General features: G+C 37.5%; 3 protein-coding genes across 3 annotated transcripts; 1 reads left to right on the top strand and 2 right to left on the bottom strand.

Annotated features, from left to right (window-relative positions):
- Window positions 1-8,878: 8,878 nt before the first annotated feature.
- On the top strand, window positions 8,879-97,488 carry PPFIBP2 (PPFIA binding protein 2). Its single transcript, XM_059825999.1, has 28 exons — window positions 8,879-8,942; window positions 24,017-24,231; window positions 46,714-46,803; window positions 51,189-51,302; window positions 60,851-60,982; window positions 70,377-70,469; window positions 72,949-73,057; window positions 74,602-74,634; window positions 76,366-76,427; window positions 78,909-78,984; window positions 81,828-81,925; window positions 82,120-82,184; window positions 82,442-82,510; window positions 82,939-82,999; window positions 84,864-84,905; window positions 86,892-87,036; window positions 88,394-88,426; window positions 89,002-89,140; window positions 89,811-89,939; window positions 90,496-90,646; window positions 90,828-90,939; window positions 91,346-91,434; window positions 92,395-92,517; window positions 93,215-93,340; window positions 94,200-94,388; window positions 94,790-94,960; window positions 96,571-96,636; window positions 97,331-97,488. Exons 1-28 carry the CDS (start codon window positions 8,879-8,881, stop codon window positions 97,400-97,402), a joined length of 2,868 nt encoding a protein of 955 aa, XP_059681982.1. The 3' UTR covers window positions 97,403-97,488.
- Window positions 97,489-100,229: 2,741 nt separating this feature from the next.
- On the bottom strand, window positions 100,230-109,738 carry LOC104251215 (NADH-cytochrome b5 reductase 2). Its single transcript, XM_059826108.1, has 9 exons — window positions 109,724-109,738; window positions 109,477-109,623; window positions 108,431-108,503; window positions 106,520-106,626; window positions 105,402-105,531; window positions 103,831-103,914; window positions 103,197-103,282; window positions 102,253-102,352; window positions 100,230-100,436 (listed from the first exon to the last, which is right to left on the bottom strand). Exons 1-9 carry the CDS (start codon window positions 109,736-109,738, stop codon window positions 100,264-100,266), a joined length of 915 nt encoding a protein of 304 aa, XP_059682091.1. The 3' UTR covers window positions 100,230-100,263.
- A 5,202-nt stretch (window positions 109,739-114,940) lies between these two features.
- OVCH2 (ovochymase 2) lies at window positions 114,941-134,118 on the bottom strand. Its single transcript, XM_059826005.1, has 21 exons — window positions 134,028-134,118; window positions 131,538-131,647; window positions 130,766-130,857; window positions 129,456-129,628; window positions 128,396-128,491; window positions 127,858-128,009; window positions 126,973-127,168; window positions 125,456-125,479; window positions 123,952-124,042; window positions 123,714-123,847; window positions 123,157-123,297; window positions 122,034-122,164; window positions 121,544-121,637; window positions 119,985-120,116; window positions 119,501-119,581; window positions 118,677-118,863; window positions 117,079-117,148; window positions 116,313-116,508; window positions 115,876-116,027; window positions 115,378-115,546; window positions 114,941-114,963 (listed from the first exon to the last, which is right to left on the bottom strand). The coding sequence occupies exons 1-21, from the start codon at window positions 134,116-134,118 to the stop codon at window positions 114,941-114,943; spliced, it is 2,535 nt and encodes an 844-aa protein (XP_059681988.1).
- Between the last annotated feature and the right edge of the window lie 1,440 nt (window positions 134,119-135,558).

Consider the following 135,558-nt stretch of genomic DNA (forward strand, 5'->3'; position numbering starts at 1 on the left):
AGCAGAAATATATTTTTCCTTTCTTTGTTTCCCACAGACACTTTCCTCAAAATAGCTACTGAGTCTTGAATTTATACAGAAGTACTTGATACTGTCAGTTCCTGTTAGTGTGAATTCAGCATGTTTGTGTTCACAGATGCAGGGTGGGCCATGTTAAACCAGCCTAGTGATGTTTCCAGTTATTTATAAATTGCTGCACAAAAAAATGTTTCCAAGAGAGAAAAATACTAACATGAAATTAAATTTTACAAAGTCAGAAAAGCTGTCTTTTTAGTATTCATTTTTAAGACTTATGTCTAAAGCTGAGTTTAGACTTCACAGAAGTCTTCATATCACATGAATGAAGTTGAGGCAAATTCAGGACAGAGGTTTATAACCTGAGTTACCCAAGAGTAGATAATTTCATAATGAGAAATAATCATAAGAAATATCTCTCTTAGTTGTGTCTACGTTGGACTGTTTTTCTGCATAGTCTAACCCAGATTTCAGCTTTTTACCTTAGAAATCTTATGAATGAAAATTGTCTCTCTTGATTGCAGGAAATCAGTTTTCTAGCTTGTAAATCTTCCTTTTTCTTCTGAGGTTCTGTTGCAGAAAAACAGATCTTGGGTATCTCAGTGTCCACTGGTGCCAATTCCTCTACCAATCCTCACCTACTTTAGTGTCTGTCCATTTTAAGGAATGCTTAGTGCTCCGAAGTGAGTTATTTTTGTAAAGATTCGTGGCTTTTACTCTGCCTGGAAACATTCACATATTCACCTGTGTCATCATGTATTTCTCTTGTGGCATTTTTCTAACAGTCGGAAATACCCTGCAGCTTGAATGCTACTTGTAGCCTTGGTCATCTCATCTCAACAATGGTACAATAAAACAAGAAAAAGCATATAGAGAAGCAGAAAGTGTGTTGAGAAGTATGGATTGGGTTTACTTTGAGCTCTCCTCAGGAGAGCAGGATGATGACTCTTCAGTTAAACAGGGATGTTGTAGGGGAGAAAGGGGAATAGGACTGGAAGGAGTCTGTAAGATAATGGCATGAAAAAGTGAGCGGTGATTAAACACTGTTGGGTTTTTTTTTTCTGTAGGGTCAGAGCATTCACTGAAAAATTATACAAAATGGATTTGAAAAGAAATCAGATAAATCTACAGAGGGTAGGTCCTTCAACATCTATGAAACATGATGGTTCCTATCCAGTGTGTGTTTCATAAAGTCTCATGCTTGCTGATTATTGGGAAAGACGGAGCAGGGGACTGATCACTATGCACCTGTGTTGCACTGAACACCATTAGAGATAGAGCATTGGGCCAGACAGACTTTTAGTCTGAACGAGCATGACTTTTCTTATGGTGTCGTAAGAGTTCCAAAAATACCTAGCTGTTTCCTGCCTCTGAGTCATATGAATTTGATGGATACCTGTCTTGATTACACTACAGGCAATAATAAATAGAAGTTAAGGCACTAGGACCAAGGACTGTATGGGTTCTAAAAACTAAGCCAGTTGGCTGAGGAGTGTTTGCTCCTTGTTGGCAAAGCAGCTGATTTTTACAAGAATCCTTTGTGTACATCAAGGAACTGAAGAAAATGGACACTGTGAGCAGATTTGAAAATTGGACCTCCTTACATTTCTTTGAGATACCAGATCTCCTGGCCCTATGTTAGCACTGGCCTCCTTCAAGGAAACATCTGTGTTTTCAGACTAGTATTCCAAATGGTACCTGCATAAGTTAATGCAAAATCTCTGTTTCACAGTGCTCATATACACTTCTTTATCCCTAGTGGGATTTATACACATGTACTTAATAGACTAATAAAGTAAGTTATTAGTTGTGCTTGTTCTGCTGAGTTGGTTCTGTAACAGCTTAAGGGGCAAGAAGAATTATTTCCATTTACAAAACTTACTGAAAAGCAGAAAGGCAAAAAAAAATTGGACACTAGGATTTTCCATAGGGGACTGGCCTGATCCAGTAGGTTGTCATGGCCAGGCTGAGAAGCCTTTGCTTCACAGAGATTTGAAAAAGCCTGAGAACTATTGATGAACCATAAGAAATGTTATTCCTAATTCTCAAGTTTTAAAGAATGTTTTTTCCAGCAGTATAGTTTGTCAAAATTTTTAGGATTTTTACTGAGGATAGCTTTGAATACTTTTGTTAATCATATATACCTAATCTCTCTCAATTTCTGTCAAGGTCTTGTCCTCTATTTTACTCTTCTGCAGAGTTCTTTTGTGCTTGAATTCTGTGTTTACTTTTATTACCATTTCTCACCTTTCAATTTACTAGAGCATGAATTTACTTTCACAGGATCATTCATTATATCATTTCTCAGCTTAAGTTTTTCAACTCTTGTGTGCTTTTGTTGGGTTTGCAGTTTCCCAGGCATTGGATCTGGAGTTAAATAACTTAGAAGACCTAGTTGAAATGTTGACCTTCATGGAAGAAAATTTGAAGCTGTGACCTTGAGGCCAGTGAATACCTGAGATTAGAAGGGAAAATAAAAAACTTAGTTTATTTTAAATGTGAGAATTTTGGAGGTCTAACTCTTCTTAATTGTAATACTTTTATAACTAAATTTGAACTGTAGTACCAAATGTGACCTTTGTACGCCATTCATCTTTGCATTTATTTTAATACCAGAAGTGTTCATGTTTTGGTTCAGAAACTTTCCTCTCATGTATTTTACTAAGTAATGCTTTATTCAGTTTAAGTTTAAATCAAAAGCATTTATTCATTGTGGTTTTTTCTAAATTTTAACTAGCTAGAAATTGGAACTAGTTAGATGACAACTGAACTAAAATAATAAGGGTTTTTTTTCACTTAATACAATTATAAATAATGAATGCAATTTTAGTTTTAAGATTTGCAAAGTCAGAAGCTACAACATTTCGCTTTATACTGTGTGTAACAGGGAAAACTTAAAATATCTGATAACAATTTAAAATTAAATAATAAAATGCTTTTTGAAGCTTTTATGAACAATGTTTGAAACAACACTGAAGGAATGAAGGGCTTTCTACAGTTGATAGAAGTGCTATAGAGAGGAGCTGAAGAAACCTCCTCACTTTGCACATGCCATTCTGTCAGCGTCAGCTTTTATATGTAAGGATGAGACTTTGTACAAACATGAGTCAGGAAATTCGGTTATGGTACCAATAGCAACTGTAACTTAATATCCATGAGTCCTGAGGAGGAGTTACTATGAGGTGATTTGTGTTCTTAAAGCGTGATAAAGTATCAGTCAGATCATTTAGCATGTTTTTGAGGGTGCTTTCTTTTTTCCTTGTCCCTCCCTTCCCACAAAATTGAAATTCAGACTCATATTAGCAAACTTAATGGGTTTATTTTTGAAAACAGATGTTTGGGTTTGACTTTGCTACTTCATAATGCAGTAAATTTAACTGCATTCAGTTCCCTTCATATTTTAAATCAAATTATTTAGTATAATATGTTTAAAAGCAGCATAGTTCTTACTGCTTGTTGCTCTAACTTTTATCAGCAGCACATAAACGTGGTGGTTTTACAGTGCCAGGGTAATACCCAGCTGCCTGCATAAGTTAGTTTGGCTAATTTAGTTACTGAGCTTAGTTAGTTCTTTTTCATCATGGAGGTATTGTACTAGTACTGTGATTCACCTAAGGATGTCCCTTCATATAAGGACTCCAGCAATATGTTGACTAGAGACTTTACTAGTTCTTCCACCATCTACCTGAAATAGTTCAGTATCAGGTCTTCGTTCAGCTGTGGCTAATCTATATTTTTCTCTAGAGCTTCCCCCTCCTCCTTAGTGTGGACCCTTTACACTTTCTAGCTGAAAACAAATATTTTTTTTATTCCCATCCAAGTTATTCTTAAAAAAACCTCTATAGGCTTGTTTTTATTTATTACATAAAAGGTAATCAATTAGGGAAGGGTTCTATTTACCCTTCTGCCTATTCTAATGAAGCATATGAAGGGGGAAATAGAGCAAGTAGTGTCTGTATTAACAATTAAATTAAATTTAAGCTATAATCAGATGAATAGGATTTCTGGCTTGATAGTGCTGGAGGATGCTGTATAAGTAGTGTTCCTTAAGCAGTCATTCTAGTGATCATCAGAAATTCTTCTGTTCCCAGCAGCTGTAGATGGTTATTTAGGACTAAGGATTAACTTAATTAGAGAGCTATGCCAGGTTCTAAAAGGCCAGGATCCAAATATGTATTCATAACTTTTGTATTTGATGGTGTCATGAGAACTACTGAGCCAGGTTGGAGACATGAATCGGCAGTTGTGTTCCTGTGGGGTGACTGGATACAGCACAGCATGTGGCTGGGGGTGAAGCAAGGTGGGAAATGGTGGGGGTGGAAATTGTGCACATTTGTTCATTCCAGTTCAGGAGTCATCTTGGAGCTGAAAAAAGCATGGAGGACTTCTGAAGCCTACCCAAGGCACTTGATATTTCATTATACTATTAAGGTCAAAGCAATGTGATACTTGAATTTGAATCTTTAAATAGTTTACAAACATGTACTTATTCATCCCAGAAAAAAAGGTGGTGGTAGTAGTTAATTATTAGCTGTGTCTTCTAAATGTAAGAGGAATTTGTAGGCCACCCAAAGCATTGATATTAAGGCAAGATCTGGATTTCAAGAGTTCTTGTCAAAAACCACACCCCTCTCCATAACTGATAAAGTTGGCAACCTCATTATTAGGAGCAGCCTTGGAAAAACATCTGACTTATGAGTTGCCTAAATGTTCACTTTCTTATCTCTGGACAGCTGCTGGTTCAAGGCAGCCATGAAAGATTCAAATTTAATTAAGGCTTTTCATAATTCTGAAGAACATCTTGCTCATAGTGAATACATCTGTGAAATACTATGTTCTGTTTGGACACAGTAAGCTATAGTTTTACATACAGAAAGTAGGTTAAGAAATTTGCAAGGGATATTGGCTCTAAGCACAATAGTTCTACCAGAGATTTTTCATTTTATTTGAAATGCAAATCTCAGATTGGGATTTATAGGGTAAAGCTAGCTGAGCAAAATAAATTTAGGGCATTCAGACCAGTTTGCTCTGTCTGCACTTCCTGGAAGATCTTATTACTTAGGTAATTATAACAAACAGGGTTGCAATATCTTTGTCTGTGGGTTGGGCTCTAAATTAGTGTGAGCGTGTGGCTTAGAAGGGATGATAATAATTTAGACTTACATCTGCTTAACAGTAAAACTTTGGCTATTAATAGCGAGCAATTTTTACTGATCAGGCAAAAAAGTAAATTCTTTTCTTCTTAGGGACCTGAAAAGGTGAGTAGATTGGTTCTTGTATTTTGCTGGTATATAAATTAATCTAATAAATCCTGAATGTTAGAATTTGCTAATATTAAAGCTTGTACTGTAATGTTAGAAATAGTTTTTTCTTAGTCCTTACCAAAGCTGAAAAAACTTATTTTTCAAAATATATGTATATTTTTATATAGGTAGATAAGTCATAGTGTTCTGCATCTGTTGATGTCATTCAGGAATGAAAACCGTAAAAGGAATTGCAATTAAAATACTAGCAAGTAGGTGGATCCTGTTTGAGGCACTTGGCATGCCTTGGGATTGATACAGTTGTCTTATTTAATAATAATTTTTAAAAAATCCACAATTGCAGGTATTTCTGTAGAACTAGATCAGAAATGGTAACTGAAAGCATATGAGATCTAACAAGCTATTTTCATAATATTGCTCAGAACAGTCAAACTGTAAGAAGGGAGTGTCTGGGAAAGTAAGACTTGCCTGAAGCAAAGCAACAGGTCTGTCTAGTAAAAGATGTCAAGCAAGTAATATTACATTATCGCTCCAGAGCAAAGAACATTGCTTTTATTAATAAATCGTTGTTTGATCAGCAGGTTTTACTCTAGCTTAATGCAGTTAAGCAGCAAATACACTGTGAATACAGGTGAGAAAACCAGCAGAGTGTCAGGCTGCAAGGAGATAGAAGACTTAGTTCTGGTGGTATTTTTCAGCGAAACTTTCTGGTTTGTGCCAAGGTCTTGATTGAAGGTTTTTCTATAAGTAAAATTTCAAGTTTGTAATGTAATCTATCAGCATTTTCTGTACCTTTTTCACTATAGATGGTCAAATACTGTATTTGGTGTTTAGAAGCAATGGTAGTCCGGCATTTCATGTTAATAACTGTGTATTGCTCTAGCTGCTTTAAGCACACGGAGTAGTAGCTTATAGCACAAGTAAGAGCATGCAGTGCAATCTAGCAATAGAAACTCTATGCTATTTTTAGTATTTTTCACTTTTTCTCCCTTCTAATTTTGAGCCAGCCTACTGTCCTGATTTACCAACAAAGCTGGTGGCCATAGATTTCTGGGGGAGTGGCTGGTGGCCACCTCCGCCAAAGGAGCAAAGTAGCCGAGGTGCCTCTTTGGCAGCTGCTTAGCTGCTGTAGGTGGATTTCCTTTCACTGAGGTGATTATTACCGATGTTATGGTTGCTTTGAACTAGGGGAAATACTGCAAGGACGGAGGCTCATTGCAGTTGAGAATCAGGTATCTCTAAAGTATTTAGTGAATTTACTAATTTACTGGCAGATAAATGTGACAACAGAAGATGGAAATCTACCAAAACCAACAAACTGAAGCAACAGAGTCAGAGGGAGTGTCTGTAAAGTTCACATGTGTAAGCATTCTGAAATTTAAGTTTATATCAGCTGACTTAATGACTTTCCAGATTACTCTGAGCATAATTTGTGTTATTTCCAATACCACTAAATGAAATATTTGGGTCAGATGCATTTTGGTGAAATTCAGTTACATTTAGCATTGTTCATACTTAAATTATTATTTTGACAAAAATGGAGAGATCAAAACCAACCATTCATTTACATTAATCTTTGTCTTGGATGACACTATAGATTTTTCTTCCATTTTCTGATAAGGAATTCTCATATTGCTTTTCAGATCAATTTGATCTGAAGTTAAATGGTGGCTTACCCATTATGACAAGCTATAAATGGCAGAGCTCAAATGAGAACATAGTTTCTGACTCTTATTCCTGCATCTGTCCCTCTACATAGTGGTGCTGTATACAGTGACTAGAATGGACATAGGACACACACCTTACTGATAACATAGAGGTTATTAATAAATTAGCTTGCTTTGTGTATATTTCACCAGCACCATGGAGAAAAGCCTACATCTCAGGATTCTTAGTTTGTAAAAGAAGCAAAAAATTTTGACTTGTTAGTAAAACTTTTGCTTTGCACTGGGCTTATTATTGAGATTGAACATTTCTTATGATGCCGTAATTTGGACTCAGCCTTATGTGTATTTTAGGGAATTTTTTTTTTTTCTGACGGTCCCTTGTTTCAAAGGAAAAAAACAATGGGTGAGCTTTTATTTTAAAGCTGACTTTGTCCTCTGGCTGCTTATTCTACATTCTAGTGCTTAGGCAGGCTCCAAGCGAGAGAGTAAATGTGGGTGGTTTAGCCACCAGTCATGCAATTGGTCATGGTGGCCAGTGCCTGAACTCTCACTGGATGAACACAGTACAAAAATATTTTCATATATGTGAATTGCCATTAGAGATTATTGTAATATTTATTTAAATTGAAAATAATTGAATTTTTAGCATAGGTAATCGCATGATAAATACAGATTAGTGAAATTTCAGTGGCATTGGAATAATCAGACCCACAAACATATGACCATTGCCTATATACTTACCTACAACCTGCATCATTTGAAGGATATATCTAGCCATTGTCAGACAGGTGTCTTTTTTGACAGCTTTCTAAGCACCACAATTGAACGGTTTTGAATCAAAGGTTTAAAAGCTTGCTGTATGAGAAAATTGAATGTCAAAAGACTGAATTGCACCCTTCATGGAAAAGAAATCAAAATTCTATGACCCTTTAAAGGCTTTGTCAGTATTTTGAGTTGTGTGTTAGGGCACTGCAAAAATTATGTATAAGTATGATCCCTGTTCATCGCTGTGTGGTCAGCTGTTTCATATTTCAGCAATGAAGTGTTGTGCAAAAGGGCCTTATTTCAGACAGAATTTTCTCACTGGCATTGAAATGGACAGTGTAAATTCTTTTCCCCTTTGAAATGTCATCTGTTGATAATAGTGACTGCTACTTGACTAAGAGTCCAGCAACACCAACTCACAAGTAGAGACTAATTTTGGAGCATTTTGTTTGTTAACTTTAATGTCAGATGGCAACATGAATGTCTTTAGTCCTGTTTTAAAGACGCAGCAGTAATTTCAGAAACTTCATACTTGGGGTATTTTGGTTATTGGAACAGAAAGAACTGTATTTTCAGTGTCATGAAAGAAGTGGTACAAAGATTGAATGGGGGTATAGAAAGGAGGAGTAAAAATTATTTCAGAATTGTCTTTATTCTTAAGGCAGCAGTCAAAAAGCAGAGCTCCCACAAAGTTCTGCTTATAGGTTAAGCCTGTTTTTCACCGTGTGTTCATTCCTTTATTGAAACGTAGTCAGTCCTCTTTTTCCCCACAGTGCAAAAGGTTGAAATGCACTGAACTTTGAATCTAGGAAACCATTATTAAGTATGAGGGGTAGGGGAATCTCAAGCTTCCAGTATTTGAGCTTGTTTGGTTCTGCTTCCATCTCCATTTCCTTGTCTTAGTAAAATTACTTAAAAAAAAAACAACCCTATGAATCAACAATGAATGAAAACCTCAGAAATCCCAAGTCATCTATCAAGAATAGGAGCAATTTTGTTAGTTTTCATATTACTAGGCTGTATGGTTGCTAGTGTGGACTTTTGCTTCTGTGGCTTAATTTATAATGTAACAGTGACATTTTTCTGTCAGGTCTGGTTTAGTGTAATACACATGGTTTCATCTGTCTTTTCAGTAGAAAGAGTAAAGGTCTGAAGAAATCACAGATGATGGCTTCTGATGCTAGTCATATGCTGGAAGCAGCTTTGGAGCAGATGGATGACATCATTGCAGGTATAATAATGCTTTATTTTACACAAAATTATTTTGAGATTTAACTATGTTTGTCTTTTTCCGTCCTGCAATTTTCCTGTTTGGGTTTTTACTTTTTAATTATTATTCTCAATTTGTCAAGCTCTCTGTGACACGCAGATTTCTCTGGTTCAACAGTTATGTGAAGAAAATTTAAAGTAAAATAAAAGAAGAAAACCCACAATTCCACCTCAGACATATGAATATTGAAGTAAGAGAGATTTACTTTGCTCTAATGCTATATGGTAACTTAAACAAGTCCTAATTCATGTGGTAACATTCCATATTGTATGTGTTAGTTTTTTATTTCAGTGTGTCTTTGAAAAAAGTTTTCACTAAGGCTTCCAGTTAGCTGGATAGTATGTATCTGTATTTTACACACACACACACACAGATATACAGAAATATTAATATTTTATAAATACTATAATAAATATATAAAAATATATTAAAATGTACATAATTTTATTTATTATGTATGTATTTAAAATAACTTAGCTATTAATTACCTTCACAGCCTAATGAGTTAGAATGCATATCTTTTTGTTGACATTTATATCCAGGAGTGGAGCTATGAATTTCTTTTTACACAGCTGTCCACTAGAAAGGTATATGAGTCAAGACAGAATTTGCTGTCTTTTGGTGCTCTCATGGTAAGGCAATTAAAAACTTTTCTCTCAGCATTACAGCATCCAAGAAGAGAAGTTGATTTCTGTGGTTAGGACTCAGTAACCTTGGGGTTTGTTCTCACACACCATTCAGTATGAGCTCCTAAAAGAAGTATCCGGGTAGGGCCATGATCTCACTTGTGCACAATGGGAAAGCATTCACTAAAGCTTTATAAATTTAAATAGTGACACCCATGCTGTGCCTTCATATTTTTTTCCCCCTAATGATGAAGATTATTACATCAGCCTCTTCTTGCTGCAGTTGTGCTTCTTCCTGCTCTTCTTCCTACTCTTCTAGTAAAGCTTTCTATCCAGAGACTAATACGGAGCTTCAAATATTACCATCAGACTGGCCGTGATTAGGCAGGAAGTCATTATCCAGGATTTTTAGTTGAAAGAATCTCTAGATTTTTTTTTTTTTTCTCATCCACATATGAGTCTTCACTTTATTCTAAATATGCAAGCTTTAACAGACTGCTAAGATCTACAGAAGTGTAAATGTGAGTATGTGATAGATACAACTCCACAAATAACTTTTCACACCAATGGAACAAGTTCCAGGCAAAAAGGAAAATTTAGATATGTATTTCCTTCTCTCTTCTTTTTCTGAATGCAAAACCTTATTCAAACGAGATTTTAACCAACAGAAGTTAACTGGGATTTTATTTTTTTACCTCTTACAAAACACATAAACAGATAGTCAGGGAAGCATTGGACTTCCCTCAGATATGTAAAGAGAGAACAAGAAAAGCAAGTCCCAAACCATAATTCATAAACTAGGGAACTGAAATAATTTCTTAGCCGTTGCAAAACTTGCGTTATGATCCTGGCTAGTGCTATAAAAGAGCCAAAGTAACATAGAAGCCCAGGCTCCTTTAATTATGCTATGGAAACTGTGCTCATAAACCACCTGCATACATCTGGAAATTTTAACTCAGTATCTCACTTCTGTGATGATGTATACATAGCCCAGCATACATTGGTGATATCATGGATGCACTGATGATTCCATTCTTCAGAAAAATCAAGAGAAAGAAAAATAGACATATTCCATTTAAATTGATTTTCAGATTAGACACTTACTTTCTTCCAGTAGTTGTCAGAGCTTTGTGGTATGTTTTCATTTGAATGAAAGGATTAGAAAACTTGTCATGATTTTGAGGATTTTTCAGGTTTGTCATTCTATAGGATTTCATCTGCTTCAATCTTTTCTGTTAATAAATCGTGCTTCCAAAATATCTCAAATTGTCCAGTATCTCCTCTTATGAGCAATAAAAGACCATGCATTCAACAAACAGGTCTATCGCCTTGCTTATCTGAGCAATGCTATGTTTTGTTTAGAAAAAATTTCAGTTTTACTTAAAGATGCTATTTTGTATTCCCTTCAGAAAAGTTTTGCAGACTTATAGGCTGTATGGTTTTTCCAGTGAGAGGATAACATTGCTACTCAGTAGCATTTCCATGAACAGAAGCTCAGAAAAATGGCGGTTGTAAGGCTAGTTCTGCGTAAGACAATAGGTATTTAGTGGTGGGTATTTTTTCCATGGTATGGAAAGATAGCCTTGAAAAATGTGGCATAACTGATTAAATAGCAATATATGACTGCCTCAGGAAATCACATATTTATTCTAGTTTCATGCTAGAGGTTGGAAACCAGGTTTGATTTTTTTGTTTTTAATATTCTTTTCCTTTTCCCCACTCCTTTTTCAGTTGTTTGTGCCCATGTTTTAGGGTTTAATCTTGATAATAAGGAATAGAATTAAATTGTTCCAGGCTTCCAAATAACATCACTTTTACCCCCCTCACTTAGTTGCCATGGTGGTGGAGACAGTGATACAGAGAAGCAAAGCAAATGATGGAAGAAATATTCTGTGTGAATCAGCAGATTGCACATCCCATTCACAGCTGGTTTGTAGTGGTGTTGGTGCCCAAGCTCTACAACAAAAAGATTCAGGCATGCTGGTGTTATGTAAAGTTTGTTTCCCCAGTGCATGGATAGGTTATGAACAAATTGGCAACCTCTTCAAGAGAGTTGACTTTATGACTTCACATTACTTACATTTTTAGTCTAATGTCCACTGATATTAAGGCTTATATATAGATATCTAATGGGAAAAGAACCAAGATATATCCCAGACAATGCATCATCAGTATTAATTGAATACTTCCCATATGATTTCAGAATTATATCTACTTGTACCAATAAAAAATCATATTGCTTTATTCCTTTACTTATTTTTAGTTATAACATAAAGTAAAAGCTCAATTGGGTGGGAAGGTTGTTTACTTTATTTCTTTATTTATTATTTTCCGTTACTAGAAATATATAAGACATTTAAAGACAGGTTGATTTAAGTCTGTTCTTGTCATTATCCTCTAGCTAATGTTCTGTGTGTTCCAGAACTGTTGAATATTGTGGTATGATTGAAGGACCAAATATATCCGTTGGAGCCTATACTTGGACACAGTTATTATCCCAATTCATCTCAAATTGAGGAACATAGTAATTATTCAAGTTTGATTCTCCCTAATTCAATCCAGTAAGCTTCTGTATGCCATTTAGGCAGGAACTGGAAAAAGGAATGTTCTCTTGTCCTCTGTGGCAAGAGAACAAATAAGGTAGGAAAGTCCTTCAGAAGGACTGGAGGACTGTCATGAAACAAACCAGGACTGAGAGTCTTCTAACTGCAGATTTATATATACCATATTATGCAAATATTGGACAAATCACCTGTAGCTGCTCTTAAAGTAGACTGGAAACAGCAAAAAAACAACTGTTCAGAGCTTGTGCTATTTCAGTTCACTGTATCCAGATTCCATGGATATCTCTAGGCAGCACTGGATTCAAAGACCAAGGCTAAACTTCATGAAACTCACATAGCGGATGAAAAAGATGTTTCCTTTGGAATGAGGCCTGAGTGGGTACTAGGAGAGCTATGCTCTTCTCTTGGCCTCAGAAACTTTTGCTTTAGGCACAAAATGAGCATTAATCACTATTTTAGAGAAGTGAGAAGTCCAGAGACATGTAAATTGCATTGGTTAATTTGTGATGCTTGAGCAGATGTGTATATATACATGTGCAAAACCACTGTTCTCTCTGTTTAATGAGAAAACACTCCTGATTTCTTTTATTAGCAGTAGTTACTATTAAAATACTAGATTGTGGTCTTGTCCTTTAAGGTAAGAACTGGCATGCAAATACATATTACAAATATTTACACATTTGCAGTCTCACTTTTAGCCTTTTTAGCCTTCTAATTTTAAAAGTAATGTCCCTTACTTCAAATGTTAACATAGCTCATACATGATTCTGATTAATCCAAATGAAAAGTCTCACTGTAGACGGTGCATCTCAGTGCAATACAAAATGTATTAGTGAGGGTAGGATTGTGAAGCAAGATTAACAAATTGAATTTCATTGGGCTTGATCAAATTTGACAGATAGGTCAGTGTTCCCAAGTCTTTTGTGCTTCAGTACATCTGTACTGATAACCCAGCCTCATAGCTACATAAATTAGGCATGCTAAATGATTAGCCTTATTTGACTAAAATAGCAAAAAGGACTAATGTGATTGTCAATGAACATGACTTATCCATTAGCTAGAATGACTTGCACTCCAAATAGAGGCTTTCTCTGAAGAAAGTGCCCATATGTCAGATCTGTCTACGCCTTCTTTATGTGAGGTGCATGACTTTGGCATTGCTTCCTTCTGAGGTTTGACCAAGTCATTATTTTCCCTTTTATTCAGCTTGTACCCATTTATTAAAATGTGTTTCTTTGTAGGACTATAGATTTTGATTATTTTTTCTTTGCAATATATCCTAATTAATTAAAATAATTTTTATTTTACTTTTAATTTATATCAAACTGCTTCTCTCTCTGTCAACAATCTGGAAATCCAGTATTTCCTTTTGTGAATAATGACCATAATTGTAAGATCTAAAAACCCTTGTCCCAATATTATAGTCTGCTGCAGCTCCAGAGTCTCTTCAAATTCACCAAGTAATCAGTGTAATTATTGAGTTTGCTTTTAACCAGAGCTCCTGCAAGTATTGCTTACTGAAAAATAATGAGAAAGTTAAATATGTTATCACATGGGTGTGTACTGATATTTCAGTATTAGTACTGAAAGATTAAAAAATACAAATAATTTAAAAGTTTGTCAAGAAGTTGTTCAAGAAGTATGCATGTTTAAATTCCATTCTCTTGAGATGGCAGAACACTTGTGTTCAGTTCATTCCTTTGGCTGTGTGCTACAAACCCAACCACTTCCCACACCCTTGCTGAAAAACAGACCTTTAGAAGAAATTATACTTGAGATGAACAAGATTTCAATTCAAGTTTAATATATTTTCCTCATGGGATCTATTTGCCAGAATTTGAAGGAGGGGTTGTTTATGGGGGTTTTGTGGTTTTTTTTTTTAATTTTCTTTTATTGTTCTTCCCCATCATAATTTTACTATGAAAACGATAGAGTTCAAGTTCCAGAGCTACGCTATGTTCCTGGATGAGTTAGATTACTAAGTCACCTCTAGTTAAGTGATTAGAACTTGGGTTAAAAATGCAGGAGTGGACAAAAAAAAGTAACACTCTCATTTGAACCCCTTTGGATGAATTTTAGGTTTTGTGGAATAAGGTTTTCACTGAGTTCCTACTTAAATAATAGGAAATCAAAATATTTCCTAGTGATTTCATCTTTTACCCATGAATAGTCATATACGTCATCACAGGATTCATTCAGAATGTAAGGACTAATCTCACAGCACATCAAGTGAAGAAGATAGACAACTCTGTTCTGCTTCATAAGGGATTGAAATTGTCCAGACCAGACAGAGAGCACTTAATCCTATTTTTTGTGGTGTGTGTTAGGAGGGGTGGGTGGGTCTCATTTCAAATACACACTGGGTGACATGCAGCTGATGGGCAGGACAAGCCTCTTGTAATTGTGTAGAATGACTAGAGAATAGCTTCTATCTTTTCTTTTCAATTTGTATACTTCCAGATGGCTTTATATTTTTATCACTTATGTCCTATTCAAGGTTCACAGTATTTTCAAATTCAAAATTTAGTTCCTATAGTAAAGGTGTATAACTTTTTATAATTTTAATACAGAGATCTTTGTCAAATTTCATTTTAGAGCACTGAACTGACACAGACTACAGTTGAAATAATGATGAGAGAAACAGAATAATTTAAATAATGAGCAATTTCTTTCGTTATAGATCAGAGTAATTGAACAGCAACAGCTGCAGTGGTTTTCTTGTACTTTCTAAATAAATTGTAATTGTGTTATTAGGCTGTGCTTCAGTTATGATTAGTGTGTTTCCTTTTTGTTTTCTGTTCTTTTTCAATCAATAATTTAGGCTTTTTTCTGAACAAAAGAAATAATATATCTACAGCACTTGTTGTTTATCTTGTTACTGCTATGCATTAATTAAGGTGAGCATTTTTGAAGTTGTACTATACAAGATACTATAGTGGCTTTTTGAAACCATTAGCTAGAGCATATTTAGGCATAGATCTTATAGCAATAGAAATATGAAAAAGAAAATTAAATAACAAATTACTTGAAATCAGGACTTTGATAGAGAAATATATAGCTTCCTGTCATAACATTTCCAGAAAATTATGTGTAAGAATATTGTGAGGGGAAAAAAAGATAAAAATGGTGATGTTTAACCATCCTGGATCTTAAAGGGGAAAATATAAAAACCTAACACACATATTTAGGGTTTATAATTTGTAGTTCAACATTTATCTTCATTTTATAACACTTCTTATAGCTTGTTAGGTGCTGACATTTAGCTTCAGATACTCAATTTGGAAAAGCTAATTAGTTAATTCCTTAGATGTTGTCAATAATAACAGACTGTTAACACTTCAAAATCTCTTAAAACTTTAAAAATGTAGCAGTTCACCTTCTTTCTATTTATTGAATCCATAATTTTTCACGTCAGCTATCTGTGGTCTTTCTTTTAAGTTTGTTAACAACATCTAAGACACGACCTTACGAACTGTGTGCACACTTGAATCATTACAGCCATTTGATACTATATTTTGTAGGGGCTTTACACATGTTGTAGCCTTCAAGTTAAGACCTTGCATAACTGTTCAGGTGCAGTTTTGTTCTGTGTTTTAAAAGCATGTGAAAATCATGGCAACTTGCAAGTTGATTGCCCATGTGCAGCATTGTCTACTCATTCCTTACCCAGCATTGCCAGAGCAACCTGAAGTTTGGAATTTCCTCAATTTTGAGTGCTTAACCTTACAAGAGGTCATTATAGCTATTTGGACTAGTGTCCCAAAACATGCTTCCCATACTCTCACTATTCTAAGCATATTTTCTCGCAGATACTGAGGGTCTGAGCACAAGATGGAGAGTGAAGACTCTCTGTATCTTGCTTGTAGTACTGATGGATTCCCTTTGTAAACAGGACAGTACTTCAGAATATTATGGGGCTGAAAGCATTGAGAACTTGTTTCCTATAAACACTTAATGATCTTTTACAAAAATAGATTTTTAAAATTGTTTTATGTAAGATAAAATTGTCCTTTGAAGGTCCAAGTCAAACAGTGATTTACTGATCAAGTTAGTCTTTGACTTCCCTTGCATGTGTTCCTGCCTTTCCAGCAAAACAACAAAATTAGAAGTTTTCTTGAAAATAAGAGTTAAAACTAATTCAAAAGGGAGAAATCTTTGCAATTGAAATATGCTACTTTAAATTCTTTATCTCTGACTATGGATAAACACTTCTGTCAGTATAAAACAACAAAAATACAGTCACGACCTAGACACCTGCATCAACTTACCAAAAATGCAGTACTGCCTTGTGTTTATGCAAAATAAAATCCATACATCAGAGGTATTTGTATTAAGTTTTGAAAAAGGATGGAAAAGAAACAGAAATGTAAATAGCTGCAGATACAAAATGCACCAAAGAAAGGCAGTTAAAGCATGATGGCCATAACCTCATAGGATTGAAAATCTGAGATACAAAGGTTCTTTTGTGGTTTATATGATGTGATCTGTTTTTCAGTACATAAGTCACCCAGTTGTTTAACAGGCTAGTGAACAGATTTCTAAGATTTAGATTTAAACAAGTTTTATCAAACGTGGGCTTTTTTCAAATTCAAAATCACAGCTTCTCAACTTCCTACTTCAAGGCAATGCAATTTGATTTGAAAAAGTCTTTAAAAATCAAAATAGTGTAAATTTTAGAAAACAAGATATTCTTATTTCCTCACAAACTGAATGCTCTTATTTTCCCTATGCTTTCAGAAATGCTTTTTTTTTCATGGAACAGTATTCATGTTACCAGTAGCTTACTACTGCTTACTACAAACAATTACGGATTTTGTACTAAAAAGATGTATTTGTTGTCTCACAACACTGTTTTAATTAGACTACTGGTTTCACTGGCCCTAAATACACATACTTTTTTGTGTAAATACAAAACAACAAAAAAAGGGAGAAAATTGGTGCAAGTATTTGTCCTTCTTCGTCTTTAATAAAATGTGTTGACCCTGTTTTTCCTGTGCGACCAAGGAGACTCGGCCTCAAATCTCCATCATAGCTGCATAATCCATCTTCCTTTTTTCACCAGCTGTAAGGCTGCTTAGCTTGTGTTTCTGGATAGGAGAGATCTTTTTGTTGTAGTTGTGTATCCAGTACCTAATGTGCTGCACATCACAGCTTAGAGTCTATAAGCATGTAAAAGGAAAAAGGTTGAGTAATTAGATCGATAATTTGCATAAGAAATTATAGACAGTTCTTGAAAATTGTCTCAAAGATTCCACATGTGGTTGTAAATAAAGCTCAGTTGAAAATCATCCGAGCTGCATGAAACTTGCATCTGAATGTGGTCATTAACGTTTCTAGGCTTGGAAATTTTTTCCTAGGGCTTCCTGCTAATCCAGCTCAACAGTTACTGTTCCTGTAGTTAAAGATCTAAAAGCTGAGATTTGAGGGGAAGCTAATATGAGCTATGATTCAAAACACACTATTTGTGATGTATTTTGCATTACAGTATTAGAAGAAAGGATTGTGTGAGCTACCTCTTCACTCCTTTGACAGAAGGCTTAGGAACGAGGAGGCTGAATTATGTCTCATCCAGACCTTACTACTAGTTTACATAAATTCACATTTTCAAGGCTATCTTCATGAGAAAAAGAAACTTGTGCTTCAAAGAAAATTACACTTTGTAGTCTTGAAGGAGAGACGAAGAACTTGGACAACCTATATGCTCATTGAGTAAAAACTCAGGTAAAACAAAAAGTTCTCTAGCAGTGTAATGATTGACTGAAAGAGAAAATGTATGTTTATAATTTTATCACTGTTGTTCAGATATCAAAACTGTTACCCTTGAGTATATCAGTTTTATAGAAACTCATCCTTACCCCAGCGTAGAAGTAGCTTTTGGGTTTTGTTGTGGGGCTTTTATTGGTTTTTGCTGTTTTCTGGACTAAAGGAGACAGCAGTTTTAGGAAAATCTCTTTTTAATCACTGATGGTTGAGCTGTGTATTACCAGGAATTTTCTTCTAAAAGTAAGCCAGTTTTAGAGCAAAAAGACTGAGATAATAAGGATGAATGCCGGCGATCAGAAGTTAAGATGCAAGGAAAAGTGAGATCAGAAACAGTATCTCCTGCTAAGAGTGATGGAAGTTGGGTGATGGATGAATGTATACAATATAAGCTCAGCAGAGTGGATTTTCAAACTGGCAAGGCTTTCTGCTTCTTTCTTTACTTCTGCTTAGTAACTTATTTTTGCAAGCCACCAGTAGTGCTGTTTTCTGAATAGGTTATATATTTGCCCAAAAGGAATGTTTCTTCGAAGCCATTCAGCTAATTGCAAGAAACTTTGAATTAAAATGTGCTTGCATGGTCAGGGTGTAGGAAATGTGTAACTAAGAAGTTGTTTTCCTTTTTTTATTACTTTTGTTATTCTTTCTACCATATATATACTGTGGAGCAACATTTAACCTTCTTCATCCACTCTCTGTATGTGGAAGCCAGAATTGAGCTGCTTGGAATGTCTTAGTTCCAATACTTTTTTCCCTTTCTTTCTTTCCTGCTCCTCTAAGGTGGACATTTATGATGATTAATTGTGTTCCAGTAGTACACTAGGAAACCATGGTGTTGAGTATTATACAAACATAATGACAAAAGATTCCCCTGTGTCCTCTTTATCCCTGGAAAAAATGAGGCACAGGAAGACTGTGACTTGCTCAAGGCTATACAAAATGAGTCTTTTTGCAAGAGTTCAAAACTGTACTAATTTTTCCTGAATTTCTATAAAATTCTCATGCTTGAACCACATTCTTCCCCACTTCAGCTATCTATAATAAAGCTACAAGTAAATTAATTGCTGTTAATGGTAGAGTATACTGGTAACACGTAGTGTTCTGTTTGCACTGTGGCATCTCTTTTTTTCTATCAACCTGCAAGGAGATCCAAATTCTTACTGTCTGGTGCTAAAACTGAATGTGCTTTGCAGCATGATGAGGTAAAGGTTGAAACTAATGCAAAGAAATATAATTATTTACTCCCGTTCACTTTTACTTCTGTTTTTCAGGCGGTGTTCTTGTCCTTCTGGTGAGCAATATATATCCTACTTAATATGAAACTATATGGAAAACAAATAAGAGAAGCAAACCTGTGATTCATTTCAATTTAAGCAGTAAAACAGCAAGCTTTCTGAATTAAAATGCTGAGTTGAACTCTGCATTTCTGCATTTCTTTACCTTTTAGTATAAAGTGCATTAGTTGTTGCATTCAGAGGAATTAATTTTCCATTTCAGCCAGGAGGATAAAAGGTACTACAGTAGCAACCCATAGCAAACCAGTTTAAGAATAATTTCACGAAGGAGGAGTGTATGTGTGTATGTATTTGATGGGGAGGTGTGAAGGGTCATGTTCTCTTAGACATGCACTGAGATCTGTAGGTAGCTCCTGTTTCTGACAAGTGAGTTACTCATGGGAGGTCTTTGCAACTTTTGTTGAGTACTTTGGCCCCTATCCAGCAAAGCAAAACACTTTTAAGTCTTTGCTTAGTATTTGGCTGCCAGGGACTTGAAACTAGGGGAAATTTGATTGCTGAAAGCTAGAATCTTCAGCACATCTCAGAATTATGCCCTGTATTCTCAGCATGATAAAGGTACAGATATGGTTTGGGGTTTTTTTATTTGTCTTTCTGATGGTATCAGACAGGGGTACATTCTTCTCTCACCAGTGCCTGCTTTTTGAAGTCTAAATACAAATCTTGAATAGTATTGATTTTTTTTTTAATCATTTCTTTCATGGATAATAACCTCAGTTGAAAGATTTAAAGTTATGAATGAAATCGAGCCTTTCAATCTCTACTTCCTTCATTTAACTTTAGTTGGTATTAATCAAAGAGACGTTTTTCCTTTCAAGGTTTAATGGAACTAGTGCATATAAGAATTTACAGACAGTTCACTTGTGAGATCATTACATCTTTATTCATGTAAGCAAACAACTACTATGCTGTCTGCTTACTATTATTAGCTAGGAAAGTTTTGAAGTACCTTTATCATCTTCTGCAGTTTAAAATCCTGTACTATTTACACCCAAAATGAATTGCCAGTCCTAAGTATGGGGTAAGTCATAAGAGATACCAGCTTTTGTGTGTTGTTAGGTAGTTCAGAGAACATGAGTTTGCCATAAGGATGTCTTTGATGATTTTCATTTGTTGCCTCCCCTTTTGTTAGCAATGAATAGAAAAATATTTCCTTCTTCTGGCTTCTTTTTTATTTCTTATTTCATGCAAACTTAAATGGAGGAAAACTTGAGGCAGGAAAGGGAACAGTAAGAAAAAAAACCACTGAAAATTCTTAAACTGACTTTGTCTCAATCATTAGACGTCAAGCTGATGTTCTTTCCCAGTAAAAACACATTACCACCTTCCAAATGTCCCTACACAGGACAGGACTGTCCTCAAGACCCACCGTAGATTACAACTATGGAAAATCGGCACGTGTGCCTTACACATGGACCCAGTTCTTGAGAGTTCTGAGAAATTATGACCTGCCATTACAGTGTAAAATGTGAGACTTTGAGGATGCTTAGAATTCTGCCAGTCTGAACAAGTCATTTGAGAGCTTGGGATAACTAAAGCATGCATATGGAGTATGACCAGTCTCAGGAAATCACATAACATCTAATTCCTGGCTGGCCCTGCCTGTGCTCCAGCATTTGAGAATTTTTACCTTTATAGAACTGAATTTCTTAAGGGTGACAGTTCTTTCACTTGCCAAGATTAAAGAGTGTGCATATATGTTTTTTCCTAGTGTTTTGATAGAAGCAAATCAAATAAAGGCATGCCAAAATGTGTGAATTTCACTGTCATTGAATTTTCCTATAGAATTTAAGATTATTTTCTGTAGAAGGTAGGTGTTACCAGTAACGTCGTAGCCATGATAATCTAAGGATGGAGGCAAGATCTGATACGTAGTGAGGCATTTAGACTGGTAAGGGAAGATGTCACCAATACTGTCCTCAAGAAAGTTACAGTGGTATGTATGGTATGGCTGTATATTTGGCTGTATAAACTACCTACCTAGTAAAATTAACTGAACTCCTGAACAATTGTTTTAAATCTGTATTTAGCTTAAAGGTTATGGCTATTATTTCACACCTGAAGTATTGGTTGTGGGTCTGAAAGTTTGTGTGGTTTTGTTTGGATTGTGTGGATTTTTGTTTCTTTCTCTCTTGTCTGTATATAAAAAGTATTCGTATAAATAACATGAAGAATGCTATAGCAGAATGCTCCATTAAGTTTTTCCTATTCCATATCTATTTTAAACTGTCAGTTCATTGAAGGGATAGCTACCAAAGCTGAGTATGAAATAATTTTGGATCCTGTCTGCTTTTCTGGTGTGAAAAGTACTTGCTAAGCAAAAAGACAGAAAAAATTAGCATAGAGCTTTCCAAAAGAAAGAGTAAAAAAAACTAGTTTAAAAGTCTTAATTTCACAATAACCAGGTAAGCCACACCTTTAAAAGTGGCATCAATACTACTTAAGAAGACAATGCCAGGTTTCAGTTTGTGTGCGTATCTCTTTTGGAAAGTAAGTAGTGAGCCACTCTGGCTGAATGAAAAGATTTAAGAGGTTATATGATCTTACACAATTTGGAAATCTGCTATTTTTAGTTGCTAGAGTTTAATACTAATCTGCATTAGGAAGTACATAAACAGAAACAACTAAGGTCGCGTAAGTAGCTGAGAGTATAGAAATACATAAGAAAATATCCTTTAGTGGTTAGAATACTCAAATCCAGCAGAAGAATTAGTTGATCCTCTCCTCAAAAGGAAATAATTCCTGAAGACAAGGTTGATTTACAAGGTGAAGTTGCCTTGTGTAGCAGTCTTTGTAGCACCGGATATTGAAGAAACTTTATCTTGGACATGGTCTTAGCCAGAAATTAAGATGAGATCTCACACTTGAGGTATTAAAATAAACTCATACGCAGCGGAAGTCAACAGGACCAAACAGGGAATATTCTGAGTTTGAAAAGAGGTTAAGGCTATATGACATGCTTCAGTAGTGAAAATAAGAGTGTTGCTTTAAAAAAAATAAAATCCCTACTACTGAGCCTTGCAAAACTTTAGAAATTTCTAGGGATGGTCTTGCATTATTTAAAACAGTCAAACAAAAAACCACGTGCATTGTACAATATAATTCAAACCACACAATTTTTTGCAAAGATAATTGGTCTGACATAATTCTTTGTGTCATTAAAGCCGTGGTTGAAGCAAACCTGGTTAATATTATTTAGAATTTTCCCAAAAGCTTTGAGTAAAGTTAAGCATTCACAAAATGAGAGACAAAATACTGTCTTGGATCAAAAACTGATTGAGATGGGAAACAATGCTTGGATTAAATGATCAGTTAGCATTTCGGTTAAAAGCTAATCTAGGTGCAGAAGGCATTTCAGTGTACTAGGACCTAGAGTGTCAGTGTATTCATGAGTTGTATTTAGGTATTTGTTGTATATCAGGCTATATGTAAAATGAACCATTGGGTCAAACATAGTTTGTAATGTCCAAATCACAGTAGAGAAATAACCATAGCAGGCAAACTAACATTGATTAATGCAAAGTAGTGGGCATTCAAGAAGAAAATTTGAATTACTTATACATTTGGGTTTCAAATTAGATAAATCTGCCCAGAAAAAAAACTTAGCAAAGGCCCAGTGAAGATTTCTGTTGCTTCATAACTAAGATGTAAATGATGTTAAACACAGAGTAAAAGGAAGAATAGTATGGAGATTATTATAATCCCCTTGTGTAGATCAATGATACAGTCTTCTAAGGAATACTATATGCTATGTGGATCCAACACACACCTGTAAAGTACGTTACAAAATGAAAGGATTGAGAGGACTACAATATGAATGATCAGAAGACTAAAAAAAAAATCTCCCATTAAGTCAAAGGGGGAAAATGTGATTGCTTATGCCAGAGGGAACAGGAATTAAGACATAACATGAGTACAATCTATCAGGTACATGAGGCAATGAATTGTAAATAAAAACTGTAAAAAATAGAGCAAATGAAAGTTTTCCATCTGACTAGTTCTTAAAGAAACAAAGGGATATTAAATTAAATCAAGGTCTGAAATTCAGGACTGAGAAAAGATAGCTCATTTTAGTCTGCAATGCATTGAAACACAGGGTATTAAGACAAAAATATTTGGAGATATTAGGATTTGTATTGTTTATAATTCTTCCATCAACTGAGATGTGTTTGTTGCTGTGGTTACTGTTCTTGAGAAAATAATATTGGTGCTGGAGGGCTGGCAGGAGGGAGGTGTTTTAATTTAGAGAGTTTTTTGTAATTTGGAGAGCTAGCAAAGTTTCATTAGTCATTTTTATTGCTAACTTTTTGAATTTTTTTCTCTGTGGGAGGGTTTTAAACCTGCTCAAGGTCACATATTTTTCTAGTTCTGGTAACATGATCTATTTTCATCTAAGTTTCTTGTCAAAGGACTGAATCAATATTTCTTACATTGCTTAACATGGCTCTGTGTGGGGACTTCTAACTATGTAGCTGAGAAGTTAGTGACATCTCATGGTAACCATGGAAAATTACAGGTGATTTGTGGTAAGGTTTTGGCATTTGTAATTTAACGGACATTGCAAATATTTTCTAGGTCAAAATTCTTTTTTAATATGCTTGTACATACCTCTCACATTTCATGTTCCAGTGTTTTGTTATTTATCTAGAGACTAACTCAGGTATTTCTAAGCCTGAAATACTGATACTTGTCAGTTAGCATCTGAAGTCCAAATGTCTAGTACCTATATATTTGTCACTTACAAAACAATTATATAACATTATTGTCTGTCCTTGTTTTACTTGTTTTAGGAACAAAGTCGGCTACAGAGTATACTAACGGTGGTTATGATATTGTGTCACCTGCTCCTTCAGTATACTTGGGCACATTTCAAGTTTTGCATCTCCTGGAAGATCTAAAGATGGCATTGGAAATGCTAGAGGATCCTCAAGAGAAAGAAGCATTGCGAAGTCAAATTCCGGGGGCCACAGCAGTCTGTATACGGGAGTGGTTTGAGGAGAATCTGGTAAGTAGTTATTTATAGCGTTTCTACTTTGTTTGCAAACAGCATTGGTTCAAGTATTTTGATACTTCAGTTATTTTTATAACAACTGAAATCTGCAAACTTAGACAACAGCAGGGGATGGTGAGCAGTCATAGAAAGCTGAGGATATTACCACTTTATGTGCTGATTACTAAAACAATGCAGATATAGGAGTATAAGAAAGTGGTAAAAGACCTTATTTTGTCCTTGGTGAGAGAAAAGAGAGTAAAAATTAACTACCAAAAAAGTTACCTTTTGTGGGTTTTCTTGGTTTGGTTTGGTTTTGCTGGTCCTTTGCTGAAGATAACAAACAAGTTTATAACTAGTTATAAAACTTTTCATTTTTAAACCACCAGTTTGGAATATGGTGGCATTGTCTGTTGAAGGGACAAATTCAAATTGGATGATTTTCCTATCCTTTTTCTTGCTACATTTCCTTTACCTTAACTATCAGTATTATGAATCCCCAAAGTGTCTTGTACACCAGGCAGTGCTAGTAAACACAAGAAAGCTCTAGCTCTGAATGCGAGACATTCATATTGGGATAGATGGGGAATAAACATTTGACTATATTGGAAAAGACTGAGGCTTACCAGGTGTGGAGCAGATCTTCAGACAGACCTTGAAAGAAGAGACCCATTGGATGTAAAGGAAGAAAACCAGCAGGTCCTGCCAGACCGTTCCTCTTCACCAAGCCAGTCACTGCAAGTGGAGGGTGGTTTCCTAATGAGTAAAAGCTACCTATCACTTTCTTAACTTCAGAAAAGTTTTCTAGGTGAAAGGATTTTCTTCTGGCTTTGTCAATGCATGTTACTTTTCCAATTGTGCCTGTAGCTTCTGGTTCAGTGTTTATTGTCTGCTATACCTGCCTTGTGCCCAATGTAACCTAATGTTGTTGGAAAGGTAGCTGCTTTTGTTTGAACTTGTCAACTGCCGATTTGTTGGCATTCTCCACAGAGTGCAGGTGTATGGCTGGAAAGTCCTGTTTGGGACCGTAAGAGAGAAAGGAATGACAATTTGGTACCAGTTTTGAAAGCAGGAGGTAGAGGCAATGTTTAATTTGGATTTGCAGTATTAGATTTTGAGTCCATATCCTCAGGCCAGCTCTTACTGAATTCATGCCTTAGCAGAAATTTTAATGCTTTTTCATAGCTTTGCAATAGCTAAAAGATATTTTTAATATCTTACTGCAGCAGACTGCAAGGTAGGTAACAATTGATGTTTTGACTCCTCGTATTAATCTATACATATCTCTTCTTTTTCATCGGAAACCAGCCAAAACAGAAGCCACAGTTCCCTCTTAGAGTTGCAGTTTACTGATATCCTAAAAGCCTTGTCTAGTGCATCAAGAATAGTATTCATTTGATAAAGCAATTGGGCAGTCTGGATTCAGAACGAACAGAACAGGGAAATTGGTGGTATAGAGTATCTCTAATGCAGTATGTTGAGATAACTATTTTTAAAATATTTTGCGCTGTTCTGTATTGACGAATTCCACACTTCTTTGAAAGGTGTGCACAGGGAGGGTATGCATAGTTGCTGTGACTGTTATTTGAAAATGGATAGTAAATGATGTATTTGTAGATCTTTTTTATATTTTTTAAAATGCAAATAATTTGTAAGCATGCACACAACTTCCATGGACTTCAAATTTGGAAGAGCTTTCTCTACTAACAAGCAGCAGTTTCACTTGGAAATTGAGAAGAAATGTGATAAAATTCAGCTCTGTTCAGTGAAATGGACTATGTATTTCATAGTTCTGTCCCATACTGAAAATTCCTTAATTCCAGCCCAGAGCTGTGAAACATGATACTTGATGTGTGAAAAAGGATAGTCAAGGTAGTAAGCAATAAAGACTGAGAACTCTGTAGCTCAGTGAATCCATTCATATTGGAAGCCTCAAACGAAGTTTAGTAATCATTAGCCTATGAAATCTTGCAGTCTCATAAAAAAACCCTGCTCAGTTCCCATGTTTTAAACACATCAAGATTGAAGCAATTTGCTGATTTATTAAAGACATAATAAACTAGAAATCAGTGAATCCTAAATATTGAGGATCAACATCAGCAATACAACAGATAAACTGGAATACTAGATGCTTAAGAAATGTTAAGGAACACCCACAAACTTTAAATGCAGTTCTATAACTAATTCCAAACAGTTAAAATCACACAGACCTGCACATGTACACATGCACAGTTACACACGCGGTTCCTCTCTCACAGCTGGTGTTGCTTACAAGCTGGAACAGCATTTTCTGTGGATGTGGGTTCCCCTATTTACACACATCTCCTAATGGACATGTGGGTGGGTGCTTTAGCTTTTGTGTGTACCTGTGGAGCTCCCTACTGTCTGCTAACCCATCTGCTGATGACCAAGCACCCCATGAGTTCACATAGGCACCCCTGGGGTGTGGTGCCCCAATTGTTGCAACTGGTAACTATCAGGTAAAACATCATTAGATAGAAAATGCAGATGCTCTCAAGTGGACTTTGCTACAAAGTGTCTCTTCTAAGCATTCTCTTTGAAGTGTAGGCTGATAATTCAGTATAGAGATTTAGACTATATTTTAATTGTTGTATTCAACTGAAATGTTACGCAAAATGATGTTTGACATCAATAGTAATAGTTGAATTATAAAAAACTTTGGAGTCGATGGTGAACTGATGCTTTTGAGCTTTTTTTTAGAGCTATTATAGGTCAGATTGCAGGGGGATTTTCTTTTGTAGATGATTAATTCCACATCTGTTTATTTTTGGGGTCTACACACCTTCCTTTGAAGCTGGAGGCTGCTCTAGCATGTACTGAATAAGCCACTGGTTTTAGAGGATACAGCAACTGCTTTGTTTCTAACATTATACAGGAATAGGTGAGGTCAAAAATATTCCCAGCTTATCCTGACCAGGAATACATTAGAAACTAAAGATACAAAAAGCAATCTGATGTTTATTTTAAAAACAGATAAGCATGCTCCTTTCAAGAAAAGAATAAGTGTTATTTTATGATTCTTCTTCACTTAAATGCATGCTTGAAAATTGTGCTAAAAATCATTGCAGCTGCCATCCTTAATCAAGAATACAAACAATGTGCCTTATGGAAATAATTTGAATTTGTGTTTTGCTGCTGCCCTTTATTGGCTTTTATGCGAAACCACAGAAAGGGGAGTCAGAAAGATGGCTCAAGACTAGTTCCTGCTGGATAGTATCAAACAACATCATTTAACAGCTAGCATTTTGGTTTAAGCAGAAGTAGGGAATGGAAGTCCCAGTTATTTTCTTGTGTGCTCCTTCTGCATTAGCAATCATCATAACCTAGTGCAGCCCTTGAAAGCTCTCTGAGGCAGCGTATGGCTATCCCCGCTAGTTCTATTTGTGCCACACAACAGTATTTGGGATTGCAGGTTAGAGAACAGAAAGTGACTGAACCTTCTTTGCATTGTTTGTTTGTATTGGAGTATCATCTAGAAACTTGAGCTCAATTGTACTAAACGGGAAAAATAATTTCTGCAGAAAATTGCCCCTTGGCCTTATAATTCAAGTAGCTTTGCAGCTTTGGTAATTGCCACTTAGTGTGCTGAACTACACCTAGTGTTTAAATAAGATTGTGGAATTTAGCCTTTTGGTCAGCTTTGAGGCACATTGGCTTATTACTTATCAGTCAGGAAGCTTTTGTGATGATTATAGATATTACAGCTGATCTCACTAGAGTCTTACCTTCCTTCAATTCCATAGTACCAAATTATGGAATTTATCAGACATGAAATATCACCAAGTTGTGTTTTGTGGTTTGTTCAATTATTTATTTTTTTTTTATTTTATTTCAACAATTGTAACTGTTATGTTCTTTGGTCTGTCTGCTATAGGTGTGAATAGGAAAGATGTGGGAAAATTTAGATATGCCTAGAGTGTGAAAACTTTAGATACCATGTTTCATACCTGATACTACCTTGCTTACTTCCTCTTTTGAAAGTATCTGCTTTATTCCTTTTTTTTTATGGAACCATTGGTGGTGATTTGGTGTTTCAGTGATATGGTGGAGTTGGATTTTGTGCTTATCCTCTACAGTCCTCTAAGGAAGAGGCACACCATTTGTGGAATTAAAGGTGTGCTTTTTGAAAAGGCTCCTTTTTGCGTTTCTGTGGTCTGGGATCTGTGAACATATCAGGTTCCTGAGTTTACCGTATAACTGGGCACAGTAACTCTGCTGCCACTGCTTTGAGATGGATGAAATAGGTTTGACAAAGTTAGCACTGAATTTAGAAAGATTATTACTATGTATCATAGAATGAGGATTTAATAGTTGCTGTAACTGCATAAATCTTTTGACAAAGCTAAAATGGAATAAAGCATCATTAATTATGGACATTTAACTACTTAAGAACTATATTAAAAAATTTTGCCTCGAAGTGAATGTCTGGATTTTTTTTTTTTTCACAATTGTAAATTATTTGGCCTTAAAAACAGAACAAAAAGACCTGGGGATTATCATGGAGAGTTCATATAGAACAGTTTTGTATATAGTTTCAATGCTTCTTGTTAAATATTTTAATATTGCTAGTTACCACATGACATATCACAAAGCAGGTAGTAATTTCAGCATTAAAAATTAACTGCTGCAGTAACAACGGACTGTGTTTGACTCAGTGAGCTGTGAGAGAATGTATTTAGTTACAGTTTCATTAAATGAACTTCTACACTGTTAATTCTTTTTTTTTATTCTATACATCTTTATGGAACCCTTTTCTGAGTAAAGAGGAGCCCTAGTGTTCTTACAGTGATCCTAAAATGATTTTAAGCATGAATGAAAGCCTCATTTCCAGGATCACAAACCATGGTCTTCCTTCCAGTGGAACATCTATATTTAAAGCAAGCCACCTCACCCTGTAGCTTTATATACTGACCCTTAAAATGCTGATTCTTGAAAACTCATAAGTATTTTCCTGATTATGTTTTTTCTTGGAAGCCTAATTCTGAAAATCTTTCTAAATGTTCTAAATTTGAAGAAACAGGAAGGAGAGAAGAGCAGGAGAAATAGTAGAGGAATGTGTGTTAGAGGCAATTTGTTAAAATAATGTGATTTGCCTTATGATATATGCTGTGCTTTGTCTCGTTTCATGCTCTGTGTTTTTGTAGTGGTAAAACCAGACTTTTTAGCAGAAATAGGATAAATTTCTTAGTGTCTTGATTGCCATTTGGTCATAAGCAACATTCAGAAGAGATTGTTTCCACTGTGTGTTAACATCAAGGAATTTTTTTTTTCCCCAGTGTCTCCTCAGGGACTTGGAGTAAAACAGTAAACCCCAGTTCAGGATACTGACTTGGTTGAGTTTGTGAAGTTTTGAAATTACTTCCAAGTTTTATTTTAAGCATGTGTTGAAGTGCTCTGTTGAAACATAATCACTAGTCTCTTTATTTCACTTTCGTCTAAGATTCATTTTACAGAGCTATCTGTCCAGAACAGAGGCAGAAAATGACTGCAATGAAGGCCACTTCAGTGTACTTGAAAACATGCTTTTATAAAAGTATCAATAGAATTTTTCAGCAACAGCTGAGTGGGAAGAGAATATATTCCAAGCAATGCAGGTTAAAGCCAGTATATTTATCTGCTGGTAGATTTGACTGTGGGACTCAACTGTTGAGAGTCACGATGGAACTATATATAGCTGAATCTTCCCATTGCCAAGTGGTATTAACACATGTTAAATTGAAAATGGACCACTAGAGCCTACTTGGGACAGTGTAGAAAAGCCGTCATACCATAAGCATTCATGTTTATTTTTGCCAGCTTGAAACATTAGATGGATATGTTTTCTGAGCAGTAGTCAAAGTCTAAAGTTGTATGTCCCAGTCCTCTGCTGTGCTCCAGCTCCTTTTCAATGAGTTGATGATGCAAGGAAGCCCTGAACTGGAAGATCTGGTTCTCTCAGAGGTCCCCAAGCATGTTAGAGCAATTCACAGCACACAAGAAACAGCAGTGTCCTTCATATGTGCAGCTATTTATGAATACTAGAGAGTGCCTTAGAGCTAGCAGAAAGGGGGTGTACACATGTTGCATGGAATTTTTCTAAACCAGGACTGATTTTTTTAATGTTCTGTCATTGCTTTGTCTGGGAGTCAACCCTATCATCTCTGACTGTGACTGCTCACTGTAGTAGCTGTCAGCAGAGGCAGGAAAGTCTTCTCTGTGCGAAGAACTAAGAGAAGCTTAAAGTAGCTTTGCAGTGAGTGGGGCTAATTTAGATCTCTTTCTTAAAATGATATGGTGACATTAGTTTTTGGCATTTTCTTTCACCCTTGTAATGGTCAGTAATGCTTAACAGAGCCATCCTTAAACTACAATGATTGGAAGTGATTAAACAGAATTGGGTTACAGCTTTAGGCTTAGAGTACTCATGGAAGAAAGGTGGTATTCCTGTTATAATAGCAGGGCCTATATTTTTATACGTTAAATTTTCCAAGATGTCAAGGTAGTCTACTGACACCTTGTGAAGTTTAGCCCTTGAGGACAATCCTCACCTATGGGGGCTATCCTATGTCAGAGGAAACAGAGGAATATTCTATAGGAAGCCATGATTGTATACACAAATTGCATGTTAGCCTTCAAAGCATTAATACGGTTTATTCAGTTGCATTTATCTAAGACTCTTTCAGCTGTTGTCTTCAGTGCCTTCCTTTGCACTAAATGCCTGGATATCACATTAGTTCCATCTTTCCTTTTGTGTCTAATGTTATGCATGGTGTCCCTTTTTCATTTCACATTATGATCTGTCACTAGAATTTCCAGTTGCATTGCTTTTTACTGATTTAAATATCATACACTGTATTAATTTAACAAATGTTAATGTATAAATGTAAGTGCTATGAAATATCTGCTTTTTTAAGTGTAGCTAGAGGAAACATTGGAAAACGTTTTCCATAAAGTATTTAACAGAGGGATTGGTAAGAGAGAAATATTTCATTAAACAATGGTGCTAACACATAAGGTATAAAGGTAATGGTCATGTAAAGAAGCTGGGGGCAAAATTTTCTTTTTAAAGGTCCTGTATTGATTTGGAGGTATTACTTGAATGTTAGACGAAGGGCATAAGTTTGAAGTATTTCTGTATATAACCTTTATTCAGATTTCACAGAATTTGGGTAGGTTGACCTATCTTATTTGCTAAATGTTATCAGTTATGACAAACATAGCAATAATATAATTCACAACAAAATTATTTCATTATCTTTTGGAGTAGCATGCTAATAATAGTGGTAAACAGACCTGTATTTAGTTAAAATGCAACTAAATATATTTTCAGGTTTTGTGATCTTTCAAAAATGGAAACAAATTATACTTATTTTAGACATATTATATAACATGTTGGCATGCTACTCTTCTTCATAAGTAGATAAACATGTGCTTTATTTTCCTGAAATAATGAAATGCTTAAGACGAAAATAATGAATATTTGTATATTCCTTATCAGAAATAAGGACTTGTAAATGTTTATCTGCAGCTTATTCTGTTTTGGGTTTTTTTACAATTTTTTCCATTCTGAAATTTAAAAGAGAAAATCTGATGTAGGTCATACTGAGGGAGAGGCAAAATGTTACCTGGTAATGCCATTGATGTATGTGCAAATATTTGGTAAATATCATTTCAAATGTTTCATATACTGGTTTACTGCATATTTAGGAATTTCAGCAGTTCTTTGAAACCTTTCAGACTGAAAACTAAACCTGAGTTATTGTAATATGTTGTACGGTAAAATGTAAACATATTTCTTTAAATATTTTCTTTACATATCATACTCTTTTCATGCCAATAGCAACTGGGGGGCAGTGTTCACAGTGATTTATTTTTTTTAGTTTTTATGCACAAACAGAGTAGTCAAGTTTCTTACAATCTACATTTTCTTCTAAATAAGTTTCATGCAAAAATTGTAGCTCTTCTAGAACTTGGGCTGGAAAAAGTATTTCAGCATATGGTAAGGAATGTTTGAAATTGCCAGGAATGTGCAAATGTCTGTGTATGAATTAATAAACAGTAACTTCATCTAAGTATTGGTAATACATTCTTTATGCAAGCCAAGGGAAGAGACCTAGTTACTACTTGAGCAATAACCAGAAAGGACATAGTAGTGCTAGAGATATGTGATACCATACAGCCTGCAGATGGGAATGACTCCAAAGATGTCAGCACCTGTTTGAAGTATTAGCCCTCACACACGCGCGCGCGCACACACACACCCTCCCCCCCAGTCTCCAATAAGGGTGAGGGTTAACCATGCTGGCTTGGAACTAATGGCCATCTAAGTCTGATCATTTCTGAAATACAGATTTTAATCAAAGAATTAAGCCATTAGGACTGAGTGCATTTTATGCTGGGAAAGGATTATTTGTTCATGTAGCTACATAACATTATTTCTAATCTGTTTCCCAGGGTACTTGTTTATTTTTTTAAAATTATCATAAGTAAAGCAAATGTGCTTATGTACAGAATGCAGTTGGTTTTTTTTTTCCTTTTGTTCCAAGAGTTTCATCTTTCTCTGTCACTTAGGCATTATCAGTTAGTCATTATTAAAACTCTAAGACAATTTTCTTGCTGGAAATGTTTCATCTAGATTTCTGAAGCCATTCCTCACCATGTAAAAAGGATTTCTTCCTCCATTGTCTTTTGCATAAATGGCCTGAATTTCTTTTTATACAAGTATTCCTGTCCGGGCGTATTCTCTCTCTCTTTCTCCACTCTGAAGCTCTCACATTTTTCTGCAGCATGAGAATGACAGGTATGTGAATTGGCATGCTGAGAAAATTTTTCCCTTTTAAAATCTGGTCCTAATCCCTTTGTTTCCAAAGCAGCCCAGACAGTAGGACTGGGAAGAGCACAGAGTAATGGATGTAGGATAAGTTGATAGTAATTCTTGGGAATTGGTAGATTTTTATTGTATGTCCATACTCAGCTGGACTCTTGGGAGGAGGCTGGGAAGACGCATAGTTGGTCATTTCAGTTCTTGGCCTGAAAGGCCAATTGTATATTCTTTTAATGTTTTCGGAGACTGATGGGTTTTGAAACCAAAATGATCTAAAAGTTATTGCTGAATACGAAGAGATGTGCTGTGCTCCAGGGACCTGGACTGGATGGATGCTGAAGAACTTCTGCTTTACTTCCTATTCCCTTGCCCTCTAACCTCCCAGGCAATTCAGTGCCAATACAAGATTGCTATTGACAGTTTGCATTTGTGCTGCTCTGAAAAATCACAAAAACCTGTATTTTAGCAATAATTTAACAGAATAAAAAGTAAAATTGCTAAAATAACAGTAATAAATATAATTTTATAACGTTCATAGGACCTCAGCTCCAGGGGGGAAGGAGGGACAGTGGTGGAAAAGCAGATGACTCTGTGCATCCTCAGCTCCAGTGTTGGTAGGAGAAGAGGGAATACGCCAGTCAGATTGCCTTTCCCTCCACAGTTCTAAGAGGATTTGTGGAAGTTTTCTTGCCTTTTCATAGGTCTGGAACAGAGGGACATGAGAAGTGTAACTGATTGTTTAAAGCATTCTGTTACTTTCAGTTTCAAAGCTGTTACAGCATGTCTGTTTACTATTTGAAACAGATTTAAAATCTTGTTTGAAATATTTGACATTCTGACTAATAAGGTAATGGGTTGTTTAGCTGAGTGGTTTTTATGGGTTATGTATCAGCAGACATTCATGTGGCTAGCACCTTTGGTGTTCTGCAAATGGAGTTCTTAGTCCCCTCAACAGTGGCAGTAGTCAGCAGTTTTCTCTGGCAGTACATAATCGGCAAAGAGAAATCCTAATGGGTTTTCATACAGCTTGTGGAGTATATAAACTTTGTTAATTTAAACATTTTAGTGCCCTACACTGCATTTATATTGCCATAATGTGTGTTTTCAGTTATTTTTGGAGACAGCACTGGAGAAAATAAACAACTTGGTGGGGGAAGATAGTAGTAGCTGGATCATTCTCTCTCCATGGAGTAACACTTGAGGGTGGTGGTACTGCCGTGATAGCAGGGGATTTTTGTTTGTTTTTTAAATCTCCATTGAATTATAGAAGTTAGTGCTCAGTGAAGAACTATACACAGACATGGATTTCCTAAAAATAAGAAAAAAAATACAGTGGTAACCCGATGAAGCAATCCCCAGATTGCAACATATTTTCCTTATTTTCACACTGCTCAGAGAAACTAACCCGTTTTTGCAGTGAAACGGAAAAGTATTCTAAGCGAATCTGGGGCAATTGATTTGCATTCAGTTGGTGTCTGAAACTTTTTCAGGCCAAAGCTCAAGCAGGACGTAAAGTTCAGCATGCAGGTGACAGGCTAAAAGTGAACATGTGACTGTCTGGAATGTATGTTGTCAACATTTGTGGCTGATAAGATGCAGAAAATTCAGACACGTTTACCTTTTAATCAGGAAGAATGACTGTAACAGAATCAAGAGGCCTTTGCATGAAATCCAGGACAAATGACAATGCAGAAATAAGGTATGTTTGTCATTTTAAACACTTTTAAGAGAAGAAATGGATACTCACTTAGCTGCAGATGCTACACTGAGGCACTAGTAAGTGGAGTAATATAGTCTTCCTGTAGTTTTTTAACTGAAAACCAGAATTATTAAGAGAGGATGTGTAGTGGAATGTTTTGAGAGATGTTTCCCCCATCCCTAAATAAGCCTGAAATGAGAATCTTAGAGCATTTGTATTGAAATGGATGAAATGTGGAACTTGAGGCCCGTAGTGGTGTGCTATGGGATACACAATACTTTGAGATAAAGCTTCATGTATTTGCTGTTCTCCATGATTAGATAACTAGTTTTCTGGGGAAGAAATGCCTTAAGCTGTAGCAAGTTCATGTTTTAATGTCAAGAGAACCTCTATTTAGTCTTCAGTTTGTCAGCCATGACAAAGGCTGTCATGCGTAGAGAAGTGTACTATATTAAGTGCATCTTAATTTTCATGATATTTTTTTTTAAATGGACCATTGACAATGTACTAAGGCTTTTGCCAGATGGTGTGAGCTATTCAAAAAAAGCTGCTGTCATCAAGATAGCATAGGAACTTCTACAACCAGCATAGAATAAGTACATTCTATATACAGAGCAACCCAAGTCCTCTTCAGATCTGTCTTGTTGCAGGGATCACTTTTGGAAACTGACAATTCTCTTATCTTGCCACATTTACTGGTGATTTTAGGTATCCTAGCAAGTCTTTAGAAGACTTGTAGTGCTAACTTTTTAAAAACCTTTCATATTTTTCTTGTCACATGACTTTAAGTAACAGTAGGTAATAAATATATGAAGAAAGCTGGCAGTCTAGGTTTATATTCTTCCCTCTTATGTTGTGTCATGGAAGATTCTAAAAAGAGGTCCATCAGGTCAAAAGGATGGTTGAAATAATAAAATCTCACATCCTTTGCAGAAACTCCTTCATGTATCTGTGACTTCCACAGTTTGGAATGTGGGTAGATGGCTAAGTGAGGCAGATCCCTGTAAGAACTGCTTCTCAGGCCATTGTGCAGCTTCAGACTTTGAGTTCTTTGTATGTATCATTAGTATGATGGGCGACTTTGACACTGGCTCTTCCAAATTGGTGTTTTACTTCACATTAAATGCAGGAGTGAGTTTGGCTGTAGAAACTGATGAAAATGGGGAGATAAGTAAATGTTCTGAGATTGTCACAAAAATCCCATGGGAACAGCTGTGTTTTGGTCTTAATAGGCATTGCACAAGCATTTGTCCTTCTGAATCAGTTGCCCAATTTAAGGCCAAAGCCACTTCTTACTAGTGGGAGATACAACATTGGAAACTGGAGTTTATTGGAAAAAATTAGAACTTAAGTACTGTGTGGAGGCACTAGAGGACACCACAGTAACAGGCAACACTTTTAAACTTCCCTTCTTGCCAGAGCACTGCTTTGCATATGCATTTATCTTGGTGTTGCAAGTTTGAAAAGTTGCCATGCTATGAGGCTTCAGAAGGAGCAGACAAAAATCTTAGCAGGGTATCATCATCTTTTCTTAAGATGGAAAATTGCCTCTTTGGCAATAGCAGTATTTATGGGATAATTAACTTATCCACAGGATCGTCCTTGAATTCCTCCTCTTTTATAATGTCTTTTGAGAGGACAGGCAAGTAATTCAAAAAGCTGAACTTATTTTTAGGTTTAGTCTGAGCCTGAAATAAACTGAGAAGGCTGAGTAGTGTTACGATAAACAGGGAGTAAAGCAGAGACAGGAAATAGGGGGTCTTTGGTAATGAGTTCCAGCCACTCTAGAAACAAAAAGCCAGAGAAGGCATTACTTGAAAATAGTTTTTCAGTGACAGCTCAATAATTTTTAGCTTGTTATTCAGCATTAAAAGGGAACGTTTTCTGCAGATTTATGCTATTCTTGAAAGATCCTTTTTTAAAGATCAATTAGCAAGTTACATTTTTGAAGTTTTTGGAGTTACACTGTTCCTGTTGCTAACCGATCTGCTGTTTAAAAAAAACAGATGTTTGGGGGAGAGTCCGAAGTTTATACAGTTGTGTGTTATATATACATCTGTGAGAAGCATTTGGGATAAGACTGTGGGACAGAGGCAGAAGATTTAGCTTAAAATGTGAACACGCATTCAAGATTTTAGAAGTTGAAGGTTGAAAGGGGAAGAAGTCACAGCTATATCCTGTAGAACAAAGCAGCACGCTTGCTTCCAAAAGTTTCTTTTAACCCTGGGAATGTGACTGCTGAGATGGGCCCAAAGCATGGATGGTGAGATTGATATTTACAAGCACTTCACGTGGCTAAAGAGGGTAAGTGATTTGCTGGGCTTTGTCTTCTCTTTGTAAATGCACTTTAGCAAATCTTAGTCAGAATTCTCAGCTTTGCAAAAGGAAAGGTATTGAGTGCCTCAGACATAAAATATCGTAGGTTTCTTCATGAGAAATGAATTAAAGATGTTTCTTCATGTAGGAGGAGGAGGCTTAGGGAGGGGGGGAGAATCAGCTGTCTTTGTCTTTAAAAATGAAACTCCAGGATCAAACTTTGAACAAATGGCAATAGATCCTAGCAAGTGCTCGTGTTTTCCTGAGATTGTAATACAACAAAGCAAATCCTGCGTGGGAATGTATGGCAAAAAAGAAGAGTATGTTGTTTACCATGTTGTGCTTTAAAATGAAAAATTATTTGCACTAGTTCTTCGCTTAATTAATTCTTCATCAGGGTGACTGTATGAGAACTTTTAGGATGCCTTTGTTTTGGATAAAAATGGTGGTACTTTTTCCTGTGCATGTTACTCTGATAAAATTACGGTTTTTAAAAAGACAGTGGTATTATAATCTGAACTTTGTGATGAACTGTCTGAACATGAATTAATTGCATTAATTTTTGTCTTCCTATAAAAGAAAAAAAAGTAGGTTTGTGCAGTTGTCTCATCCCCTTGGAAAATTAACTTCATTTTTGTCAGCTTTTAGATTTTACCTTCTAAGTATTTATTTTTCAGTGTTTGAAAAATCCATGAATGGGATGTGAATATATCCTTCACAATATACTTTTTTTTAATTACAATATTAATTTAATTGTGTGCCATGTAAGCAGCATATCCTCTTGTTATACTTTTAAAATCTATTTTAACCTGTGTGTACTTTTCTTGCAAATTCTATGCATGCCATTTATGTTAGTGTTTCTGTATGGCAGATTAATGGCTTCTGTATGGTGGATTAAAAACATATATGTATACAGATGCACATGGATTCTATTTTTTTACTAGCTGTATAAACATAAAATGTAGGTAAATATGTGAAATTTTATTAGGAACTTTAATTTGGGTAGTTTCTTGAAGAAATATAAAATATTCATGATATAATGTCAGTCTTTAATAAAAGTTTGAGAATCTTGAAGTTAATTTACAAAATATTTACATCAGGTTCTGGAAACTTTTCTGGAGTGTGGATGGAGAGGGGAATAAAGAGGGAGTGAGTAGTATAGTGAAGGTGAAGAGACAACAGGAAGTAGCAGTTGGTAACATTATACTATTAGTTTAACCTGTGCTCTGTGCAGTTAAAGCTAAATAACTCTTTAGTATTTTTTGAGATCACATATTAATTTATTATTTAAATGAGGTTTTGAATATGGTGTGTCTGCTACCCCTGCTTCCTGGTTTAAATTTCATTTCTAAAAAGACAGGTTTGTTAACAAAAGGCTAAGGTGTGCTGTTATCAGGTTGTGTGGCATTCAGGATACACTGAGGACAATAACATAATGAGAAAGGGGTCAAGAAATAGGTTCAGTGAAGAAAGTCTCACACTGAAATGTTCACAGATTTGGAGGGCTTAACACAGGGTGTCTTTGGGGTGATTTTCAAGTAGTATGTTCAGAAAGGATACTGTATTCAAATGTAGCACAGGCTTTTACAGAAATTAATAATGCTATTACTGTGGTTGCATATAATTCCTTTTATGTAGGGTACATAAAGGAGAATATCAATACTGCTGCTTCTCCTTGCAAGCTCTTTAACGGGGTGAGCCTATCTGGGGGAAGGGAAGAGAACTGAAAATGATCTTGCATTGTTCTCAGGAGAACTTAAGCAGTCTGCTCCCAAATTCCTTTGACGAGTGATTTAAAAAAAAAGTTGAAACAATCTAAGTTGCTTATTTAATTCTCATGTTCAAGAATCCTAATGTCACACATCTGGCACTGATTGTGATAGCATATAAAGATTTCAGGCCCTGCAGTCATAAATTGTTGCTCTTTGGCTGATAATGAAAGTATGAGTACCCTCCAGAGTAACAAATGGCACTTAATGGAGAGTTACTGCAACAGACTTTCATAAACATACTTCCTTGGTGAAGTGTGCCAAAGCTGGCTCCAATTTCATCATTGGCAGAAATCACTTCAGAGACCAGGATCAGTTTTGATGTTGCAGTTGGTTGGCTAAGCTAGATTTGCGTGGTATCTGTGGCTTGGACTGGGTTAGGGCAGCAAACAAATACAAAAATCACAAGATCCAGGCAGGCAAAATGACAGATAGAACTGCTATTTTCAAGTGCTTAGAATACAGTATCTGGTTTTAAGCAGTAGTCTTGTAACATAATGTGTATAGTAGCATCATGCAACAGCAGCAGGGACAAAGCAATACTTAGATCAAATTGAAATAAGGTGTCACCACACTTCAGCTCTTTCCATTGGACTTTCTTGACGTTAAAATGACCTGTGAAAACTGCTGTGCCAAGAATGGCCATAGGTGTGGACAGAGTGGGCAGCAAAATGTAAGAGCAGATGGACAGAGCCAAAAAAACATTTAGCCTTGTCTCAGTTGTATACGAGGCACAGTTAATGTGTTTTTCTTTGTTTATTGTTTTTTCTCCATTTTATTTTTTCCTGCCTTTTGCCAGTAATAAAAAATATTAGTCTGCAGTAGTATATCTCACAAGAGAAAGCCCTTTCTCTGATAATATCTTACCTAATATCAGAAAGACAAAACTCTGCAATGGGTACAGCTATACTGTACTTCATGGCATGCGATACTTGATGGCAATTTCGGAACTGTCCCAGTTAGCTTATTCTGCCTGAGAAGCTCAATAATATCTGACATGGGCACAGAGTACCGCCCTGGTTTCATGCAGTGTATAAGAGTTTGTAACAATACAGAGATTCGAGGATACCTTATTAGTAAGACACAAAGCCCAGCTAAGGGGGTCATAGGAATTATTAAGGGAGGCATGTATCTCAGCAGTCTGTTTCTGGAAGGATATGGAAAAGTTCTTGTGTATACACAGTGCACTTTTAACATTACAGCTAAGGCAGCACCACAGTTCTCATCAAGTAGTTGGTGGGCAATTTATGGGAAGTGTTTTGCAGATAACTGATGCTGGGTTCTTTTACAGGGCCTAAACATAAATCTGTCACTGTTAAAAGTTTCTGTTGAAAGCTAAGGAACCTGAGACACTCCCACTACCTGAAGCTGAAAGTGTCTCGTCTTTAGCAAACTTTCTTTGGTTTTTCCAAGGGATTTGGGTTAGAGGGTTCACATACAATTTCATGTGTTGTCCTGTTGCTTTGTTCTTACCTTTCCATCTGGCCATAATTGGAACGCACCATTCCAAATAAAAATGGCATAACCCCCATTTTGGTACATAGGTATAACCAGAAATTATTAACAAGCATCACAAACATAAATACTAATATTTACTACAAACAGTATTATGGGCTCTCTAAGGACAATATAAATTAACTGAGCTATTGGAACTGCAGGGGATGGAGTGTAGCAAAATGGAAAGTCTCTTGCCTCTGGAAAACTTTGTACAGTGGTAAGATGTCTCATTTTGAAAGAGATGCCTTCGTAGGAAGTTGAGGCACTTGATGACTCTTGCAGCTTGCTTTAGACTTACCTTTTGAAGTGCATGCAGCACAGAGCTGATGGCTGACCTGAAACAGGTGTACATTATTCTTATGCTTTTCTTTCCTTTCTTCCAGATGCTATTCATAACCTGTACTAGCAAGAGGTGGAGCAATCAAACCCATGCTATAGCCATTAAGCTCATGATATTGAGAGTGAATCTATTGACTTCTGTAAGGATATCTTCCTCTAAGTAATGTAACTGTCTGGAGGAGAAAAGAAGTATTAGTATTAGGAAAAATTATCCAGATAAAATATAAATATTTGGTCAAAATTCTTTTATTTTAAGGACTACAGAAATCTACCTAGCTCTGTCTTTACTTAATTTCAGACTATATGCTGTTAGCTGTGCCACTTTCACTTAACCAACAAGGAACAATGGCAAATAGAAAAACCTGTTGTTGCTTTATTAATTGCCTTCAGATGAAAGGCAAGAATTACAGATCCAGAAATCATGTTCCAGCCTTCTCCTCCTCCTCAAGTACACTGAGTGAATGTACATATATTCACATGGGTGTGTATCTGAGGTAGCACTAACATGCCAAGAGATTAAATTTGTGTTACATCCATAGTCAGATGCCAAAATAAAAATGTTTACTGTGTAGGCTACTCACTCATCACAACACAATAGCAACTACTGTGACTTATAATTCTGCTGACCCAAAAAAGTAACAGAGAGATGTAAAGTCCATACTCTTCTAAATATTATCAACTCCAAATAGGCTGGAAAAAGTCTATAGTGTGCATTTTCTTGTATTGAAATATAATGCTACAGTCTGTGTGCGGCTAGTAGTTTGCGGGAAAACTGACTGGTTGAACTGTCCTGGCTATACTGCTTGTTTTGATCTTTTAAACTGCAGCAAAAGACAATGTGTCAAGGATGTCCCTAATCTTCCCCATTAATGCAAGTATTATAATTGCCACAGGCATCTTACTCAATTATCAGTGGAACTGAAGGTGACTCATGTGACTGCATAAGAAGAGAGGAGGGTTATGACATAATCTGTCTTCTAAAAGAGGCGGGTGACTTGTTGAAAAATCTTACAAATCACCACTCTAACTGACTGCCAGGTTTCTTTTCCCAGCTCCTCCCCCCTCCACAGCCCAATATGAGATCCATGGTATTAGTGACAAATTTCTGTGTAACAGCTTGCTGATCAACTTCAGAAGCGGGTATTTTTTGTTTTAAAATTAGCTGTGTTGAAGATTGAGCTGAAACTGAAACAGCACACATGAGGAGAACATAAACTGGCCTGTATTCAATTTTATTATCTTGCATATGTGCTTGCTTTAAAGTCTATCAAGACTTACTTTTACAGCTTATCAAGATTCAGCTGGAAGTTCTGTTACATGAACCTCTGAACAGAACATCTGTACAGAAGCGCTTATACAATGGTCTGACAATAAGCTGCATTCTGAATTGTTTCCTATTAAAATAACATGCAAGAAAACATAACATCCAAGCTTATCAGTCTCTGAGAAGGCTGTTGAAAATTAAGATAGCTGAGTTGATCAAACTTTTCTTCCCTTTCCTGCCACACCCTTTTATATTTTTGCTGATTATCCCCATTTGAAATTAAAGCTGTTGAATCATACTCTGAAGTCTGATTTTTTTGTGTCATAAATTCTGGAGGAATATTTAAGCCTTTTTCCTGGAAAAGGACTCTGTAATGAGTTGATCATGTAAGTGATACTTAGGCAGTCAAGTTTCCAGCAGCTACCAATATTATGTCCAAGTTAAAGAGCATATTCCAGAGAGAGATTTGGAAGCTAAAGATGAAGAAGAAGCTGAAGCAGGTGATGGAATGCAAAACCCTTTTTTTCTTTTTTTTTTTCCCCTAGAACTGCAAGAAAGAGTTGATTTGGAATTGTTTGAGGAAATATTTCATGTTAATATCTGGTGGGCATTAAACTATATACAAAATCTCTATGGAGACAGGTGCTTCAAGATACCGCTTTGCAGCTCCCTTAGGCAAAGTATTTATGGTATACGCTTGACACTTCATCTGCAGTGGTACTACCATCAAGGTAGTTTCAACCACATTGGCTTAGCATATCTTTCCTTCTACTTTGTTATCATGTGTTGTCATAAACTTTTTTACATGTTTTATGCAATTTCTCTGAGTCTTTCATTGCAAGAAATATAATTAATGTATTTAGCTTATAGTTTGTGGAGTCCAGGTAATGGTTTTTAGGTTTTAAGGCTACAACTTCTGAAATAACATCTTTGTGGAAAATCTTGGTGATTCAGCCTTTTGGTCATGTGGTTACACAAGCCTAGTGTTTATTGTTTGTGAGCTCTTACACCAACTCAAGTGGTCTGTACTCTTATGACTTCAGTGTTATAGGGCCTATATTCAGTTGCTGCTGCTATGTGTGATATCTAACTATACTTGCTCAGTTTCTTCTCAGTACTGACTTACACAACTGCAAAATGCACTCTAACCATCCACAGATGGCCTTGGTTCATATTACATTGTTGTATCTTGTCTTTATGCATGCCACAAAGATTTTCCCATGTCTTAAACAACTGCTGTGTGTCAATCAGCCACTTTTATTTAGCAGGTCATTTTCTGTCTACTGTACTCTCCTGTACTTATCTGAGCAGTCTCTGGCTGACCTATTGGCAGGGTTGATTTCCACCCCCCCCCCCCCTTTTCTGTTCACATGGGTGTGATTCACTAGGTTTTACATGGGTATTGAGTATTGGACTTCCAGCAGAGGATATTTCACAGTCACTCAGTGCAGCAGACATCATCGGAGACTATACATTTGGTAAATGTGAGTGTAATAAAATATCTTATTTGTGATTTGATGTTGAACTGATTCTTAATTACTGGTTATATAAAATGTTGAACTTCATTTTGCATTCATGACAGATTGGTTATGTAAAAATGTGTTGTCAGTAATTTAACTCACTGTGCGTGTAAGGCCGGGGGGGGAGTGGTTACACAAGTGGTTACAGGTGTATTTCTTAAATCTAGCCTAGTAAAATAGCAAATGACGGCAGGAGAAAGAGTGCAAAATCTACCTGACTAGGTGATCTTCATCAGTAGGTTTTGTCATTAAGAGTGTATTTTCCTGCCTAGCAGTGTGCTGTTCTTCCCTGAATACTTGGTGTTCCAGGTGCAGGGAAGTCTCCTCTACCATTGTGTGTAAGCCAGAGACATACTGGGGAAGGCCTGTGGGCTCTCCATTGAGAAAACTCATTTAATGGTATGTAATGGAGTTTTAACCCTAATGGAAACGTAGCCACCAAGGCTAAAGATTTTGGGTTCTAAAGTACAGCATAAGACTTTGCTCTGCAAGTAAAGTAACAACCCAGACAGAATGGCTGGCAGTATGATTGAGGATGCGTAGCTGAGGTCAAAGGATTACCTAGGCAGACGTACAGAAATGCATGTTGGTTACTCGTGAGGATTCCTTATTCTCATTATAGTACTAAAAAAGTTAATAAGGAATGAGCTTTAAGACCATATGGACTGACTGACTGACGAACTTTTAATACAAAGGGCCTAAGTTAAACTGAAGATGCATGTTTTATAAACGCAGTGGGGGGAGTTGGGGTATGTGGGTTTTTTTAATAAAAGGAGACAGCTTGAAAAAATTACATTGAGGTGTTAGGAAAGATGGAAAGAAATGTTAGGACACAAAAATTCTAAAAAAAATTAAAACTAGTTAGGAGAGGAAGAGGGAGTAAAGTCACCATTCCTTTAAGGGCATTATGTACTTGCACAGTGCCACTGTGTAAGTTCATCTACAGGTGCCACTGTAAAACTTAGTAGTTTGTCTGAGACTTCTGTTTGTGTGTAAGTTATGCACTCAGATGTGCATATTTAGAGCCATATCTGTGAGGTCTTGAATTGTAATTGGACCTACTATGAAGTGGTCAAAAGCTAGTGAGAAAAGTATATTCTGAGTAGAGTTAGGATATTCTTCTTTTGATCAGTGCTGGTAAGGGTGTGCAGTGAGGTTCTGCACATTCTGTTCTTCAGTGTTCTTGTTGACCCTCTAAAGCAGGGAATAAGGACGAAGCGTAGTGAATTTATACATGATTCTAGTTAAGCAGGGCCTTGCAGCTATGCTAAAGGACATGATTAAAACATAAGAAGAGCCTGATACACAGGAAAACAGTAAAAATAATAGTATGTAATTCAGTATAGACTGGTGCAAGGTTATACATTTAAGCAGAAACAATGAGTAAACACAGGATGCAGAACAAGATGCTAGCTAAGTAAGAGCATTAAAAAAGGGTCTGGTAGTATTGGGTCCTAGGCTGAAAATATATCAGTGATACTATGCTGACATGAAAAGAAAAATGGCACAAGGGTCTGTGAAAAGGTTTTTTCCATTCTAGCCATTTTCAGCTAGAGTCCTGTGTCTACACTTAGGCACTTAATTTCAAAAGAAGTCAGGGAACAATTGGTGAAGATGAACCAAAAGAAAGCAACAAAACAGATCTTGAAAAATTAACCTGTGAGGAAAAGACAGAAAAGCTTGTGTTTGTTTAGCCCAAAGAGGGACCTGGTAGTTAGAGATCTGCAGATAGTCTTCAAATACGTAAAAAAATTTCTGAAGCAAAGGACCTTTTTTTTATCCATGGTGGTATGATAAGAAGGAATAGGTTGAAGTTGGAGAACATGATTCAGGTTAGACATTAAGAAAAATGTTCTAATGATAGGTAGCTAAGAAGTAGATTATATGGGGAGGCTGCGTAATCCATTTCTAGAGGTCTTTAGGAGTAGGCAAGACAGGAATGTTGCAAATAATCATCTGTCCTAGGATGGAATAATGAACCAGATGATCTCTTCAGGCACCTTTCACTCTTGTTTGTTGGTGTCTTTGTGAGTTTCTCAATTCCTTTCAAAAATATCAGAGACAAGGGTGCTCAGTTCCTCACAGCTCAGCTCATAAAGATTCCACACTTGTATCTAATTTAGCACTTTATGGCTTGAAAAATGTCTTTTAGCGTTTGGTTGGATAAATAGTTGATTTCTTGATTTGCATTAATTAGCAAATTTTATTTATTTATTTATTTTCATAATCTGTTTTACATTTGGGCCTGTAGACCTCAGTGGAGATCAAGAAGCCATGAATATATTTAATATTTTAAAAAAAATAAATCCTACTCACAAATGTTCAGTTGAAAAAGAAAGGACAGTCGGGGGGTAGGATTATAATTATATTGGTGCCATTGTCCAAACAACTATAAATGAGTAGTCAGCTGCAGACTAGTGTAGTTGAAGAGAGCTCAGTGCAGTTGGATTCTTGAGTTTGCTGAAAAGCCAAAGTGTTTTATTCCCTGGCAGAAATGCATTGCCTGCAATGGAGCTGGGAAATGAACTGCTAAGGGCTCAAGTTACTTTTGATGCTTTAAGCAAACAGCTCCATTCCCACAGTTACACAGTGTTTTAGTATGCAGGATGAAGCTATGGGACTCTTTTTAAAATAAATCTGCAGGGTTTTTTTTTAATTCTGGTGTTTGTATCCAGAGGATTAAAATTAATAGGAAATGGGACATAGTACTTAGGAACAGGCTGTGTTTTAGAAGGTCTTGCCCCTTAGAGCCATTTAGAAATCCGTAACTGATTACGTAGCTAGAATAGTTTCTGATAAGAATTTGATAATTTAAATAATTTGTTAATTGCTAACAAAAAAATTATACTTTTCTTTCCGTAATTTCTAGGAATAGTATAATGCATATGGCAATTTTTACCATTTAAAAATAAACACCAAGATTCCTGGACTTTGGCAAAAGACTGTTGAGACCAGATATTTCAAATTAAATGTTTTTTGTCTTGGTAAGATGGCATTTCCCAATGAGATGATAATTTGCTAGAAAATATCAAATCTATTCCTATACCATTCTTGATTGCTGGAAATGAGAAAGTATTCAAAATCCAGCTAAAAAAAGGTACATACAAAAAGGTTAATGCATATGAAATAAACAGTTTTGATCTGTAGACAAATTTTTGCATGTTTTTTGCATTATGAGAACCACTCGATTTATATCAATTTTTATTAACTATTGCTTGAAATTTTAATATTAACTGTAAAAATTCTCATAGCACTTTTTTTCCCCCCAGTCACAGGTGAATCATCATTCATCTAATAATGAAACCTATCAAGAAAGATTGGCACGATTAGAAGGTGATAAAGAGTCGCTCATACTGCAGGTATGTCTTAAAGAGAACATTGTCTGTGGAGTTGATATTCAGTGAAAAAAAGCTGAAGTGACAAAGTATTTTCTGTTAAATGTTAGCGGGTCACCAAATGTAACTGATATTTAATCAGGAATTAATTCATAATTTGTTTAATCCATCTGATTGGTTTCATGGTGGGGTAACTGGGTAGAGGAGAGGGGAGTAACAGCAATGAGAGTGAGAAGAATGACAAAGGAAAAAAAAACCAAACATAAAAACAATGCTGTGAAATCCTGAGACGATGCTGTGGTAGTGGCTCTCATTCTAGGTTTGCTAGTTTGTACCAGTTGATTTTCTAGGTTCTGCGTGCCACCATTTTTAATTAACTGGAAGACTGGCGGGTAGATAGAACTGATATTTTTCCTGCTTGTATACTGTACCAAAGTTGCTTTACATCATCAAAAAGCTTAAGGGGGAGGTAAAGGGGGGAAAAAGAAAATTTGACAGTAAAATGCATGCCTAAGCTCTTCCAGGTTTCCTGTTTCTCAGTTTACCAAGCCTTTTTCAAACAGATCCCCTGCCCCATGTAAGTTTTCCTCCTGGAGAAAACACGTACAACTTAAAATAAAAAAAATTAATTTTTTTTTTCTGGATATTTTCACTATTACTAAACTGTACATTACGTGCTTTTTAAAACTGAAGCTGGAGATTCTTTAAATGGTCTTTGCATATCCTTTCTCCTTATGCTTACAAAAGCATATTATAAGCATATATATTTGTATCAAACAAAACTTAACTATACTGGGTAGGTGTTCTTGCTACTTTCAGTTACTAGTTTCTGTAAGCATGTTTTATCCTGTATGTTCTGTTCACACTTGTGTTAATTTACTGAGCAGAATTCTCACTGCTGTTGTTAAATAAACAATAAACAGTTGGTGAGACATAAGCTTAGGCTTGGTTGGATTTTTTTCATTACTGTTAAACTAAAATTGCTATTACCAAATTTAGCAAAAAAAAAAAATCCTGAATGAAAAACAAACTTCAGTTTGGAATTTAAGTGTTTAAGTGTGTGCTGCAAATTCCCTTTTTTCTCAGAGGGAATCAGGTCAGGGGAGACAACACCACAACTGATATTTATTAGAACACCTTTTATTAATCAAGTGGTTATTAACTGTAACATCTTGATTCTATTAATAATAGCAAACTTTTCACACAGTACATTCACTTCTTGCACAGTTGAGTTGCACACATGCGCGTGCACTCATAATTGGAGCAACAATTAGGGGGCCAAACCCAGCTGTTTACTCAGAAGCGGAAGGTTGTACTGGTGCACCTGTGGCTTTGTCCCTGAAGGCCTCCTTTGTTTCATCACATGTGTTTATAGTCCTGTAATCTTTGTCTGCATATAGCAGCCACTGTCATCTTGGATGTGGTTCATGCTATATAGCTGGTTGTTGACGGTCATGTGTACCAGTGGGCTTAGACAGTTTTGGCAGAATCTTGGTGTTCAAAGTGTATCAGCTTTTGTGGATTTAACAGGACCGCTAGTCCTGAAGGCTGTTGCAGGCTGCTGCTCAGTAGGTACTTTTCCTGTCTTTGTCCTGCTGATTTTTAGTAACTATTTCTTAATCCAAACAAATAGGTACCTATAGAATGCAGCCAGCCAAACTCGCAAAAGGGCTTTTATGACATGGTTTGGAGACCTGCCTAGAGTTTTTCTCAAGAGTAATGTAGTAAAATCAGATGTAGAAATTGTCTCTCTTTTGCCTTTTACCCCCATCAAATCAAGAGGCTTATTCAATATTTATGCATTTTCCTATCCCACTGCACAGCATTGCAGTAGAACTCCAAAAATGCCAGGCAAATAACATAGATTAAAACCTCAGTCTGATAGATGAACATCAACAACAACAAAAAAAAAAGGTGCCAAGGTGGAGCTGGGGTTAGAACCTGGTTTACACCAGTTCTGCATATTCTATCTAGGCAGTCGAATATGAGGAGCACAAACAAGTCCCATGCTGAGGTTACACTGGCCTGAGGGAGCCTGAGGGTACAAACCTGGCTCCTGGGTGTGACCTTCATGGGCATGAAGGATGAGAAAGTGATGGGAAACAGAGCACCTCTATTCTATAGCTCATGTTGCATTGTGCCAGTAATAGCAGTAATCTATAGGGAATATGAGGCTGGGAGCACTCCAGTCTTGCATCAGACTTAATGCAGAAAAAGCAGTACAAGGCACTTGTAGTGGGCACAGGCAGCGCCCACTGTCTCTCTCCACCAAGGCTGAGCCAAACAGTGCACCTTGAAACCTACTTCCACTGCTCAGTCTGTAGTGGAGACTGGAAATGCTACAGCATCTGGGGTACCTTCTTGTAGCTCAGTGCCTGTGTGTAGGAGCTAATGTACTTCTTTAGGTGTTGGTTCGGTATGGTTTTTGTTTTTTTTCACAAAGATGTTTAAAACCCTTGATTTTTAGATAATTGTTCAATATGCCTCACGTTTATAGTTATTTACAGAAAATATATTACCTACAGGATGACTCTTGCGGGTGTTGCACTGCTGAGGTGAGATGGACTTGCCAGTGTAGCACATACACTGGGGTTATGTTCTCTGTGCAGCCTACTGATTCCCTGAAGAGTCTGGCAGATGTGATCCTGAACAGAGGGGAAAATATGAGCTCAAAATGGCTAATGTGCCTCTCAGCCTAACTGCTGGAACATCCAACACATGGTTCTGAAGCTGCTAAAGTTTTACTAAATTCCTTTGCAGGTCACGTTTAACATACAGAGTTTTCCTTACAGGTTACAATGCTAGCTGGAACCTAACCTGACTCTTTAAGTAGAGCTTGTTTTCTTTCTCTGGAACCTGCATCAGACTGAAGGAGAGGATTCAGTTTGTTTCTTCTTGCTTTCTGACCTCACAGGGTTTTTGGGGGTTTTCTTGTGTGCCATCACTCATTTAATGAGAGCAAAACAAAATAGTAGACAAGCAACAGACTTCCTTGCGGGGAGTTCTCCCCCTGCCACAGCTTGGATGTGTCCCCCTGCCATCTGCCTCCACCCACTCCTTCCTATCATCTTTCATCCTGCTTTCATCTGTACTCTACCCTACAGCCAAGCACTTTAAAGGCAAAAAAAAGAAATAGTCCTCTTTTTTTCTTTTTCTGTGTTCCTTACCCAGGCATGCTTGTCATGTTTGCAGGTAAAACAAATACAGATCACTCAGTCACTCTCTGCAGCTTCCCTGAAGTGAACTCAGTCATTCGTTGATTGGGTTTTAGAAATGCTACGTAGCGGGTGCATGTTAAAAGGTTTCACTTGCACATACTGTACCTTTTTTTTTCTGTGGGTTTTTTTTTTTTTTTTTTAAAATAAAGGCATTGCAGCGTTGGATGTGAGAGCATAGAAGTTTTTTGTTAACTCATTTCATTCAAACTGGAGTTTAAACATCTAAGTTTGCTTTTCTGTTTGAGATAACATTTTTCTAGTATAATCAAGGCTTTTATATAAACAAATAGTAAAAATGAATATATGGCGTTTATGTGCTGCTTAACATAGGAATTAACACCGGGGGTTTTTCCACATCTTTCTAATGTTATCCTGAGCATAGTTTTTTCAGCTTTGCAAGCTTTAAGTTAGGCTGCTGGGCTCTTCTTATTACACACTGACTGGTCTGTACCACCATTCCCACAGTTCTTTACCAGTATTGCTTATTGTTTCTTTTCCTGGGATTCATTGTCTGTATCTCACTTCTTTTGCTTTCATGTTTTGGCTTGCAAAGCCTGGGAATTTTTCTTGGAATAGAACTTTGCCACTGCTAAAACATGCCTTTTACTCATTGCATTCTTTATAACTTCAGAACGCTTTATTGATAGGTAAGCTGGTTTTCTGTTCTTGTAAGAAGTAAAGTAATTGGTTAGTTTCTGAATGAACAGTTTTATTGTTTATCCGTTTTAGGGAGTGAAATGCCAATGTAACCTGAAATGGCAATGCATGCTCCAAAACCACTTAAAATATTTTCAGTATCCTATGTTCTTGTTTGGTGCTTTCTAATTTTTCAGACTTTTGCATGAACTGATTCAGGTTACCTATAGGTAGTCTACCATCTCTTCTAGAAATGCTCTTTCTTTTTTCTTTTAATATAAAAAAGAAATTTTTAATTTTTGTATTATTTTGTTTTAATACAAAATAATTGGGGGGGGAGGTTAGAGGGCGGGGTTGAAGCAAAATACAGGTAAGACTGAAAAATTGTCTATCTTGATAGAGCAGGTTGGTGCAGTGCACAAGAATATTAAACCATTGAGGACTTTAAAAGAGAACTTCCTGTTAAAATGTGCATTTGGATGTTAATTGTACAAGGTAATTGAAACTTATTTACAGTCAGTTCAGTAGCATTGTGCTTCTCTTCTCAAATTACAGGTGAGTGTTCTTACAGACCAGGTGGAAGCTCAAGGAGAGAAAATCCGGGACTTAGAAATCTGTCTTGAGGGGCATCAGTTGAAACTGAATGCTACAGAAGAAATGCTTCAACAGGTAAAAAGAAAGCTTCTTGCATAATCTTCTCTAACAGAGGGGTGAACGTATATGGTCAGCTTGTCTGCATGTGTGAGTGCCTTTGGCAACAAGATAAAACAGGAAAAAAATGCCTCTTCTTGTTCTCTTGCTGCTTTGCGCTTTTTTTTTTTTTGCAATAAATGTTTCTTTTTTTCCTGCTGCAGAAACATTTTACTGGCTGGTTGCATAATACTGTACGTGGCAGCATGTAAAATGAAACTATTGTGTCTTATTTGTACTGTGCTGACGAACTAAACTTGGACATGGTTGAGTAACTGGTTAGACAGGTTAATGTATGTAGGAGTTATAGAATTAAGATGTTTTATTTAAATATCTTCTGGTTTTGTATGGCTTTGAAGCTGAAGTTGACATAAATTACTGTATCAAGTTTGGTTCTATAACCGTTTTTGCTTAATTTAGGAGCTTCCCCCTTATTTTTGAAAGAAAATTAGTATATAAAGACATATTTTTCTTTATTTCAATCGACAGTTTCAGGCTATGTGATTTAATTTTTACTCTTTTATGTTATATGTTGAGGGAGCAGAACAAATGATAAATTAAATACCTTACATTTCATGTGTTAGTGCAAAGCTGGCAGGTCTGTCGATGCAAAAGAACTTTCCCGGTGCAATTTTCTGTTATTACAGATGCAGATCATCCACTGGTAATACAGTACATAGATATCAAAAATAGATTTGAAACTGTAAATAACTCTCAAATCTACACCAGAAATTTGCAGGATAGATATTGTTCTTGATGAACTTACTTCCTCTCCCCACCCAAAATGTTGTGTTATAAATTTACTATTTTAGTCTATGTGAAATATGCAAGTCTTTATATTAACTATTCATAGCTTTAAATTATAGTTGTGTTAATCTATATAAACTTATAAATTACAGTTGTGTTAATCTGTATAAACTTATTTTACTATGATAAGGATCCGTGTACATATGTATGTAAACAGGAGCAGTTTCTATAAGATAAACTTGTATCCTAAACCTTTTAAAGTTATAATTCCCCAAGCTTCTCTAAAAAAACCACTTGGTCTCACACAATTTTTGCAGCCCAAAATGCTTCCAGCTGGGAAAAGTTTTACTCTCAAATGAGGGGATGTTTTTAAAAATGCAAATAGCGAGTGCTTTTAGTTTTTCAGTGAGATCTGAAGTGAAATTCAAAGAACAGTAAGTATTTAAGTTACGAAGATCTGTTTTCAAACTTCAGGAAGGCATTCACAATAGACTGTAGAAGTTTCCTGTTTCAATCTAAAACTAGATAGTTGTTCTATGACTTCTGCTAAAACTGTTTATTGTTTCTCTGACTTAAAATTTTCTGCTCCAATAGTCTTCTGAGGAAACTGTGAATTTAAAGCCTGATTTAACAGAACACTGAGGCATCTGAAAATAGAATCTAATAATGCATGTACGTTGCTATTTCGGTGAAAACGTTTTAATCTAGCCGTCTGGCGTTAGGCATGTGCACAAATTGCTTACAAAGCTGATCCTACAGTGATAAGCTACAAAAGTCTGTACTAAAGCTAAGGGAGTCAGAGAATCTCCAAATGTGTTTAACATAAACCTTAAATCTAAATTTTGAGATCACTGAGTGGCTGTAATTGTTGCCAAATGAGAGTAATTTCAAATTTATTTTCTTTCCTCTACACATATTAAATAGTTAATAATAAGCTCAAATTTGTTGATTGCCTTGTATCGTAGTTTTGAGATCTTGCATTTGAACATAACTTAGAGAAATACTGACAAGTTTGCTTGTTGATTGCTAAATTTCTAAGTGACTGATCTCTCATGCTTACAGCATATATGATAGTATGAGTTTGATTTTGGGTTTTTTTAAGAGAAAGAATTATCTAGGCCACAACTTGATAAAGATTTGTGTTTCATTTTAATCCTATGAGTTTGTCCATTTGAACTTTGCACAGACACGTACACAAACACATATACTTAGTATTTTAATTTTCATGTGAGTGATGTGTACTTCCAATAGCTGAGCCAAAATTTAAAAATAAATTGAGTGTGAAACTGAGATATTTAAAATTTATTTTCTCACTGGAATGAAAAAATTACGTCGAGTTAACGTTTTAGTTTTGTGAAGAGTAAAAAGAGCAAATTAAGTGAAATACTAGAGGATGATGATGGAATGGTAGTTGTGGTGTCTTTCTCACATGGATTACATCCCCCAGTAGACAGTGAGATATGGGAAACCCAAGTTAGAGCTCTCAAAATCTCAACAGTCAGAGAAATTATACATTTATTATGCCTCAGCAGAGGGCCCTGTTTGTCTATAATTTCTTTTGAAGGATCTTTTCTCAGTTCATCTTGTTGAAAAGATTACCCTCTACAGGGAATGAGTTGAGATTTGGAGAGAAGAGAATGACCTGATAATGTGATGATTAGGATGTTCATGTAAGATATGTCGCCAACAGGCCTTTTTGCAGTTAATTTGTCAAAAGTAGAATAAGTATCTGGCCTCAGGGACTTCAACAGACTGATGGATCAATCAGGGTTTGGGGAGAGTTGGGTTCAGATCTTCTCAGCCAGCAGTTGCCAGTGTCCTGTACAAGCGCTCATGATGCTTAGCAAAGAGATGAAAGATACTAGTGTTGTCACTGAGTTTTTCCTGTCAAAACTATTTAGTCGGTCTTTCAAGACAGTATTTATTTATTTTTACAGTAAACTAACTTACTAGAAATAAGGAAAAATCATCTAGATCTATGTGCCCATATAAATGTTCTTGCTTTTCAGAAAGACTTCTTTTATCTTCCTGAGGTGCATGTAAATCCAATTTTATTTCATGGTTGTGCTTGCTTATTTACAATATATTGAACTCCACTGTTTTTTACCTTTGTGAACATAAGTCAACTGATTCTTCTAAATGGAAAATGGAACAATAAAGGTAATTGCCCTAGCTTGAAAAATCTTTAATGTATATTAGTAGAACTAAGCTAACTTTAGTATGGATAAGCATATTGTTTACTTATCTGGGAAACCATATACCTGAGTCCAGGATAAGCTGTGTCTTTTTAATTTTGGGAACTATAAGAAAAGTGACTATTAATTCTGTGCCCAAAATGCTACAGTAAAAACAAAAATAATACACTTTGTCAAGACCATTTAATGATGATATCTGGTAGTTCCGCAATAGAAAGGGTATGTAATGCTACCGTGCAAAACAGTTTTTGCTGAATCTGTGCTAGCAGAGACTTGTCCACTTTGTCAGGGTGGGGTTACTGGCTAAAATCCTACTGGCTTATGATTTATGCACAGTTGTTTTGAACCCTGCTACAAAGTGATCTTGGAAACACTTTTGAAACAACAGGTAAAATAAACTTTACACAAATTACATAAAATGGCTGTTCAGCATTTAGGGTGGACATCTTGAAAGCGCAATAGTAGCAACAGACACTGCTGCTTCTTTGCAGAAAATCGTGATTCTTCATCACTCTGACAGGACGGTGCAATAACCCTTAGTCGAAATGTGAACTTTCAAGTGTGTTGAGCCAATCTGAAGGTTACTGCTACAAAAATGGAGAAGGCCTCCTTCTCCTTTCATCCATCTCCCTGTTCCTGACCATGTGCTTCTGCAACTTATTTTATACTGACTCTCATGCTCATCAGACTTTTTCCTCAGTGACTGGGACAAAACTAACTTGGGGTTTAAAAAGAAGGGGATGTTTTTCTGCTGGTTTAGTGAGTTGAAACAGCTCACAGGAAAGGTCAAGGCATGACATAAGGGCAATGGTGAGATGTGCATTTGACCTAGCTGTTCATGAAGCCATAGCCAGAGAAAATACGGCTCAGCAGTGTTTGAGAAGCAAGAGAATCCTGTGTGACAGATGCAGAGATGCCCTGGTGTGCACAGTTACAGATAATGCATGTGTGTTTTCATGAGATGTGATGCTTACAGTGTCAAACACAATGTTTTGCTTTTGTAGGGATACTTGTTCCACTACAAACTCTAATCAAGAAAAATCATTTTTCACCTTGAAGGTGTTTGCATTTTCTTTCCTTAAAACAAAGTTGGTCTTTTGAAAACTCGTGAAAGTCAATGGCAAAACTTTAAATCAGTCCTTAAGTATGGTTCCGGTTTAGGCCAAGAAACACATTTCCCTGGTCATCCTTCATAGTAAATATTAAGAGAAAATTTTCTGAGGCAAGACTGGGAGCAAGATGCCAGTTTGGTCTCACTGAATTGCCTTCCAATGGTATCTCTATCTTGCTATCAAATGTGTAAAGAATATGGAAATGCCAGCCTGTGTGAATAGTTACCTGCCTTGCCCTGTAGCACATTGTAATGAATGTCTTGAAATAAAAAAAAAAGTCCTAGAATTATCCTATGAAAACAATTTATTCTGTGACAGTCCATTTCCAGTATATCAGCTGCTTTAAAACGTAAAATGTCAGTCAATTTTAGAGAAGAATGATGTGTATGTGTCTTGTTCTGAGTTAGTTTGTGGCATTTCTAAGTACTTTCTTCCATTCAATTTTAAGAAAGAAATATTTTTTTAAGAGAGAGTCTTGCACATCTGGTCTGTTAGCCTTGGGGGAACTTCCTATCAACTTGCTATCAACTTTTCTTTCATTTGTACTGTGTATAAATGTAGAACAGAATTGGAAAGCAAAAATAATTTTTGCTCTATAAAGTAGTCTATATTGTCCCAGACCAGAAAGTACCAGCCATGCATAATGTAAACACATTGGTGCTATGGAATCTATGCTGTCAATCTTGACAGCTGTGTTAAGTCAGTTTGAAAAGTGAATTTTATGCATATACTCACATTATTGTGAGTAAGAATAGTTAGTTACCTCTTCGCTATTCCAGTGCTGCATTTGATTTATTTAACAGATACTAGTTTCCATTGAAGCTCTGTGGCATAAAGTGTAACAGTGTACAGTTTGCTTTGCCAATCAAAATGCTGCTCTGTGTGGCAATGTCTTTCCTGTACCTGACCTGTATCAAACCCTAGATGTGGTTTGACCATGTGTTTCTGCCTTCCATCTCACTTCTGACACATGATTGCAAGAAGCAATCCAGGGGACTTGTGTCAGGTGGCTGCATTGTGTAAACATGATTGTGACTTCTATTAAGCAAATTCCCTTGCAAAGTACAAAGCATTTGGTTTTAGGATTCTTTCTGTCTGAAAAATACACATAGAAGCTGAAATGCTTGACTGCAAACAGGAGTGAATTTTTGTTTCTCATGTCAGTTTATGGCCAGCTTCTGCCGGGGTGCAAGGAGCACGGGAAAGTATACCAGAGTGCCCTCTGTGAGGCACAATGGAAAATCTTTTAAAAACCAGTGGATTAAAAGAACTCAGGGAGGAGCTGTATGAGAGTAGGAACTTGAATCCAACGCAGTTTAGTGCGTACCTGTGCTGTTTTTGCAGATGTCTTTTACTCAGGGGAGTCAGAATCCTATCTTGGTTGCAGAGTATAAATTTGGTGTGTATCGGTTTGCTTCTCAGGAACTTTGCTGGCTGGCAAGGATCATTCCTTCAACTTTCAATTGCCTGAGTTATCTGATCTTAGATGAATTTCAGCACTTGTTTATAGCATGCAGTAACTTCTTGCCAGCAGCTAGCTTAGTGTTTCAGATTTTAAAGTGTGCTCTGTGCTGCTCTGGTTGTGAGGCGTAAGGTTTTCAGAGTGTGCTCTCAAATTGTGCAGCTTATCTATGCAGGTGAGCATGACACTGCTTTGTTATTTTACAGTTAACATAGGCATGAATCCGCTTGTCAGGCATATGCAAAGGGCTGTTCAAATTGGCAGTGCAACGGGAAGTTCTGTCCTTTCTGTTGCTTAACTATATAATGGGCAAAAGATGGAGGACTGTAATTCACTCTCTGCTACTGATTTGCACCATTTCATGGTGCTTACACATGTACATTGCTGTCAGCTGTGTTTTCAGTTAAGTAAATATCTTCCTTCTACCACAGCTGACACACAGCACTTGAAAAGTGCAGTCCTCATTAGCAGTGCTTGTTGCTGAATTTTGCTTACCAGGTAGGTAGCTTGGTTGGTCTGTCTGTCTCTCTCAACTATTTTAAGTTAAGTTGGGTTAAGTATGAAATTTTTTGAGTGTTGTATTTTGCATAATGCACAAGTGCAAAATGGGATCTTTGGGGGTTTTTCCCCCCCACTTGACTAAAATCTTACTTACTGTTTCTCCATCAGTGTATGGCATGATTGTTTCTTCTCTTTTGTGGAGTGCTGAATATCCTGGAATTTTCTGTGCTTGCAGCTGATAGCCTAGAATAGCATAGTGTCCTCTTTCTAAGCTATTTTCTGTCATGTTAAATTTTATAAGCAGCTTTATAAGAATTTTGTATTTCCAAGACAACAAAATGTGAAAGTGAGATAGATATACAGCACATGCTTCAGTTCCATTGGGTGTATTGAAAAGCATGATTAAATATTTTAAAAGTATACTGTGTGAATTTTAAAAATAGAGTTGTGTTTGGAAATAGTTTGCTCTTCATTGATTTGTCTGGTACATGTATATTGTAGCTTCTGGGTGACTCATCTGTAATTATTCTACTCTAAAATAGCTTTTTCCCTTAGTTTTTAAAGTTAAAAGTTGATTTTCAAAAAAAGAACTTTGATAAATTATACTTAAAGTAATTTTAAAAATTTAAAACAAGTATGTTCTTTATGAATAAGATTTCCTGGAGTATTTTCTATTTCTGTTCTGTATTTCAGCTCTTTAAGATCTGCTAAAGCTGCTACAGCCCAAATTACCATTTTGCCTGTCTTATGTTATCTTTTTTGCCTTAAAACCAATAACTTAAATTTGTATTTTCTTTTCTTACAATTGCATATTTATTCTGGCTGAATTCAAGTTGCATCATACCACTGAAATACACTATAATTTCTCTGTAACAAAATGGGTTCACATTCTTAATGAGCTGTTCACTGTGAGCATCTGCTTGAAGATGAAAATAATTGCTTCCAGATGTTACCATTTCAAGAGGGGACATTTTCTTTAAACGGCACTTTCTTTCAAAGCAAAAGTTAGACTCTCTAGATGCAAGAGAAATTGTCAGCTGTTTTAAATCAGTGTAGCTCCATTGAAAACAAACTAGGGATAGTTAGCTATTTTGTCTATTTTAAGGCAAGAGTTTACGCCAGTTTACACTAGCTGAGGATCTGATTCTTCAGCTTCAAACAAAACTGTAAAATTTTGTTTGAGTTGATTAAAAAAAAATGTTAGCTGCCTTCATGCTCACTTACACCAGGTAGCACCTTAGTGTTCAGATGGAGCTACTGAACTCAGAATGAGAGGAGTGAGGTATTACTCTCCATTGCATAACTAAGTGTAATTTGGGAGTCTATAGAAAAAGTAAGGAGTAATGCCAGATGGTGCACTCAAAGGATAGATCTTTTGTTAAAAATCTCTAGAGGGATGCCATGTTTCCTTGCCTTATTAAGAAATCTTCCTGTCGTACCATGGAATATCATGTCAGTGTCTAAAAAAAAAATTCTAAATGTTGTTTCAGTTCAACAGTGAATAAAGTCTGTCCATGAGGCCAAAGTCACCTCATCCTGCTAGCCTTTTTGATGTTCAGTGGCCTTATTTCATATCAGAGTTCTCATTTATACCTATGTCTTAATCTGCAAAAGTCTGCTGTATTAACAGCTGTACAGAGCCTGTTCCAGTCTGGACTAGAATGTGCCTCTGGAACTTGTGCAAAGTGGTGTTTTTCTGGAAGATAGAGGAATTATTTGTAATTATAAATGTAATTTGTAACCACCTTTGTAGAAAGCAGCTACTACTGGGATTTCATTAGGTGACTGCCTCTTAGAGTTTCTCAATAAAAAAAGTCAGTGCACTGTTTTCCTGATTAGTGCTTGATTGATTTCATTCTGAGAGGAGAGGGGGGAAAAAAACCCATGAGGCTACATTCTGTTTATTTTCCCATCCATACACAAGTATCATTGTCAATGTCAGCAGGAATGGGCATGGCACTGGGAATAGCGGGTGGCTTAGATAATTGGTATTGCAATGCAGATGCAAGTTTAGTACTATTTTTGATTTGGGCAGTATTCCCCACCAAAATAAAACAATTTACATGTAGAGTAGATTTGGGTTCCAAATAAACTTTAACTGTATAATTTTTAAAATAACCTTTGTGGCTTCCTTGGCTCTGAGCCACAGTCTACAACATAGAGTTTGTGGAAGAGGAAGAGATGAGAAAAGGGTGATGGACAGGGCAGTTTCTGATTACTCAGTAACATCAGTGTAGATCCAGAATAACTATGCCAACTTCAGTTAAGTCACTTCCATGTAATTCAAAGCAGACTCTGCTGTCATTCCTCAGTGCGTTTCATATGATCAAAACACCAATGTGAGTTATGAATTACCATAAAAAATTTTAACCATTTAGAAACCTGCATTCTTTTGTTAATTAGGCACTTCATAAGTTAGGTATTGATTTTTTAGTAATGCTTAAACACCTGAATGGACTTTTTTTCTCTGAAAATGGAGGCCAACAGAAGCATTTTATATATATAGTACGCTCTGTTAAATTTTGGAAGATTTTTTGCTTTGGCTTTCTTGAAAACTGAAAGATTAATGAAGGTGTGAATACTGAATGTTTTCCAAACACAGTGATACCACTCTGTCCAAAGTATGCCTTTCTCTGCAATCTGAAAAACAAACTCGGGGTACACAAGCAATCGTCATGGCCAATTGTTTAGAAATTGCTTTTTAGATTCCAGTTAGGGCATACCACTTTTCATTCAGTGCTGTTCCCTCCAGAGTGTGTAGCCTTCAAAGGTTAACAAGTACTACATGGTGTAAACTTTTAAGCACTATGAGCATGACTGCAGAAATGTTTGCTTGTCTTTGGTACTCTGTTTTGGTTAGGGTGCTCATTCTGTAATACATCCTTTATTGAATGACACATGATAAGAAGTTCTAAAATGTTTCATTGTAATACTAAAATGTGGCTTTGTCTGACGAGTATTTTAGGAAGTAGCCAACTGTTTTGTAATGTGTCATGTGAAGGTCTGTATGGCATTATGTAGGTTTGTGTTTGTTCAGCCTTAGTATTGTTTTCTGATTTCATGTCTTGCCTGGGGATTAACTCTGCCACACATTTTCTTGAAATAGGGAGGGGTACACAGTGGTTTAGTGATTAACACAGGAGAACATTTAGGTGAAAATAGCTGCAGAACTCGAGAAACACACAGTTCAACCAGTTCAAAGTTTACATGCCATGAAGAGAGGTAGAGAAATTTGCTTTCATATGAACTTGCCAATCACACCATTATTTATTTTTTTTTAGTTACTTTTTCTGCCTGCAGTAAATGCTTACATCAAATCTATCTTGCTGCGTTTTTTGCATCGTAAAGCGGTAGCAAATGTGACTTTTGAAGAAGAGAATCATTTTGCTTTTGTATTGAAAGTGTTAAACGCTGGGGTAGAGACTTTTCTATGGGTCTGCCAGTAAATCGAATAGCGTTCTGTCAGCGTTCAAATAAATAACTGGAGAAAATGTTCTCCTTTGCTTTCAGGAGTTGCTAAGTCGAACATCACTAGAGACTGAAAAGTTAGATCTAATGGCTGAAGTTTCAGACCTGAAGATTAAGCTGGTTGGTATGGAAAAGGAACAGAGTGAATACGAAGAGAAACAGAGCAAAGCTGAGGTGAGTTTCTCTCATTAGCTTGTTTTCTTTTTATTTTTCTATCATGTGTCTATGGTATGCTGTCATACACCTGAGCTTTTGACCTGAAATGAGCATGCAATAGGATTTTCCGTGCTTGCAGCACAGGCCATATCATTGATCCTGTGAATTCAGTGAGGAGTATGATTATGCATTTTTGGGATGTGGTTTCTTTTCCCCTCTCTCATTATACTTCAAAGGTTGCTGTTTGGCTTTAATCAAGGCACAAAGTCCCTTCCAGAAGTATACATTACAATTGGTGTTCGCTTAACCCTTTCCTTTCCACAGGAGCTGGACTGGCATGGCCACGTGAGGCCTACCAGAGCTCTTCTTCCTCGTTTATGTGGCAGAGAAGACTGTCAGCTCAGTAGTATCAGGGGTGCTACAAACTACTACTTAGATGATCGCCCTTGGTGATTTTAATGCATTCATGGCACTTGGGAGGGAAAGGCAAGGGGCAGGGCATTTTCCTCAAATGAGCCTTTCCCCTTCTGGTTACATAATAAATGGTGCAAAATAATGATATGCATTGGAGGAAATTCTAATCCTTACTCCCCTTCAGATGTGGAGAGTTCTGGACACCAAAGAAGCTTTGCTTTTTACCATATTGGTTAAGAAAGAGAGTAAGAAACGGGGAATCACATGAACAACATCCATTTCATGGTAGTGAGCAGCAGGTGGGAGCTGGGAAGGAAAGCGATTACGGAAGACAGTAGTTCATATGAATTGCCATGTGTTGCCCTACTCAGTGGTCCTGTAAGGGGACCAACTAGCAGGAGAGGATTACCTGGCAAGGGAGGATTACTAGGTCCAAGATTTGTACGTTGCTGACTGAAAAGAGACTTTATGCTCCACATTGGCTTAGGAGAATTTGAAATCCAGGCAGCGTTAGAAAACTGTTTGCTCTCCATAACGTTGCTAGTGGAATATTTTATAACTATGCATAAGTAATTTACCTGCAGTGACATAATACGTTTGGGGTGTGTTTGTTTTTGGACTTACTTATCCTCTGAAGTTTTCTTTTAGAGATTAAAAGATAGCTTAGAGAGCAATTTCTGGCTGAGGTTGCAAGCCAGAGAGGCACCAGAGGCTGTTTTTACCATCTGTGGCCTTCTCATGCTCTTTCACCTGTAGTTGTCAGTGTCTTGTGTACAGAAGGCCTAAGCAGACTCGTGCTACCTGAAATTCTAAACAGGTCTGTGCAGCGCCTAATTGCTACAGATGGCAGCCTGCTCCCAACAGCCATCTTTTTGAAAAGCCTTCAGCTCTTCCCATTACATGTCAAATACGAAGAGGAGGCTGCTTGAGTTGTTGCAGGACAATGCACAGTCAGCCTGACCTCCTGGAAGGCAGCAAAGCTGTTGAGTGCATTTGCATGGACAGGACATGTAAGTACCCAGTAGGTCTGGGCCTGTTACGAGGGTGAGGCTATGGCCTGTGAAATTCTTCTGCCACTGCAGCAAGGTGTGTGGCCCCCTTGCATGGAAAACTTGGGCTTTATCAGCCTGGAAGCCTTTGTTGTACTGCTAAGTGATAGGAAACGTTCCTGCTGAGATGGAAAAGGATTCTAATCTGATGGAGAAGTTGAGAATCATTGTGTCAAGTCTGCCCTGAATTATTAACTGTCCCAAGATGTGATTAGATTTCTGGCCTGTTGAAAGTCACAAACATGTGTATACAAAGCCAGGAAAATGGGTGTTGTAAGTAAAGCTGTGGGAAATAAACAGCATTTTTGGTTTGTTCCTTGAGCCATTTTAAAAATTATTTCAGATTGTCCTCAATAAGTATTAATCCAATTTGTCTAGATGAACAAGGGTTTCGTTCAGTCAAACTGGATGCTTACTTGAATTCTAATGCTTTAATCCTATTTCAGCATGTTTTTACTGCAAATTTTACTAATTTTCAATACAAAAACAATTTCAAACATCAGAATGAAATTTATATTAATTAATTTTCTTCATACTATTAGACTACAACTGCTGCTTAAATTGGGTAATATCTTTGCGTGTCTTCCTGAACTCCTTGCTTCCTCTGCCCAACTACGTCTTTCTAGTGAATAAACGACTCTGATGTACACCAATGGTCTCCCTTTACTTTGCTCTTGTTTATGCATACGCAGTTGTGTTGTGGTAACCTAATTGCTTCAGAGTGAGACAGTTCTCCAAACTGACAGTGACTGAATGAAATTAATCTTGTTGTAATTTTATCTCTGAATGTTGTGGCTACTATAACATGCTCTTACAGTGTATACTGCCTCAAATGAAATTGCAATTAGTATTTTTACATAAGTGGAACAAAGCTATGGGTGACAGAGGTAGAGCCTTTCCTATAGGCTGCAGATGGCTAATTGCTGCTTTCAAGACTGAGTTTTGGATTGACAGAGGTGAGTAGTACAGAGATTTTATAGATTTGCTACTATCAGAAGTAACAGTCCTTAGTTTTCACCCTAGTGCGTGTGTTACAGAGGCATCCAGTAGTTAAACCATTTTAAACAGCCTGTTAATTATACTGCATAGCTGACCCCGCAATTTCTAAATATAATAACAGGGTTTTAAAAGTTCAAAATTAAATGTGACATTGCAGAATAATTCAGCTAAAATATATTTGCTCTGTACTCTAATTTTGTGTTGGCTTATTTCACAGCAGCTGTTTCCAGTCACATAGAATTTATCTGTAGAATTATTTCTCTGGTTGGGTTAGGGGGAAACAAAACAAATTAAGATAACCTTCTAAATATGAGCAAGTTTTAATGTGTCAGATTCGTTTCACTTTATGTTGTGCAGCTGTGGTTTAGTTTTGGCTTTAGTTAGCAGCAAAGAGTTTATCAAGCATTTCTAACCTCCTCTCAAAGGTATTAATTTCACACTGAATGCCACTTTCTCTGGCTCTTCAAAAGCACATGCTAAATTTAAAGTGCCATTTATTTATATATATAACACAGGGGCCGCGAGAATAGCTGCTTGTAAATGGACAGTCTCACTCTTGGCTTTGTAATTTTACTACCTTTTTTGTGGAATAATGTTCTACTTTTGCTGCAGTGATGCTGTGAAGGTTTCTGAAATCCCACCTGAGGGAGTTTGTGTAGCTTTTCTCTTACCTGACAAGCCTTAGAAATTTTGGAAATGTGTTTTCTTAATGTAGCAAGGTATGAGTGAGCACCATTACCAAGTGATTAATGGCAGCCCAGATCCTGAACATAGACAAAAGAGACCTTCTATCACTATCAGAAGACTGCAGGAATAATTGTCCATTTCAACTTGCTTAGCAGCCCTTCTTCTCTCCTACTTTTTTTTTTCTAGCATGGGATAAGTTTTGAGGGTTTTGATTTTTCATACTGAGGATCTGAAGTTTGCTATAAGCTGTTGGGAAGTGTTTTGTGGCTCTTGTGTGGACACTTCTGAAGTAAACATCTAGTGCATATTTACTTGCAGTTTCAAAGAAACTTGAGTCAGTGAGCCACTAACTCCCACTGGGGAGTTTGGTCTGTTGTCTCACCTGAATCAAATTGAAGATATAGTATGTTAATAAATTTCCATGCTGTGAAAGAATCTCAAACATGAGAAGCCTTTTCTACCTTGAAACTAGAAACAACTGTAAAAGCATATATTGCAGCTGGAGTTCATCTGTTTCTCCTCCATAGACCTCTTATCCTTCACTGGTGTAAGGATTTCTGCCATTTCTGTACTGTCAAGTTTGCCCCAAGGGAAGTCTGTATGGATGCAAAGCATTTCCCATTCCTGTTTTTAATGTGAGGCAAAAGAGAAAAGAATTACAAGGCAGCAGCAGAAGTGTTTCTGCACTTTCCCACATTGCCACAACTGGAGCAGCTGTCAGTTTTTGCTTAAAAGTCTGTGCATCTTGTTTAAGCAGTGGTTCTTCAGAACCTCATATGGGTTAACAATGTTCTCTGTCACAGATGAGCACAGACTAAAACCTTGGTGCTTAAAAGAAAGCAAGAGATGGATGTGTGTCCTGATGATTCCAGTCTCCAGCTGGTACTGCTCAGTGAGGCATGTGATTGTGGAGGTGATGGTAAAAAAGAAACAAAACCAAAGCATGGAAGATGGAGGGATTGTGGATAGTATCTAAATTGTACATACAGCTAGTACTACGGGTGTTCTGCTTTGCAGCGCTCTGATAAGAGAATGAGTTAGCTAGTGGGACGTTCTCCTCACCATCGTCCTACTGTGTTGCTGCAAAGTGGCTAATGTAGCCACTGAACATCTGAAGGATATGGTTTCACCTAGGGGAGCTGATGCTGAAGGAGGCAATCTTTTCTTATCTGTGCAGCCCTGGCAAAACATGTCAGCCTATAAAAGACTGGATAATGCAGAGTTGGTATGCTGGGGTCCACTACTCTTCCTAAATTTTTTGATTGTTTACGGAACTAATCCTCATTTATGTGCATAAAAAGTTTGTTGGATAAAAGAGGATGAGCATCAGACATTGTGATCCTGATTGAGAATAATATGTATGAAGTGAAACACATAGAACTGTTTTTCTGAATTTCATCTTAAGCACAGTGCCCTAGAAAAATACTTAACTGATGTGAAACTCTTTTACCTGATGCATACGCTTTTGAAAGGGAATCTTTGTGAATGTTTAAAGTTGTCTGTGGATGCTGATATAGTTTGAGACTGGCTGTGTTAAATACTTACCTGGTCAGAATAGTGTCCTGTCTTGTCCTTGCAGTAGCTCTTCCCTGGCTTTGAGATTATTGGTTCACCAGAGAGTTGAGATTACAGGAGGACTCTTGTGCGTTGTAATGAAGAAAACAAAAAATGACAATTAACAGAAGATGCCATGTCATCTGTTGTTCTGTCCACTAAAAACTTCTTCACTCCTTTGGGAGATGGATAAATCTCATTAAATTTATTCCACTTGAGAAGATTGAGAAATCACAAAACATATGTTGTTAATGTACATGAAAATTAAGAGAAAGGCACTCCAAACTTGTAATACCTGAGAAAATATCCAGCACTATTTGCTAATGAGTTAGGGAATTTAAGTGAAATGTTATATAGATTTTAATACTTGTCTTTGGTTTGCTTTCTGTAACTGGATTTGTTTTGTGTGTGTCACTGATACACATAATGCCAAGAAGCTGGCCAGCACTTTAAAAGTCATTACTTTTTCTCCTGTGGTATCCTTTGATTTCTCCTGTGTATGTTGCTGAACTCTTTCTCCATGTCAAGATACTGCCTAGCTAGCAAGCTAGGTAATCGTAGGATCATAGAATTGTTTTGGGTTGGAAGGGACCTTAAAGATCATCTAGTTCCAACCCCCCTGCCATGGGCAGGGATACCTTCCACTAGACCAGGTTGCTCAAAGTCCCCTCCAACCTGGCCTTGAATACTTCCAGGGTTGGGGCATCCACAGCTTCTCTGGGCAACCTGTTCCAGTGCCTCACCACCCTCATGGTGAAGAATTTCTTCCTAACACCTAATCTAAATCTACCGTCTTTCAATTTCAAATCATTACTCTTGTCCTATCACTACATGCCCTCGTAAAAAGTCCCTCTCGAGCTTCCTTGTAGGTCCCCTTCAGGTACTGGAAGGCTCCTATAAGGTCTTTCCCCAGAGCCTTCTCTTCTCCAGGCTGAACAACCCCAACTCTCTCAGCCTGTCTCCATAGGAGGGGTGCTCCAGCCCTCTGATCATCTTCGTGGCCCTCCTCTGGACTCGCCTCAACAGGTCTGTGTCCTTATGTTAGGGGCCCTAGAGCTGAACACTGTACTTCAGGTGGGGTCTCACAAGAGCCAGGTAGAGGGGGAGAATCACCTCCCTCGACCTGATGCTCACTTTTCTTTTGATGCAGCCCAGGATATGGTTGGCTTTCTGGGCTGCAAGCATGCACTGCCGGTTCGTGTTGAGCTTCTCGTCAACCAACACTCCCAAGTCCTTCTCCTCAGGGCTGCTCTCAATCCATTCTCCGCCCAGCCTGTATTTGTGCTTTGGATTGCCCTGACCCACATGCAGGACTTTGCATTTGGCCTTGTTGAACTTCATGAGGTTTGCACAGGTCCACCTCTCGGGCTTGTCAAGGTCCCTCTGGATGACATCCTTTCCCTCCAGCGTGTCGAGCGCACCACACAGCTTGGTGTCGTTGGCAAACTTGCTGAGAGTGCACTCAATCCCACTGTCCTGTCCATGTTGCCCACAAAGATGTTTAACAGCGCCAGTCCCAATACCAATCCCTGAGGATTGCCACTCGTCACTGGTCGCCACTTGGACATCGAGCCGCTGACTGCAACTCTTTGAGTGCAACAATCCAGCCAATTCCTTATCCACCGAGTGGTCCAGCCATCAAATCCATGTCTCTCATATTTAGAGACAAGGTTGTTGTGCGGGACAGTGTCAAATGCTTTGCATAGGTCCAGGTAGATGATGTCAGTTGCTCTTCTGATATCCAGCAACACTATAATCCCATTGTAGAAGGCCACCGAATTTGTCAGGCACGATTTGCCTGTAGTGACGCCATGTTGGCTGTCACCAATCACCTCCTTGTTTTCCATGTGCCTTAGCAGTGTTTCCAGGAGGATCTGCTCCATGATCTTGCCAGGTACAGAGGTGAGAGTTATTAATTAATCGAGTTATTATTAATGGAGTTATTTTTCTGACACGTGCTAGACGTGGAAACAGAATTACTTTATTAGTAAATTTGGTGTATAAATTGTGAAAGAATAGGTTATGGCCCCAACTGAGCACTTAGCAATTTCTTCCTAGTGGGTGATTTGGCTGTGTAAATGAATGTAATCAAGTCCATTTCAGCAAAATTGTGCCTGTGAGGTAGGGTATTAACATATGTTCCAATTTTTCCTGATATTTGACATCATGTGACTGGATAAGTTTCTGAAATTGAGGGGCCAAATTCTGATCTTCACATTAGGATCAGAATCATTAACTAGTCTGGAATACAGATTCTGTTCTATTTAAACTGTAGCTTTGTGCAATATTCAGATTTATACCTATTCGCATATACTTTATCAGAAGGGAAAGACATCATCTGTCTTTTTTTAGTTTGCCTTTGACGTGCTTCATGTATTTGTTTGTGCTGCAACTGTAGAAATACCTTCTTTGCATCATTTTCTTTCTCACCTGTCTTTTTTTTTCTTTTTTTTTTTCCTTTCTTCCCATGTTTTCAGTCAGTAGTGAACCTGATCAGTGAGCTACAGGAGCAGATGTGTAGACTGCAGCTGGAAATTAATAGTAGAATACAAGAAAGAAATTCTCAAGATAGGAAACCAGACTTGACACCTAATGGTCCTCACTCTAGTCCAAGATCAGTGGTAGAGACTCTCAGCCAGAAGAATTGCTCTCGGTGTGATGTACGAGAAGTACACCTTAGCAGAAGCCTGTGTTTTGCCTCTTCTCTTCTCTTGCAGAAACTAAATTCCGCTAACCAGAGCTATGTTGTGAATTATTGACATTAATCTTTGTGGCTTTCATTAGCGAAGAGTGAGGTGGTCATGAAAATTACCAAAAAAAACCCCACCCCAAACACCCCACCCTGAATTTTTTGAACAAATTTGGTCACCGTTGATATCTGTCTACTAAAGCATAGATATCTGTAAGACCCAATCACCTCTTTCAGGTTTTTTTATGATTTTCATTTTACTTGTAGGTCTGTAGTGCTGGTGTGGTGTGGTGAGGTTTGGGTTTTTTTATTTGGGGGTTGGTTTGTTTTTTTTTTTCCTTAGTTGAGATTTGGCTGTTTGATATGCAGCATGCTAGCATGGTTTTGTAGTTTAGTCATTTTCCTCATGATAATGTCACCCTAGCCGTGCATGATGGTGCACCCTAACCAGTCCTCTGAACACAGATTATTAATTCCTGAATATCTTAAAAGCTCAACACAGATATAAAATACAGTTTCAGGTAAGACTGTCTGAAATGTATCCTTTGTTTTGTAATGGTAATGTTAAAGTAAATGTGAAGAGCCATAATAAAAATAATCTGCTTGTACCTTTAAAATAGCAAATCCAACACATTTTTGTTTATTATCTGACATTAGCAGTTACTAGAAAAGCATTTTTGAATTTACATTACAGATCCTAGTTGTATTTGGTTAAAACTATGTCACATGTCAAAACAACAGCTACTTTGCATAAACTGAAGGTGGAATGTTACTAGTATGCCTGAAAAAATCCATTTTAATACTTGCTTTTAAATCAGTTTAGTTTAGTTAACGTATCTCTTTGGTTAAAATTTGGATCCCCAGAACTCATTTTATAAATAATCTGCTTACATTCTGAGGGAGTTTTTCAGTAATTCTTCTCATAGGTCTATTTTACAAAAAATAACTCATTTGGATTATGATGCCTATTTTGAAAATAGTGCTATTATTTCTGAGCTTGCCTCTGTTTAGAACTAATTAGTGAACTATTAGACTACAGTACAAGCTGCGTATTGGGGAAATAATCTAAGAGTCAAATCTGGGAGTCATTCAAAATAAACATTAATTTAATCCAAGATACTAGTATGGCTGCTTAATGTATATACTATACAGAATTCCAAAATTGAGTTACACTTCCAAATTTTTCCATTCCTTCATTTCAAGACATTTGGTCTCATCAGAGCTCCATCAGGGATTTAATAATGTTGTCCTTCAGAATGAACAATAAGATACGGTTCTAACAAGGAAAGGGAGAAGGGACATTTAGGAGACAACTTTGTCAGAGGGATAGATGGAAAATGTTAGGAACCCTGGTTGGCTGCAGCTCTAGGCTGCATAATCTCAGTTTGCAAAGTGGCAAACATCAATGCTGAAAGTAGCATATTTGTAGTTATAGTTGACAGTACATGCATGGTATTAAATATCTGTAACTTGCTAGATACTATTTAGTCTGAGTGTTACTTTTCTTGGCAAGTAGCTTCAACTACTGTTTTACTGTTACTGTCTTCCCCCCTGGTTGGGGAGAGGATTGTCACTTTAATGAAAGTTAGTAATGCTTTAGCACTGCATTACTGCTTACTTTGAGGTGGCTAAAAATCAAAACAAAACAAAAAACCTAAATCAAAACAATAAAAAAAAAAGCCCAACTCCCCCCCAAAAAACAGTAGTTAATGTTATATGAGACTGCAGTTGTGGATTTTTTTGGCTCATTTTCACTGAGAGACACATGGCTTCACCAGGCTCAGCTGCATTCCTTAATGTGACTAAGAAATTTGCTCATAATTTCAGGTGGAGGGTTTGAGAAAAGTATTCCTATCTGTCAATTCAAAAGAGTTTTTTGTCTTCTTAGACTAGGTCACAGTTTTTTATGTGGTGGTTCAGTGTTCATTACTGTGTGGCTCATGCATGATCTTTAATTCAGCACTGTGGAAAATCAGTATCTACTGGAGTAATCTTACTTTTAGCTGCTGTTCTTTTGCAGGGTTTGCTACAGGAACTTAGACACCTCAAAATTAAAGTGGAAGAACTGGAAAATGAAAGAAATCAATACGAATGGAAATTAAAAGCAACTAAAGTAAGCAGAATACTTGGCATTTACTAATGACAGGTTTATTTCAGCTGGAAATGGATACACTCCACTTCTCAGCAATATTTACTCTTCTTACAATTGCCTTGTGTCAGGGTCTACTATAAAGTCAAGTTATCTTCAACCATCTTTGGAATAAGGATTTGGTAATTTGGTTTTGTAGCTTCTTTTTGTGCCTTTTGCTCCCTCCCTGTAGTTTCCAGTCTTCTACCTTTTTTATAATTCTTATTTAAAAAAAAAGGCATTTTGACTTGCAAAAGACTTGTTCTGAGGAAATGCTTCTTTGAAGGTTTTCTTTTATTTGTGTAATGGTGACAAGCCTCTGGGGAATATTCTTTCCAGACTGAAGAGAAGAGATGTGCAAAGTTGGTTGGGTGTTCACTTACTATGGAATTTATTTTAAAAGACGGTAAGCCCAAAATACACCATTAGATCATCTGCTTTGACTTCATGTATATCAAAGTGCATAGCTGCCTTACCCTTCTGTTGACCTTAAATCCTGGAAAGCTGTTGTATCTTAATCTGGAGAAAGTCGACATTTGAAACATTTCATCATTTTCCCCAGTAATTAATTTTTCTAGGTGAACATTCTCATTGTTAAACAGTTGCAGTTTATTTCTAGTTTGAATTTTTAGCCCTTTTCCACTAAATTAAAAATCACCTTATTATTTTTCCCTCTTGAGGTACACTTTCATGCTGTAATCGCATCTGCTTTTGTTTGTGTAGTACTATAATCCCTGTTCGTACGAATGACTGACTTTTTTGAGTTGTGGTTGGATATTGGAGAAACATTTCAAATTACTAAACTGAGTTTTCTTTTTAATACTTGATAGCTTGATCCAGAAACAACAGATAGCTATTATTTGTGTTAGCATTTCTTTCTTTTGAGAATTCTTAGATGAATATTGAAATGTTGCTATCATGTCTTTTTTCCTATTAAGATAATAGCTCTCGTGTCCATGAAAATGCTTTCTCTGACGTGGTGGAAATGAACAGTCTTTGGGAAAATATTTTCTCAAGCAGTGTGTGGCCAGCTGCCAAGACAGATAAAGATTATGGAAAAGTGTAGGAGCAGAATGAAAATAAGAAAGAAGAGTTATAAAACCCATTGAGTAAGAGAAGATACAGGACTAGAAAGGAAGAAAAGTATAAGGAAAGAGAGAGGAAGAAGAAAAATAATTGTAAAGATGACAGGAATGAAACATTTAAAGGAGAAAGAGCTGTGACATCAAATAGACCAGGGGAGGCAAATCCAAATCTGCTATTAAGACATTTGCAGCTTTTGTCTTCCTGTTGCTCCAGCTTCTTAGATGAGAAATAGGAGTATTTCAGTGGCTGGATATAAAAAGCGTATTAGTCACTGGAAAGTGTAAGAGCCCTTCAGAGATGCAACAAGGCAGATTATTCTGTTCCGTATGGAATTGCAGGCAGAGTGGTGATCTTTTGCTGCCATCCAGCTGCTTGCTTCCTGGTGAAAATAAGTTTGTGTATTAGAGTAAATGAGTCCATGTTTTTCCCTGTTTGCATAATGTTGTTTGGTGTTTTGCATTATTTTCCTGCTTTATTTTAGTATTTTGGGAAACTGGTCATAGAGTGATTTGGTTTGTTTCCTTTTTTTCTTTAACTGCAAGGAGGTTTGGTATGCTTTTGCTGGGGGAAATGCAGAATATTGCATTTAATAAAGGCTTTAAGGCTGCTGAAGAAAATCTTAATGAAGCTCCTGACTTAGGAAAGCATGCTGTTGACAGTTTTTCTCATAAATAGGAAAAAGAGATGAGAGTCACTGTATTTCAAGCTGGACAATCACAGAATTCTTTTTACTCTGTACTGTTGAGTCTTTAATGTGTAATATTCTATCCCAATCTAGTTTCAGCACAAATTGCAGTAAGTGTAAATGAACACTGATATTTTCTGCATATATGTGGTTGTTTTCCAAGCCATGCTTTGCTTCTAGCCTATTTGCTCTAGTATCTTATGTGAGGAAGAACAGTTTTCTTATGCTGCTGAGAAGAGGGCTCAGCATTATTAGATTCTCAGTTATATTAGTAAGTAGTAACTAGGATAAAAAACAACAGTATCTTTTTTTAAAATGCTTTGTTATCTTTTAGTGGTCTTCATGCAAAACTCAGGACTTGCCCTATAATAGTCACTATTATATGACCAGTATTGTAGCACTGAGAACTTTCCAGAATTTCTTTACCTACATGAATCCTTGAAAATCTTACCCTTCTGTAAGTCTCTCTTCTCCGAAAGATAATTGCATTGGAAAAAGTGAGCTTCTGTAAAAGGCATAGGATAGTAACACCATGAAATATGTAAGGTTGTTACAGTGTTTATGGAATGTCCTGAATTGGGAACAGGACATCAATCAAAGTAAAGTGTTATGCTTAGAAGTCTTCTAGTTCATAGGAAAGAATCATAGAGAATCGGTGACAAAGTTATTCTGAATTTTTGTACTCTCTTTCAGGCTGAGATAGCCCAGCTTCAAGAGCAATTAGCTCTCAAAGATGCAGAAATAGAACGCTTACAAAGTCAGCTATCTAGGACCTCATCACATAGTGAAGTGGCAGAAAGAGGTAAGAGGAGGGGAATTAAAATTAAAAATCCGAATCTCTACTTTAACTTCACTTTGGTAGTAGCTTGGCTCAGTATTTCAAAGGAACACAAGGAGATACAAGAATGGACTTACAGAATTTATTTTGGGAGGAAAAATGGTGCAAATTTATTTTGTCTTCTGGTAGAATAGAGGTCTTTAATATGTGACATTCTATCCAAATCTGGAGGCAACAGAAATTGCAATAAGTATCCTAAGGGCACCGAAACTTTTTCTACTGGAATTTTATTTATAATTTGAAAGACTCATTGTAGTTCAGCAGGAATATATTTTTTGTTTATACCTTCAAAATTTCTTTGAAAAATCTTTACAGTTTCCACCTTTTAAGAGAAAAAAAAAAAGTCACAGTAGTAGCTAAGCATAACCTTTAAATGTCCAAGCATTCTAAAATATAGTCATTGATTCGCAGCTTTCCTTTCTTCAGGACTGTATCTCATTTAGGCTCCCTCTCCTATGAAAGGCTGGACCAGATAGTCTTTCAAGGTCCCTTCCAGCCTGGGCTGTTCTATGACTCTATGATATTGCAGGTTTCTGTTTTAAATCTGCACTGTTGATACAGATCAATGCAATAAACCAGTTTGTTTAGCCTTTGGTCTCAACCAGTCATGTCACAGTTCTCTGAAATACTGACACCCTGGAGCTTCTGTCAATGGCTGGGCTGTGAGCAAGATGATATTAGTGACCTTTTTCTTGTATAAGACTGACACTTGTCCATGCAGGAATATTTGTGTGTAGTTTACCACAGTGCTTCAGCTTAGCTGCACTAACTTCTTTTGTGGGTGTTAACCAACACTTCCAAAGAGTGCCCTTGTTGAGATGTGACTTTTCAGGTGCTGTGCTACCTTTTTCTCAGGGCTTACCAAGAATCTGCTTAGAGGGATTAATGTAGATGTGCCTTTTCTAGAAAAGACTCTGTATTTTTACTGTTGTTTATTGCAAATAAGTGACTTAACATATACTTGGTGCTGATTTCACTCAGCTGCAGAGCTTGTGCATGTAGAGAACTGCATGTCTAACTAGAAAATTAGTTTGTCTAACAGCAGTGTTTTGTAGAGGAACTCTTCTACTAATAGAATTTGGTATTTTTTATGAGATTCCCAAACTATTTGGGATATTTCAAGGGAATCATAGTGGTATGACAATAAATCAAGAGCTCAGCAACTTTTCACTTTCTAGTAGTGTTTGTTACTGTTCATGCTGAAGATAGGTGAAACTCTCCTTGACTCCAGTGGGAGAAGAATCAAACCATGTACAGATTCTTTAGGCTACATTTAAGGAAACCACTTAGACTATATTTGAATGGAAACAGTATGAAGCAGTAATAATTCTTCTGCAAAAAAAATATTACTGATTTATCAGATTTTTAGGTCGTCTTCTCAAATAAAGTTGAAAAATAATGTCAGTGTACTTGTACTCTAGAATGCATATTCTAATTAAATTGCAGAATTTATCTAATATGTGCTTTTTCTACATACTTTATTTGACTCTCACCATTTACCATCGTAGAGGAAGTTTATAGGAGAAGGCTAAAAGAAAAACGTAAGCCTTGCAATTCACTTTTGGCTTTATCTCACTGTTCCTTTCACACAAATTATAACTCAAATGCATTCTGCAGCAATAATTCAATGTTTGTTTAGATTTGGCTGTCTAATTGTAATATACATGAGACATTGCTTTCATTGCTTGCAGCAAGCAGACAGCTACTTGCCCTGTTTAGTAAGATTTCACTTCAGGAAAAAAAAATCAGAGGTTCACAAATCAGGTAGTTGGACTTCAAAGGGACATTGTCAAGATTAACAGAGCCAAAACTTAACCTTTACCTCTTTTTATTTGTATATATGTAAACCCCATATTATATCTGGAAAGATGTCTTTAATTGAAAGCCTCCTTCCTTGGAGGGGAAGGATTTGGGCTTTTTTTTTAATTAGTGCACTAAATTAAAAAAAAAAAGTCTGAATAAAAATGTCTCCATACTTGATGTTGTTATAAATATTGTAAGTAAATTTTGCTTTAATGTGTTTTAAAAATACCTTGACACCAGTTCTCTTTGAAGTCTAATATTTATAACGAGAAATCAGTAGGACTGTGATTTTTAAAGGCTTTTTAAAAATCTTCTGATTGCTTGCCCACGGCCTGCTGGCTTTAGTTTTTGATTTGGCTGTGTCTGTGCATGTCGTGTGTTACTAAGTGTTCTCTTTTGCAAGAGAAATGTTTGCAAAGTTCATTTATGTGTTTCAAAACTTAATCATTACAAAGTGTGTATTTTTCAGAATGACTATAAGAAAAACTAATTATAGTTTTGGCCAATAGTCTAGATATGACATTGTATGTTCAACGTTTAGTTGTAAAACATTTTTTTTAAAGATGCTTTTTGGCAGTATTGATTTTCTTTTTTCTCTCACTTCATGCCTGCCACATCTGGTTTTCACAGTCTTTTGTGAAACAAGTGGGTCTGTTTTAATGTCAAAGCATGTATTCTTGAGTGGCAGTTACAGCAGATAAACTATTTCAGGTTCTGTCTCCATCATCTAGACTTTATTTAGTATGGGTTGGTACTGGAGGACTTGCTAGGAATTGTGTGTGAAGAAATGAAAGATTTGGTTCGGCAAAGTTAGGATGGCATGATTAACAACCTCATAAATTTTCAGAGAGTGTGTTTTAATTGTTTTTGATTATAACATTCCTGAATAACCTCTATCTTGTAACACTAAATTGTGTGTGAGGCAATTCTGTATGAGCTCTTGATGTAGATTTTAACTCAGTTATTCATACTGAAATGTGTTAAGAAAAAAAAATTTTAAAATTTTCCTCATATCAAACTAGGTTTTGCTATTTGTCATTTCCAAGTTTCACGAATGTCCTTGAACTGCTTGTCATAAGCTGGCGAATATTTTTCCCAGATGGAATATAATTAATTTTCAATCATACCTGAAATTATTTCCTTAAAGGTATAACAGAAAACAAACTCTCCTCTTCTGCAAAATAAACTTCAATGTTTCTTTTTTTTATCTATTACTTGACTTTTAGAATGTAAAATAGTATTATGTAGCCTTTTACAAGCAAAACCAGCATGTTTGTGTTGTGAGGTGCTTTTAATAGTTCAGCTTTTGAAAAGTGCTAAGGTAAATGTAGCTTAATAGTACATTTGCCATGCCACTGACATGGTTTTGGTTACTCATAAGAACATAGGGAGATCATCTCAAAACATACATTGTTTACACTAAATATAGCAAGTGTATTTTCCTTATAACATTTTAAACACATTTCTAGATCAAGAAGTTCAACGGTTGAAGATAGGAATGGAATCATTATTGGCTGCAAATGAAGAAAAGGTGAGAAAATAATCCTCGTTCTACATAATAAGAATGAAAAGATGGTTTTGAATCTCTGTAATGATCTGAATAACCTGCTTTCTGTAAGCGTGGTATTGCCCTGATTTTTGGATTATCCCATGAGATTGTGACAGGTTGATTTTTAAATAGAAAGTGTGGCTAACCTTGCTGCAGAACTTGGGAGGCTCATTAGATTCCACAGGGGAGTAGAAAGCCAAGGCTGTAATGAGCAGAATCTCCTGGTTTCTGCTCTTGAAAAGATCACTAAGGTTTGGTCATCTCTGGCAGCTCTGCATCTTCCAACCTAATCTGAAGTGCATTGATATACCCAGTTTAGATTGTGATGTTAAAAGAAAGTCAAAGTGGCCTTTGAATCAGACTCAGGTTTTGGGAGAAAGGGACCAGGATTTAAAGAGACAAGGGTAAGAAAAATAAAAACTAAAAAAAAGGGAATACTAAAGGAGAAGAGGAGTGGCATTAAAACCATTTAAATGGCTCAGCGTTGGAGGATGTTGAATCTCCACCTTCAGATGCCATTGACTTACTACATAAACTGTTCCTTATTTTTTTGGGGGGGGGAGGGGCTGAGGGGGATTAATTATTAAGGGAACTGTAATTCTTGTTTTATGATAATGAAGCAGGCCACAGGTTTTTCCTTTATGGTGACACACTCACGTATGATCAAATAGACAATAATATACATCCCTAACAGCTTCCTTTAGTGCGTGAGGAATCTGGACAGGGCAATGTTAATGCTGGAGAGCATTAATGTGACTCTTAACAACCTTTAGTTCTTAAAAACTCAAAAAGCCAAAATTTACATCAGGAAAATAAAAGACATGGCACTATCTCTTGCCAAAGTTATTCCAAGTCTGCATAAGATTTTTTAATTTGAAGGGAAAACAAAATACTGTTGCTTAATGTCCTAATATCTGATACACTCACAGGGAAAGGAGGGTTATTTCCTTGGAAATTGTAGTGTTTAAACCTGATGACCCACAGCTTCTTACATGTTTAATGTAGAGCTGTTACCTTCAATAACAGTGCAAAATAAAATATTTTTCCTGAGGGAAAATAGCTCTAAATAGCTTTTGGGATAACTCTAAATATACCTTGTGTCTTTAGGACAGAAAGTGCTCAACTAAGTTGCTAGTAAGTGCTGCACATACTTCTTTTTTAAAAAACTGGCTGTGTTAGTCTCAGGTCTTTGCTATGAAGAAGAACCTATTGCTTCTATCCATAGTTGAGATAACTGGGTATCTATTTTAGGTGTCTCTTGTCTTGTGTATACTTGCTAAGGCAAGGGAGGATCAGCATCATCTACCATTCTGTTATGTGGTAAAAGTCTGGTTTCTTTGTGGTTACTCCTACAACTCAGTTGATACCTGCTGTGACTGTAATATAGCATACGTGTACTGGCGCAGATTGTAATTGAAATAGCTCTGACACTGACCTAGGTATGGCAGTGCAGCAGCTCAGTATCAGCTAATCACTTAAATACTTACCAACTTCCCTGGAAGGTTTTTTTTTTCCCAGTGCCCACTTCTCTGCTTCTGTGGTTTTCCTGACACCTGCTTGTGAAAAATAGTTCTTTATTACTTGCTTGGGTTTGTATTCAGTGCTCTGTAGTCTCAGCACTGGGCAAGATTATTGCCCAGGAACGGTTAAGAACTGGGGTCAAAGAAACAGGACACTGTAGGAGTGCAAATTGCAAGATCGCACACTTAGTGACTGATAGCAAGAATTTATTATCATCGGGGACACAATATCATATATGGAAATGAGAGAAATGACAGATCTAATCAATTAAATAAAGACTACTACCCATCACTATGTTGTATCTGTGCAAAAGGCAAGTGCACTCCCTGAATACATTAATCAAGATGCTTTCCATACATAATAGGAAAGCATTGGGTATTGGAGAAAGAGTGGAGTGCTATAATGCATCAGACGTTCATAAGACCTCATTTCTTTGGTTCTGTACAGGTTTGACTGCCTAAGTTCAAAAAGGTGTGTTCAAAATTGGCGTACGTGTAGATGTGGGAATGCAGAACATATCCTACAAGAGAGGATTAAAGACTAGGTTGTTAAACTGTACAAAACATAAACATGATTTACTTTATGATTAGAGGTACAATGCTAGCAAAAAACAAACACTGCCCACTTCAGGCAGTTGAGTTTCAACTCCAGAATATTCCTTTGACTCTTAGAAGTAAAAGCAGAGTTCTAAATTATGCTTCTGTAAATAACTAACTTACTAATAATGCCAAACTCCTCTGGTTTCCTTGTATCTGTAATTTCACACTGTCAGCAAATCTTATGTATGATGGCAAATAAAAGCCAAGAAATGTTCTTTACAAGGCATGTGAGAGACCTGATCCTCCTTTCTGGAAAAATCACAGAAATGAATGTGTAATACAGTGTTTGTGCAGGTTAAAAATGTAGGATTTAAAATATTATTTTATTTAATGCTTTTCACAGGACCGTCGAATAGAGGAGTTAACCCTATTGCTAAGCCAGTACAGGAGGGTCAAAGAGATAATGATTGCAGCTCACGGTAAAATGTCTTGTGAATAATTTCCTGATATCGGGTCTTTTAAAAACTGCATGCACTACAACTGCTATTTGTTGTCCTTTTAAATATATGTGTATAGTAATATGTACTTCATTATGCATACATTTGTATCATGTTGGAGTGCTATGAGAGCGAGTATACACGCTTTCAGATACAGAGAGAACCACAGTATGTCTTGACCAGGCTTGTGTGTTATTGCTGTAGTTTGTGGAGATTTCCTTTTTGTTTCCTATGTTGTAGTCAGTACAAAAAAAATAGGGTCAAATCTGTCTGGAGATCTGGTTACAACATTACTATCCAACAAGACTTCTGTGACTGAATCTTATGCTCGACTCCATAAGTCATAACCTAAAATTTCTTCTACATCAGTTAATAGTAAATCCTCCCTTGGAGCCTAATTTTGGTGCCATATGTTGTTTTAGATGGTGTCATTAAGGATTTTGATTGATAAGGAAGAATGACTGGTGAGATTACTGCTCTGGTTGTACAGCTGTGTGAACTGCTCATGAGTTGGGTCTGAAGCACTGCAGTTTACCTCCTTATGTGCCAAGGCAATCTGAAGTCAGCAACTGCTCTCCTTAAAACACTTTGCTATACGCATGGCAGTGGTGCAGGAGCTTTGGTTGCAGAACTCCTACATCCATGTAGCGATGGCTGGGTGAGCAGCTGAGGCCATGGTTTTATTAGCTACTTCATGCAGTCCTGTCCCTCCTCGCTGATGGGACTCCTGTAAGTCCACAGTGCGGGCCTATGACATACGTCCTTCGTGGCCATACTTCCTTTTTTACTGGAGTGGAGTGGGTCTTAAGACAATCTTATTTTAAGTTGCCACCTTAGTTTTCAGTACTAAATTTGGTCTGGGAAATGGGACCTTCTGAAAGGACAGTTTTGTTCAATGTACATCATCACATTAACAAACACAGTATTTTCAGGTCTTGTATGGCAGAATGGAAACTTGTATTTAACACACAAGAATAGGAAACATGTGGCAGGTAAATTTCTCTCTGAATGTTCATTTTAAAAAAAAAAAAAAAGTCTCTCACTTGAAAGTGTTCTGAAAGGAATTCCAAAGGTATGATTGTAGCTTTTGGAGACATATTGACATTAACTCCCAAGATAGCTACACCACTGTTAACCTGAAAGTAGGTGCTCTCAACAGTAACCTCTGCAGTTCCACTCTCCTTGGCCACATCCTGGTTGTACATATTTAAGTGCACCATCCCGCTGTGGGACATGGCTTTTGGAGGACACTTGTGTGCATGAGCAAGGAGCAAGCCATGATACTCTGGATTATTGAGTTGGTGCTGCAGGGAGTATGATGGTGTTAATGTATGCTAGTATAGACGTTCAGGACAGTGTAAATAAAAACAGTGATGCTCAGCATAATAAAACAAAAACAAACCCTGAAACCTGTGTGGGAACTAGATTGTATGCTGAGATTGTCCACACTGAGGTGCGTGCATATTGTGATGGCTACAATATTATCACAGCCGAATGAGCTTGTTACCTTAGGTGTGTTGGAGGGAGTCTCTCGTTTAGGTTGCCAAGAAATCTCACGGATTGATTTTTTTGTTGCTGTTGTTTCTAGAGGTGGGTTTTAAATCTCTGCTTAAAAACTTTTGGTAGAATCAATGGGTTGAAATCTTCTATCTCTGATAACTGTTTCAAGTAATTACTTGACAGAAACACAATATATTGTAAGCATTTCTTATTTCTACTTAAGGCAAGCTACAAATCATGTTGAGAAAAGATGACTGACTCTTCACCATAGGTAACAAGTATATTTAAAAAAAAACCAAAAGGTGCTTTGTATTAAAGTAGGGTAGCTGCTTGATTAAAGTAGGGTAGCTACAGTTGAGTAAAATGTAAAGGAGCTATCCTGAACTCTTTTGGTTTCAGTAATATGTGCTGAGGGGCTGTGTACTGGGAACCATAGCATAAGTTTCACTTCATATCCTGGAGGACCAATGGTCAGCATCAGGGTTGTTGGCAGTCTTTGTAGCTGAACAGCATGATAACCAAGCTTATGTCTAATGAGTTTTCAAGTAATATTTCTTCTAATAGTGCCAAGGCTTAACCATAAGATTTGGTGTTTTTTCATAACGGCCTAGAGCTGCTGCACCTCTATCACATAAATTAGGAATTATTAATGTGCTTAAAGGTCAGTCTAAATTTCTCCATCATGGTATAGCAACCCTTTCATATCCTGTCTGCAACCCTATGCATAGGAGATCTTCAGAAAAAAATTCTTATCCAAAATACTCCAGAAGTTTGCTGAGTACTAAATATTCAGACCCTGACTTAGTATTGCAGCTTTTAACAATTTAGGAATAAAAATCCTACTAAATAATGAATTTGGAGTATTTCAGTATTTGTTTAGCTTTGGGGTACCCAGAAAAACCTGGAGCCTGTTTACTATGTTCATCCTTGAACTGAGCATGGGGCACTGCGTTGTGATACAGATGATGTCAAACATCCGTACTACCTATAAAGCGATACACTTTGAGTAAGAAAATGGTACCAACTTGAACTTGCCTCAGAACATCAAATTATGAATTAGAGTGGTTCAGAAGCTGCCTCATAAGCAGCTCAGCTACTCACAACAAAGCACAGTATGTAACTAGAAGTGGTAAATTTGTTGCTCTAATATAAATCAGCTTCCTTGTAAGTCAGAGCCCAAAGGAGAGGTGTAAACTACATGCATCAGATGAAGACTGAAGGGGAATTCAGAGCCTGAAGTATTTAGACTGTCTGATATGGTCCTAAATGTTGGAGTTTTTTGCCTGTTTCTCTCCCGTTCTACATCTAATCTTTAATGCTCGCAGGCTCTTCCATCTCTGGTGGCAGTGAAGAGGAACTTGAGACAACTTTAAGGAAGTGGAATCTTTTGAATAATCCTCAAGGAGAATTATTTAAAACAGAGGTACTTAGTAAAGATGTTTTAGAAGCAAGTTCTGCTGTATATATGATTTTTTTGTATTGGTTTCTCTGTAGTTGCTGAAGTAACATAGATGAGGGTTTGTCCCTGGCTGAATTTTTGTGCCTCTTGGTATGGGCACTATAGATTCAGAGTCAGGCACTAGAGTTACAGGCTTGAAACTCTTATATTTTACATAGGCCTCTTCAGGAGATTTGTCACCAGCTATGCTCTCTCCAGTGCCACACAAAGCTATGGAAATCAGGTAAGACCTTTTTTCTTGTTTTTTGTGTGGATTGTCCTAAATCTGTATTATTTAATCTGTTTAACTGTTGGCATCTTGTCTTGCCTGTTCTTGGCTTTGTAATAACTGTTGGGTAGTTGTGAAAGCAGTGTTTGCCATGGGAGTTTACAATACTTAGTTGTATAAGGTTTGAATTACAGGAATAAGTTTGCACTTTTATATATCAGAAGATATATGTATTGTAGTATTAAACCAGAATATTTTATTCTGATTTAAAGTGGAAGCATTCCAGTATTTTCAACTAATTTAACCTCTCCACAAGAAGAATCTTTGGAAATCATAAATAGGTAAGAATGAGTAACTTTCACTGAAATGTAAAACATACAGCCAGAAGTTTTTTTATAATTCTGCCTTCTTCCATTTTTAAAATCTTTTTAAAAGCCCTTAATGTTGCACAGTGTCCACAGAGAGTTATTACTGTCTACTTTTGCTTGTTAAGAGCTTCTAAAAAGTATTCTATAGATACAAGGTTTAAAACTGCACATTGCACCATGTTGGCTTTCATTGTTGATCAAAGGATGTCTTGTTGCTGTTTCTGACATCATCTATTGCAGTTCCCAATACTATGAGTTTTAGGCTAAAACTGTAACAAAAGAAATGAATCTTATATGCAGACATTATGTGATATATACAGCCATCATATGATACAGTTGTGGCATATGCAAACATACTATGTTGTATTAACTGTTGCTTTCTTGCCTGTCATTATTTTAAGGGTTCCACAGAAAAAAAAGTCAAGTAGTTTAGAAGACTTGCAGAGTGAATCCCTGGAAAAGGTTGGTTTATTTGTAATCACAATTTCTGGTGTTTAATATAATGACTAAAAGATAAAGGTCAAGTATATTCTTTTTGTTTCACATACAGTAACCCTAACCACCACTAACATTGTATGTGGGGGAAAAAAAACCCTAATGATAAAACAGTTCAGGTTCTTTTTTAACCCCATTGCCAGGCTTAGAGTAAACGAACTAGATGACACACCCATTGTACACATCCTCAAATTCAGCTTTTCAGCTGAAAGAAAAATATTTAAGAGAAATACAACAAATAATGTTAATGAGGAGTCAGTTTGTTGAACTGCAGTATTATTTTGTTTATAGGTAAGTGTTTTTAAAATAATTTTGACTTCCAAATTGCTAAAAATGTTAAGGCAGCAAATCCTGAAAGTGATTTAAATATTGGGACTGGGTATTTCCACATAAGATTCCTTTTTGAGTGTTTGCATGTAAATATGAGTATCGCTCCTTAAATGAGACTTCTGATATAAATGGCATTCCCAAAGATGGTAGTGATGCTGCCTTAATTAAAACAGCAGGAGCACTGTTACTAATTCAAAGGCTTAATTCCGTACCAGAATAAAGACTTCCCAACTTACAAATCTCATTACATTATGGTCCAGAGGCTTATTTTGTCATTATGGACACTGAAATTTTTCTGCACTTGTAATTACGCTTTGTGAGACTGTTATTGACACCTTCTATACTCAAAGTAGGCTTAATACTAGATTACCCACACCCGGTAATGCCATTTAAAATGGTTACTAGTAATATGATTGTTCCAGTTCTTCAAATTTTCTTAAATTCTTCTTAAATCTCTGAATATGACAGTGACCAAACAGAATGTTTGAAATTTGTGTTGCACTCATTTGATTGTGGTCGTATGTGTGACAAATCAATTCAGAACTAACGTTTCATTCCATGGGGAATTTATGAAGGTCTGTTCTCTTTTCGTAACTTTTCTTTTCCCATCTTAAATTCAAAAACTTGTCTCTGTGATATGATGTGATAAGGCCGTACCTACGTATTTAGGCTGTAAATCTGCTCTATCTGTGAAATCAGAGTCTATAGAGGAACAAGAAACTACCAAGGATGTGAGAGAATTGTAGCAAGCCAGCCCCCTGTTCAGCAAGGCATTTAAATTGTATGCCCTAATTTAGGCATGAGGCTTCTTAGTGAAATAAATGAGACCTTCCTATGTGTATGGGCGAGTGGCTAAATGTGAATTAGTTACAACCAAAACTAAGGCCAAGAAAACTTGTTCTGCTGACTCAGCATGACAAGACTTTGATTCTTTCATTGAGTCCAAAAGAACCTGTGCTAGCAGCACTGTTTACTGGAACTATTCTACTTTGCACAAAACTCAAATTCCAATTACATCCAGCAATAATAATAAAATAAAACACATTGGTGTCTCTGACCTAGCTGTGCTGGTATTTTTATCACTTCATTTCTATCACAGCTCTTTATAATTTCAGTTGGATACATACAGTATTGTGTATGTTCTTTTTTTATGTCAGTCATTTTCATATTGTTTTAACTGTTAAACAACTATTATGTTCCTAACTTAAAGTAAGTCTAAAGGGACCACTCAGAAGCCTGAAAATAGGAAAATTATTTTGATCACAACAGAACCTAAACAGGGCCCAAATTTTGTAGAGTGGTTTGAACAAACACGTTTAGTATTAAATATTCTATTGAAATGAAATGAAAACAGACCTTGTAATACATTGTCAATGCATTAAGTACCATCACTATAGTAATAAGACTACAATTGATGTTCTGTGTATGTATGTTAATACTAACATTTGTCTGTTGCTTTTTTCCATAAAACTTTGAAATTACCCTCCCTGCAACTCCGTAGTATGTAGACGGAAAACCAGTACAGCCTGTTGTAGAACAAGAGGTATATTAACTGTAAACTCTCTTAACATTTATCTGTTGTGATGTGCTGTGATGGTATGGCTGTGTTTTCATTTTATATTCATTTTCTTTTTAAAATGTTTGCATAGTTCAAGTACCAACAAACTCTGAGACCACGGGTAAGGATTTGAGAGGGAAATCTTTTTTTTTTTTTTTATCTAAAAGCTTTTATGTGAGGTTAAAAGCTGAAGTCAATCAATTTCAGAAAATACAGTGCTAATGTTATAAGCAGTTTCTCTACTCATCTAATTTTTGGTACAAGTCAGGATGTACTCCTGCAGTTGCCAAAACAGGAGCAGGGGTTGAGAAAATGAGGAATCTGGACTGCAGTTACAGTATCACAAGGATCCCTTTAGACATTGAAATAAGCATAGATAAACCAGTGGTTATCTCATTAAATATTTCATGTATCATCCTGTCACAGACAATGTTTTAAATGTTTTAAAACAATTTTGTTAGAATGGGGTTACTAATTAGGAGCATACTATATGCTTCTATATACTATATGTTTTGCATATTTTCAGTACAAAGTTTTTCTACACAACCTTCTTTCTGATACTGAAACATTTACCAATACGAGCTTATTCCAAAGCACACACTGAATGTACACCACTCCCACTAATGTCAATTGGAGTTGCGTGTTCATTGCTTCTCTGGAAAAGCCTCTATATTCCTATAGTTTTGACAGTTGTGGGATATACATTTTTGTCTAGAGTGATGGCTTCTTCATCTTTTCGTTTGGATTCAGTATTGAAGAGGTCTCAACATGCCGCTTCCAAAACTGTAGAGAAGTACCTCTGTGAAAAGCATACTTTGGCTGGAAAAGTACCTTGTTAGGCTCAAAACTATCAGATTTATATGCAAGTTCTAATCTGCCCTTGTACAAGAAGCAAGATCCCCAAGTAGCTGATCACTGAAAAATTGAATGCGAGGAAAATTAAGAGATACTCTATTTTTAGCTAACCCGACATACCAGCTCTCTTTCAATACAATATACGGAGACTTTGAGGACCACCTCTTGAGAGCTGTTGCTAGAGGAAGGTCCTCCCAGCATAAGTAATGTCACTGATGCTAGTGACACTGTGTACATGTACCATAGCTGCAGGCAAGCATACGTTAGGCTCTATGTTAGCCTGATGTGGACAAAAATTGGACAGTCAGCAGCCATTCAGACTTGCCCTAAAATACAGCTCAGTCTGCTTTTTTTTTTCCCAACATATATCAAAAGTACACCTTGTGCTTAGATACTGTAATAGAGTTGGCAATTATATATTTAGCTATCATTATTTCTTTTAAAACCTCACATTTGTAATGTTATCTGTACAAAGAGATCTTAATTCTTACAAAAGTGAAATTTCTGTAGCCTAACTTCATTGTTGATTCTTTTACTGTTATTAACGGTGGCGGGCAAATATGTTTGACCAAATTTGAGTTATACAAATACTTCTGGCTTAGATTCCAGCGAGGTACAATTGTGAGGCAGAAACATAGACAGTCTGGTGAAATACAGAGGGAAAAATTCAGAGAGCAAAGAATGGGCTGAGTAGTAACTAAATGCGTTCCTGGCACTATCAAAGTTGACCTTGGAAGGACCAAATTATTATATAGTGCCAGGGTTTAAGGGGAAAGGGAGACAGCTAGAAAAATTCTTATGACGAAACCACATAATATTCAATATAAGTTATATTTTACTGTAATGTACAGTCTGGCTGAAGTGGAAGAGGGGTATATGAGGGAAGAGAAGGCTGTGTGTTAGCAAGAAAAATTCATTAGCTGACTACTGGATTTAAATTGAAATATCTGTAAGAAAGAACATGGAGGGAGTGGTGTCATTTTTGAACCATGAACTTCAAATACTTTTCTTAACTTTTAAAATATTGTGTAGTGGATTGCAAATGCTATGAGTGATGTGATTTTTTTTTTTTTTAATTTATTTATTTTATTTTTCCCTCTTTAAAAAAAAAAAAAGAGTAAGCCACTTGTGAAAGGCAGCAAGTATCAAACCTTGCCAGGGAAGCTGCCTCGACCCTTACAGAATGGAGAGCAGGGAACATATAATTCGCCGGATGGGTGTGGCATGAACGACAAGGAGGACAACAGCGTCTTGGGCCTAAGTATGTATCCACGCCTCTCTCAGAGGGTGACGTAGAAAGGAAAAAAGCAAACTGTCTTGAGGAATTGAGACATAACATGGTATATAATCTGCTGTGTCAGAACAATGGACTGTGATGTTCACATGATTCAGTGAGGGAAAGTTCGACTTTTTTTTTTTTAACAATGTACTGGAGAGTCAAGGATGGTTTTAAGTTTGAGCGTTCTTTTCTGTTGCACTCGATTATATAATTTGCTGGCATCACTGATAGCACAAGTAATGAAGAGACGCTGTTTTGGAGATTGTGGGGAGAGCATTCTGAAAGTCAACAAATCTGTAACTAAAAGTTGGAACTTTTATAGATGCAAACATATTGACAATATGAATAAGTAGTATTTTTTTCAGACACACTTTCAATGCTCCCCTGAGTTTCCTGATCTGTTTTCTTAAAAAAACAAGCAAGCAAACAAAAATGCACAGCTAAGTACATCAATACTTTTAAAAAATGTACACTAGACTGGTGTGTTAAAACAAACCATGGATATGTTGACAAAAAGTATTACAGTGAAGCACAGAACCAGGTAATTGCCAAGGACTGAAGAGCTTGGGAGCTCAGGCAAAAGAGTATCCCTTGCGATTTTGTAGTGTCCTGCACTTTAGAAGTTGAGGTGGGGGTTTTTCTGGTTGGTTGGGGTTTTTTTGTGTTGTTGTCTTCTTTTTTTTTAAGGCCTCATGGTCCTAAAAGCTGCTAGGGTACTGTAGTTCCAAGATTTCAATAGGCTGTGGGTTGTTTAGGTTTTTTTTAAAGAGTTTTTCTGTGATTGCAACATTGTAGGCAATGCATGAGCCATGCTATTATGTCTGTAACTGCAGGATTATACAAGGATGGGTGATCTTGTAAAGCAAAATGTTCTTTTTCTAGAAAAAAGCAATGACTCCTTAAATACACTGAATTAACAGAATTTTTTATGCAGGTTGGTTTGTTTCAGGTATGTGCAGTAACTCATTACACCTCCAATTCTGTATTTCAGAGGAATTTGGTATCATCTTAGACATTGCTTCATTTCAGATGTTTTGCAGGCTTTATGGAGCTCTGTAGTATATGCTTAATGTGTTAAAATTGTCTAAGAATAGTTAAAAAACTCCCACAACAGATAAATGATCATCCCTATCTATTTAAGATGACCTGTATGGAATTCCTGGGGCCTGTGCACACCAATGCATATTCACTTTCATGTCAAGCCTAACTGCTTCTTTTCTTTTTATTTCTGCTTTTAATGCTTAGCTTACTACTTTGCTCTTCTGTAACTTTATTTTGCTGGTGTTTTATATCTTCTTTGCTTCTTCATCTGGCTTTCTGCTTCTTGGGATGACTGAAGATCGCATCAGGAGTGTCAGTGCACCAGTGTTAGGTACTGTATCCAAACAAGATGCAACTTTTACATGAATTTTGCTGCTTAGTTTTTTCCTTTCCTTTTTCCCTCCTTTTCTCTTCTCTATGAAATACTAATACCAAGTGGGCCATCCAGATTGAATTCCTTAAGTGCAGTACTGAAATGAAGTAACAGCTTTTGCTGTATGGCATTTGGATGGGATATTTTTTTAAAATACTATTCTTTGTTTCATTCTGTTTTCACTGAAGTCAACAGAAAAATTCCCACTGATTTTGATGGTATTAAGAATATGCAAGGCAAGAGACTGAAGAGTCTGCTTCAGTCTGAAGACGTTGAATTAATGAAAATAATGTATTTAAATACAAATGACCAAAACAACAATACTATTTTACCCAACGTTTTATTATTTTCTTTTTTGTATCAAATGTACAGCTACTATTTTTTTCACCTTCTAAGCATGGGGTTTTACACAAGAACAATTTTATAGATATCTTTACTTTTTTTATTATGGTCTGCATTTAAGCATTAGTCTCCCAGATAACAACTTTGTTAATAATTAGTATAAAATGTGGCTATTACTGTTCTGAACCCAGGAGAAACAGAGAATGTGGATGGTACAGTAGTCACAGATGACCTTTCACCTCTTTCTTCGGGAACGGATTCAGGTCCACTATCTCCATTGTCTCCAGAAAACAGAAAGAGTCCAAAAGGGATCAAGAAAATCTGGGGAAAGTAAGATTTTATTTATTTATTTATTTATTTTTAGTTCCCTGTCAAAGCATTTTGGCTGAGAATGAATCCAGTTCTCAGCAAAAGCTACAATATCTACAGCAAGAATAAAGTAGAATTCAGGAAAAGGAGAGAAAGCAAGATGTGATTGCACCGGTGTGTCTCTATGTACACATGGGCGTAGAAAAATGGATGGTAGTGTTCACAGTGTCATGCTGTTGGAGGAAATAATACACTCTGCTGTCTTGTTATAATGCTAATAATCTAGAATGCCAACAGTTCCATTAGCTATGAAAAATTAAATGGTAGCAAGTTGTTGATTACAGAAGCCATCAGGTGCAAAATGAGAGAAAACAAGAAACAAAAAGCAGGGGGACTGAGTTTTATTGTGTTTGCTTTATGTGCTTCAGGACAGCAGACATTTATGAGACTGTCCTCCAGTGTGGATTATTACTTGGGTTGAAGGGTTATGCCTGCTCTGCAGAGCTTTTTTCTTTCCTCAGTTAGGTCTAGACAGCACTTGCCTGGAACAATTTCAGCTACCACTTGAATGAGATGTTTGTGGTTTACAGGAAGATTAATACAGCTTCTAGTTGTCATTATAGATTCCATATGAAACAAACATTCTCTGTTGCAAGCTAATAGTACTATCTTGGCACTCTTGTCTTGAAAGAATAAGAAGAACTCAGTCAGGTAACTTCCCTGCAGACGACCTTGGTTTGGCAGAGTTTCGAAGAGGTGGTCTCCGTGCAACAGCTGGACCTCGGTTATCCCGATCAAAGGAAACCAAAGGCCAGAAAAGGTGATGGTTCCTTCTTTACCTTGAACAGCATGTTATGCGGTATTGTTAAATGTGCTGAACATCCAAACCGTCCTCTTGAGAAATACATTTTTCTTCCCAACATACTTCATTACAGGTGGAATTCCACAACTGGAAAGAATTTCTCTGGTAGAAAATGTATCCTGAGTAGCTCGCCTATGTGCGCTCCTTAAACTGCAGGTTGCAGCACTAGCCGTTTGTTGGGAGTGTCAAAAATTTCACCTTGTTAAAGAAGAAAACTTATCATCATCTCCTATGAAAATATCTGCAAAGTTATGCAATTCCCTTTTTCCTCTTTTCAAATAGAAAATGGGAAATTCTTATTCAACCCCCCTGCCCCTCCTCTACTGTTCACAAGTTGAGGCTGGGCAGCCAAATTAACAGGACGCTAGTACCATGATATATACTGCGAGGATGGCTGTTGGCTTTTACTATTGCACAGAGCAGTAGTACTGCCTCTGGCACATAATGAGCTTTCAGATAGTAACCATAATTCTTTCCTTTAAGATTTTTTTCAAACATTTCTTGTACTTTTCAGTGACTACAATGCTCCGTTTGCTCAGTGGAGCACTGAAAGAGTTTGTAACTGGCTTGAGGACTTTGGTCTCGGTCAGTATGTCATTTTTGCACGGCAGTGGGTGACTTCAGGCCATACGCTGTTAACTGCGACACCTCAGGACATGGAAAAGGTAATAATCTGTAACTGTTTCTCTCAAGCAACCGTACACATTGATTTTGTACAACCAGACCCCTTCAAACAATTGGCAGTTCTACCTTTCTGAAATATGTAGTATCCATTTTTGTAGCTACCTAATGAAATGAAAAGAGCCAGAGGCAAGGCAAACTATTTGTTAATGGTTATTGTTGCAGGAGATGGGAATAAAGCATCCACTGCACAGGAAGAAATTGGTTTTGGCCATTAAATCAATAAATGCAAAACAAGATGAGAAGTCTGCACAACTCGATCATATCTGGGTGACACGTAAGTGTTTGAACTGTCATGGAATTGTTTGGAAAGGAATTTCCCCCACCCCTATGGATGGGTGGCCTGATACATATACAGCTACACAGCATGACCTTCCAAGGGGAACTCTGTCATTCAGATTGCAGGGAAGTAAATGAGGGGGCTCAGTCTAGCAAGAGCTACATTATGCTGCAGAAAGTACGTGCTCAGTCACACACTGTATGCAAAATATCACGGGAGTATTGTGGACAAAGCTGTTTGGTGGGAATTGCTTTTAGGCTTCTGGTAAGAGGCTCTCCTTTGGCAAGGTGAATAGGTAGAACAATCTACCTGAATGCCAAGAAGCCAGCCCAGACAAGAAGGGGAGAAGGGCTTCGTTCTCACTGATCTGGATTTGGGTACACTACTGTTCTTGTATCTGCAGGATGGCTTGATGATATTGGTTTACCTCAGTACAAAGACCAGTTTCATGAATCCAGAGTTGATGGGAGAATGTTGCAGTTCTTAACAGTGGTAAGCTAAAATCCTTTCTCCTCCGTTTAACCAAACTTAACTTCAGAATGAGCAAAGAATTTTAGAATTTTCCTTTGAAAGTGGGTCGTTAAAGAATTTTTTGCCAGACAGAAATAGCGCCACTAGTAACTCATTTGTGTTGTCTAGTGCACAATTACTATTAGTAAGGTACATAAAATAAGTAATAGGGTATGTTATAGTTAACTTCTGCAAAGTCTGTCTTTCATATCATACAGCACACCACAATTAAAGGTTAAATGACCTATTCAGCACGCAGCTTCTGGAGGGTGTTGTTCTCCACACCAAGTTAGCAACAATATTCAGTAAACTAAACATAAGCAGCAAATCCAGTAATTTGTACAGCTTTGACCACATTAGCAGCAAACCATGCACTACACCTAGCCACTATGTTTTCTTACAGTTTCCCTGCCCAGGTGTGGATAATTAAGTACTTGGTTTTGTTAACTGTGCTGTGAAAAAAATGCCTAATTTAGCTGTTGTCAAAAGCACAGCCTTGTCAACAAAGGCTCCTTAAACAGTGTAATAGAAGCAATGTCCCCAGTATTCCATGGTTAGTGTGTGTTGGTAGCTGCAGTGATCCTACCCACAACACTATCTTAGCCTGATCAGAAACAGTTAAAATATTTTAAAATTATCCATGAGCCAGGATTTTACTTAATAGCCTACAAGCTCTCCTTCATTTTTTAGCCAGGTCTTGCTATGTTGCAATATTTAAAAAAAAAAAAAAGGGGCAAAAACCCAAAAACAACAAAAAAACCCCACCCCATTCCCCCCACTAAACAACCCTCTTTAAAAATATAAACTTTAATTAATTTTACCTAAACCATAGTTACTGTGGTTTATATAAAACTACAAAGCAAGCTTAAAATCTTTCTTCCTGGGGAAAGTACCTGTTTTGGTATGTATTCTGTGCCACTTAAAAGGCTCTCTCTTTTACAGAATGACCTTCTTTTTCTGAAAGTCACCAGCCAGCTGCATCATCTGAGTATTAAATGTGCCATTCATGTGCTCCATGTCAATGGTTTTAACCCCCACTGTCTACGCAGGAGACCAGTTGAGGAGGTAAAAGAATGTTTAAGTAAATTAATTTAAACAAGCACTAATTACCTGATTCCAGCCAAAGGGGATAGAAGGTTAGCAGTGTACAATGATACAGTAGAATTACTGCTACTAGGGAATTGCATCTAAAGCAGTAGTTATGCTGCTTTCCAGCTCTGGAATGTAACGTCCTCACTGGTAATAAAAATCTACTCAGTCCTTAAGTGCTTGAGCCACTTACTAGTTGAATCTCATGCACCTCCCTTTGGAAATTATTTGCTTAGTTTAAAGAAGTTAATTCAATTCCAAGAGAATAAGTTGGAATGTTTTTTCTTTGCCTGTCTTAATTTTTAACTCTCAAAGACTGTAAGGTCTTTGCCTCACCTGGTCAGCATACCTTATTCTCTTAGTATTAAACCTGACAATAATGCTGTTCTCAAAATGCTCTTTTTTACACCCAGCATGTGTAATCTCTATTGTTATACTACTTGATGCAATATATGGGGTTTCATCTGTACTAGACTATGCCTGCTATCTCATCAGAGGATGTTTGTTTCAAAGAGGTCTTGAACAGAAACAATGTGTTAGAATCAGGGAAAAAAATACTGCTCTTTGAGGAAGAGGAGGAACGACGGTTTTATCTGAACTGAGGATACATATTGTGAACATGCAGTGACAATGCAGGCTGTATTGTCATCATCTTTTCTGGTTACTTTAACAGAATAACGTTTCGCCTTCTGAAGTGGTTCAGTGGTCCAATCATAGAGTGATGGAATGGCTCAGATCAGTCGATCTGGCAGAATATGCACCAAACCTTCGAGGAAGCGGAGTGCATGGTGGCCTGATTGTAAGAATTCTTTTTAACATTTTACTACATATCTACTAAAAATTGACAGACTGTAGTATAAAACATCTTTTGTCTGGTCTTTGTCAAGCAGGAGGAAAAAAATACTGACATTTGCAATATGACAGCATGATCAGGCCTTCTAAAGAGCCTCTTTATCTGATCCATGCATCTTAATTTTACAAAGGAAAACTAAAATAAAAAAGTAACTGCTACAACATTTTTTTATAATCAAAGCTGAGCTGTGCATGAGTGTTTAACAGCAGCACATTAAATAAAACCCCAAACTGTACCCTAGAAAAGTTACTTACTGATAAGGTATCACTGAGCGTTTCTTTGAGTGGTTTTAATAGAATTCTGAACCACAGTAAATAACCGTCCTGAACTCGCAGCAGTCTTACCAGAAATCAGGAATGACACTTTCTTAATTCTAAACATTCCGAACTATTTGCAGCTTAGTAAAGTCAGAGTTCTGAAATACCGTGATTGTAGTGCAGTAGAAGTTTTGCAGAAAGGAAATAGGAAAAAATTGTGCTAAGATTAAGTTTTACTGCTGTAACTGAGAGTATAAAGTAGAGCAGAAAATTCTGAAAACAAATTTGTTCAATCCAAACAAATGTAAGGTTCGATAATAAATATAATTAGGTATTTGCCTGTTCACGCTCTGCACTTCTTAGTGCCTACTTGCATGTATTTCCCATTCAAACCCTAGTGAGTATCATATCGCGAGTGAGTTATAAAAGGTCTAATGTAAATAGATAGATAGCTTCATAAGAATGAGAAATCTCTCTGATAAGTACTGGTTTACTATTGCAAATATTTAACCATACAAAAAAAAAAATATTCTGCCATTTTTTAACAGATTCTCGAACCTCGCTTCAATGGTGATACACTGGCAATGCTGCTGAACATTCCACCTCAAAAGACCCTGCTGCGACGCCACCTAACAACCAATTTTAATGTATTAATTGGACCAGAGGCACAGCAAGAAAAAAGAGAAATAACGGAGTCAACAGCATACACGCCCCTGACCACCACTGCCAAAGTTCGGGTATGTACTGCTTTTAAAAAGGAGATATTTCACAATTTCATACTTCCTCTCCCCTGTCTTATAAAGAAAATAAGGGGCAAACATGGGCAGGGAGAGGTCGGTTCTAGGAGGAGTGTTACATTTTCCTTAATTCTAGATAGCAAAACATTTAATTTGTATCTGTTTAAATCAGCTTCTGAAATAAGCATGCAATCCCTTCTGTCTTTTCTTCAAGGAACACTGTCTAAATGTATTTAAAATAAACTGTAACTCCCACTCTGAAAACCATTAAATTTATTTAGTTCAGAATCTACCTACTTTAAGGACTAGGCTATAGCAGTAAATCAGAAAGGAGAAGTTTTTTAATGTTTAAAGGACAACCCTATTTTTCTTACTTAAAACTTTTTGTTGTCTTATTTTAGCCAAAGAAACTTGGATTTTCACATTTTGGAAACTTAAGAAAGAAGAAATTTGATGAATCAACAGACTACATTTGTCCTATGGATACAAACCCAGCTGCTACGAATGGTAGTCAGAAAAACTATGGTGGATATAAAGGACTTAGTCCGTTTAGTGATAAGGAACTGGATCAGGTGGGACAGACAGACTGATGCCATTCTCATCTCATCCTCTCCATGCATTCCAAAGCTTGCAAATAACCAAATGTTAGCATATAACAAAATATTTGCTACATCCGCATGAACTCATTGAGAAATTATTGGCTATGGACACTGGAAAGAGTTCTGTAACTAAGAATGTCGGGTTAATTTTTTTAATCAACATCATAATAAACTCAGCCATCTTGCAAGCCCTTTTTCAGGAATATAACACCTTTACACTATGAACATTGATGTATTTTGACAATTAAGGTGGAGGTTGCAGTAAACACAAGACTTTTGTACTTCTAGCTTTCATAATCTCAGTAAGGTGCACTACTTTTTTCATTATCTTTATGGGTGCTTTTTAATGTAATAAATTTATTTGGACTAATTTGTACAAAACTATCAAGTTATATATTAAAGTACAACTGGATTGTATATTTTTAACAGACATTAATCGAAGAATCCAACTGAATTTTTCTTTTATTATGTACAGTGGGGAGTAGTTACGCTTAGACAGTATATGTGAAAACAATGCATCAGTAATGAACAAGATTATTAATAAACCAATACTTAAATAATTCACTTTTGTTATGTAGTAGTGAACTTGTGAATGAAACTGTATCCAGACATCATACAGACAAATTACGAAGACTAAAAATGGTCACATTTTATTCAACTTTGCTGTTGTGTAAAGGTATGTAAACCCTGAAAAATGGAGATCCTGGAGGCTTGTGTGAACTTTGGCAACACACAAGAGCCAGACAGAGGCAGCTGGGGTAAACTGTCCTATCTCCAGTGACCTTAAGTGAGATAAAACATTTTAAGCCTAATAAGAGAATGGTCACAAAATTGAAAGGACTAACTGTGAAAGTAATTTTTTCATTTGCATGGTTTACTGCATCTAACATCTCATTTGTGTTCATTATCTAACCATTGTCTTTTTCAATGTACACCTTAGCAAAAAAAGTACTGTTCCTAAGTAGGGACAATACCAAATCCTGACTATAATTTAGTACAGATGTCCACTTGCACAGTTAAGAGTTGCAAGTGAATGCATTAACTTTGAGCCAACAGCTCACACTATGCAGTTGTTTAAGCATTACAAAAATACTGGATTTTTCTCTAGGAGCACGGTCTTTCAATTAAGTATGAATGACTCCTGAGCACATGGTCATGCAGTGGAATCTCAATGCCCTAGAACTGATAACCTTTTTATGTAAGAATAGGTAGGACTGTATCATGAAGGACTCTTACCACTTGCCTGTGGAAGATGATTACCAGAAGTATAGTAAGTGTTACACCATCTGAAAATACTACTCTTCACTGATAGTATCAGTTAAGCTTTTTCTTTTCTTGTGTGAATTACAGCTCAAGTTTCATGGAATCAATCTTTCTTAATCAGAATTCACTCTTCCTATTGTTAAATGCATTGTCACATACCTTATAGCATGGAGGCATTTTTGTTAATGTGCAGAAATTGGAGCTTTTAAACATACCACAACTTCATTTGTCCAGGCGCAGATACCTCCCAAAGATGCATGCAGAGTGAATAAAATTGCACATACTGTCTGATTTGAACTAGTTCCTGAATACTTTTACAGATGGAACATTCAGAAGGAACAGTAATGCAAATAGGGGCTCTTTCTCAAGGCATAAGCCATCTTACGGTATGTACTAATTTCACTCTTGTTTTGAAGTCACAAATGTATTCTGCTAGAATTCAGTGAAAGTTGGTCATTGCTGGTGGGTAGTTAAAAATATGTAGGTCATTATTCTTGTTAAATACCTCTTTATAGCCTGGTTGTGCATTCACAGTGCAAAAAAACCCTGCATTTAAATTGCACTAGAAATTAAGTTTCGTTCAGGCCTATTTTAGAGTTCATGAAAACTTATCTTTTTGACCCAATGACAGATATTCATCCCCTTAAATGAAAACAATTCTTCAAAGATTTTGCAAGTAACCACCACTGAATGCCTCAGTCACAGCAAAGTCTAGCAAAGAGGTACAGACTTGAAAATTTACGTGAGCTAAAACTCTATGGAAAACAAAAAATAAAATCACTGTATTAATTCCTAACTCCATAGCAGCTAATTAAAAAAAACCAAAACAAAACAAGAAGTTGACTGAAGGGTATAATGAAGAATTACATAATATAGTTGAGTCACATGCCACACACACAATCTCCGTGAGAACTTCCTCAAGCAAATAATAGTTTACTTAAAGCTGCATTCAAGAAATTCCTTTTAATTTTATGTGGCTCTAACTCCCTCTGTTGTGAATCTGATCTCATTACAGTTGGATTTCTTTAACTACAGGCTGCTAACTGAACATGCTTACTCATTCATGTCTTGTTTTTTCAGACGATGCTAAGCCAAGATGAAATGCTGAATGACAGCAGATTTTTAACACCTACCTTTGAAGACTGGAGATGATGTTTCAACATGACCAAGAACAGTAACACCTCATGCCTGTCCCAGAGGGGTGGGCCAGGAGAAGCTTGATGCTGTGGTGCAGAAAAGCTTTACCTCTTTTCTGCCACTGAGACTTGCCACATAGTATTTAATATTGTCAATGTAGCAATGTGTTACAGGTAACTCTCCTCCGTGCTGTTTGCCATATTTCGTAATGTGAAATAGGTGTTGAGAGAGAAGTGGTACTCATATCCAGGGTCTGGAAAGCCAAGACTGGCAACATGTTTTACCCTTTTATTCAGTCATCTTTTACATGGTATGTTTATGTACTATTATATGAAAGATATTTTGTAATTTTTTATTTTTATAATTAACTTGTAATGCAGGAATCATTAATACTCTATTGTATCATGTGGATTAATCAGAGCCACCTAGAAATTCAGATGGATGCTGGTGAGTGCAGTGGTAATGGCTCACTAACTACTATTGCAGTCTTGCCAGAGACTGTTTCCCATAAAAGGATTTTAATCTCTCATCCCTTTCATTAGATAAAAAGAGGGCAGGACATGTGCTAAGTGCAGTGTAGAATGGGAAGAATGGAACAAAATACTATCCATCAAGTCCTTTTATCAGGAGAGTGACAATCGAGATGGCATGTTCACAAATCTTTACCTAACTCAAAAAGATGCTGAAGTACTACAGCAGGAAATATAACTTTGACTACCAGAAAAACTGATGGACTCAAAAGCCGGTGCTTCATTTTAAAGTGATTTTTTTATCATGTGATTTTTACATGTGCACAAAGATGTTCATGATCAAGGAACAATCACAACACTTAACTAATGTAAAATGTAACTTTAAGAATGGTGTTCGCTGCGCTCAGTAGGGTAAGGGCTACAGAATTTCCAGCATGACCCATTGTTTGGTTTTAAATGACAGTTATTTAACTAGAACTATTTAACGGGCTCTTTATGTACACTGACATTTTGTCTAAAAGGGCTAGTACTGACACACATGTGCAAACATCAGGATGCTGATAAGCCTTCTGAACAGTCAAAATGGTTCGGGCAAAGTTTTCTGATCCCTGTGCCTGGCTGGTCTGAAACATAGCATGGGCTCTCAGGAAGACAGGGATGGTAATAAGCCTATTTTCTTTTCGTAGTTACACCTAATTAAACATACAGCTGTATCCAGCCCTGAGGACTGCAGATTGCAATAGAAACACTTTTGTAATGTTTGCATGGGAACTGGTGATGTTGTAAAGAATATTGCTTTTCACTTTCAGGTCTCTTTTCATTCCAGCTACAGATAGATTTTCATAGAATGCTTTATTTAGAAATAGGAGACAAACATTACTGCTCTGTGACATGTAAAATGTGACCAAGGAGCATCAGGCAAGTACCATAATAAAACAAATTTCTGTTTCTTTAAAACACCTGACAAAATAGATCTGTTGATATTCTACTGAGCCAGGCAAGACTGCAGTACTGTAACAGAGGGAAATACGGCCTCTCACTACTTACTTGAGGGGCTGTTTGAGGGTGAAAGCATCTACTTTACAGCAGCAATTACTTGTAGCATCTGTTGACATGTGCCTTTCCTGTATTAATAAGGTATTAATAAGGTATCTTAGTAAATAGGGAAATGCCAGAAAAGATATCTGCTCAGTTATAAAGAAAAAACTTAGTATGGGTATGGATGGTTTAGATTACTGGAATGATTATAACACAAATATGTGTGGTTGATGATACCTCATCAGGGACAGAATCACAGTCTGAATCCCTGTGTCTGTCTTTGCATTGTTGCTACAAATGTAACTGATGAGGTAGAAAACCCCTATGTCAATTTTTAACTAGTCAATTCCTTTGGTTTTGCTTTAGATGAATAAAAATATTTAGTAAATGCATTCATTAGCATCTGAAGAAACAAACAAGTCTTCTGGCTCAGGGATTTGTCAGACCCTAGAACAAATGTAGTATAAACTAATTAACTCCTGGAAATGAACATGCAGTACTTCAGGCACTGCAGACAAAGAATTAAATGCTATGTGGTAAAAAAACTGAGATGAGGCATGAGCTGAGTTTAAGATTGACTCAGCATAGCTTACAATAGGAAGTAAGAAGCCATGTTTTCTCTCAAGCAAAGGAAATTTCTGAAACTGCCAAAAAAGCAAGTACTAGACTTAGAGAATGACATTCAAATGGTGTAACATCACTGGGTAGTTATGTCTGTATGTCCAGCCCACAACTTCCATACATAGTTGGCAGTGATTGTTTAGCTAAGGCTGTTAGAAGACAGCATGAAGTTATGTAATCCTCCTGAGTAAAATTCACACTAATGAGAATTTCTGGTATAGTAATAACCAATTTGCATGTTACCCAAATTCTGTTCACTTTTTCAATAGCACGCTGTGACTTCTTTCTTAGTCCCCTATAAAGGGCTGTAAAACAGCATTACGGGGCGGGGCGGGGTGGGGGGGGGAGTCTGTTCTTCGTACTCTCCTTCCCCAGGATGCACTAAATGAATTACCTATAGAGCACAGTCAAATAATCCTAGTCCAGTTTTACAGCCCTCTCCCAAATTCCATACCCGTGTTAACAAACAAATGGTTTTATCTCTGTCCTACCTCTCCAATTACACTTAATTTTTTTTCTCAGACTTAACGTTTCATATTAACGTAAGAGGTTAGACTAAGTTACTTCCACACAATTCAAGATGATCTCTCAACTTCTTAGTATTAAAACACACAAAGGTAATTATTAAGTTATTAAGCAGTTAAAAAACACACACAAAAAAAGAAATACTGCACAGTTACATAGCAGCTGTTCCTGTAGGAAAATATGCAGTACTTACTTACAAAAAGGTATCAGATGACTTCAGTGTTAATAAGAAAATGTACTGCTCTTGGGATAGCCGAGTTTGTCCAGGTTGGGCTGACACGCAAACTGAATCATAGGTGGTGGCCCACACATGAGAATTAGTGTCTCACTGCCGGGGGAAGGGAGGTGGGTTTTAATCATGTCTGCAGTGACGAAGCCAGAACTGTACTTCCAATCTGAAACAAAGAAATTAATTAAACTGTTAATTTGAATCTATGTACAGCCTTTTTAAACTGCATCTGTTGTACCTATGAAGTAGCTGAAGAATCATTAAGGTTATGCCACCATCACTGGAAGCCAAGAGAGGGCTAAATCTCTCACTGAACTCAAACCTAGTGGTCGCCTTCGATAGGGACAACAAGCATGTGAATAACAAGGATCTGCGTGATAAGACATGAAAGCCTGTGAATAAATGATAGATTTAAAAGAAATTAGACAGCAGGTAGGAATAAACGGGAAGAGTAAATCAGCTTTTCCAGTGAAGAGAGGTCACCGCGGGGCAGTTGTGCAGGGCGAGGTATTGAGACCTGTGCCATCCAACACAAAAAAAAGAACCTGGAAAACAGATCAAGTGGTGAGGTGACAAACTTTGATGATGACAAATGTTCTGCCATGTAGTTAAGTGATGAGAGGAAAAAAAAAAAAAATGTAAAAAGAGGAAAGTGCTAAATGATTTCAAGCAGGAACATTATTGAGTGCATCTGCCATTTAAAGTGAGCCAAGTAGGAAAAATAATCCTGCCTTCACATATAAAAATATGTGCTTTAAGCTCATTTTATCAGCAGCAAGATACAAGGCATTATGAAATGTTAAGAAGTATTAGGAAAGGAAAAGGGAACACCACGTCAAATTAAAATACAGAGTTTGCCTGCATTTTGACTACTGCTGTTCAGTTCTGATCTGCTCAGTCAAAAAGGGACACAGCAGAGCTGGAAAAGGTTGAGAGAATGAGGATGAGCAAAGGTATGTAATCACTGCTATGTGGGGAATACCAGCAATCTTCAGGATAGAAGAGGTGGGGCAGCAGGGTTGATGGATAGATGTCTGTAAAATTAGTAATGTGAAGACAGTTAGTAGGCACCTATTCACACTCTCTTCCAACACAAGAATTAAGAGGCAAATGCAAACCAGAGGAAGTCATTCTTCACACAGAAGTGCTAATCCTATAGAACAGACTGACAAAAAGCTCACACGGGCTCCAAAGGAGACACAGTAAGTTCATACAAAAGTAGTCCACCGAGGGTTACTATATGTGTAGAGACACATTTGTCTCAGAAGTGAGAAATGCTAAAGACTGGAAGAGTATCAAGGCCTGCTCATTACTCTTCTCTGGCCATCTACTCGTGGCTATTGCTGACAACAGGTATAGAACTTTGATCTGACTCACTTTGGCTCTTGTGTCTGTTAAATAAGAGCTCAGATCACTTACAACATCAGCAAACATGAATACTGAGGTTTCAAAGTCAGTAGAGTGCAACCTCTCCCTCCATTTCTAATTCAGTGCTACACCAGCCTACACTTAATGCCTTAATCTATACATGCAGCAGCTCTGTTTTACCAGAATCTAATCTACAGTTGCTGCAAAATAAAGATGCGCATGTACTATTTACAGGTATTAAACAAGTTACTGCCAGCAAAATGCTAACATAACCTGATTCAGGCGATAGATAGCCCAAAACAGAGCTATAACTTTTGCTGAAAAGTCCCAAAAACTGGCACATCCTGAAATACATCAAAAGATCCACTGAGTAACATGTCTGACCCAACAGGAGTTAATTATTGGTTCACACTTTAAGGCCCACCTGGTTTAGATCACTTTTCAAAACAGGTGTAGTAAGGCTTGTTTCTGAGGGGTTGGGGGGTGTCTTTGTTGTTTGAAAGTGTAAGACAAGACGACTTGATATTATACTAATGGCCCCTTGAACAAGAGTGAAACTCTGACTGTTGTACAGTGACAAGCAAAGGCATTTCCAGTGTGTATCAGCAGCCTACCTTGTGGAGGTCTGTCCAGTGTATACCAAAGCGTGAACTGATCAGGATGCCTCTTCGCAATGTCTTCTAGCTCAGCTCTCAGTAATATATCTTTTTCTGTCTGCAAAATGAGACCACTCTTTAGCTCCAAACCATCTCCAGATGCCCTCCTGTGTGAGCTCATCTGGCATTCAGCAAGACAAATGCAATGATAACTCATTTAAACCCAGAAAGTGACTTCCCCCCCTGCCCTTACATGATAGGCTATTATCATTACAGGCTTCTGTAAATTCACATTAAGAACAACAAACTATGAGACTTAACAGCCACCTAAACACCATCTTAAAGATGGCTATTTGAACAACCTTTTAATCCAGATCAAAATCACAATTAGCTGGATTTGTCTCTGATCCTGGCAAACACAGCTCTGTACCAGCATGGTGAAGGTTAACTGTAGAAACAATGAATGGAACAAAATCCTGTTTCTTTGAAATCAGTGAAGGAGTAAAATGAGTAGAGGGATAAGGATCTGTTCACACTATTTATTTCCTAATACAGGAATTAGGGAGTGTAAGTGAAACTATGAGGAGCCATCTTCAAAACAAATAAAAGAAGATCATGGGAACTATAACAGCACCACTCAGTATTTATAAAGGGCCTTATAGCTAATTTTTTTATTCAGTTTCTCCTTAAATCATTTTAACCCGAGACAATAGATTAAGAATGTACATAATAACCATTTCCTGCTCCTCCCTATACTGATCATTTTTAAATGTGCTATCTCAGATAATACGTTCTCATAAACAGTTGGGTGAAAATACAAATCCAAAAGACACTGGCAGAGTATGAAACATGCAAAGCAGTATTTTCTCCAGGGGTCAATGTCCCATCGGTTTAAAGAGCTCAGAGGCCAGCAAAAAAAGTAGGCCATTAAAGAAGGAAAACAGATGAGTCAGTATACTCACCTGATTAGCAAAAAGAAGGTAACATTTTGTAGAGTCCTTAGGATCATTTGTGATATGACGGATCAGCTGCAACATAGGAGTTATTCCTGATAAAAAACAAAGCGGTTAAAAACCAGGTATTTCTTTCAACCCACGTAAGGCTGCAGTTTCAATATTAATGCTGTCTTCCTTCAGTCTTCAGCAGGAGCTTAGTTTACACAGGGCTACATATCTCTGAATTTCTAATCCATGCCAAATGCAGAGGGTGAGGGTTTTTATTACTACAAATGATTTCAAAACAAAACCAAAACTACAATACTTGTAGTGGCTTTCCTCTTCAGCATTCTCTATTGCATACAGTAATTTTACCCTCAAGATATTCTCCCAAAATATTTTTTTGTCATTAAGACTGAAGCTCAGAGAGATGAAGTGATTCCTCTGAGGTCACACGGTAAATCAAGATTCAAATTCTGAAGTTGCTAGCTCCCAGGACTGAGCTCAAGCCACCAGAAAGCCTCAGTGTCACCAAACACTCATGAAAATAAATACAGGTGGAAGTGCTCTGCTGCTAAAGTACAGTGTTTGATACTCCTCACATGCATCCATAAAGACATCTTCGTTCTCTAGACATTCCATACGATAAGAGTAGTTTTACCTGTTCCTCCAGCTATCATCCCAAGATGCTTTGCAAACTTTTTCTCTGCTTCAGCCTTCTTATGAGGCTTGATAAGAAAGGTACCTAGAAGAAATATTCAAAACCTATAGGTACATTAACTCCTAAACAAACATGGATACAACTTCCACGGGAATAAATTACTACAGCCTACCAATTAATTGGGACAGATCTTCTGGAAATGCTAAATGGACTCAAAACAGCATTGAGATCAAAGACTAGAAACCTCTTTGTCTCTGTAAACTCCAATCCTAACTGTGAACAACTGATTTACTCCTTCCCTACTACCCAGCATAGTTTATAATAAACTCAAGGATTCCCACATCACTGTCTAGAACACAACTCGGCAACTACGAATGTTAGTGGCAGGTAAAGATAACCACAGCTCCTGCTTCAGAGAAGCGGGTTTCTTAGGCCATCTTCATCACCCTCACTTGCACCATGGATCTAGCCATTTGTGTGTGTCCACATTCAATCAAGTTGTATTAAACCAGCATCAAGCAAAAACCCCTGCAAAGATTAGAATCATGAATGTGGGAGCCTTGCATACTTTTATCATCATGCACTTTTTAAAATTCATTTCCAGTTAATGAGATCCCCATGACACTTTCAGTCAGGTAGGTGACTACCTTCTAGTATCCTGTGATGAGAAGACCTTGCCAATTTCTGCTATATACCTGGGTACACCATTGCTTCAGAACTGTCACAAAACCAGACAGTTTGCAATTGAATTAATCTCCAAGGACCAAACCAAGTGAAAAGCCCGTGAAAAGCATCTTATATGAAAAGCACTTGACATATTCCAATCATCTTTTAAGAGAACTGTAGCTAGTAACAAGCTTTCCTAGCTACTCTTCTTTATAGCAGCCAAAGCAGAGCAGAAAGCAATGTTTGTAAAACAGGCATCGCTTGTTTCCTCTGAGATATAACAGATTCATCAGTATATTACTCATCATAAAAGGTCATGATCCAGAAGTGCTGAGCTCTTATCCCCCTGAAGTATGAGTTGAATGCACAGACCCTCTCAGTCAAGATCAATGCAAAAACTTTCACTCGCATCTTGAAAGAGGATTACTCCTCTGAACTTATTTCCTCCTGGTCAACTCAGACCTGGTTTAGTCATGAAATGGAGCTGGCTCTCAGTCAGCGGGTTATTCAGTAACAACGCTGAGATCCTCAGAGGGCATTTTAGGCCACGATCTTCCTTGTTTAAGAAGCATCTGAAATATCTCTCTCCATATGTATAGCTGAGGTACTATTTCCAGTGCAGCCTTCTCAGTAATATAATACAATAGTGATTTTTTCAGATTTAATTATATGGTCCCAGGACCGAGACCACAACCAGCTATTCCTCATACAAAGTAAACACAAAGTACTCTTTCCCATCCTACCAACTCTGATAGGCTCTTGGTCAAGACCAGGAAAGGTGGATTGTCTCTTTTCCACTTCAAAAAAAAAGATTCTCTACAAAGTTGTCAAGTTCTATAAAACACCTCTGAAAATAACCAATACAAGCTCTTCCCTTTTGCTCTCCCACCTTCATGTCACAGTACCTGCCCCCTTATAGACAAGGAGCCCATTTGGCCCTCTGAAGTCGATAATATCTCCAATCTTCATGTCATCTAGGTACTGGGACATCTTCCCACCTTCTGGAAACTTGGGATTCACATTTTTGTGATAGACCTGTAAAAACAATAATTTGTATGATATCAAGCACTAGCTTTCCTACAGGCAATATTATACACTGAAGAACACAATATTGCAGGTCTAAAAAAGAAATTGAAACAATTTTCTTCTCAGTTATCTGTCATGCCTTGCAACAGAAAGCAGACAAAATAAGTAAAACGCTCTCTCATGGACATGTTCCTATGCTCTCTGCAAACAGCCAGGCTAATAGGAATAGGTGGCAGGCAGACTATGTGCTGGTGCCCTCATACCACTATTGGTCCAGCAAGAACCTTACATTATCCCATTTTTGTAACTGCTCCTTCCGAAAATAGCATTGCTGCATCTTTTCTTTTTAAGACTTTCCCAGAGACTTCAGCCACCTAACAGCTTTTTCACCTTTCAGTTCATACATACTAAGTATTAAGTAGTTAATAACAATTCACCATACTTGTAACATGAAGAACAAGGCACGAGAAAAAGAAGCCCAGATTTCTACCTAAGGACAAACTCTATCGTAGAAAACGATTAGAAAATCCAGAAGTCCTGGGGTCAAATCGTCCCACATTCTCTTGCTTAAAGGATTTCCCTTGTTTCTGTATCCCATTTTCTTAATCAATAAGCACATTAGCACAACTTCTGATGCTTACAGACATATAATTGCAATCTCTGTAGTGTCACCAAAGATAGCAGTTCTTAGTGACTTGTTTCCTACTTACAGCTATTAGCAGTAAGAACTAGTAACAGCATAGGCAGCTTTAGGGAGAGCGATCACTATTCGTGCGTTGCCAATTAAAAGATACTGGGGAAGTTCCTGCAGTACTGCCGAGGAAGTGATTCCCTTCTCTATCTTCCCTACCTCTGCTATCTCTCAGTGACATACAGCAGATACACAGGATGCAACTTAACTATTCAAGGATAATGTGAAACTCTATTTCGCTAAAATAAAGTACTTTCCTTCCTTCCAGTTAGCAATTTATATATATTAAAGGAAACCAAAATTTACCTTTATAATTAAATCAACATAACCTTTTGTCTCGTCACTGGAAACTGGGGTATAGGCTCGAATCACCAGATTACCACCAATTTTTGCAGAAAGGTAAACATGTTGGCCTAGGGAGAAAGAATTACAATCCGATTATTTATTTTCTTATCCCCAGTTTCTAACTTTTCTCGAGCCTGGAGGACAAGACAAGAGAGAAAAAGCAGATATCATAACCCGTTAAACAAGCAATGAGGGAGAAAATCTTTACCATATAAATGCTGTGTAAAACATTTAGTCTCTTTTTTTAGCAAGAGTTTCTGGAGCACAGGGTATCTGAGGAAAGCCGGTACGTTACAAAAATTAAGGATAAGATACTAGTAAAGTAGGAAATTTATAGTAAAATAGTGATATAGAAAGTTTGTTGCTCATTCTCAAGTGTTCTCTACATTTTGGGTTCTACTGTTCTCATATTCATTAATGAAGTGAAAGTAAGGATACACCAGTTCACACAGGCAAAGAAAGAAAGAAGTAAGTATTACGGTTTAATAGCAGCAATCTCTCAGTGCAAACTTCCCAGAGATTCTCCACCAAGACATTAAGAACAAAGCCTTGGACCATATTCCTTCTCCATAACTCCTGCCTCCATAATGCTGCAGCTTCCACAGCATTGGATGCTGCTGTCCACAGAGAGCTCTTTGCCCAACCTAATGCTCCAAGAGGCAGACTCTGAAAGGCACCTGTTTCTTTCTGCTGATTAGAAGAACTGAAACTCCTTGCCAGGAGTAGTCTCCTCAGCCAGTCAGCACTAATCTAGAGAGTTGTATGAAAAAACAAAAAGCAGGAACAGTGCTGGCAGAAAACACTTTATTTTTAGCAAAATGATCCTGCTAAAAAGGAGAAGGCGGGAATGTCCCAGGAAGTAATCTGGCCCGTGCAGTTTCAGGATCTTATTCCTATATTCTTAAGAATAAAGTTTGGATAAACACAAGCAGTGCAGGGCATGTCTCAATTCATTTATCATTTGCCTAGTTAATGTGGACAGTTCAATTACTCTCCCATAGAAGCCAGAAGAGAATGTGGAGAAAGACTGCTGCCCTTGACAGGCAGCATGCAAGAAGGATGTGCTCACAGCATGAAATGGGAAAGACCCTGACACTTGCCAACAGCAAGGGAAACTGCAAAACAGTACAGCACAAACAGTGCTACATCTGCAGATCAGAAAGGGAGACTTTCCCCTGCATAGATTACCATTAATTCAAGGTCCAAGGTTCAATGCCATCGGTTTTGCAGGGTACAGGAAAGAAGACCATGCTAATATAAGTCTGAAATGAACTTCATGCTACAGAAAGCAAGACGAAGTTGTACACATATGTATGTAAATCAAAGGTAAGTGGATGGACAGAAAACGCTCTGAATATTTCAGCATCTTCTATATACACTCGTCGTATTTTCCCCTTTGTTCTGCACAGAATAGTTACAAGCTTCCCAGGCAGAAGAGTTGTTGTTCTCTTTCTCATCTACAAGCGTGACTGCATTCGTCAAAAGCATGAGGGCAGTTGACAATAAACTGAGGGCACCAGATGGAAGTAGAATGCAAATAAGAAATATGAAAAAGCTTTGACAGATACCATTCCTCCCTATATCTTGACTGATGGTGAATTTCATTAAACTCAGTTCAGTTTCACTGTTCTTGTTCTGAACTACACCATACAATTTAATACAAGCAGAACAAAGCAGACACAAAAGATCAGAAATATGGGAGATTTGGGAAATCTGACATTTCTCTCTGACATAGCAGCATTCAGATGCAGCTTTTAACTCCTTGCTTTGCTGAGTATTAAATTCCCAAACAGTCAGAAATCCAAGAACTATGACTACACTTATAAATCCTAAAACCAGAAATATATGTAATGAAGTGTTTTCAGTACTTACCTACAGGTAATCCTAGTATATGACCTGGTGAAGGTAGCCCAAATCGGAATTTCTTAGTATCGTGACTGATTTCCTAAAAAAACCAAACAAACAGAATCAGAATGAGGTCAACATCACCACTGCTTTGAATTTCAAACTCTACTCAGCAGAATATGCTTTAGTAAGCCTGTTCTTTGATAGCATGCAAGCCAAACGCTAGGAAGGGAAGCAGAAATGGCTTTGAAAAGTTTAAACAGATTGGAAGTTTTAGAAGCAAAGTCTTTTCCCCTTAAATCCCCAAGGAGTGACTTTTGCCAATCCCTACAGAACCTTTACATAAAGAAAATCTGGAAACCTCTATTGCCCAAGGCCAGTGAGCACATTTCATAATTTGTGGCCAAAGACCAGGCAAGACACGACATGCAAAAGCACAGGCTGTTGGGGTTACTTCTCACTGACGCACATTGGACAGAAACCAACGCTCTAAACTAGGATTTAAATATACAAAGAAATGAATCCATCCTTCTTTTGAAACAACCGTAAGACCGCAGTATAGGCATACACGCTTTTAAGAATCCTGCTCTGCCCTCGGGAAACGCTGCAGCCTGGCTGCGGGAGTCACAGCCGCTCCTGGAGGGCTCCGCGCGCTCCTCCGGCCCCGAAGCCCGGGGCGGCCCCTCAGACACCCCCCCGAGGCAACGGACCGACGGCCCCTCAGACCCCCCCGAGGCAACGGACCGACCACCCCCTCAGACCCCAGAGGCAACGGACCGACCGCCCCTCAGACCCCCCCGAGGCAACAGACCGACCACCCCCTCAGACTCCCCAGAGGCAACAGACCGACCGTCCCCTCAGACCCCCCCCCCCCCGAGGCAACGGACCGACGGCCCCTCAGACCCCCCCCCCGAGGCAACCGACCGCCCGCCCCTCAGCCCCCGCTGCCAAGGGACCAGGCGCCCCCGCCCGCCCCGGCCGAGGGGCAGCAAAGGGGCCGGCACCGCCCCCCGAAGAGCCGGGATGAGGGGGGCGTTCAGACGCGCGAGAGGCCGCCCCGGGCGCTCGGTCACCTCTTTGTCCACCAGCCGCAGCGGGTATTTAGCGAGTGGGTCCTGCAAGGTGACGGGGCCGCTCGTCCTCCGCCCTGTCCCTCTGAGCAGCAGCAGCAGCAGGGCCGATGCGGCTACCACGGCCACGGCGATCGCCACAGGAGCGTTCTGTGAGGAGAAGGACCGGCGGTCGGGGGAACGGCCCGCCACGCGCGCACGCGGCCCCACGCTGGGGCTGCCCCGCGCCGCCTCCCTCCCGGCCCCTTACCACAAGCGCCTCCATGGCGGCCGCCCGCAGCTCCCCAGCCAGCAGACACCGCTCCCCCGGCACCCTCTCCCCGCCCGCCACAGCCCGCCCCGCCCCTGCCCGGCCGCAGCTACTCCCGCCGGGTTCCGCCTCCCGGTGCCCAGCCGCCGGGCACGCGTGGGGGGACGCGCTGGCGTGGGGCAAGTCGGGGGCCTCTGCACAAGGCGCGCAAGGCCTGCGCGAAGCCCCGCTCCTCTCACACAACCCGGGCTGAAACAGGTTACCCTAGGAGACGAATTCCCCTTGGAAGCGTCGGTTTTGTAAAGCTGAGGCATATCTAGGAATACTTGGCGGTTTATCAGCGTTTCACGCGTCCTGCGCGCAGGTCTCGCTGGCAGAGAGGACTGCGGGGCCGGTTTGGACAGCAGGTCCTGCTCCCCAAGGTGGGAGCACAGCACTTACGCCGTGGGCCGCTGCAAGCAACCATACCCACTTTGCACAAAACAGTAGGACAGAAACAGCACAAAACCCAGTTACCCTGGGTGGGCACTCACTGGCTATAGTCCTTTTCCTACCTCAATTCTCACCGCCTTCACGTTCAGCAACAGAAAACAGTGATGCAGGAGTTCTGGTCCAGTCCCAGTTTGTCACACTCTGTCCTGTAAAATAGCAGAGTTCAAGTCTGCTAGGCAGAAAATAGCATGCAACCTTACAGTCTAACAAAACAAGATTCACAGGTAAAGACGGCATGTTTCATTTTCATACACAAACATCCTCCCTCAAGTCTGCAGTAGGTACCATCCTAATGAAAGGCCATGAAGGGCTGCACCAGCATTACAGGTAAGGACGGCATTGCAATGCCAGTGCACCCAGCAAGAGGCACTGCGGATTGCTTGGCTTTGCATTTGTGACTTTCTCTGCAGACAGCTTGTACAGTCCACAGTCTGTGTTGCAAACTACTAGCAAACGACCAATTAACTAGGGAAAGGCAGGGGCAAGAAAGCTGAGGTTCAGCTAGTGCAACTGGGGGAACAAAAATTATTTCCTACGTTCTTCCCTAGCCCCTGGGCCAAAATTTTACGTTGTGACAAGCAGCACTAACGAAGTATTTAGTATCTATGGACTTCAAGTTGCTTTTAAAAAAAAAAAAAAGAGAGAGATTAAGTATTGTTATTCCCTCTGAAGAGGGACAGGACAGGAGCACACACCTTGGTGACAGACACAAAAGTCAATTAAAAGAAAATACAAGACTTTGAAGTCCAAGCCCATGCCACAAGGTTCAAAATAGTTTATTTCAAATAAAAGCATGCCCACATCACACAGATGCGTCTTTGTCAGGAGGAAAGAAAACAAACTGATCAAACCTACGTGGAAGGAAGGAATGCCAAGAATAATGTCACAGTGTGCCAAGCTGTAGACAGTGATAAAAGGATAAGATAATAAATTTGATTTATTAGTTTTTGGAATGCTTATATTTTATGTGACTTGTAAAAAGACTGAAAGAAAAATACATTTTGTCTCCTGTGCTACTGAAGTACTGACTATGGAAGACCAGAGAATTAATACCCCAACACACTCTTCTTTAATTTTTTGTTAATATTAGCTTTCCTCTTCTGACTTCAAAAGCAGGGGAACCACTACCAAAATATAACTCAACACTCTATTATGCAGGCTGCTGAAAACAGAGAGGCTCAGAACTACATATTACAGCTCCATTTCTGAAGTAAACTAACTCCTTGCGTCAGTGTCACACAGAGCCACTATCCTTAACAGTATCGTAACCAAGCCCAGGACCTCCGGGCTGAATGACCCATTCTCCATGATTAAAGAAGCCAGATTCTCCTGCTGAGGTGCTGTGACTTCATATTTTCTGACAATAGGGTAATGGTACAGCTTGTAACTTTTACATATTTTGCTTTCATCAATGATCCTATGATCACTATCAATAGAAGGCATTAATCTTCCCTCAAGAACAGGACTCTTTCCTTGCCTTTAGTAAGATAAAGGCAAGTAAGGGGTTTTGCAGAGCTTGAGAAACATTTCTTATTTTCTGTATTAACTATTCCTAATGCTCCTTCAATTTTTGCTGACTATTTTCCTTTCTTTTGAGTCAAAGGCAGGGTTTTAGTCTATATAACACTCCTCTTTTTTCTTCGAAGTACCAAGCCTAATTCTTTCCTCTTTTTAATTTGTCTTACACAGACATAACATCCACAGTTCCTCTGGTGTTACTGCTCAATTCACTCTTTTGAAAGCATGCAAAGAACCAAATCTAGTCACTTCACCTGAAGAAATAAGTGTCTTTCTGTGCATCCAATACATGGCAGTAAATGGATTCCTAAATGAGAAAGAACTGCCCTTGTGCCACTTGTCCTCAAAAAATACAGGGAAGACCACATGAGAATGTAGTTCTATAGTACCATCTAAACACTACGATTGTCAGATCCTTTTGGGCAGACCCACTCTGGAAAGAGAGAGAGTCAGCAGATGCATGGCATGCATACCTCCAGACAGAGTACATCTAAGGAGGGATCCGATGCTGCTGTGCTGTCACTCCTCTGGCTTCATCACAGAGGTCACGGGAGCGCAAGCAACCGAGAACAGTATGATACAGTAAGCTGCTACGCTGTCCTACGCTGGAAAAGGAGGAAATAGCAAAGTAAAAGAATTCTGAACCAAGAATTCACAGAGGTAATGCCGTAAGAGTCAGAGATCAACAACATTGTTAACATTTTTTGTCAGGCTATATAGCCAGAACCCAGATTTCAGACAATTGCTTCCTCTTCTGTACTATTGCCAGACATGCTTTAACAATGGACATATACTTCCTATTTTCTGATGAAGATCTCCCCTTTCCAACAAAAGTTACAAAAATGCCGTAATAACCACTCCTGCAAAGGCTATCTAGGTGCGTCATTGGCAATATGGATGGACTCCCAGCATGCGTGCCTATGCACACATACCGAGCAGGACTACCATTTCAGAGCTAAGCAGGAAGACTTATGGTCACAGAAGCTCATGTTAACCAAAGGTCAGAACAAGATATTTTTGAACATAGACTTTTATTCTAAATATTTAGCAATGTGTCAATGAACAATGTAATGAGCCTTCATTTGCTTCCATTTAATGTTACAAAGAAGATATATTTACTTACATGCCAACAGAAGAAGGTTTATATCCAGATTTTAAGCACACAGGGAACCTGAGCCTACCTCAGTACTCAGGTAGGCTACTAGTATTCTACCTTTCAACTGTAGGGTTCAGGAAAGCTTCATATAACTGTCAAGAATTAAAGTGGACTTCATATAAATTTTGTAAAAACTAAAATACAATTCCATTACATGAACTCCATTGAAAGTAGTTTTTTATTTTTTTTTAAATCAGATTTCATTTGCATCACAAAAACAGTTCACATTATTGCAAAAGATACTGGCAGCTTACAATAGACTAAAAAGGTACAACAAACAAAAGCAAAACTATACTGCTTGTAAAACCATACTAGGAGAAACACAAAAGGTCAACATCATGCAGTCAAGTAAAAAGTACCCTAACAATCAAATCAAATAGAAATAATATAAGATTAAATTCCAGATATGAGAAAGGATTTTTTAAAAAGATATTAATTTATCAGCATATAACCACTGCATTCAATAGGGCTAGCACAGCTGATACCACCTGTAGTTCTCCCCCCACCTTTTTATTTTTCTGAACACACCCACTTGATATCCTTGTATTAGATTAATAAGCAGATAAAAACTTTACAGGTATTTTAAATCATCTTGTTCCTGTTAAGCAAAACAGAGTAGCAACCAAGTGATTAGACACATGTGCTCCCAGCATAGTTAAACAGTTATAGTTTAGCCAATAGCAACTTCCACCATAATTGAACATTAACAGACTTCCATAATGAAAAATTACAAAGGCTGTTTTCCCTCCATTGCTCTCCAAAGACCTCTTCAAAGAGCTTATCAAAGATAGAACAAGCATACTCTATCAATAATGTAATACAGCTGTGCCTTACACTTAATCTGAATTTGTTCGTAGTCCTTCCACCAGAAAGTATTTTCACAGTTTCACAGAAAGCTCATACTCCAGATTATTTTGTGGGCTTTTGCCTAAAACTTTACAGTGAAGAGAAGAAACTGGTGAAAAACGTTTACCATATTCATTTGGGAATAAAGGTAGAGAGATTATTTCCTCCCCCCCAGCTACAGAATAAAATTGTATCTTTAAAAAAATCAGAAGTTCTAAACTAATGTCATCAAAAAAGTAGGGTTACTGGTATCGAATGCATGTATGGGAAACACATCTCTAAAGATTTTTGCCATTAATATCAACAGAAACAAAACGAGGTATCTTTCTTACTTTCTAGTTATTTTCCAGACCACTGAGTCAAAGAAAGATTATACTTGTGTTACTATTGTACTATCACACTAAGACTGTGCACAGAACAGTCTGCAAAGCTAATTGGACCCTGTCATCACAATTTCTTGTGTAAGCAGCCATCTGGGCATTAAACAAACTGCTATTTACAAGTACATGCGCTCAAGTTTGCAGTATGTGGATTACACAGTACCTCTTTAATTACTTTTCTAGATTAATTAGGATAGTTCTTTCACGGTGCCAAAGGCCCTTGGCCTGTAACACCTGTATTTTCAAATACGTCTATCTGTTTAAACAACATGCAGTTTGTTAAAACAAGAACTGTATTAAAAATATCCTTTTCCCAGCAATTGGATTGATTCACATCACTAATGACTAGACAATGTTGTTCTGCTCCTCAGTGATGCACTGCTATTGCCATGACCTAGGTCCTCTCAGAGCCAGAGGTAACACTCTTATTGACCTTAATGGAAGGATGACTGACTGCCCCTTCAGTTGTTTCACACAGGCACTTATTTAATCTCATTTCTGTGGTATTTTTATGCTCTCCAGTACTACATATTCAAGGACATGCTTGGCATATGGTGTCTCATTTTCTCTCTCTTTCCTTCTAAGATAGATTAACAGAGTGTCAGAAGCCTGCAAGTAACTTGTGTCTGCCCCAAGCACATGCATGTAAAGCCAAAGTCTCAATTCAGGTAAATCAGCAGTAAATTCACCAGGGTAAGTATCAGCTACTTTGGAATCTGTTCACCAATCACGAACTAACACACCCTCACCAAATTTTGCTTTCAATGACATATGTGCTTTAGAAGTGTTTTACAATGTGGTCCCTCAGAACTGCTCTTTTAATGGTCACACCATGAAAATGGGGAGATCTACAAAAAGGAGAAAAATAAAACAGGGTAAATTTTGTAAAGATTGTTAACAAAGGCAGGCTGTAAACTTGTCAAAGTGGACTCAGCTGTCATCACGTGTCAGTTGATGCCTTCCTACCTCCTCCCAATACCGAGAAAAAAGCAGCAAAGCAGCAGTAAGGAAAACGTATTCATCAACACAAGAAATGCAATAGAGAGGGGAATAATAATACATCTGGAAGAAGTAAGATTTTCAGAAGTCATTACTGATTTAGATTCGGTCTGTTTCTGGGCATTCAGCTATGGTATTTTAAACAGCCAAGATTTCAGGAAGTGCCGGCCACCCAAAAACAAAAACGGCACCCTGGAAAAGACCTCAAATTAAGCACCTAGCAATAGCAAAAGGATTAATTTAATTGTTTTTTTCATACATACCACTACTATTAACACTCTGCTTGATCCAGTCAACAAAAACACCAACATTTGTGTATACTCCTGGGTAGCTCTTCCTTCCACATCCCAAGCCCCAGCTAGTGATTCCATGAAGGGTGTAAAATCCCGAGTTATCTTCTGAAGGACAAACTAACGGGCCACCGGAATCACCCTGCACAAGGACAAAGGAATCTTGTTATGAGCTAACATCACTCCTTTTGTTTTTAAAATGCCAGTTCAGCTATGAGAGGTCCCAGCTACTCGTGTTTGGGGGTTTCTGTTTTTAAAAGGGAGAGAAAGAAATAGACTTTGTTCAAGGGAAGTACACCTTTTTGCAATATGAGTAATTAAAATCCTACTATTAAGGAGTCTTTCACTGTAAATCACCTACAGCCTGTTTGCAAGAACACAGCTCTTAGTGAGGTTTTAAAACTCCCCTTTTCAGAACCCATCTGGCCATACCCCAAGTATCAGAAGGCAAATGTGATGTGTGCAACTTACTGTGCATGAGTCCTTGCCTTCTTCCAGAGGGAATCCAGCACAGATCATCCTTTGGGTCACTTTACCAGGAAGATTTATGTAATAGCTCTGACATGTATCAAGCACCAGGATGGGGACTTCCAGCTGATGCAGTTTTTTCCCCTTTTCTCTGTCTTGAAGTAAAAGACATCTCAGAAACCAGTAGAGGTATGAATTAGTGATTCCAGAAAGAAGCTTTACTCTTCCCCTTTTCAAATGGTCTCAATCTAAATTATCCAATTTCTTTCCTCCCACCCATTTCACTGCATGTCTAGCTGAGCTTACACAAGTGAAAACTTTTTAACATGTCTGTTCTCCAGAAACTATCATATAGGCAGAATGAATGTTACAACACAAAACATAGTATTTAAAACACAGCTACAGCACGCTCAACCTTCAAAATAGCAAAGACTGCATACCGTCTTCATGTGCACCCCATCCTGTGACAACGCACACCCTCGAGGGCTGAACCGCCTCCTCCTTGGCAGGGAGGCACACTGGGCGCACGTAGTGGTTGAATTCTAAGGGCTCGGCCAGTTGCAGTAAGGCGATATCAGACTCCATAGTGGTCTTGTTAAAACTTGGGTGTATAATATACCGCTTTACTGACCTTTTCTAGGAAAGCAAGGACATTGACATTTTCTGAATGATTTGGGAATTTAAGTCTTTAAGTAACTTCTGTTTTATAAATTTTCAGGCCATATGCAAGATGCCTTAAGAGGGGGAAACATTTAAAAGCAGCTGCTGAAGCAAACAGCTTTCTTGTATTAACAAGTCAAGATTATGCCTCTTGGATGTGGATCAGGGAATATGCAGGAAACTCCATCCGGCAAGTGTAGGAAGAGGGTCCTGGAAAAACATTTGTTCAGTCAGAGCAAAGTGGAAAGTTGTGCCCCAATTATTTCTGTCTTAGTAATAGTCACCAGGGAATTTAGGGACAATACACTCCTCACTCACACATCCTCCAGGATACTGAGCTTTGGAGTTCATTACTGGTGAAGGCACAGATCTGTGTTGACACAATTTCTCTGACAGTCACACAAAAGCTGTTGTGTAAATGCAGATTAAGGCCAGCATGCAGGCTGTTAGATTGCTACATCATGAACAATTTGGGAGATGCATCTACATTAAAAACCATTTTGCAAGACTCATTTATATGTTGTTATTAAGCAGAGCTTACAGTACCTGTCTGTATTCTTGCTCTGTAAGATCATGAATTCCTGTTACCACCATCCATAAGTCTCTGTATAGTTCCCTAAAAAAAAAAAAAAAAAAACAAAAAGGGATAAGTATATTCCCAGGCTGGTGTAACAGCATTCTTGAAACCAGTGAACCTTAAAACCTCCCCCACCCAAAAGAGATACTAGGGCCCTACATATTCCTGGGCCAACAACTCCTGAGGCCCATACTCCCATACAAATCTATGGAAATCTTCCCACTGACTTCTAGGGAGCATGAAACATTCTCATGATAAGGCAGTAGGATCTCTCAAACACATAGTGAACTGAGAGAAAGGTCACTTTTGTAAGGACTGGGGGTGCCTGATTCAGAACACAAGGCCTGCATGGTCCACATCATCCAGGGACAGTGCTGGTCCCTACCTTCTTGATGAAAAAATGGGTGACCTCTAAAACATTACTACCTATCAAATGATATAAAGAAATGCATCAGAAACATTTCATTTCACCCTTTGGTTTCTTAACCAAACCCTCTCGCTGTCTGCAAACCTGTCATAACTCCCTGATTAAATTAGTCCTGTAGAATCATTAAGCCACATACTCAAATTCTGATGTGATAGCAATGTGCCATAGAGAATTCCTCCTTAATACATCTCTTAAAGCAGTGCCTTCAACACAGCGCAACAGTGCTCCTGACATAAAATTTTGCAAACTAATATTTAGAAACTTAAAAGCCAAAGTCCAAAATTCAAAACAGCACGTGCATTTCAGATCCTCAGTTTTGGGGGGGTGGGGGTGGGGAAGAGAATCAAAGAAATGGAGAATATAGATGTCTAAGCATCTTTGGCATTCAGGGCTTTTGAAAGCTAACCTTCATCTTCAAGTAATTGCAACTTTATTTGAAAACAGGCCAGAATACCTATCAGCAATCCTGGAAGGATTTTTTTAGAAGTATTTTAATGACCCAATGTATGTGAATTTTAAATTAATGTACTTGTGATTAATTTGAACTTCAAAACAGGTAGTGTTCAGCCTAAGAGATAAATAACTAAATTGCACTTTAGAAAGTATTTTAAAAAGTCTGAAAGGCACACAGACTTATCCTTTTGTGTCCTCTCAATAAAGACAGAAAAATTTCCATGTAATCTGATTTAACAGATTGATAGGTTCTTAATAAGGAAATGGCATCAATCCTGTGCACAAAAGCCTCCTGTATGTCCTCCAAAAACTACACAAATTCAGTAATTTTTCAATTTTTGGACAGGTTGATTCTACCTGGATGAAAACGTACTCTGTAAATGACCTAAACACAAAGAAGTTAACTAAGAATAAGTGATGGATGACAAAGGACTTAGTATCTTGTCATCTCTTCTGAAAACTGATCTGAATGAAAACCAAGCCTACAGAAATAGGCTACTTACTTCCTTAGTAGCCACTATGATCCTAGTACATGTGTGTGGAGCAAAAGAATCCAGTGCCAATGTGAGCTGTAAGTAGGTGGTAACCAAAACTCTGCCAGCCACCCTGGGCAGAACCACCACACCGCAGAGATGCACCGTGCAACTACAGACATTCCCAGGGAAGGGTTCATCCCAGTGTACTTACTTAGAATTAAAGCAGTGAGCAGCTGTGATAACCCATTCTTTGGCAAGAACTGCTCCTCCACAGATATGCTCATCTGAAATTTGTACACTGACCTGCCAAGGCCATGAGTATGGTACAGCTTCTTCACCTCCAATTATCCTACTGAAGATGAACCGGGGCTGATTTGAAGGCATTCCACAAATATCATCTGAAACAGAAAGCACTGGTGTCTCAAGTAGTCTTTAGAGGTTAAGATTTGGAGAAGCAAAAAACAGTCCATTTAAGAGCTATTCCACAGCTTCTCAATCTTCCCCCCTCCTCTTTTTTGCTAAATCTTTCAACTTCCCTCATTACAAAGGACCCACATGTTTAGAGATAGCATGAGGAGATGATCTTAGAGAAAAAACAGAGCTTCACCAAGATGAAAGCAACTGCTTACCTTCAAAAGTTTTAGCCTCAAACCTACAATGAATATGGACTCATCCCATTCTCCATAAAGTACTGGAGGGAAAAACGGAAGTTCTAAAATGCTGGTTATTATTTTCAACTACCGTGTACACTTTGCAATCATTTTCACCAAAGCAAGTAGGCGTAAACTGACATAATGTCATTGCATTGCTGTAAATGACTTAACAAGATGAAGGAAACAAGAAAAATTAGGTTCTGCTATTCTAAAGCCAAAGCATAGAAGTGTTACTATTCATCTTTTTATTTCCTCAAAATATCTTAATGAAAAATTCTGGGACAACTACATCCATTAAATATTTGGAGAAAACACCATTTAAATTATAGTCCAAAAGGTACTCCCTATTCCCATGAAGAAAATATAACTCAGTTTGGCTTACCTGCTGCAACCTGTATTTCTTCTTCAGTTATATCCATATCTTCAAATTCATCTTCACTGATTGAATCCAAAGTATCTAAATCTAGCAAATGAAAATAGCAAATGTGTTAGCAGGCTGTCTTGAGTGATATTTTTATTACAAAATCACTTTTATTTCCTTTATTATAATTTTTGTATAAGGAATAGATTTCTATAGTAGGGATCTGTGCTATTACATCTTCACATGGTAGTAAAGTACCCTTTAAAATGCACCAAAATACTCCTACACAAAATAAAACTCAGGTTTTGGGTAGATTCATTTTTTCTCTTCACTCACTCAATAGGCCCTTTGTTTAATGTCTCATTAGGTTCACAATACAGTTTTTTCACTGAAACAATTTCTTAGATGAGAATCTCCTAGAGCAAGATAATTCTGAATAGCCAGATTCACTGAAGAGCCCTTTATGCTGACCCAAAGAGGTGGTTTCCCAAGTTACTTCTATTACCTGTTACATGAACAAAAGAGATTGTAGCTCTGAATCCTCCAAAGGTCTCTGTTTCATCAGAGTGAAAGACAACCAGCATCATAGCAGAGGAGCTTAGAACAGGTGCTGGCAGGCCAAATCCACAAGACTTAGCTAAAGATGAGAAAGCAAAGGTTCACTGCAGATTAGCATGTACTTTTTCATCCTTATCTCTTTTGACAGTGGGTACGCAATATTCTTTGTATTTCAGCTTTCACACAGGAGGGTAAAAAACAGCTATGCACAAGAGAGGAGTAGAGATAAGTGGACTGAGGCTGAAGGACTGTTCCATTATTCCAGACAGTCTGTGCTTGTTCAGTAATTATCTCATAAGAACAAGAAGAGTCTTGCATTATTTCACAAGAGTCTATTGCAGCACCCACACTCACAGCTTGCCATTAAATATAGAACACACTAGAAACCTGATTTCCCCTTGTTAGTGTTTCAGCACTAGCATCTGCTAGTGCTAATCTAAGCACCAGCATCAAGCAAGTGCTGAAATCAGTTGATCGGGTGTGCTGGTTTTGGCTGGGATAGAGTTAATTTTCTTCATAGTAGCTAGTATAAGACTATGTTTTGGATTTGTGCTGAAAACAGTGTTGATACACAAGGATGTTTTAGTTACTGCTGAGCAGTGCTTACCCAGAGTCAAGGCCTTTTCTGCTTCTCACACCACCCCACCAGCGAGTGGGCTGGGGGTGGCACAAGAAGCTGGGAGGGGACACAGCTGGGACAGCTGACCCCAACTGACCAAAGGGATATTCCATACCATATGATGTCATGCTCAGTATATAAACTAGGGGGAAAGCTGGCCGGGGGACCGCTGCTTGGGGACAGGCTGGGCATCGGTCAGCTGGGCATCGGTGGTGAGCAACTGTTTTCATTTGCACCACTTGTCTTTCTTGTTTGTTGTTGTTATTTTCCTTTTCATTACAATTTTTATTATTATTATCGTTGTTATTATTATTATTATTTTATTTCATTTCATTTATTAAACTGTTCTAATCTCAAACCACAAGCTTTCTCACTTTTACTTTTCCGATTCTTTCTGCCATGCCTCTGGGGAAGGGGGTAGTGAGCGAGCGGCTGTGTGGTGTTAAACCACGACATTGGGACAAGTCTTCCTCTGTTCAATGTAAGCCAGGGGAATCTCCAGCAAGATGGCAAGAATTACATGAATGTTCGTGTGGAGTGAACAACTGGATTCTGAAAAGGAGACCTCTTGGGGGCTTTCTGTGTCTGATCATTACTATAAAAACAAATTATTGTGTTATGCCCTTTTCTTCATTTACATGAACTCAGAACTGCATTTCGTAGAGAATTTAAACACACAAAACAGTTCTGTTCAATGTGGTTTTACCTCTGTAAGTGGAACAGAAGCAGCAATACCTGCAAGTATTTTTCAAGGTATTGAAACTAGTACCTATAACATCACCTGAGACTCTAGAGGCGAACTTGATTTTAGACTGTAAAACAGGGCTAGTGAAAGTCATAAAATAAATAGGTCATCCCCAAAATATGTCAAAAAACAAAAGTCAAACCAATTTCCTCCTCTTTTCCCACATCTTCATACACAGTCACGGCATCATAAGAGCACTCTTCACTCTCTTCTACTTCAAAAGACTGGTATGTAAGCTTTAAATCAAAAAAAAAAAAAAAGAAAAAGTGAACCTTGTTGTTAAATTCACACAGAAAAAAAATCAAAGATCTATAATAGGGCCATTAGTATTCTCAATGATTCCTTTAGGGTTTGGTTTCTGTGACATTCAGACCTCTCACAGGTGATACATAACATATTACATTTGCTAGAAGAATCTGTCATGATAAAATTTAAACCAGGAAATCCTCTTTTACTATAACCTAAAGGAGAAATCAAAACCTATATGGCTTTTGGGATGGAAAGTGATTTCTCTTAACTGCACTATTCAAGCTTATGTTGCTTGATCTTGCTTGTCCTTAGCTGCATAATTTCTTGTTAACTCAATGGTGCCCACTTCCATTCTGTAGACACAAGAAGGGCTCATATTATACCTTGATTACATGATCCTCTGGCGCACAAATAATCCATTGACAGTCTGCCATGTTGCTGTAGTGCTCTGGATAGTGCATACTTTGTAACATTCCTTCTTCAAAAAGGACAGCTAAGGACTCACAGCCAGAATCTGGAAATCCAGGAAAATAAAAACGGAGGCACTGTGATTTCCTATTAAGTCATTCACAAAAAAAAATTGAAATCCAGAAAAACTCTTGTAGTGCTTTCACACAACTTGAGAAAAAGAACAGGACAAGAACAGCAAGGCAAATCCTTCCGTTTGAAAAAGATGCAAAGAAAATTTTTAATCTTTTCCCAGGCAGAACAGCAATTCAACCCATGACTATAGCGTTTCCCTTTGGCTACAGGCACTGCACTGCAGGCACAGGTACCTGTGTGGAGTGATAGAAGAGCAGGATACGGACATGTCAGAAGAACATTTGCCAACTTTCTTTGGAGAAGAAAGTGGAGACATGAAACACAACCAGGGGATACGTCTTCCTCATGGGCTATGCAGTGGCAAGGCCCCTCAAAGGGGATTCCTCCCTACACTCTGCCCTTACACTCTGCCGAGGAAAGAAACTAGCTGGAAAAGCTGCAGAGACAGGAGCAACAGGTGTCTGTCTGTAACTGCATTGCCCAGACTCAGCAGATGGCCCTTGGGCCAGCTCCCTAGTGACGGTGAACCGCTCGCCACAACAAAACTGAAAGCAATTCTCCACAACGTATATCTTAGCATTAGCTGCCTCCCGCAGGGCCCCTCCATGAAAGCATGCTTGGGACTAGCAAAGCAGCTTTCATCTGGAAATTCTGCTCATTTGACTAATCTTATTGAGTTTTAAAACATTCTGGAAGTAGGGAAGGAAATGAGATCTTGTATAAAGTGGATGGAGAAGCGGCAAAGTTAAAGGAGGGCTTCTCTCAACAGCAAGTACCCGATTTCTTTCTGGCATCCCTGTTTCTCCACAATGTCACGTGGCAGCCTAACCACACTTACCTTCTTCATAACATCATCCACATAGAAATATCATAGGAGCTTCCTCTGATTTATTTTCTCCTGAAAATTTTTTTCAGGTCACCACCCAAGAGTGCAGACAGGTATATTACTAGACTTAGACTTACCAGGAAGAAATTCTGGTGTAAGAGCTTTGTAGGTCATGGAAAAACCAGTTCCATAATCCTTGCTGTCAGAAACAAATTTCAGCCTTATACTATTGGAGCCAATCAAAATAGGTAATGGAAGATCTTCTCCACAAAATTTCCCTGAAATGTAATATTAGAAAATAATCACTGTTTAAAGTCTTTAGTCACTTGAGAAAAATTGCATGTACCAATTTTAGTACTTAGCTATAAAAATTCTGTGATGAAAAGGAAATTGCTTATTCATTCCGCTACATTTCCTATTAATCCATTAGCCCAAATAGATGCACACTATTAAAAATTAGAAATCCTTGACACCAGAAAGTTGTATGCCGATACAGTTCCCCACCAGGCATTTTCCATTCTTTTCTCCTCCCACACTCTTTGTCTTTTATTTTAGATTGTGTGTCACAATGTATTCATCATGAAAACATAAGTAAAACATAATCAACCGCAATGTCCTCATTGGGTGTACTTGCTGTTAGAATGAAAGAGTACACTGATGGATTATTTCAAAGAATAAGGGGATGGCAACTCACCAACAAGTCTGTCGTCTTTTGAATAGACTGATAAAGAATCATAGTCACAAAATGTTTCTGGCTCTATATCAAAGTGGGAAAAACGAAGCAATATATAATTCCCTTCTGGTACAAATACTGTCCATACACACAGTCTGAAACAACAAATTAGTTCCCATTCACAAAACTGCAACAAAAAAAAATACTACACTGGTATGGGCAATAGTTTCTGGGGAAAGACTGTGTTTTGTCTACTTACTGGTGGTTTTGATAGAACTGTTTGGGACTTCCAGGAAAATGTAATTCTCCTTCACTGTCAGGGAGTTTGCCATCCTGAATGCTACAAAATACTGCATTGTAGAGTTAAAACAAAATAGAAGGAATCAGGTTTGACACATAGGCAAGCATCTGTTCCACCAAAAAGCTCAAACATCTAGAGAATATTGTGAGACTTAAGATTGCTCAGCTGTACTTTGTTTCTGCTGGCAGACTGATACTGGGTCTTCTCTCTTTTATTTGGAATTATGATAAGTCAGTTTTAAAATACATAATTTGGGAGGAAAAATTAAGCACTGCCAATGCGCTACCATATTTTATTGCAAAAATGGCAGTGCTTGCTTTTTACCTTAAATAAACTATTTGTTAAATGAAGATTTCAGTATAAGTGTTTTTCAGGGAGGAAAAATGCATACCTCAGGACGTAAGAAAAGTGTTCTTTGCAGCCCATTTGTAATAACGTCCTTAGCTATGTTACAGCAGGAGACTTCAGCAACAGTAAAATAGGGTATTAAAGTCATTTTAATAGAAGAAGCAGAAACTTTCCTTTCCAGATAAGTGTCGCTGGAAACACAATTACTTACAAAAATTATCTCCTCTTGCCTTTCCTTCTCCTTGCAAGGTAAGCCAGTAAGACATTTATCAACAACCATGTATGTGAAAACAAATTTAAGGAGTTACGTACTTACAAGATTATCTTACCTGAAGCGTTCTAAGGCCACCAGTAAAAAATTTCAAAAAGGTACAAACAGCACTTAAATACCCAATTCTCACTGGCCACAGCAAGTCTATACAAACTAACCATGCGCCCAAGCTCATTTATCATCTAAGAAATCTCACTCTAGATTACTAAAATTAAAATTTTAAGATCTAGTTCACAAGAGTTGTCTCTAATATCTTTATATGAACTTGTACCTAGATGAACAGAGTGTCTAACAAGAACATAAACATGGTAGAATCAAAGCAAGACTTCAATTTTAAAACATGTTACATTCGGGGTTGGGTTGCATGGGGGTTGTTTTTGCATTTTATTCATAGAAATAGACACCAGACAAGTAGATAGATTCATCATAGACTGCGCAAAAGTACTACTAATTTACCCCATACTTTCTATTTCGACTCTATGTTTTTATACAGAATCAACTTCACTAACTACATTTCAGGCATTTCTTGAGGTTCTGTTCTACATTTTTCTGTTCTGTTCTAAATTTTATTTGCATTTCAATAAAAATATGGCTTTATATATGCAGCTGTCTTAAGGAAAATTCCTTTTTGAAGTCACTAGTACATAAGTACAAGCCTACATGAGTAATTTTTTTTTAACAGAGCCAGGAGGAAAAAGGATATATTTAAAGTATACATTTAAAAAGCTTTGATGAGTCAAGCTTCTTCAGGTTTCTTCCTTCATAGATTATATATCAGACTATTTTTGGGGTCATTTTATGCTCTAACACAGATAGAAGATACTGCAATTATACTGTACTCACCTGTGGAGCTTTTCATTTTCAGATCTAATAAAGGAGGGATAGGGAAGGGGGTGGAAAAAAAAGAATAAATTACTGTAGTTTCATGTTCACAACGTAGGCTTTATTTTTATCCCTGTGAAATGGTAATTTTATACAGCTAGCACTGAGGCAAATTCAAACACTTCTTGGGGATATAGTGCCTACAATAAACGAGGCTTTGAATTAAAACAAAATTGCAAGTTCAGGCAATGCTGACTTTGGAATAAACAATTCTGGAGTAGCCACTTCTAGAATTAATGGTACATTGACAGGCCACTGCTCAGTCTGAGCAGCACAGTACTCTCTTTCTGCCTACTTGTTGAGTAAATACTACAGTAAGCCTGACAGCAATTACAGTTAATATCTTTTGCACCAGTGTGACAGTAGAAAAGAGCAAGCAAGCAAAACCTAGTGCAATGCAATTGAGAATTGTGTTTTCACTTTACCTACCAAATAGCTTTTCCTGTTCACTGGAGCCAACACACTTCAATTACCACAATAGCTAATCATATTATTTTTTCCTGATAATAAAATGGGTCAATTAGTAAATTTTCAATCAAAAGACCCTGTCTCTCTCTTTTCTTTCTCTTTTTTTTTAAAATTGAAAACGAAAATACGTTTCAGAAGCTAAACCCTTTTCATTTTTCTCTGACATTATGAGTGTTTCTTTTTTCAATCACCAGTTGTAGCTGGTTTCTAATGGGTAAGTTTTATTTTTTCCCCCTCACAATTTTTTTTCTTATCATTGACTAGCAAAACCTCTTAAACACCCCTCCTCAGTTTTTCAGTTCTGCATGTAAATTTTAACACAATCTCCAATACCTTTTAACGAAAATAGCCCAAACTTGAAGAAAATATGAATTCAGTTTCTTAATGCTGAGTGAAGTTCACCCCTGGACAGACTGTCATTTATACCTCCAGCTCCATGACTTTGGAAGTGATGGATAATTTTCATGCTGTTCCCCTGCACTGAGGGCGTATGTAGCCTTTTGGATAGACTAAGCGAAAAAACTTCCAAGAGCATGACTTTTCCCCATGTAGTCTAATGTCTGATCCAACACATTTTAGCTGAGAAAGATGACAAGTGACTTCGAAGAGGTGCGTATGGAATTTCAGACACTTTCAACTGGTAAATTTCCACTTAAAAAACTTTAAGAATGGTCCTTTTATCCAGTTAGCCTGGTATTTCTGTTTTTAAGTAAAGTTTTAAAGTTTAAAAAAAAAATAAATATATATATATACACACACACACACACATATAGACCAAGTAGGAGGCAAAGTGGAAGAGAAGCTAACATTTACAATGCTCTCAATTTGGTTTTGGCAACTGCCAATCAGTACCATATACTTAAAGGCATTGTGAATTGCTGTAGTGCTTTGCCAGGAAAAATGGGGAAAATAAGTGCTATATCTTGAAAAAGACAAAATTAAATCAAATATTATTATGAGGCAGAAGAGTTGTCAAAAGTGAGGGACACATTACTGTGGAGACTTAATACCAGCACTCATGTTCTCTTGAATCCAAGAAAGCACCGCACTGAGGTCTGTAAATATTCCCGGAGATCCTCTGTCATAATGTTTCTTCTTCTCATTGCTTATCCAGCTACGAGCGCATCCCATCCCCCAGGAGATCACACCAGCGAGAGTCCAGGCACCATGCTTACGTTGGCACAAAAGAGGGCCTCCTGAGTCTCCCTGTAAAAAACAAGTAAAAGCCCACAACCCACAGCTTAACAAAAGTGCGTGCATACCACTGAGCAAGGCTTAAAGAGTTTATTGAGTTCTCTTTTGTGCCATAACAAACCTGCAACATAGGGAATAGTAATTTAAAAAAAAAAAAAAAAAAAAACTGTGAAGAAAGACACTTTCTTTTTTATTGTGTTTAGTCAGATTGTCAAGAGGGAGAGAGATAGCCCAATTCCCTCATGGGTGCACCTCTGTTGTGTTTTAGCATGTAAAAAAGAGTGAGGAGCTTTTTTTTTTTTTTTTTTACCCTCACGACAAGAAACAATTACTTAACCTTCATCTCAATTCCTTTCCTTCCTGTAATCCAAGCCAATACTTTCTACTTTCCTCCGTAGGATCTTAGCAACATTAACTAATTAATTTATCAAGTGTTCTGAAGTTAGAAAACCCTAAGCATTATTGCACTGGGATATGTTGCAAAATTGCTCTCAGGAACCTGTCACACAACTCATACAATAATTAAAATGGGATCATGTAATTAAGTGCATTGCCCCATACAGAACCTTTGAAAGAATTCACACATCAAAAAACCACACCCCAAATATCGCCTTTTACAGTGTACGTATTCTCTTAGGCACACAGAGCCTTGAGCTTCTCAGAAACACTTCTAAGCACACAAGGCCCTCTGTTCAGCTGACCTGGCAGGCATCTTTTCCTCCATCCGGAAATCCAGCACACATTATAGTGTCACCTTGGATGGGTTTCTTTAAAGTTGATAATGCTCTTGAACACTCCTTATTGTTTAGGATTGGTAGATTGACTTCATATAAGACCTGAGGGAGTACTCCATCTGAAATACAAAAACATTGTTCATAAGAAATGCTGAAAGGTGAACTGAATGTCACTGTTAATACACCAAAAAAAAAAAAGTTGTAAACTTGCTCCAAGCCATTTTATGGTTACGTAAACATCCAGTTTTACATACATAAGCAGTTTTACTTGAATAAATTTCAAAATGTTTCAAAACTGAAATATGGGTCTATACATTGTAGTGATCCATTTTGAGATAATTCACAGGTAGGCAGAGAAGCTAGCGAAGATCCCGTTTTGAGATTCCAGTTCTTACGACCAGTTGATGTTTTTTTCTGGTCTGTTTGACCTATGCAATCAAGCTCTTAGCTTCAGAAATAAGACACTGAGAAACCCGAATGTCAAAGGACAATTCAAGTGGCTTACTCTCATTTAGACGTCCCCAACCACAAGCAGTGCAGATATATCCTGCTTCAAACTTTTCACCTGGATCAGGAAGACACGCTGGCAAAACTGATGAACCTGCCACACATGGACATGAATTTCATTGATAAGTATTTGAAAGAACAACAGCAAAAAGCTTCCTTTCTCAGTTAGTTTTTTCAGTAGCACCTGAAAAATTAATCTGGCATTTGACAATTTGTCTGCGCTTTGGAATGGAAAAAGAAAGCCAGGAGCACCACAAGCTTCAACCCAGGCCTTGCCATTCAGCTTAAACTCAGCTGCTATCATGATCCAAACTTCCACTAGAAAAAGTAGTCGCTCACCTTTGTGGTGGCAAAGAAAGAGCATCCTAGCGACGTGAGCTGGAGCCTTTGGAAGAGCAAAGTGTATGCACGCCAACATTATGTAAAACTGATGTGCAGTAGCCGCTCAGAAAGCCCGACCATAGGGCAACGTTAGGGTACAGCTGAGCAATGGCTGGCTCGCGGGCCAGGGGACAGGGTATTAACAGCTGTCCTCCCCGCACCTTCCTCTGTCCCTCTCGGCCCCCAGATGAACCATTCTGCCACTACTCAAGATAATCCCATGCTCCTTTCCGCAGTCTGCAGGAGGGGAAAAGAGGGCCAAGGGCCGAGGGGTGTGAATACGGTACAGGCAGTCCTGCGGCACGCTCCGAGCTCTGGTCTGCCTTTGACTAGCTTTGCTGTTCACCAGAGGGGGAAATCGCCACCTACACCTTAGATAAAAAATAAAAACACCTATTTGGTCACATTTTAATCTCCTGAATACAAAGAACAATACCTTGTTCTTCAAGGGAGTATTAAGTCTGAAAAAGAACATTTAAATCCACTGATATATTTTTCTGACTCACCTCTGCTATTTTAAATACTTCAGTTGCAAAATACTCTGGAGATTTTTAGTGGTATAATCTGACAGCTGGGAAATGAGTTTAAACTGAGTTTCAAGACTTTTCACAGCATGTGGGAGAAACAAAGGCCTTACCTTCCCCACTGAAAACGATCACAGATAACTATGGCCTTACTGAAGTTGAAGGCTCCATCCAGCTTCAGAAGGGCAATGTCATAGTTCATCGGCCTTCTGGGGTCAAAGTTCGGATGCTTAATGACATATTTAACAGGGAGCGTCTGCTCGCCATTCTCCCTGATCCTCAAATCATGCTCTCCTGCAGTGACATTCAAGTACTGGAGTAGGTTCCTGTAGAATAGAAAAATAAAAGTTCAGCTACAGAATCTTCAAAATGACAGGAAAAAACATCACTGTTTTTAAACAGAAAAGGTATTACTACTGATACCTAGTACCTTTCACCTTCAGGTTTTAGAGCATGATACCTACAGTCAGCACAAGCTGAGTGTGCCCCGCAGCAGAACCTGGGAGATGAAAAGGACTGAGAAGAAAGATGATTTAGCTACACTCCTGATGGTGGTTTGGTGGTCCACTAAGGAACCAGGTCCCCTTACTGTGTTTAAAAATGTTCAGTCACACTGCTTTTTGAAGGAGGAGGGAAGATTTGGACATAGGAAAGTACAGAAAAAATAAGATCACTCCTCTAGCATTCTCAGCTTATACCTTAGAAACACAGTGAATCCTGCTTTAGGGCTCCTACTACCAGATCAGATGTGCAGTAAGGAAACGCAAAAGCAATCATTATAAACTTTTTATTCTGCTTCAAATTTATTCACCAGACTCGAAGAATTACTTTTGTGTCAGGAGGCTTTAAGCTGATCTAGATATTGCCTGTCCTTCCGTAGTTAATATGAACTCTGCAGTTATCGGCTAATTTGACCAAGATGTGAGCACATACAATGCCAGATACAGATCAAATTTATAATTCCAGGTGAGCCAGTATTAACTATAAGGGAATTAGAATCTCAGTGAAGCCACCACAGAATCAGGACTGAAACCTTCCATACAACATTCACAGACCCCGTTTCTTTTTTTTTTAGCACTAAGGCTGAAAATCACCAGCATGCAAGAGGTCAGTACTATATCCATTCACCATTTAATTGCCTATTGCAACTGCCAGCTGCTACCTCTGGGAAAAAAAAAAAATTGCAGTCACCTGATATTTATAGCTAGGTACAGATTTTTACCTACACTTCCAAAATCAGTCTCCACCAATCCCTGTAAGTTTATTTTATTCTTAATTATTTTTGAGATGTTCAAAGGTTTTGTTTTTTCTCCCTTTCTGTTAAAACATGGAAAATATTGGTTACAAGTGAAAGGTTAGCACCTGTAAGTAATCACCACAAAAAGATGCTACAGCGCACACACACTTTTACAATCAATGTTTTTCTGCACCTGCAGCCTGATCCTGAAATATCACATCCATACCTGTCTAAGATGCAGTGAGCTGCTGTGACCACCCACTGAGCAGAAACAATGGTGCCTCCACAGAAATGCTTTTGCCTTCGTTTCAGGGAAACCTGTATCACGTAAAGAAGGCATGTCAAATAAAGAAAATCTTTATATCTGCTCCGATTGCATTTGAGGAAGAAAGGAGAGAGTACACGCAGGTACTCTCTGAAGATTCACAGAGCTAAAGCACATGCTGCATTTCAAGCAAACAGACTTTCACGGCATTCTTATGGTCCTTGAATCTAAGAGATCCTAAACCTTGCTGTTCCCCTCAGCTGTGACATGGTACCTGGATAAAAGCAACATACATGTAACAAATGCCAAGTCACTGAGTTACTTGGCACAGTGTTAAGGTTACTAGTTACTTGAGAATTTTTCCTTTGCAGGTCACTGGGAGCACTGGAAATCCATGATGCCCGATAACAGTGTGGGGCTGGGGGTGGTGTCCCTTGGTGTCCTATTTTTGAGCAGTTTCACCCATGCCTCTTTACAATAGACTAATCTACAGATGCTCTTTCAGAAAGAATGATAAACAAAATAATAAATGATAAGCAAAGGTTTCTTAGAGAGCAGGACAGGTTCTGCGTCCTCTCCACCTGCTTCACTGCTTTTCATAAAAGCAGAGTGGAGGTCAACAATACACCATAAGTGTCAATAAGCACAAAATACACCTGTTTTCTTCTTTTGTCATTTGTATGAAAAGTCAGGACTTTGTTCTGAAGATAAAACCACATTTGCTTGTGCAAACCTGCCATGGATGTGAGCCTTGTTTCACCTGGTTTCCTCCAACAATCCGAGTGAAAAGGTTAAGGTAACTCCACGGTTTTGTCTCTTGAACTTTCTGTCCACACTTAGGATCTGAGGAGTAAAAGGGGGAAAAGAAGGAAAGATTTAGTCTGGATTTAAATTTTTCTACTATTTAGTAACAGAATTGGAAGGCATGGCCTGGCACAGAGGTCAGTGCAATCTCTCTGCCATGACAGGAACCTTCTTATAATTCTTAACACAAACTGCCAAGACTAAGGCAAATTGGGCTAAGAAAAAGCCAATGTACTTTATTTTGCAGAAGTTCTCCAAATGAATACTTTTTGGTTTAATTGTATCACAAATATTAAATTTTGCCTTCCATGAGCAAATGCGTGTGTGTGATTTTATATATATATATATTTATATATGTATAAAAAAAGTTCTTGTTAGGTCCATGCTTACTTGAACTTTCTGAACGTCAACATTCTCTTTCAAGCAAGTTTTGGAATTATTTTGGGATTAAATCACTGTTTCATTATTGCTTTCAGAAATCTCTTTACACCCAGCATTTGTACTTAAAATATTTTGGACAAATGGGGTCAAAATGCACAACATACAGACCTTGATGACCAACAACAGTGGCTGAATTTCTCCAGCACATCTACTCCTGGGCCAACTTTATTTCTTCTTAACTCACTACTGTTACCATCTACTATGGCTAAGTAAAACTGGTATTTATGTATTTGTAAAGGAGTATATTTATAGAAACAAATATTTGTGGGGGTAACTACTGATTTGGTAGTATTTTAAGACAGATAGAAGCAAAGCAACCAATTCTGCCAAGCAGCACATTGTAACACAGGAATTCTTTGTAGTGCACTTCCCAAACCCAGCAATGGCCACAATTATCTTTTTCTTAAAGCTGTATGAAAACTCATTGAAGGCAAACACATCTCTAATACATTTTACTACAAATTCTGTTAAACACTACATTGGGGAAAATTTAGCATCCATAAACTTGGAACATTTTGTTGTTGTTCTGGCAGATAGGTGGCTGTAGTCAAAGGATGGAGGACCAATACTTGTATACACTGTCTGGAAAACGTGGAAACCTCCAAACCGTAAAATGTGGTTTACAACACCTATAAAAAGGGGTTTGCAATCATCCTCAGGGTTAGCATGGCTAATGCAAGCGATTACGGTGTCACAAAAATGCTGACACAATGCTACTTACCCTAGCTTTTAAATAAAAAAGGCTTTATATACAAATGACCCAGTTCATTTACCTGATTTTTTTTTCATTCTTTCCTAATTCTCACTGCACCCACCTTTTTCCCATGTGCAATGATACAGCGAGGAAAGGGGAGAGAGGAAACAGAGACAAAATTGAAGAAAACAGGATTTAGGGTTTACCAAAAGGAATTTGGTACAGGGGGAAATGGGCAAAAATAAATAATTAAAATTTTAAAACCAGATTCACAAACTAAAACTTTCCTTTTTTCTTTCAGCATTGAATAAGTCTGTTCTCCTAACATATGCAAGATTAGCTTAAAAGTTACAAGTTAATATTAACATTATACCAAACATATTATCTATATTTTGATGAAGTCTAAAATCTTCTGCGCTGTGGCATTTATAAGCCCAAGAGATTCCCGACTTCTTTACAGACTGCTTCAGGACCAATGTCGTTCACTGGTTGGATGAGAGATTTCTATGTAAACTGCATCACATCCATCTGCATGGAAGGACACTGAAGCAAGAGAATACCATTCTACAGAATACTTTGCTTTGGACTGCTTAAGTGAGCAACTTACTATGCTGATTTAGATGCCACACGTGTTTTGACAGCCAAAATAGAGTTTTTACAATGAAAACAAGTGATTTGCAGAATTTAAGAAATGAAGATGTAAATTTCCCTTTTTCACTACTGCAAATTTAAAATGGAAGGAAAAATGTCATGCAAACAGCCAAGATCTGATTTCCATTCCAGTTTGCTATAAATCAGTAAATCTTCATGAAAGAAACAGGAACAATTGCAATCATTAATTGTTCCATGAAAAGAATACTCTGGATTTTAAGATTTAATGGAAGAGAGGACTCAATGTAATTTGTTTGCAGCCCATGGGTAACATGCTAAACCATGACCTTCATTAACTAGCTGCAAATCTGAGAGTATTTAATTTTATTTATTTAATTATAAAATATATTAATTTAATGTTATTCATTCTGAATCATCAAGGAAACAGACAAAGTTTTCTAAGAATTACTCATTAAAAGATAACTTCCAGTTACAGACTTGGATTGGAACAAAAGCAAAGAATGAAAACTAGACCAATTATTCTAATGCTACCTTGTGTCTAGGTCTACAAGCTCTTAGGGTCAAAAACAGCTTCTTTATTTCAGGACTGACTCCTGTGCTTGTCACTGTCTAAGAACAAAACCGTTAGTACTTAGAAAACTGTTAAAGCTAGATGTGAAATTTCCATCCTACCTTTCTGAAGAGCGGATGGTACAGCATGAAACTCTGTAATACAAACTATCCCCATCAGGAGTAACTGCAGCTTGCTGGGGGCAATGCGCATCTTGGGCTGCTAAGTGACTGAGTGAAAACAAGGACAGTTTTTATAGGGAAAAAGAAACCCAAATGCTACACCGCAGGAGAACAGCAGCTAATTGAAGGTGAAGTTACTCATTAATCCAGACATAAAGCACTTACCTGCACAAATAAGTTTTTCAAATTTAACGGAGCATGATTCTTTTATATGCCATTACTGAAGTCTTTGCTGTAAAATACTAGCTAAAATCCTCCCTAAAACTATTTTTTTTTTTCAGGCAAAATGACAAAATGAAGTTACCATTGCTCACTTTGCTAGCACCACTTACCCAGGCTGGTCTACGCATCAAAGCAGAACACACATGAACAGAGTCAGTTGCTATTTGCCCCTACAGTTTCTACAGCTTTTGAAGAGGCAATACTTCATATTTCTTGCACATTTTATATTTAGCCAATTTTACAGATCTGAGAAACATACCAGGAGTTTATAATTCTGTTGGCAGCATGCTCAGTGTTGTACAAGACAAAGATCAGCTCTCTGCATCAAAGTGTCATTTTTTCAAAAGAGCAGTGTTTAACATCCCATTTTTGAAAGGCCACTAAGGAGGACAGGGCTCAGCTTTTAAAAAATATTTCAGTATTGCTGCAATCAGCAGTGCCAGTTCCGAGTCACTTTGATGGCTAAGCTCCACTTTTAATAGTAATTTAAGTGCAAGTCTCTTAGAATGCTACTGAAATCCTAAATAAGGAACATATCAGCAGCTAAATTAAAAGATATCACAAAACAGAAAGCATAAATTAAATTACACTGCAAATTCACCACTTAAAACTTCTGTCGCATCAGTTTTAGCAAGTATTGCCTGACTTTGAAATGACTGAACAAAATGGTAAATACAATTAAAATGCTATCTGAACTATCTTAAATTCATATGAAATATATAAGCACCAAGTAAGACATGAGAGTCATCAAGAGAAGCAATTAGATTTGCTCTGGATGACAGAGGCCACAAGTCTCATTTGTACCAGAAAGGGCAAGGGATATTTATACCTGGGAACAAAGAAATATTTACACAAAAAATATAAAAATGGAAAAAATGTAGTTTGTTTGTGGTGGGGTTTTTTTTGGCTTAAGAGGTTTTGATCCTCAGCTTCCCCTCTCTTTGTAAAAAAATAATTCAGTACTTCCACCTTCAATATTCCCACAAACCCCATAATTTTCACATGGGAAATGCATCAAACTTTGAAGACAGAAACATGGGGTAAAAAATACATGCACGTTAATACAAATTTCAGTCTTGAACCCCTTCATGGTCATAACTTATCAAAATTACATTTTTTCAAGATGCCAACAGGTAAATGCGAAACATATTCTTTTAAAATAAGTTGCAACAGTAATTAAACAGTTTCTCTTTTTGTGGTTACCATCACAAATGGACAAGACTCATGTTTTTTAATTCTGCTCAGGCTC

This window comes from Gavia stellata, chromosome 17 (assembly GCF_030936135.1).
Source record: "Gavia stellata isolate bGavSte3 chromosome 17, bGavSte3.hap2, whole genome shotgun sequence".
NCBI classification, from domain to species: domain Eukaryota; kingdom Metazoa; phylum Chordata; class Aves; order Gaviiformes; family Gaviidae; genus Gavia; species Gavia stellata.

Excerpts from the sequence above, each read along its gene's own strand:
- LOC104251215 (XM_059826108.1), bottom strand. Across the intron at positions 105,532-106,519 it reads ATGTTGATTTAATTATAAAG|GTCTATCACAAAAATGTGAA; the intron begins GTAAATTTTGGT and ends TTGTTTTTACAG. Across the intron at positions 100,437-102,252 it reads ACTGGACAGACCTCCACAAG|ATTGGAAGTACAGTTCTGGC; the intron begins GTAGGCTGCTGA and ends TCTTTGTTTCAG.
- OVCH2 (XM_059826005.1), bottom strand. The coding sequence starts at position 134,118 with ATGCGCATTGCCCCCAGCAAGCTGCAGTTACTCCTGATGGGGATAGTT. Across the intron at positions 130,858-131,537 it reads AAGGCTCACATCCATGGCAG|GTTTCCCTGAAACGAAGGCA; the intron begins GTTTGCACAAGC and ends TACGTGATACAG. Across the intron at positions 115,547-115,875 it reads AAGGCAAGGACTCATGCACA|GGTGATTCCGGTGGCCCGTT; the intron begins GTAAGTTGCACA and ends GTCCTTGTGCAG.
- PPFIBP2 (XM_059825999.1), top strand. The coding sequence starts at position 8,879 with ATGGCTTCTGATGCTAGTCATATGCTGGAAGCAGCTTTGGAGCAGATG. Across the intron at positions 74,635-76,365 it reads GAGAAGGCTAAAAGAAAAAC|ATCAAGAAGTTCAACGGTTG; the intron begins GTAAGCCTTGCA and ends ACACATTTCTAG. Across the intron at positions 88,427-89,001 it reads TGTCAGTGCACCAGTGTTAG|GAGAAACAGAGAATGTGGAT; the intron begins GTACTGTATCCA and ends TTCTGAACCCAG.